This window comes from Henckelia pumila, chromosome 1, assembly GCF_033568475.1.
Source record: "Henckelia pumila isolate YLH828 chromosome 1, ASM3356847v2, whole genome shotgun sequence".
In the NCBI taxonomy this organism is placed as follows: Eukaryota; Viridiplantae; Streptophyta; class Magnoliopsida; order Lamiales; family Gesneriaceae; genus Henckelia; species Henckelia pumila.
Window position 1 is genome coordinate 50,135,252 of NC_133120.1, and position 144,179 is coordinate 50,279,430.

A 144,179-nucleotide genomic window follows, 5' to 3' on the forward strand; every position below is an offset into this window, starting at 1 on the left:
GCATTCATCTTGAGCCAGAATCCTTGATTTGAACAGCAGGCAGGACGGCCCTTATATGATAGACGTTTTGGGGATTATATTGTGAGTGGCCTGGGTGTAGCCATTTCATCTAGTGCTAGCATACTCCTTATAGTCGCACCAAAGTCTAGAGGATGGAGATACGTAGCACCACCTCGATCGGGAGAGTCGGTGAGTTGTTTACGTGATCTCATCCTCGGGATCCCAAAAGCAAAAGCAGCAATGTTTTGATTATCCGACTTGATAATCCCAGAGTTTTAAAGACATGCATTTCATTTGGATTTGTTTTGGAATTGCATGGTTGATATATGAATATTTGGAAGTTGATGTATTTCGTTTACAGATACTTTTTTGATATTGCATGTTTGTCTCTTTTACTAGGAATATTATTCTCACCGAATTATCCGGTTGTTGTCTTTGTTTGTATTTGTACTTGGCAATAGGTGGGGCAGGACGGAGTCAGAAGAGGCATGGTTAGCTTCGAGGGAAAGATATAGAAGTGAGACTCGGTTTAGAAGTCGATCTCAGCATGCCAATCTAGTTTATGTTAGAACATGTTTAGTTATCGAACTTCATCCTTATATTTTTGTTGCATGTTCTCGACTTTGGTTTGGTTGTTGAACTCTAGAACTCCTGTTTTAAATGGAGGAATCAAGTTTGTAACGCATGTTTATGTTTCGGAATATTGTATGGCTTGATGTTCTTGATTTTGGCAATTTCTAGCACCGGAGCAGCCAGGGAGGCGCGCCCTCGCATCCTAGCGCGCGCCCGCGCGCCTGTGCCCCTTTTCGGGTAGGGCGTCATGCGCGCCTGTGCCTTGAAAGGGCGCGGCCGCGCATGAGCCAGGGCACCGTGCGCGCCCGTGCCTGATGAGGCATGGCCGCGCGGGCCCTTTTATAAAAAAAAAATGTGTTGGCTTTTAATGCTTGCTTATTTTTAATTACTCCCTTAATTGATTATTAGAATCGGGGTCTCACATTAAGTGGTATCAGAGCGATAAGATTCTTGGACTGAATTTAGAAGTGAGCGGGGTAGATCAATTCCGTATGAATTGAATTCTCGCATGTGATTGAGTTATTTAAATTGATTTATTTAAATACCATGCGGGCATGCTTTATTAATTTAGAATTAATTGAATTACATGATTTTGTGATTTGAAATGTAAAGCATGAATTATTTTAGATATGAATTGTATTTCACCTGTATCCGGAATTCTGAGAGGTTGCAAGGGCACCGACTGCAGTGATTGAGATATCCTGTGTTCTAACCTTTGATTATCAGATGGGTCCTCGACGAGTTATTAACCGGAACCCACCGCCAATTACTCCTGCGTCTGAGCAAGCTAGTACTGAGTTTGATCAGTTGGATGCTACAGCGACGCCTATGGAAACCTTGCTGAAGAGGTTTCAGTCGTTTAATCCGCCGTTGTTGATGGGTACCAAAAATCCAGTTGACTGTGAGGGTTGGTTGGATGACGTTGATCAGTTGTTCGATTCCCTTGACTATTCTGATGACCGCCGAACCAATTTAGTCATTCATCAGCTTCGAGGTGTGGCTAAGAACTGGTGGATCACGACGAAGAGGTCCATGGAGAACCGAGGTGCAACTATTAACTGGAATCTTTTTAAGTCTGAGTTTTATAAATGGGTTTTCCCAGTTTCGTACCAAAAGGACAAGGGAGCCGAATTTGCAAATCTGAGACAAGGGAACTTGAACATTGAGGAATACGTAGCCAAGTTTGATAGTCTGTTGCGATTTGCACCGCACATTGCCGACAACGAAGAAGCAAAAATGGATCAGTTCATTAATGGTCTGAACCCTGATATCTTCACGCTCGTAAACACTGCTAGGCCTGATAATTTTGTGGATGCCATGAATCATGCAAAAGGTGCTGAAGCAGGTTTGTGGAGATAGAGAGGAGGTCAGTATGTGCCGCAACAGCAGCAAGGACAGTTCCAGGCACAACCTTCTCAATACCAGAACCAACCATTGTATTATCAGTCCTTCCAATTTCAGAATCAACCACCGAGTTTTGAAGGTGGTAACAGTGGAAGTAATAGAAAGGATTACTATCATCCGAAGGGGAAGCAGTTTAAGAAGCATGGAACCAGTTCTTCGAGCTCTAGTGGCTCGAGACACTTTGGATCGGGACAGAGTTCGGGACAGTCAGGCATGTCTTGTGCCAATTGCGGAGGTCGTCACTCCAGTGATCAGTGTAGAGGTATTTTTGGAAGCTGTCATATTTGTAACCAGGCGAGGCACTTTGCAAGAACGTGTTCTCAGCGTTTCCCTGAGCAAGCACAGAGTGGAAGTTCTTCGAGACAGTCAGCTCAGCCTCAGCAGCAAGCACCTACTGTCCACTCTTTCTAAACTCAACAGCAGAATAGACAGGAAGGTAGTCAGTATGCGAACCAGCCTCCCAGACAGCAAGCACGAGTTTTTGCTCTGTCTGAGGATCCGCAGACTCAGGCTGCACCCGATAATGACAGATCAGGTAACGTTCGATTTTGGGTTTTCCATTCTTATTGGACTGTTAGATTTTGGCGAGTCTCTTGCCTTCTTATTGAAGAATCTGTTTAATGTTTATCGTGCCTCTAAAATTTTGTTGAGTCATTCAAATTGATGAATACTCCAGTAGTGTTGTTAATTTCTATTAACCAGATCTTTCAGAAGATTTAGTCGAGACTAGGAATTCTTATTGTTGATTTCTTATCTTTCGAAATGAGAATTGTACTGATCATTCAGAGCTTTTGAGAATCGTTTAGCAAATTGTGGTGCCGAACAGTTGTATGTTATTCTTCGATGTCTGAATTCTGTTTGGATCGAGTTGTCTTCCTCGATTTTCTGATCTGGTGATGGAATTTCTGTCGATCAGCGCTCCGGTTTACCGATTTAGATACTGTTGATCTTTCAGTACTTGTTATCTTCTTATCGAGATTTTGGGATGTATTCTTATTCAAAGGAATTGCGCTATAGTCTGGACATCGAGAAAACTGAAGACGCTCGAGTCTCAATGTATGAATCTGGACTTTGAGCTCGCAGCGATCTTATTGATTTGAAGATCTCTTATCTATTGTCTTATGAGAAAATTTTCGTGATCTGTTCTAATATTTGGAGTTGGAGTAATTGTTTTCACAGATGGAATTGATTTGGAGACAGAAAAGAGGATTAGATTGTTTGAGATTCTGACTGCGAATCTTTATCTGAGGAATTTTATGCAACAACTGATGTTTTGAGTTGTTCTTATTTTATCTACTATCTGTTTTGATTGATCGATTGATGGATCTGCCGTGTTTTCCCTACCGATTGGTTCTCAGACATGATCAGATGATAGATATTCTGTCAAAATTTTTGTCAGATTGTTTTGACTGCTAGATTTGGTCATTTCAGACAGAAATCTTGTTATACCTTTTCTTCTGGATTATTCTCCGAAGAGGTTTTAGTTATTCAAGTTCATCTGAGTTCAATTGATATCCTCAGAACGACGGACAGCCAGAGCGGACGAGTTGAACTTTTGACGTCATGCCATGAGTTATAGTGCTCGACTTAGCACTAGTTGGCAGAATTCCGAATTCTTGTGGAGACTTCATACAACGACAGCTTTTTGGTGAATTCTTGAATGCAATTTTCAAGAGTTGTACGAGAAGAGAAGAAGATCCCCGTTGTTTGGAGGTGATTTTCTGTGTCACCTGTTTTGGAACCAGAGATGAATCAAATTGTGACTAAGCAGAGGAAGATTATTCTGACAAGAATGAGTCGACTGTGAATTGACGGACTTGAAGGAGTAAATTGGAGAGACAGAGTTCATGATGGAACCGTGTTTGATTTCGAGGACGAAATCTTTTCTTAGAGGGGGAGAATTGTAACGCCCCAAAATTATCTTAATTGACTTTAATTGAGATAATCGGAGATTCCAGAGTTCAAGAGCCGACTTGATTTTGATCAGGAACCTTTTTGCTAATTTCGGATTTTCAAGGACTAAAACGCAAATATGGACTTTTATATATTATCTTAGCCCTTTGACTACTCTTCATTTCACCTCCTTCTTCCCTTGCACGATTCCCCTCCATTGAAGGCGTCTTCAAAGCTTTCCAAGCTTTGTGATTTCCTCCCGAGCTCGATCCGTCCGTTGGAATTTAATTCTGAAGGCAGATTAGCGATCACTGCAGCGAGAGCTCCGTTGTATCGTAAGTTTTTCTACGATAAGATACATTCTAGTTTTGGGATGTTGTTAGAATCGATTGAGTTTGAAGTATGTTGTTCTTGGCAGAGTTCTGATCGTTTATTCTCTGTCGGTTTTGAAATAGAGCGTCGTTCGGATTTGTTATGATTTTTGGAGTGTAAGTCGAAAATGGGGTTTAAGTTTTTGTTGGATTTTGAGTTGTTTTGGATAAATCATGGATGTTAAGAGTTGTCTTGGATTGATATTATGATGTCTGCATTTCTGGTTTGATCAGATTATAGCCGTTATGCCGTTGGTTTGAGTTTTGGATTGTCTATCGGTTCGAATTGTTTGAGACAAACCTTCGATTGAGTTGAATGTTAATCTCGAGTCTTATTACTTATTGTACAGATTGATTTGAGGCCAGAGGAGTTGCGAGATTTCAGATTTGTGCAACTTGGATATTGTAGCCGGTATAGTATCGATTTTTTATTATCTATTGAGGTAGTTTGATCGAATCTTGATTGAGGAATCGTTGTTGTTTCCAGGTTTGGAGCATCGACGTTGTTGAAAAGAGGTATAAGATGACTTGGATTGGAATGGAACGAGTGACTCGAATCCGACTTGATTCGAGTGTTCCGAAGAATCACATACTTGCATGTTATTTGCTTTTACTTGAATTTAGTTTATTGAATTATGTTTGCATTGCATTCATCTTGAGCCAGAATCCTTGATTTGAACAGCGGGCAGGACGGCCCTTATATGATAGACGTTTTGGGGATTATATTGTGAGTAGCCTGGGTGTAGCCATTTTACCTAGTGCTAGCATACTCCTTATAGTCGCACCAAAGTCTAGAAGATGGAGATACGTAGCACCACCTCGATCGGGAGAGTCGGTGAGTTGTTTACGTGATCTCATCCTCGGGATCCCAAAAGCAAAAGCAGCAATGTTTTGATTATCCGACTAGCCGGTATAGTATCGATTTTTTATTATCGATTGAGGTAGTTTGATCGAATCTTGATTGAGGAATCGTTGTTGTTTCCAGGTTTGGAGCATCGACGTTGTGGAAAATAGGTATAAGATGACTTGGATTGGAATGGAACGAGTGACTCGAATCCGACTTGATTCGAGTGTTCCAAAGAATCACATACTTGCATGTTATTTGCTTTTACTTGAATTTAGTTTATTGAATTATGTTTGCATTGCATTCATCTTGAGCCAGAATCCTTGATTTGAACAGCGGGCAGGACGGCCCTTATATGATAGACGTTTTGGGGATTATATTATGAGTGGCTTGGGTGTAGCCATTTCACCTAGTGCTAGCATACTCCTTATAGTCGCACCAAAGTCTAGAGGATGGAGATACGTAGCACCACCTCGATCGGGAGAGTCGGTGAGTTGTTTACGTGATCTCATCCTCGGGATCCCAAAAGCAAAAGCAGCAATGTTTTGATTATCCGACTTGAAAATTCCAGAGTTTTAAAGACATGCATTTCATTTGGATTTGTTTTGGAATTGCATGGTTGATATATGAATATTTGGAAGTTGATGTATTTCGTTTAGAGATACTTATTTGATATTGCATGTTTGTCTCTTTTACTGGGAATATTATTCTCACCGGATTATCCGGCTGTTGTCTTTGTTTGTATGTGTACTTGGCAACAGGTGGGGCAGGACCGTGTCAGAAGACGCATGGTTAGCTTCGAGGGAAAGATGTAGAAGTGAGACTCGGTTTAGAAGTCGATCTCAGCATGCCAATCTAGTTTATGTTAGAACATGTTTAGTTATCGAACTTCATCATTATATTGTTGTTGCATGTTCTCGACTTTGGTTTGGTTGTTGAACTCCAGAACTCCTGTTTTAAATGGAGGAATCAAGTTTGTAACGCATGTTTATGTTTCGAAATATTGTATGGCTTGATGTTCTTGATTTTGGCAATTTCTAGCACCGAAGAAGCTAGGGAGGCGTGCCCGCGCATCCTAGCGCGCGCCCGCACGCCTGCGCCCCTTTTCGGGCAGGGCGTCATGCGCGCCCGCGCATGAGCCAGGGCGCCGTGCGCAGCCGCGCCTGATGAGGCGCGGCCGCGCAGGCCCTTTTATAAAAAAAATGTGTTGGCTTTTAATGCTTGCTTATTTTTAATTACTCCCTTAATTGATGATTAGAATCGGGGTCTCACACCATCTTTGAATGTATACAATATATTACCCTTGGCCTCATCTATTTGCTTCCACGCTACTAACTACTAGTCAGAGGCTTGGCCTGCTCGAATTCTATCAAGAAAACTCGGTACCACTGTAAAAGCTGATAAAATGCATGCTTACTTCGGTTTGACCACTTCCAATTTCAATCTCTCAAAATCTGCAATCAACTCATGTTGAGTTGTCAACTGGTTCCAGTTCACAGACTTACAACTCAAGGCATCTGCTACTACATTAGCCTTACCTGGATGGTAGCTAATGTCACAATCATAATCCTTCACCAACTCCAACCATCGCCTCTTCCTCATGTTTGATTTTTTCTAAGTGAAGAAGTACTTTAGGCTCTTATGGTTGGTAAAAATCTTACACTTCTCTCCATACAGATAATGTCTCCACAATTTCAATGCGAATACAACTGCTGCCAACTCAAGATCTTGAGTCGGGTAGTTCCTCTCATTAACTTTCAGTTGTCGAGATGCACAAGCAATCATCTTTTCTTCTTGCATCAAAACAGCCCCTAATCCACTCTTGGAAGAATCTGTATATACCACAAAATGACTGGTGCCTTCTAGAATTTCTAGCACAGGCGCTGTCATCAAATTTTCCTTCAACTCATTAAAAATTTTCTCGCACTGATCTAACCACTCAAACTTCACTCCTTTTCGAGTCAAATATGTCATTGGTAGAGCTATCTTGGACAAATATTGAATGAATATCCGGTAGCAACCCGCTAAACCCAAGAAACTCCGTATCTCTGTAGCATTCTTCGGAGCAACCCAATTCCGAATCGCTTCTACCTTAGATGGATCAACTTCGATTCCTCTCGCTGAAACTAGATGACCCAAAAATGCAATCTGCTCCAACAAAAAGTCACATTTATTGAAATTAGCAAATAACTGTTTCTCCTTCAGAATCTGCAAAACTGTAGTCAAATGCTGACGATGCTCATCCAAACTACAAGAGTAGATCATTATGTCATCTATGGAGACTATGACGAACTGATCCAAGAAAGGTTGAAACACTCTATTCATCAAATCTTTGAACACTGTTGGGGTATTGTTCAACCCAAACGGCATTACTAAAAACTCATAGTGGCCGTATCAAGTCCTAAAAGCCATTTTCTGCACATCCTCATTCTTCACCTTCAGCTGGTGGTAGCCTGATCCCAGATCGATCTTAGAGAACACCACTGCTCCTTGAAAATGGTCTAATAGATCATCTATTCTCGACAATGGATATATGTTCTTCACCGTAACTCGGTTCAGCTCCCTATAATCAAGGAACAACCTCATTGACCCATCCTTCTTACGCACAAACAACACCGGTGCACCCCAGGGTGAAACACTCGGTATGATAAATCCCTTATCCAACTGTTCTTGCAACTGATCTTTCAGCTCCTTTATTTTGGTCGGTGCTAACTTGTATTGCGCCTTAGAAACTAGCGTGGTTCCAGGTACTATGTAACGTCCTCTAATTTCTTAACTTAAAATAATAAACAATTAAATTTTTGAACTATTTTTTTTTAAATAATATATTATAATAATAATAAACGGGGTATGGAATATCATGAATAAATAAAAACCACAATTTAAAAATAACTGGCAGCAATCCAGTATCTTTACTAAACTGAAATATTTAAAAACTGCAAACATTAAATAAACCTTTTAAGGCATACTTAAAAATAATCTGGCAGACATGAAAAGTAACTGGCAAATAAATAAAATACTTCTACTGTTCAAAATCTCAACCAATTAAATACATAAACTGTTTTATTAAAAACATTAAAATGCGGAAGCTGCATGGTCATGATTTGCACCGCCAGACGACCACCACCTCTCGCCAGACATCACCACCTATTCCTCATTACCTGTATCGATAAATTCTAGTGAGTCTAATGGCTCAGAAAGAAATATCCGGATATAACAAACATATATAACTCTATAAACTTTAAATTGTACTTAAAAACATCAACTTTAATTCTTAAAACCTTTAAACCTTCAAGCATGCACACACAAGCACACAATCCTCATCCTTTACCTTTAAACATGCAATCAAGCCGCAAAAGAGACACCTCAACTTTTACTTTACACCTCAACATATATCGAACACCTCGCAAAAGAATACATCTCAAAACACTCCAAACACATCGCAAAAGAAAGCATCTCGACACATATTAAACACATCGCAAAAGAATGCACCTCAACCTCATAAAAATTATTTCTTTCCTTTCGACCTGTGGCTCAGTAACTTTCCTCAAATTTTCTTTATCGTTGCTTGATCAATCATTTTACAAGGATATCCAGGTTGGAGGGGCATTATGACCCAAAGGCCTTATCCAACACTCCGTCAAACCTCAAGTGGAGTGGCATCATGACTCAATGACATACATCCACACTTCGTCTTCCTCTTGGGAGGGGCATCATGGCCAAGGAGCCTACATCCACACTCCGTCAACCTCTTATAACTTCACCACAAGACATAAAAATATTTTTACCTCTCCTCATCTTTTCCTCAAAATCAGTACACAACACACACCAAAAATACACAACAAAACACACATATACACACGCGAAATAAAACCCACACACACGCACACACACCAATACACTCACACACACAGGAAATGGCACACACTCAAACACACTAAAATTGTACACACACTAACACACACAGTACACACACAACTCACACACACACATGACATACAACCCGATCACACACACTTACACAAATACAAATACGTATATATATATATATATATATACATAGCTGAACACAACTATATATATAATAATATGCATTTTTTTCGACTTGGTAATACTGTAATAGCTTCGAAACATATGGATCACAATCATATATAGCACAAAAAAAATTATAGAAACATATTTTGTGACGCCCGGAGCTGAAGAGGCAGGGAGTGATCGCCGGTGCCAAGAGGTTGCATGGACAATGAGCGGCTCCTGGTAGGCTTCTAGGCGGAGGGAGACATGAATGAACCGATCCCGTGCCGAAATGAGAGGGATTCTGAGACTGTGTAGGTATGGGACTACATGGTTGAGGAGGTCTTAAGAGATTTCATATGTACTATTCATATCAAGAAGGTGCATCTTCTTTTCGAAAGCTCATCACATAAGAACTCCAAAGTTAAGCGTGCTTGATTTGGGGCAATTATAGGATGGGTGACCCCCTGGGAAGTTTTTCATGGTGCATGTGAGTGAGGATATAAGCACGCAGAAAAGACACGTCTTGATACAGTGGGTCGTTACAAATGGTATCAAAGCCGACCTCTCTTAGTACGGTATGGTTCGGGGACGAACCAAGCGGAAGCTGGTGGGCATGTGACGCCCGGGGCTGAAGAGGCAGGGAGTGATCGCCGATACCAAGAGGTTGCACAGACAATGAGAGGCTCCTGGTAGGCTTCTAGGTGGAGGGAGACATGAATGAACCGATCCCGTGCCGGAATGAGAGAGATTCTGAGACTGTGTAGGTATGGGACTACATGGTTGAGGAGGGCTTAAAAGATTTCATAGGAACTATTCATATCAAGAAGGTGCATCTTCTTTTCGGAAGCTCATCACATAAGAACTCCAAAGTTAAGCGTGCTTGACTTGGGGCAATTATAGGATGGGTGATCCCCTGGAAAGTTTCTTATGGTGCGTGTGAGTAAGGGCATAAGCACGCTGAAAAGACACGTCTTGATACAGTGGGTCGTTCATGTGACGCCAGGGGCTGAAGAGGCAGGGAGTGATCGCCGGTGCCAAGAGGTTGCACGGACAATGAGCGGCTCCTGGTAGGCTTCTAGGCGGAGGGAGACATGAATGAACCGATCTCGTGCCGAAATGAGAGGGATTCTGAGACTGTGCAGGTATGGGACTACATGGTTGAGGAGGGCTTAAAAGATTTCATATGTTATTCATATCAAGAAGGTGCATCTTCTTTTCGTGAGCTCATCACATAAGAACTCCAAAGTTAAGCGTGCTTGACTTGGGGCAATTATAGGATGGGTGACCCCCTGGGAAGTTTCTCAGGGTGCGTGTGAGTGAGGACATAAGCACACTGAAAAGACACGTATTGATACAGTGGGTCGTTACAAAAGTTCGCATGTTGGATGTCACTACTTATGAGGCTGCAGTTAGCAGAGCATTACGTTCTGAGGAAAGGAGGCGAGAGATGCAGCGAGAGCAGCAGAGTAAGAGGCAGTTTCAGCTAGGGTATCAGAGGGCGACTTCGCAGCTGCGAAGAAGCCGTATACTGGGCCGTCTAAGGGCCCGAATCAGCAGGGACAGCAGCAGAGGCCTCAGGGGCTTCAGCCACAGCAGCAGTAGAGGGGCGGGGCACCTAATACTGGAGGAGTTCCGATCTGCCCACAGTGTCAGAAGCCGCACACCGGGAAGTGTCTAGTGGGGTCCAATGTATGCTATGTTTGCAAGGAGCCAGGGCATGTTTCATATAACTGCTCGAAGAGGAAGAACACCACTGGGCATGTGTTCGTCATGCAGGCTGAGGAGGCAGACCCAGATACCTCCTTAATCACCGGTATTTCCTAAACTTCTTTTTTTAAGAAATTTTTGGGAATTTACTTCATGATTTTAAATTGCATGAATTATCTGTTTGTTTGGTTAGAGTAGGATGTTCATTTTATTCGTGTTTAATTAAGAGAAATATTTTGTAACTTGTATTGGGAGAAAAGTAAGTCTAGTATGCGATTGTTGGGATTTTCAGCGTGCATGGAGAATTCTAGTGCGAGGAAATTACACGTTTGCGTTGCTAGATTCAGGAGTCACGCATTCGTTCATCTCCCTAGAGTTTATCAGGCGGGTAGGCATCAAGCCTGAGGTTGCTGTTATAGGTTACGATGTCACTATGTCGTCTGGTCAGATTCTTACTAACACTAGCATCTGCAGAGATTTGGAGATGGAGTTACAGGGACATACTATCAGAGAAGATTTTGTGGTTTTACCGTTGACTGGATTTGATCTGATTTTGGGTATGGATTGGTTGTCAGTCAACGGAGCAGTGATTGATTTTCGGCATAGGAAAGTGGCAGTGAAACCATTGGTAGGCGACCAGTTTGTTTTCTATGCATCCCCGAGCAGTGAGATCTCGCCTGTTATCTCTTATACACGTGCGAGAAAGTTATTGAGATGTGGTTGCCAGGGGTTTCTCGCCAGTGTAGTCACTTCATCAGAACCACCTAGCAGATCATTGTCAGACATAGAGGTGGTTTGTGACTTTTCAGATGTCTTTCCGGAGGACGTTTCGGGAGTTCCACCAGCTAGAGAGGTGGAGTTCAGTATTGATCTGATACCAGGTATTGTGCCTATCTCTAAGGCACCGTATCGACTTTCTCCTACTGAGATAAAAGAGTTGAAGGAGCAGATTCAAGAGTTGTTGGAGAAGGGCTTTATTCGTCCTAGCTTTTCTCCTTGGGGAGCTCCAGTGTTGTTTGTGAAGAAAAAGGATGGTAGCATGAGACTTTGTATCGATTACCGAGAGCTCAACAGGGTCACTTTGAAGAACAAGTATCCACTGCCAAGGCTTGAAGATTTGTTCGATCAGTTGCAGGGAGCTTCGGTTTTCTCTAAGATCGATCTGCGATCTGGCTATCATCAGTTGAGGGTCAGAGATGCAGATGTGACCAAGACTGCTTTTCGGACGCGCTATGGGCATTACGAGTTTTTAGTAATGCCGTTTGGATTGACCAATGCTCCAGCGGTCTTCATGGATCTCATGAACCGCGTATTTCAGCCGTACTTAGATCAGTTTATCATAGTCTTCATTGATGATATCTTGATCTACTCGAGGAGCATTGAGGAGCATAGACAGCACTTGCAGACAGCATTGCAGACTTTGAGGGAGCATCGACTGTATGCGAAATTCAGTAAGTGCGAGTTTTGGCTAGAGCAGGTGGCATTTCTTGTCCATATAGTTTCGAAAGATGGGATAACGGTGGATCAGACGAAAGTACAGGCAGTGCAGGATTGGGGAATTCCGAAGAATGCTTCAGAGATTTGCAGTTTCTTGGGTTTAGCAGGCTACTACTGGAAGTTCATCAAGGGTTTTTCTTCTATTGCAGTACCCTTGACTTCCTTGACCAAGAAAAATGCAAAGTTTATATGGAGTTCAGACTGTCAGAGGAGCTTCGATCGACTTAAGGAAGCACTCACATCTGCGCCAGTGTTGGCGATGCCTGTTCCACACGAGGAGTTAGTGGTTTACACGGATGCGTCTAAGCTTGGGTTGGGCGCCGTTTTGATGCAGAGTGACCGAGTCATTGCCTATGCGTCGAGACAGTTGAAGATTCATGAGCAGAACTATCCGACGCACGACTTGGAGCTAGCAGCAGTGGTTTTTGCTTTGAAAATCTGGAGGCACTATCTGTATGGTGAGAAGTGCAAGATTTTCACAGACCACAAGAGTCTCAAGTACTTCTTCACACAGAAGGAGTTGAACATGAGACAGCGCCGATGGTTGGAATTAGTTAAGGATTATGACTGTGACATTAGCTACCATCCGGGTAAGGCTAATGTAGTGGCTGATGCGTTGAGTCGGAAGACTTCAGTGGTATCTTGTGTGACAGTTCAGTTGCCACTTCAGGAGGAGATTCAGAGATTCGAGCTGGAGTTGTACTCGAGCGGTAAGGCACCGAGTTTGGCAGTGTTAGTGATACAGCCGAATCTTCGGAATCGTATCAGAGTTGGACAGCTTGCAGATGAGGAGTTGCAGCGATTGAGGCAGAGAGATAAAGCCAAGGGCGGGCTTCTCTATACAGTTGTTGATGGTATCGTTCAGTACCGTGGTCGTATGTGGGTACCGAATGTTGATCAGTTGAGGATTGAGATCTTGACAGAGGCTCATACATCTTCGTATTCAATTCACCCCGGAAGTACGAAGATGTATAGAGATTTGCAATCATTGTATTGGTGGCCCGACATAAAGAGAGATATTGGGCGATTTGTATCAGAGTGCTTGACTTGTCAGTAGGTCAAGGCAGAGCATCAGCGTCCTGCAGGGTTACTTAAGCCTCTACCCATTCCAGAATGGAAGTGGGAGAACATCACGATGGACTTTTTAGTTGGCCTTCCGAGGAGTACTAGAGGATGTACAGCTATTTGGGTGATCGTGGATAGACTCACCAAGTCAGCTCATTTCTTGCCGATAAGGACTACTTACTCATTGAAACAGTATGCAGAGCTTTACATCAAGGAGATTGTTAGACTGCATGGCATACCAGTGTCGATAGTATCGGACAGAGATCCGAGATTTACGTCTGCATTCTGGAAGAGTTTGCACACAGCTTTGGGGACTCGGCTATTATTCAGTACAGCGTTCCATCCCCAGACAGATGGTCAGTCGGAGAGGGTGATCCAGATTCTTGAGGATCTACTGAGAGCTTGTGTCATTGATTTTCAGGGCTCATGGGAGACTAGACTGCCATTAGTGGAGTTTACCTATAACAACAGTTTTCAGTCGTCTATAGGTATGGCTCCTTATGCAGCTCTCTATGGGAGGAGATGTAGATCGCCAGTGCATTGGGATGAGGTTGGCGAGAGGATTTTACTTGGTCCCGAGATTGTACATCAGACTGCCAATATTGTGACACAGATACGGGATCATATGAGGACAGCTCAGAGTCGTCAGAAGAGTTATGCTGATACTCGATGACGAGATCTTGGGTTTGTAGTAGGTGGTCATGTGTTTTTGAAAGTATCACCTATGAAAGGGGTGATGAGATTTGGTCGCATAGGCAAGTTGAATCCGAGATATATTGGGCCATTTGAGATCTTGAAGAGAGTTGGCACTTTGGCATACCGTTTAGCACTACCGCCAGGGCTTGCAGCAGTGCACAACATTTTCCATGTATCCATGCTTCGGAGATACATCTCTAATCCGACGCATGTGTTGGATTACGAGCCTTTGCAGTTAGCACCAGATCTAGCATTTGAGGAGAGGCCTGTTCGTAACTTAGCCATAGAGGAGCGGAGATTGAGGACGCGGGACATGCCGATGGTCAAAGTCCAGTGGCAGAATCATTCCGAGGAGGAAGCCACTTGGGAGACCGAGGCAGACATGAGGACTCGCTACCCGGAGTTATTTGAGTAAGCACTTTAATTTCGAGGACGAAATTCAATTTAAGGGGGGAGAATTGTAACACCCAAAAATTTTAATACGTAAATTTGCATGCATAATTAGAAAAAAAAATAATTATTTAAAATTTATATTTGGGTTAAATGACATTTATGTGTTATTATGTGGATTATATGCATGATTTAAATTTATGAAATCATTTAACCATCATTTATTGTATTTTTAGATTTTTGAGAATATTTTTGAGTCGATCGCGTAGACGGGACCGTGGACGGACGAGATGCCAAAATATTTAGCCAAAAATATTTTATGAGTTTTAGGAGCCTTAAAATAATATTTTAAGGTATTTTGTCAAGAAAATTTTAGTATTTACTTATATATTTATTTAATAATTGATTTTTGGCCAAAACAATTCATTTTATGGACTTTTATTAATTTTTAAAAATCCTCTATATTATTATTTCGGGATTTTTGATTTGTTATCAGATTGTTAATATTTTAGGAGCTTAAAATTTTTATCTTTAAGGTATAATATCTATATATTGATTTAATGGGATTTTAAACCTATTATCTACTCAAATTTAAACCTAAACTAAATCCCTATGACCGATTAAAAAACCATCAGCCGACTCCAACCCCTTTCTTCAACCTTGTTCACGCTTTCTTCAGCAGAAAACACCCATAGCCGATCCAACCAAGCTCCATCTTTGAAGATTTTGGTCCGTTCGTCATCCCGGAGACCCGTAAACGCATCAACTCTCGTCAAATAAATTCAAGGCATGTCTATTTCCTTCGTTTGGACACCATATAAGCTATTATTCTTTTCATCTCAGATTTTTATTAGACATTTAATGTTAAGCTTTAGTATGATCACGATCTTGCTTTTGGAACTCGATTTACTCACGTTTTGGCATAGTTTCATTAGCATACTCACGTTTTTCTTGTATTGGGTGTGCATGGCTGCTGGTCAGAGGTTGCAGGGGGTGCCTTAGGGTCCCTAGGTTCATGTGTGATGGCTAGGTTGAGGCGTGAATGGGCTGAGGGGAGGCTGGTTCAGACTTGGGATTGAGGGCGTGCAGTTTAGGGTTCAGTGGAAGAGGGCTTCGGGTTTGAGGTAGGGACCATGGCTCGGGCTGATCCATGGTGGGTTAGGACCGCCCAGACTTGGGCTACGTCTGGGCGGAGGTGCTCCGGCCAGGGGCGGCCGGAGCTGGCCGGCAGCAGGCCATGGAGGCCTGCTGCTCACGGCCGAGCCGAGGGGAAGAAAGTGGGGGTCGGGTTATGGGTTAGGGGCTGGGTCGGGTGGTCCTGGGTAGTTTGGGTCGGGTCAGTAGGGTCACGGGTCGGGTCAAGTGGTCCGGGTCTGGGTTAGGTGGGCCGGGCTCGAGTATTTTAATTTTTAAGTATTTAATAGTTTAAGTGTATTTTGGGCTCTAATAATTAGTTATAAAATTATTTGGGCCTCAAAATAATTTTATTTGGGCCTTAAATAATTTATTTAAGTTAGCCCAATGATTTTTATGGGCTTGGGAGCCCATGAATATTTTTGGGCCAGTCAGTGGATTTTGGGCCAGTCTAGAATTTTATTATGTTTAATTAAGTTAATGGGCTTAAATATTTTATTTGGGCCCAGTTAAGTTTAATTAAGTTATTTGGGCTAAAAATATTATTATTGGGTTTTATTTAAGTTTAATGGGCCTAGATGAGTGACCAGCAGTCTGGACCAACCCATGAAAAATAAATAAGTCCGGAATATATATTTAATTATTTTATGCATAAAGTTTATATTTTAAGTATAAGTATATTTATTATGAAAATAAATTAAATATATATTACGGACATATTTTCAGTGCATGCATTCATAAAATTTCTTATGTATATAATTATGTAAATGATGAGTAATAAAATATTTTGGTGGAAATTGAAGTATGTGTGACATATGGGTGGTTTTCCACCATATGATTCGATAGTTTTACTACCATAGGGGTGGTTATCCACCATATGATTCGGTAGGTTACTACCATAGGAGGTGATTTATCACCGCCATCGTACGTTGGTTCATGAGACTGATCAGTCGACACATGAGCGTCACACTTATGGATAGGACCATCTGCAGGTTTCAAAAGCATTGCTCAATTATGTTATATATGATGAAGAAATAATATGTTTATGATTATGGTTATGATTCAGTTTATGATTCAGCAGTTTTATTATGTGATGAAAATATTTTCATGCATGCTCATGTATATGTATATGTATTAGTAATTATGTGATGCATTATTTTTAACCTTGTTATAAAGGATTAGACATGTTGAACCCCTAGGCTCACTACGCTTATATGGTGCAGGTGAGCATGATGATATTTTTGTAGCTCCTACCGGTGGTGAGGACTTATGAGCTCACGGAGTAGTGGACCCCGTGACCGTCGCACCTATTTAGTTTAAAATGCTGAATTTTGAAACATGCTTTATTTTATTATTGTTTTCGCATATGAGATTTTTCAGCAGCATTGTTTATTATTTTAAATTGATGCATGAAACATTTTTAAGGATTTATTTATTTAATATTTTTGAGGTTATTTAAGAAAAAGTATGTTATTTTTATATACATATATGTATGGGCATGTATGTATAGTAGTATTATTAAAAAAAAATTCCGCATTTATTAGTAGTAGGTGTTTCATATTTACTCTCTTTTCTTTGATACGCCAAAAAACGGAATTCCAAAACATCAGTTTTCTTTGATAATACTCACTTATAAATTACTTTTTTTGCGTATCTCATACATATACACTAGATCATCAAAAATACACTTTTTATCAACCAAATCACATCAAATACACTTTGAAAAATATATGACTTTACCGATGAGCCAAAGAAACGGATTAAAACTTGCCTTAGAACATAGGAATCGAAGATTAGGAGACGATTCGAGGATCGGAGCGTGCTTAGAACGCGATCGGAATCCAAAAGCTTGGAACCCTAGAAATACTTAAGTGTTCTTGATTATTAGATGAAAGGAATTCGTGAGCATAAATTAATTAGAAGTAGTCGTTGTCGAAAGTAAGTGAAATCAAATCCTCTAGATATTTTACTCACAATGATATTTTTCTCAAGTGTGTGAGTTGTTTACTAGTTTTGCTGGTTTATTTCTTTAAGTTCAAAAACAAATTCTTATTTAATTTTCTAGATAAAATTTAGTCTATTTTAATTACAAGCATTAATATAATTTTCAAGCATACTCCTCGTGGGAACGATACTTTATTCATTATTTATTAAAACTTGAAAATCGTGCGCTTGCGAACAAGAAATTACGCAACAAGTTTTTGGCGCCGTTGTTGGGGAGTATATTTATTAAAGTTATGTTTGTCTTGTTACCAATTAGTCTAGACTTTAATTTAGATTTTTCTTCTTGTTATTTGTTTTAGTTACTGATTCGTTTTGGTTTCTTTTATTTGCAGTGTATGTGAAGATCTCAAAGAGATGATTCTCTACTTTTTTATCCTGAGATCGAAAGAACTGCTAGAGCATTACAAAAATCAAGAAGAGAAGAATTGAAAGAGATGGCTGAGAACAATCCACCTCCCTTGGTGCCATTTAGAGACCAGTTCAGGCATGTAGTCCAAGCCTACTATTCTGGCATGGCTCGTGGAACCATCAATGCTAACAATTTTGAGCTTAAGTGAAACGACCCTAACTCTATAATTAATAAATAAATATGCGGAAATTTTTTTTTTTTTATACTTACTAAATATAACATGTACATACATGCCCATACATATATGCACAAAATAAAAAGATTTAAAATAAATAAATAACTTAAATAAAAATGCATTCTTTAACAAAATAAATATCTGAGTCAAATACGTAATTAAAATGCTGTCATAAGAAAATAATTAAAAACTGCATGCACTGAAAATATTTAAATAAATTATCCAAAAACTCAACCACTGAAAATAATTAAAAATATTTAACGTGCTGGAATATTCAAACATGCATCATGACTCAGATATCTATCACGGTCACGGGGTCACTGCATGTCCGCTCATATGTTCTCGCCTCCGGTGGGTACAACATCATCCTCGACGTACTCACCTGCACCATACCAGTGTAGTGAGCCTAGAGGCCCAACATGCTAACATAACAAGGGTTTAAAATAATTTAAATCAATTTACTACTAATACATAACGTATACATGAATGAGCATGCTTAAAAATATGATAACATAACTTAACTTAAATTAACTTAAATATCATAATACATAAATATTGTTGAGCAAATTATTTTCTAACATCGCATGGTTGTATCCGTAGTGTAACCTTAAATCATACATTAAATACTGATCAGCGTGGAAACCAACGTACGTGACGGTGACGAATCACCTCTTAAATTGGCAGTAAACTGCCCTTCAATAGTTCACATATGGGGACGAATCCCCCTCAAATCTCAAATTGTCACACTACTTCAACTTCCAACATAAAATATTTTCTTATTGCTCAACCTTAAAAATCAAATCATACATAAAATTATTTCATGAATGCATGTACTTAAATAAAATGTGTGTCCTTCATATATATTTAATTTAATTTCATACTAACATATAGATATAAAAATAATCTTCAATGCATAAAAATAATTAAATATATATTCAGGACACATGCAATTTCTCATTGATTGTACTGGACTGCTGGCCCTAACACTCAAGCCCATTTACTTAAATCTGGCCCATTAAAACATTCTAGGCCCAATAACAACTTAATCTGGCCCAATGGGCCCAAAAGCCCAAAGACTGGCCCGATAATTTTCATGGGCCCTAAAGCCCATAAAAATTAGTGGACTAACTTAATTAAATTAATTAAGCCCAAATAATAACTTACGTGAAGCCCATTAATTAAATTAATCTAATTAGCTCAATTAAACTCTTAAATTCATTAATTAACTTAAAAATAAAATACCCGAGCCCAACTAACTTAACCCGGACCCGGACCCAACTAACTTAACCCACTTACTACCAGACCCGACTCGGACCCAAGACCCGACACGGAACCACCCTGAAACCCTAAACCCGCCGCCTCCCCCCTTTCCCTCTTCCCGTCTCTACTGCAGCCGAGTGCAGCAGCCGTTCCCAGGCTGTCGCCGGCTTGCTCCGGCCGCCCCTCACCGGAGCGTCGCCGCCCAGACGTAGCCCACGTCTGGGCGGACCTAACCTGCACCAACCCACAGCCCCATGCAGCCCACGACGCCGAGGCCAAAGCCCCTTCCCGAAACCCTAGTCTGTGCCTCCCATGGAGACCGAACAACCAAGGACGATTTCTGGGCTCGTTTGGCTCGAGCCACTCGAGCCTAGACCCACCTTAGACCTCTTACCAACCAAGACCAGCAGCTAGAACGAGCCATGACCAGAAAAATCGTGAGTTGAATGAAAATCACATACACAAGCATCAACCAACAAAAAAACCGATCGAGTTTTCTGAAATTTCTTTAAACAAATCGATGCCTACACAACACACACATAATGATATCTGATAGGTACAAAACTTGGAAGAAACACATGCCTTGCACCGAAATTGAAGAGATAAAGGCGCGTGGGACGATTCCGGGACGACGGGACGATGATCAACACCTTGGAAGCTTAAATAAAATCGAGCTATGGCCGAAGTCTGCTGCAGAAGACGAAGGAGGAGGGGGTGTGGTGGCTGAGGCTTTGAAACGTGGGGTTGGGTAGGCTTAGGGTAAGGTTTTTAATTAAAAATAGGTTTTTAGGAAATTAAATATATTAATAAGGATTTTAATATATAAAATATATAACTTAAAACTCCAATTAAGAATTAAAATCTGATTCTAACATTAAAATCCCGAAATATACAATTAAGGGAATTTTAAAAGTGCTAAAAAGTCATTATTTTGGCTTATTTTGAATAAAAACGGACTCCTAAAATTATATAAAATTAAATACTAAAAATTTTGAGGAAATAAAACTCAAAATAATATTTTTGGGCTCTAAAAAGGCTCATGAATTAAATTGGCTAGAAAGTTGTCATCTCGTCCGTCCACGGTCCCGTCTACGCGATAAAATAATTAAAATACTAAAAATCATAAAAATCACTAATTATGGATTAAATGCTTAAAAATCAATTAAATCATGCACAAATAATTCACATAATTATTTAACCCATAAATCTAAAATTTAAATAATTAAATTCCCTAATTATGCATGCGGATTTACGTATTTAAAAAAAATACCGGGTGTTACAATTCTCCCCCCCTTAAATTGAATTTCGTCCACGAAATTTAAAATACTTACCCGAACAACTCCGGGAAACGAGTCCTCATCTCTGCCTCGGTCTCCCAAGTAGCTTCCTCCTCTGAGTGATTCAGCCACTGGACTCTGACCATCGGTATGACTCGCGTCCTAAGCCTCCGCTCCTCCCTAGCCAAGATCCGCACTGGCCTCTCCTCATACACTAGATCTGGTGGCAACTGCAAGGGCTCGAAATCCAACACATGCGACGGGTTAGAGACATATCTCCGAAGCATGGATACATGGAAAACGTTGTGCACTGCCGCTAGCCCTGGTGGTAGAGCTAAACGGTAGGCCAACGTGCCAACTCTCTCCAAGATCTCGAATGGCCCTATATACCTCGGATTAAGCTTGCCTCTCCGACCAAATCGCACTACTCCCCTCATAGGTGACACCTTCAGGAATACGTGATCACCTACAGCGAACTCCAAATCTCGTCGTCTGGTATCTGCATAACTTCTGACGACTCTGAGCAGTCCTCATCCAATCTCGAATCTGAGTCACAATGTCAGCTGTCTGCTGCACAATCTCAGGACCAAGTAAAATCCTCTCACCAACCTCATCCCAATGCACAGGAGATCTGCATCTCCTCCCATACAATGCTGCATAAGGAGCCATACCTATAGACGACTGAAAACTGTTGTTATAGGTAAACTCGACTAATGGCAGTCTAGTCTCCCACGAGCCCTGAAAATCGATGACACAAGCTCTCAGAAGATCCTCGAGAACCTGGATCACTCTCTCAGACTGACCATCTGTCTGGGGATGGAATGCTGTGCTGAACAAAAGTTTAGTCCTCATAGCTGTGTGCAGACTCTTCCAAAATGCGGATGTGAATCTCGGATCTCTGTCTGACACAATCGACACTGGTATGCCATGCAACCTAACAATCTCCTTGATGTAAAGCTCTGCATACTGTGTCAATGAGTAAGTAGTCCTCACCGGCAAGAAATGAGCTGACTTGGTGAGTCTATCCACAATCACTCAAATCGTTGTGCAACCTCTGGCACTCCTCGGTAAGCCAACCACAAAGTCCATTGTAATATTCTCCCATTTTCATTCCGGAATAGGAAGAGGTCTAAGAAGTCCTGCTGGATGCTGATGCTCTGCCTTGACTTGCTGACAAGTCAAGCACTCTGACACCACTCTCCCGATGTCTCTCTTCATCCTGGGCCACCAATACAATAGCTGCAAATCTCTGTACATCTTCGCACTTTCGGGGTGAATGGAGTACGGAGATGTGTGAGCCTCTGCTAAAATCTCAGCTCTCAACTGATTGCCGTTCGGTACCCACATCCTACCACGGTACTGAACAATGCCATCCACCACTGTATACAAGAGGTTACCCCTAGCCTCATCTCTCTGTCTCCATCGCTGCAACTCCTCATCAGTAGACTGTCCATCCCTGATCCGATCTCGCAGAACTGGCTGCACCGTCAACACTGACAAGCTCGGTGCATGACCACTCGGATAACACTCTAAGTCAAATCTCTGAATCTCGCTCTGTAGTGGTAACTGTATGGTCAAACATGATACCACTGACGACTTCCGACTCAAAGCATCTGCTACTACATTAGCTTTACCCGGATGGTAGCTAATGTCACAGTCATAATCCTTCACCAACTCCAACCATCTCCATTGCCTCATGTTCAACTCATTCTGGGTGAAGAAGTACTTGAGGCTCTTGTGATCAGTGAAAATCTTGCACTTCTCGCCATGCAGATAGTGCCTCCAGATTTTCAAAGCGAAAACCACTGCTGCTAACTCCAAGTCATGCGTCGGGTAATTCTGCTCATGAACCTTCAGCTGCCTCGACGCATACGCGATAACCTTGCCACACTGCATAAGTACTGCGCCTAAACCCAGCTTAGACATGTCGGTGTACACCACTAACTCCTTGTGTGGTACTGTCACTGCTAACACCGGTGCAGTAGTGAGTGCTTCCTTCAACTGATCGAAGCTCCTCTGACAGTCTGAACTCCAGATGAACTTCGCATTCTTCTTGGTTAAGGAAGTCAAGGGTACTGCAATAGAGGAAAAACCCTTGATGAACTTCCTATAATATCCTGCCAAACCCAAGAAACTGCGAATCTCCGAAGCATTCTTCGGAATACCCCAATTCTGCACTGCCTCAACCTTCGACTGGTCAACTGCAATCCCATCTCTTGAAATAATGTGGCCAAGAAATGCCACCTGCTCGAGCCAAAACTCGCACTTGCTGAACTTGGCATACAAACAATGCTCCCTCAAAGTCTGTAAGGCTGTCTGTAGATGCTGTCTATGCTCCTCAATGCTCCTATAGTAGATCAAGATATCATCAATGAAGACTAAGATGAACTGATCTAGATACGGCTGAAAAACTCGGTTCATGAGATCCATGAAAACCGCTGGAGCATTGGTCATCCCAAATGGCATCACTAGGAACTCATAATGCCCATACCGTGTTCAGAAAGCAGTCTTGGACACATCTGCATCTCTAACTCGCAGCTGATGATAACCAGATCGCAGGTCGATCTTGGAGAACACTGAAGCTCCCTGCAACTGATCAAATAAATCCTCTATCCTCAGCAGTGGATACTTATTCTTCACTGTGACCCTATTGAGCTCTCGATAATCGATGCACAGTCTCATACTGCCATCCTTCTTCTTCACAAATAACACTGGAGCCCCCATGGAGAAAAGCTAGGACGAACAAAGCCTTTCTCTAATAACTCCTGAATTTGCTCCTTCAACTCTTTCATCTCAGTCGGATCAAGTCTATACGGTGCCTTAGAGATAGGCACGGTGTCTGGCACCAAGTCGATGCTGAACTCCACATCTCTCACTGGTGGAATTCCTGCAACATCCTCCGGAAAGACATCCGAAAAGTCACGAACCACCTCTATCTCTGATAATGATCTGCTAGATGGTTCTAAGGTCGTGACAATACTCGCTAGAAACCCCTGGCAACCCCGTCTCAACAACTTCCTCGCCTGAATAAGAGATATCACCTGAGAAAAATCACTGCTCTGAGATGCATGGAAAGTAAACGGGTCGCCTCCTGACGGTTTCACTGACACTGACCTCCGACGAAAATCAATCGAAGCTTCATTGACTGTCAACAAGTCCATACCCAAAATCAAATCAAAACCACTCAATGGCAAAACCACCACATCTGCTCGAATGGAGTGTCCCTGAAGCTCCAACTCCAGTTCTCAAATAACCTTCGAGGTAGAAATAATCTGCCCTGACGGCATAGTGACATCATACCCACTGTCAATAATCTCAGGTGTGATGCCTATCCGCCTGATAAACTCCAGGGAGATAAACGAATGCGTAGCCCCTGAATCTAGCAACGCAAACGTGGAGTTGCCTCCAACTAAAATTCTCCCTGCACGCAGAAAATTCCCAACAATTTCATACCACTACTAAACTTTTCCCCAACGAGTCACTACTAACCCTTAATTCTAATCACAAGTAAAACATGCTTCTTATTCTAACATGCAGATAGATAACCCAAAGAACAACAATTCCATAAAGAAAACGAAATTCTTAACCAAAGGAAAAATTATAAAATACTAGGGATAAGATATACCGGTGATCAAGGAGGTGTCTGGGTCTGCCTCCTCTGCCTGCATGACGAACACTCTACCAGCAGTGTTCTTCTTCCTTGGGCAGTTAGCTATCTGATGCCCTGGCTCTCTGCAGTGGTAACAAACTCCTGCTCCCAACAGAAAAGGTCCCGAATGCATCTTCTGACACTTCGAGCAAGTAGGAAAACCTATAGCATTAGGGGCCCCGCCCCTCTGCTGTTGTGGCCTCTGCTGCTGCGGCCTCTGCTGCGGATTCGGGCCCTTAGCCGGCCCAGTAAACTGCTTCTTCGCAGGAGGCTGCGAAGATGGTCGCTGATACCCCGACTGAAACTGTCTCTTCCCCTGCTGCTCTCGCTGCATCTCTCTCCTACCCTCCTCTGAACTCAGTGCTCTACTAACTGCCGCCTCATATGTAGCGACGTCCATCATACATACGTCGTGCTTAATATCCGCTCTCAGTCCCTCCACAAACTGTCTCATCTTCTCCGGTGGACTGTCTGCAATCAGAGGCACAAAATGACAGCCCCTCTCGAACTGGCTCACGTACTCCACCACTGACATGTCCCCCTGCCGGAGACTCATAAACTCCCGGATCATGCGACTCCTCACATCCTCCATGAAATACTTGGCGTAGAAGACACGCCTGAACTCCGCCCAAGACAGTGTAGGGAGGTGTACTCCCCTGGCAGCACCCTCCCACCAAAGAGCTGCGTCTCCCCTCAACATATACGTCGCACAGTTCACCCTGTCCGCATCTGTGATCCCCATATATGCAAAGATGGACTCCAAAGAATGAATCCACCCCTCAGCCACCAATGGATCGGTGGTACCAAGGAACTCCTTTGGCCCCTTCTTCTGGAACCGCTCAGCTACGTCCTCCTCATGGGACATTCTGGGACGTGAAGCCTGTTGCTCTAACAGAGCAGTAACTCCTGCCATCAAAGTAGCATTGGCTTGCTCCAATGCAGCAAGTGGGTTTTGCGGAGGTGGAGGTGGAGGTGAAGGTGTAGGTGGAGATCCCCCACGTCTGTTCATCGGTCTGGGAGGCATTCTGCACCACCACATATTTCTTTACGTAAATCTCCATGCATAACTAAGTGGTTTAAAATTAATGCTAACTTAAATCCTTAAAAAAATAAATCATACTATAAACACTTAAAACTTACAGACCGGTAGCGTGAATTTCTGAGCTCGCATAGCAGTAATGACCCCTCCAAGGACCGTGCTCTGATACCAACTGAAACGACCCTAACTCTATAATTAATAAATAAATATGCGGAAATTTTTTTTTTATATACTTACTAAATATAACATGTACATACATGCCCATACATATATGCACAAAATAAAAAGATTTAAAATAAATAAATAACTTAAATAAAAATGCATTCTTTAACAAAATAAATATCTGAGTCAAATAAGTAATTAAAATGCTGTCATAAGAAAATAATTAAAAACTGCATGCACTGAAAATATTTAAATAAACTATCCAAAAACTCAACCACTGAAAATAATTAAAAATATTTAACGTGCTGGAATATTCAAACATGCATCATGACTCAGATATCTATCACGGTCACGGGGTCACTGCATGTCCGCTCATATGTCCTCGCCTCCGGTGGGTACAACATCATCCTCGACGTACTCACCTGCACCATACCAGTGTAGTGAGCCTAGAGGCCCAACATGCTAACATAACAAGGGTTTAAAATAATTTAAATCAATTTACTACTAATACATAACGTATACATGAATGAGCATGCTTAAAAATATCATAACATAACTTAACTTAAATTAACTTAAATATCATAATACATAAATATTGTTGAGCAAATTATTTTCTAACATCGCATGGTTGTATCCGTAGTGTAACCTTAAATCATACATTAAATACTGATCAGCGTGGAAACCAACGTACGTGACGGTGACGAATCACCTCTTAAATTGGCAGTAAACTGCCCTTCAATAGTTCACATATGGGGACGAATCCCCCTCAAATCTCAAATTGTCACACTACTTCAACTTCCAACATAAAATATTTTCTTATTGCTCAACCTTAAACATCAAATCATACATAAAATTATTTCATGAATGCATGTACTTAAATAAAATGTGTGTCCTTCATATATATTTAATTTAATTTCATAGTAACATATAGATATAAAAATAATCTTCAATGCATAAAAATAATTAAATATATATTCAGGACACATGCAATTTCTCATGGATTGTACTGGACTGCTGGCCCTAACACTCAAACCCATTTACTTAAATCTGGCCCATTAAAATATTCTAGGCCCAATAACAACTTAATCTGGCCCAATGGGCCCAAAAGCCCAAAGACTGGCCCGATAATTTTCATGGGCCCTAAAGCCCATAAAAATTAGTGGACTAACTTAATTAAATTAATTAAGCCCAAATAATAACTTAAGTGAAGCCCATTAATTAAATTAATCTAATTAGCTCAATTAAACTCTTAAATTCATTAATTAACTTAAAAATAAAATACCCGAGCCCAACTAACTTAACCCGGACCCGGACCCGGACCCAACTAACTTAACCCACTTACTACCAGACCCGACTCGGACCCAAGACCCGACCCGGAACCACCCTGAAACCCTAAACCTGCCGCCTCCCCCCTTTCCCTCTTCCCGTCTCTACTGCAGCCGAGTGCAGCAGCCGTTCCCAGGCTGTTGCCGGCTTGCTCCAGCCGCCCCTGGCCGGAGCGTCGCCGCCCAGACGTAGCCCACGTCTGGGCGGACCTAACCTGCACCAACCCACAGCCCCATGCAGCCCACGACGCCGAGGCCAAAGCCCCTTCCCGAAACCCTAGTCTGTGCCTCCCATGGAGACCGAACAACCAAGGCCGATTTCTGGGCTCGTTTGGCTCGAGCCACTCGAGCCTAGACCCACCTTAGACCTCTTACCAACCAAGACCAGCAGCTAGAACGAGCCATGACCAGAAAAATCGTGAGTTGAATGAAAATCACATACACAAGCATCAACCAACAAAAAAACCGATCGAGTTTTCTGAAATTTCTTTAAACAAATTGATGCCTACACAACACACACATAATGATATCTGATAGGTACAAAACTTGGAAGAAACACATGCCTTGCACCGAAATTGAAGAGATAAAGGCGCGTGGGATGATTCCGGGACGACGGGACGATGATCAACAACTTGGAAGCTTAAAGAAAATTGAGCTATGGCCGAAGTCTGCTGCAGAAGACGAAGGAGGAGGGGGTGTGGCGGCTGAGGCTTTGAAACGTGGGGTTGGGTAGGCTTAGGGTAAGGTTTTTAATTAAAAATAGGTTTTTAGGAAATTAAATATATTAATAAGGATTTTAATATATAAAATATATAACTTAAAAACTCCAATTAAGAATTAAAATTTGATTCTAACATTAAAATCCCGAAATATACAATTAAGGGAATTTTAAAAGTGCTAAAAAGTCATTATTTTGGCTTATTTTGAATAAAAACGGACTCCTAAAATTATATAAAATTAAATACTAAAAATTTTTAGGAAATAAAACTCAAAATAATATTTTTGGGCTCTTAAAAGGCTCATGAATTAAATTGGCTAGAAAGTTGTCATCTCGTCCGTCCACGGTCCCGTCTACGCGATAAAATAATTAAAATACTAAAAATCATAAAAATCACTAATTATAGGTTAAATGCTTAAAAATCAATTAAATCATGCACAAATAATTCACATAATTATTTAACCCATAAATCTAAAATTTAAATAATTAAATTCCCTAATTATGCATGCGGATTTACGTATTTAAAAAAAATACCGGGTGTTACATTAAGCTTGCAATCATCAACATGGTTCAGCAAAACCAGTTCAATGGAAATGCTACTGCTGATACTCGTCTGCATCTATGGACATTTTTGGAGATTACAGATACGGTAAAAATGAATGAAGTTTTTGAGGATATTATTAAACTGCGTTTATTTTCGTTTTCTCTCAGGGATCAGGCAAGGAGTTGGTTGCAATCATGACCACTTGGGAGTATTACTACTTGGGAAGACATGGCAGTGAAGTTTCTTGCCAAATATTTTCAACCTGCTAAGTCTACTCAACTGAAGATTGAGATTAGCACATTTCGATAGCATGATTTTGAACAGTTGTACAAGACATGGGAGCGTTTCAAGGATTTTCTGAGATGGTGTCCAAATCATAAATTTGAAGATTGGGAGCATATTGAAATTTTTTATGATGGTCTGAATGCGCCTACAAGAATGTTTTTGGATTCAGCAGCTGGAGGTGCAATATTTGCAAAGGATCCTGCTTAGGCATATGAGATGCTGGATCAAATGACTATCAACAGCTTTCATTGGCTGGCTGAATGAGCTGGAATCCAAAAATCAGCCCGAGTTTATGCAGTGGATCCTCACACTTCTTTATCTGCTCAAGTCTCGGTATTGATTGCACAGATAGCGGCTATGAGCACTAGAAATTCTAAAGGTAAGGCTGTAACTATTGCAGAGGCAAACACCCCTGACGAGGCCCAATACATTAAAACTAAAGGCTATGGAGGATATCGAGGTAACCCTTTTCTAAATTCTCTTATAATCCTGATTTGCGTAACAAAGAAAAAAAAATTTATGCAAATAACAAGAATGTATTAAATCCCTCCGGGATTTCATACAAATAAGGGAGAAGGTAGGCCATCTTTGGAGGACGTGGTCAGTACTTTTGTTGAGGAGTCTGGAAAATGAATGGCAATGACGTAATCTCGTCTTGATATCTTGGAGATGCATATGAGCAATATGGGTGCCACGATGAAATCTTGAAGACACAGATTGCGCAGCTGGCAAATGCACTGGAAGATCAAAACAAAGGTCAGTTCCCGAGTAATACTGAGGTGAATCCATTAGAACACTATAAAGCCATATCATTGAAAAGTGGAAAATAATTCTTAAATTCCTTGCACTATTGGTTCTTATAATTTTAATAAAGCACTTTGTGATTTAGGAGCTAGCATTAATTTAATGTCATTATCTGTTTTCAGGAGTTTAGGACCTGGCGAGGTGAAGCCCACGACAATCGCATTGCAGCTAGCCGATAGATCTCTCGCATATCCACTTGGAATTATCGAGGACGTTCTAGTAAAAATTGACAAATTTATTTTTCCAGTGAATTTTGTGGTGTTAGGTATGGAGGATGATGCAAAATGTCCTTGATTTTGAAATAGGACGTCGTTCGGAATTGTTAGAAATTTTGGAAGTTTATTCTAAATTTGAGTTTTGAGATTTGTTGGGTTTAAACCCTTATGGTTGTATTAGCATTGCTATGAGTTGGTATCGATATTATACTGTTGTTTGTGTTTCCGGTTTGATCAGGATACAGCCGTTATGCTGCCGGTTTGAGTTTTGGATTGTCAATCGGTTTGAATTGTTGAGCCGAGTATTCGATCGAGTTGTATGTTAATCTCGAGCCTTTGTTACTTATTTTTCAGATTTTTTGAAGGCTGTTGAGTTGCGAGGGTGCAGAAGTTAGATCGTTCTGAAGATTAGAGCCGGTATAGTATCGAATTCTTATCTATGAAGTAGATTCGAGGGAGTATCTGAATGAGTTTATTGTTGTTGTTTCCAGGTTTGGAGCATCGACATCTTGAGAAGAGGTATAAGACAACTTAGAGTGGAATGGAATGTATATCTCGAATCCGACTTGATTCGAGTGTTCTGGAGAAATCATATACTTGCATGTTAATTGATTTGATTGATTAATTGAGTTGATTGAGTTATGATTTGCATTGCATTCATATTGAGCCAATTAATTCGTTCATTTTGAGTTAGACGATCTGAGAATTATATTAGGGGGCATTGGCAGGCGATTTACTGCAACGACCGACTTAACCCTCTATCGTTGCTTCATAGTCTAGGGGATTGAATTATACACTATCCACCCCGAGTGTAGAGTAGGTTTGATTTGTGTGATAGTTCATCCTCGGGATCCCAATAGGAGAAGAGAAGAGTTTTTTACCTTTTGATTATCCAAACTTGATAATCCCAGATTTTAAAGTCATGCATTTCATTTTAGACTCCTTCTTGAAGTACATGACTAAGATTTGTGTATCATGCTTGAGATTTTATATCGTTAGTTGATATATTGAATGATATTGCATGTTTGTTACTTATACTGGGAATGTTATTCTCACCGGATTATCCGGATGTTGTCTTGTCTTTGTATGTGTGCTTGGCAACAGGTGGGGCAGGACCAAGTCAGAGATCGCATGGATAGTGGGGATGTGAAGATAGAGTGGGACTCGGTTTAGAAGTTGTATCAGCATGTATACCTAGTTATGTTGGAACATGTTTAGATATCGAACTTCGTTGTCTTGTTGTATTAAATAAGTCGACTTTGGTTATCGAATATTGATGTTTGCATGTTGTAATTTCTAGTGGGGGAGAAATGTAAGGCCCGAGATTAATTGATTTAATTCGAGATTATTTAATTTTAATCCAAAAATATTGAATTTGAGAATTTTTAGAGTTTAGATTTAAATTGTAATATTCTTAAATTATTTATGATTGAAATTGAATTAAAATAAGGGCCAAGGACCAAATTGCAAATACTAAAGAATTGAGGGACTAAAATACAATTTGTCTTGAATTTATCTAAATCTGAATTGATTAGTCATCCACCTTCACGTGTAAGTAACTACTTCATTCAGACTTCTTCAGAGAAAAACCGAGATCTCCTTCTTTTCATTTGATTTTGATATTTAAAAACCTCGTATCTTTTGATCCGATTGTCCGAATTGAATTCTGAAAATAACGTTGTGATCCTTAGAACAACGGGTTCGATTTGATATTTGATTTAAGTATCTTTGTGTTTCAGCATGTTTTGAATATTGATAGATGTTGGAGATCAGAATTCATTTATGTATGCATGTTCTTGAGATTATGTATTGTATCGTAGCAAAACCGAATCGAAGAAAGAGCGTCATATGAGTTTAATATGTTTCCAGCAAATGTTTTGAAAGTTAGGCATCTGATGTTGCTGGGTTTTGATGTTATTTAGCGGTATATCATGTATATGAAGTTGTATGAATGATAGAATGGTTTCGATGTTTTGTCGGTTATCGATTTTCAATCGCCACGCCATCAATTTATGATTTGAGGCTGTTTCGGTGTCCTATGATTGAGTTGAGTATCTCATATTGTCATAACTGATGTTTCTTGGTTATAATCATTATATTTCAGATTAGTAAGAGCTTTATCAACTCGTGAAAAGACACTGTCATGATCAACAAACATCTATTGTCGTGCAATGGTCAAGCAACCACGAACTTCATCAATTACATCGCTACACTACATCAGTCTAACATGCGTGCTTAAAATGATTCACGATTCAACCAACAGCTTCTCATGTTCAATCAAAAGTAACATTTTTACAAAACCAAATTTTTTTTTCAAATATATCATCATCGTCCAACATTCATCATTATACTTATTCACATAACAAAAACACAATTAGATGCATGAATACGAACTATATGCAATGAACTATACCAAATGAATGCAAAACAACAAAACAAACAAAACTAATCTACCCCCCATACTTATCCAAAGCATTGCCCTCAATGCTTTATAAACACAAACAGTATGCACAAACAAAGAACAAATGCTAGATGAACAACAAAAACAGAATGAAACTGAAAACTGAAACTCCCCTTGTTAATTCATTGGCATCTCCATCGTTCTCTTCCTCTTCACACTCTAGCAACGACATATTTTAGGGTGATAATAGTAGACTGGGTGATTCGGCATTCACAACAAGCTGGCATGGGAAAGAACAAAAATAAAATATAAATAAACAAAAACCAAAAATGAAACTAAAGAGCAAAGGAAAGAAAACTGGGTTGCCTCCCAGTCAGCGCTAAATTTATAGTCTATAGCCCGACTATATTTCTCTCTTGAGTGGCGACATTCAAGGTGGTTTATCCACCATCTTGGAAAAACTCAGATCAATCCTACAACTGCATGCTTCACCGCTATAGAGATTTTGCAAGGGACAAATTCCTTTGGAGAACTGAACCTGCTGACATTCCCCGACATCATGAATCACATCAATAAAATTGACATCAGAGCAAGATTTTAAATTTGAGCTATTGCTAGCCGACTTAATCATAGTAAACACGACTTGCTCATTATTCAATCTCAACACTAACTCTCCCTTTTCAACTTCCACTGAGTCCCTACTAGAAGCAAAAAATGGACGCCCTAGAATCAGAGGGACCTCGCAATATTCATTCATGTCAAGAATAACAAAATTTACAGGATAAATTTTTTTTTCTATCTTGTTTAAAATATTCTCCACCAGTCATCTTGGGTATTTAACAGATCCATCAGCAAATTTAAGAGAGATAGAGGTAGGTTCAATATTTTCTATACCTAATTTTCGAGCAAGTGAATAGGGCATCAAATTTATGCTCGATCCTAAATCACACAAAACATTCTTCAATGATAAATTTCCAATTTGGCAAGGTATAGAAAATTTCCTGGATCTTGAGATTTGGTTGGAAGCTTAATTTTCAGCATCGCCGAGCATTCCTCATTAATTGTGACTTGCGTCACATCATTCAACTTCTTTTTATTCCTCAGTAAATCCTTCATAAATCTGACATAATTTGGCATGTGAGCTAATGCATCTGCAAAAGGTATGTTAATATGCAGCTTCTTGAAAATTTCAAGAAACTTTTTAAATTGATGATCAAATAGTAACTGCTTAGCTCTTTCAGGAAAAGGTAAAGTAGAAATATCAACAATATCATTAACCTCAAATTTTGAATTCTTACCTTTCTTATCTACCATGGAAGAATTTTCAGCACACGCATCCTTCTTTACTTTTGAACTCTTCGGCCCTTCCATACTTGTCTATTTGTCCCTCTGTTGCTTGGGGTTTTCAGACTGTGCTCGAGTCACGACCATGATAGCATTCACGCCTCTGGGATTTGGTTCAGTGTTTCTTGGAAAAGCTCCAGTAGGACGAGTAGACAGTTGGATTGCTATTTGAGCCATCTGAGTCTCCAACTTCTGCAGCATAGGTTCTCGATTCTATAGCCGAGCTTCTGTACCAGCCATGTACTTCATCATTATCTCCTCAAAGCTCGGCTTCTGCACCTCTTGCTTAGGTTGACTCTGCCAGTTCTGATTGTAGGTGTTGTTGTATGAGTTGTATGACTGTCGTCCTTGGTTTCCTGCAAAATTAGCCGCGTCCACCTCAAACAACTGTTGTTCTTCTTGCAGATTCCCTTGTATTTGATTCATTGGCGCTGTTTTCATAAGTGCCATTTGGTGTGTCAAAGCATCAATCTTTGCATTCAGGACCATTTAAGCATCGACCTCTAGAACTCCAGCCTACTTCTCTTTCTTCATATCCAGCCACCCAATATGACTTTCTGCCATATTACCAATGATCTCTCATGCCTCTGCCGGTGTCTTCCTGAATAGACTTTCACTGGCTGCAACATCCAGCAAAGAATGCACTGATGGATCGGCTTCATTTTAGAATGTCTGCGTCTGCTGGCTCTGAGTGAGATTATGCTGAGGACACATCCTCAACATCTTTTTAAATCTAGTCCATGCTGCATGTAAGGACTCTCCCTCCTTTTCCCTGTAAGAAATAATATCAAAAAATAACTTTGCCATCTTCGAGGAGGAAAACACTTTTTCAAAAAGTTAGAACAAGCTCAGTCCAGGTAGTGACAGAACCGGTAGGCAGATTATCTAGCCACTCAAGTGCATCCCCCTGCAGAGAAAATGGGCATAACCGCAGTCTCACTGCATCAGAGGTTACCCCATTAAACTTAAATGTGTCGCAGATTGACAGAAAATGCTCCAGATGAGCGTAAGGATCCTCCTGAGAAGTGCCCCCAAACCGTGCCTGAAGGTGGATCATCTGAATGATAGAAGGCTTCAGCTCAAAACTGTTCGCCTCTACAGCAGGACGAACTATGCTAGATCCATATCTAGCAACATGTGGGCGAATTAGATCCAAAACCATGTGATTGTCAACTTCATCTGCCATCTCTTCCTCAGATTCTGATTCAAGTGCTAAATTAATAGCTCTTCTAGCTTTCCGAATTCTGCTCAGTGTGCGCTCGATCTCCAAATAAAGTGGTAAAAGATCATTGGAGTGCCTATTGCTATGCATGCACAAGAAAAATGTACCCAAAAATCAAAGATAGAGGAAAAGGTTCATGATTTTAAAAATAAAAAATAAAAATAAAAATCTAGTCTCAAGTGAAATAAAAATTTTGATATCACTAACAGACCCCGGCAACGGCGCCAAAAACTTGACCGCTTAAATTGGTTTGATTAAAAATCTACTGGCAAGCGCACCAGGTCAAGTAATAGTAAAGTGGACAAAGGTCCAGATGTCGAACCCACAGGGACTGTTATTTTGCAAATACCAAAATATATTTATTTCTACTTAATCTAGGCTAGTGAATAAGAGCAATTTCAGATTTTAAACTATTAAATAAATTTGCAAATAAAATTAAATTAACTAAAATGCCGCAAGAAAATTGGATTAAATTCAAATATGAGAAAAGTTCGATCAAGGACACACGTAGGTACCAGATAAATTATGTAACATGTAGTCGATTCAGGACTCAGATTTAATCTTAAATTATAGAAATTCTCCTAAATTGTTCAAAGGTCTATTTCTAGAACAATAAAACCTATTCAAATATTGACGGATTAATCTTTTGTAATTCTAATCAAATTTGAAAGCATTAAATATTTGTGAAAATTCAGTAAACACCTAAACCGCACACTGAAATCGAATTTTATTTCTAGTCGATTTTACCATGTGTTGATTATCAAAGTGATCAAAATCAATACCTCCTCTGTCGACTTGGAATCGATCAGTTGATCAGGCTATTCACAAGAAAAATATAAATCTGACAATCAATAAAATAAAATCAAGTCTGAACAATCCCAAACAAACATCCAAGTTTTCTACATAAATTTGTCTGGCCCAATCACGTGGCCTTGATCAAAAAGAAAGAATACTCAATAAACAAAATCATGATTCAAACAATGTTTTTAATCATGAGATAAAAATAAAAATAAGAAAAGAAGAAGAAAAGAAAAATCTTCTCTCCCAAGCAGGTAGTAGCCGCTCTCTCTTGTCTGCGTTCTCGAACGATTTCCCCCCTAAATCTGATGAATAAATCGGTATTTATGTGTCCAAGGATCACCAAAAGATAATATCTTTCCCGAGCAAGAATTTCAAAAAAAAAAAACTCTGATCGCGCGGCTCGCTCGAGCGAGCACAAAGTGCGCTCGAGCGAGTGATTCTCTGTTCCAAAGATTTTAATTCCAGTATTTCTCGCTCGAGCGAGCACAAAGTGCGCTTGAGCGAGTGATTGTCTGCCTCGAGAAACATAATGCACATGCCAACCATGCACGATTGCTCTCCACCTTGCGCGATTGCCCTTCATCATGCACCCATCTCTATGCACGATAGCGCATCATCATGCGCTGAACACCATGCGCTAACTTTTCCCCTCTTTGCGCGATCGCGCATCCTCCAATCTCCCAACAGCACAGCTTGGTGCTTCCTCTTCAGCGCAATCGCGCTTCTCATCTTCATTCTTCTGCGTACATGTCTCATGCGCAGATGCGAGATTTGCCCATGCAAATGCATGGTTCCTCAAGCTTACGCATCTGCTCCATATTCTTGCGCAGAAGCACACTCCTTCCTTATTTCCTCACGGCTGCTTCTCCTCTTCATTCTTGTTCATTGGCACAGCTTGCCATTCCTTCACTCACATAGGAGCATCATCTCTCACCTAAAATTCAAGTTTCCTTCTATGTCCTGTAAATAAACCAAGGGAATAATGTGAAGCTAAAATTCACAAAAACTCAAATAAAAATAACAAGAACACATGCATAATAAACATAAAAATATCACAATTTAATGCATACAAAATGAACTTATCAACATCCTCATACTTAAACCTTGTTCGCCCTCAAGCAAGATATCCAAAAACAAAATGCAAACAACGACATAAGTATGAATGAATCATGAACAACATAGCCTCCGACACGTTTCAACTTCAACAACGAAAAACCACACACTTCTGATTGTCCACAATACAATGTCAGAATAAAAATAAACGTGTGTGTGTGCCATGTCTTTCCAGTTTCATGCACTTCAAATGAATCTTTCCTAAAAATTCTTAGCGACCTATGAAAATTCAGTGCAAGTGTCACAATCCAGCACTGTTTTATCCCAACAATCGCTAACAAAAACATGCACTTTCTTGAGATTAATTACGTACCTCCGGATTTTGCACCCAGTTTATTTTTTAAGCCCCAATAATTACCCGCAAAATTAGCTATAACTAAGATAGGATTCGAATTTCAATCCCCTCGTCTATAATCCAAATGGAGCTAATCCCATTTAGCCCGCAAACTTAGCTATGGAAAATTGATTAGAATTTCAATCATTTTTCAAGTCCAGATGGAATTGTTATTTTAAATTTTCAATTTTTTTTAAACCCATGAAATCCGCATACTTAGTCAAGAATATAGAATTAGGATTTCAATCCCTTGCTCGTAACCCGGATGGAGTTAACTTAAATTTTTTTTTTCAATGAATTTTGGTAAAAATTTTGAGGTGCGCCCAAGATCATACACGTCATAAAATCATCAGGAATCCAAAGACACTATCATGATCAACAAACATCTATTGTCGTGCAATGGTCAAGCAAACACGAACTTCATCAATTACACCGCTACACTATACCAGTCTAACATGCGTGCTTAAAATAATTCACGATTCAACCAACAGCTTCTCATGTTCAATCAAAAGCAACATTTTTACAAAACAAAAATTTTTTTTTCAACCATATCATCATCGGCCAACATTCATCATTATACTTATTCACATAACAAAAACACAATGAGATGCATGAATACAAACTATATGCAATAAACTAAACCGAATGAATGCAAAACAACAAAACAAACAAAATTAATCTACCCCCCATACTTATCCAAAACATTGCCCTCAATGCTCTAGAAACACAAACAGTATGCACAAACAAAGAACAAATTCAAGATGAACAACAAAAACAGAATGAAACTGAAAACTGAAACTCAATTTGTAATTCGTTGGCATCTCCATCGTTCTCTTCCTCTTCACACTCTAGCAGCGACATCTTTTAAGGTGATAATAGCAGACTGGGTGATTCGGCATTCACAACAAGCTGGCATGGGAAATAACAAAAATAAAATATAAATAAACAAAAACTAAAAATGAAACTAAAGAGCAAAGGAAAGAAAACTGGGTTGCCTCCCAGTCAGCGCTAAATTTATATTCTATAGCCCGACTATATTTCTCTCTTGAGTGGCGACATTCAAGGTGGTTTATCCATCATCTTGAAAAAACTCAGATCAATCCTACAACTGCATGCTTCACCGCTATAGAGATTTTGCAAGGGACAAATTCCTACGGAGAACTGAATCTGCTGACATTCCCCAACATCATGAATCACATCAATAAAATTGACATCAGAGCAAGATTTTAAATTTGAGCTATCGCTATCCGACTTAATCATAGTAAACACGACTTGCTCATTATTCAATCTCAACACTAACTCTTCATTTTCAACATCCACTAAGGCCCTACTAGCAGCAAGAAATGGACGCCCTAGAATCAGAGGGACCTCGCAATCTTCATTCATGTCAAGAATAACAAAATCTACAAGATAAAAAAATTTGTCTATCTTGACTAAAATATTCTCCACCACTCCTCTTGGGTATTTAACAGATCCATCAACAAATTTAAGAGGGATAGAGGTAGGTTCAATATTTTCTATACCTAATTTTTGAGCAAGTGAATAGGGCATCAAATTTATGCTCGATCCTAAATCACACAAAATATTCTTCAATGATAAATTTCCAATTTGGCAAGGTATAGAAAATCTCCTTGGATCTTGAGATTTGGTTGGAAGCTTAATTTTCAGCACCGCTGAGCATTCCTCATTAATTGTGACTTGCGGCACATCATTCAACTTCTTTTTATTCCTCAGTAAATCCTTCAGAAATCTGGAATAATTTGGCATGTGAGCTAATGCATCTGCAAAAGGTATGTTAATGTGCAGCTTCTTGAAAATTTCAAGAAACTTTTTAAATTGATGATCAAATAGTAACTTCTTAGCTCTTTGAGGAAAAGGTAAAGTAGAAATATCAACATCATCATTAACCTCAAATTTTTAATTCTTACCTTTCCTACCTACCGTGGAACAATTTTCAGCACGCGCATCCTTCTTTACTTCTGACCTCTTCGGCCCTTCCATACTCGTCTCTTCGTCCCTCTGTTGCTCAGGGTTTTCAGACTGTGATCGAGTCACGACCATGATAGCATTCACGCCTTTGGGATTTGGTTCAGTGTTGCTTGGAAAAGCTCCAGTAGGACGAGTAGACAGTTGGGTTGCTATATGAGCCATCTGAGTCTCCAACTTCTGCAGCATATGTTCTTGACTCTGTAGCCGAGCTTCTGTACCAGCCACGTACATCATCATTATCTCCTCAAAGCTTGGCTTCTGCACCTCTTTCTTAGGTTGACTCTGCCAGTTCTGATTGTAGGTGTTGTTGTATGAGTTGTATGACTGCTGTCCTTGGTTTCCTGCAAAATTAGCCGCCTCCACCTCAAACAACTATTGTTCTTCTTGAAGATTCCCTTGTATTTGATTCACTGGCAATGTTTTCATAAGTGTCACTTGGTGTGTCAGAGCATCAATCTTTGCATTCAGGACCATTAAAGCATCGACCTCTAGAACTTCAGCCTGCTTCTCTTTCTTCACATCCGGCCACCCAATATTACTTTCTGCCAAATTACCAGTGATCTCCTATGCCTCTGTCGGTGTCTTCCTGAATAGACTTCCACTGGCTATAGCATCCAGCATAGAACGCACTGATGGATCGGCTCCATTATAGAATGTCTGCATCTGCTGGCTCTGAGTAAGATTATGTTGAGGACACATCCTCAAAATCTTCTTAAATCTGGTCCATGCTGCATGTAAGGACTCTCCCTCCTTTTGCATGTAAGAAATAATATCAAAAAATAACTTTGCCATCTTCGTAGGCAGAAAACACTTGTTCAAAAAAGTTTGAACAAGCTCATTCTAGGTAGTGACAGAACCGGTAGGCAGATCATCTAGCCACTCAAGTGCATCCCCCTGCAGAGAAAATGGGCATAACCGCAGTCTCACTGCATCAGAGGTTACCCCATTGAACTTAAATATGTCGCATATTGACAGAAAATGCTCCAGATGAGCGTAAGGATCCTCCTGAAAAGTGCCCCCAAACCGTGCCTGAAAGTGGATCATCTGAATGATAGAAGGCTTCAGCTCAAAACTGTTTGCCTCTACAGTAGGACGAACTATGCTAGATCCATATCTAGCAACAGGTGGGCGAATTAGATCCAGAACCGTGTGATTGTCAACTTCATCTGCCATCTCTTCCTCATATTCTGATTCAAGTGCTAAATTAATAGCTCTTCTAGCTTTCCGAATTCTGCTCAGTGTGCGCTAGATCTCCAAATAAAGTGGTAGAAGATCATTGGAGTGCCTATTGCTATGCATGCACAAGCAAAAAGTACCCAAAAATCAAAGATAGAGGAAAAGGTTCAGGATTTTAAAAATAAAAAATAAAAATAAAAATCTAGTCTCAAGTGAAATAAAAATTTTGATATCACTAACCATCCCCGGCAACGGCGCCAAAAACTTGACCGCTTAAATCGGTTTGATTAAAAATCTACTGATATGCGCACGAGGTCAAGTAATAGTAAAGTGGACAAAGGTCCAGATGTCGAACCCACAGGGACTGTTATTTTGAAACTACCAAAATATATTTATTTCTACTTAATCTAGGCTAGTGAATAAGAGCAATTTCAGATTTTAAACTATTAAATAAATTTGTAAATAAAATTAAATTAACTAAAACGCCGCAAGAAAATTGGATTAAATTCAAATATGAGAAAAGTTCGATCAAGGACACACGTAGGTACCAGACAAATTATGTAACATGTAGTCAATTCAGGACTCAGATTCAATCTTAAATTATAGGAATTCTACTAAATTGTTCAAAGGTCTATTTTTAGAACAATAAAACCTATTCAAATATTGACGGATTAATCTTTTTTAATTCTAATCAAATTTGAATGCATTAAATATTTGTGAAAATTCAGTAAACACCTAAACCGCACACTGAAACCGAATTTTATTTCTAGTCGATTTTACCATGTGTTGATTATCAAAGTGATCAAAATCAATACCTCCATTGTCGACTTGGAATTGATTAACATGCAAGCAAACAATTGATCTGGCTATTCACAAGAAAAATATAAATCTGACAATCAATAAAATAAAATCAAGTCTGAACAATCCCAAACAAACATCCAAGTTTTCAACATAAATTTGTCTGACCCAATTACGTGGCCTTGAACGAAAAGAAAGACTACTCAATAAACAAAATCATGATTCAAACAAAGTTTTTAATCATGAACTAAAAATAAAAATAAGAAAAGAAGAAGAAAAGAAAAGAAAAATCTTCTCTCCCAAGTAGGTAGTAGCCGCTTTCTCTTGTCTGTGTTCTTGAACGATTTTCCCCCTTAAACTGATGAATAAATTTGTATTTATGTGTCCAAGGATCACCAAAAGATAATATCCTTCCCGAGCAAGAATTTTCAAAAATAAAAACTCTGATCGTGCGGCTCGCTCAAGCAAGCACAAAGTGCGCTCGAGCGAGTGATTGTCTGCCTTGAGAAACATAATGCACAGGCCAACCATGCGCGATTGCTCTCCACCTTGCGCGATCGCCCTTCATCATGCGCCCCTCTCTATGCGCGATAGCGCATCATCATGCAATGAACACCATGCGCTAACTTTTCCCCTCCTTACACGATTGCGCATCCTCCAATCTCCCAACATCTCAGCTTGGTGCTTCCTCTTCAGCGCAATCACGCTTCTCATCTTCATTCTTCCGCGTACAGGTCTCATGCACAGATGTGAGATTTGCCCACGCAGATGCATGGTTCATCACAATTCTCAGCTCACGCAACTGCTCCATCTTCTTGCGCAGAAGCACACTCCTTTCTTATTTCCTCACGGCTGCTTCTCCTCTTCATTCTTGTTCATTGGCACAACTTGTCATTCCTTCATGCATATAGGAGCATCATCTCTTCACGTAAAATGCAAGTTTCCCTCTATGTCTTGTAAATAAACCAAGGGAATAATGTGAAGCTAAAATGCACGAAAACACGAATAAAAATAACAAGAACACATGCATAATAAACATAAAAACGTCACAATTTAATGCATACAAAATGCACTTATGAACTGACTACACAGGTAGCTGCGTTGAATAAAGTGAGTGTTGAAGAACCAGCAGTTGTGCCGGGTGCTATGGACGAATCTCATCATTTTGAACAAGTGCAGTACATAAATCAAAGTGGTTATGGAAGCTACAGAGCCTGTTCCAAATACTTATCACCCTAGTTTGCAAAATCATGAAATTTTTTTATGCTAACAATAATAATGTGTTGAATCCTCCGGGGTTCATTATAAATAAGGGTGAGGGTAAGCCGTCTTTGGAGGATGTTGTTAGTACATTTGTGCAGAAATCGAGTAAGAGGATGGCAAGGACTGAGACTCGCCTTGTTAGCTTGGAGACGCATGTGGCCAATATGGGCGTTGTGCTGCAATCTATGGAGACTAGAATTGGACAGTTGGCGAATGCCCTAAAAGATAATAACAGATGCCAGTTTCCAAGCAACACAGAGGTAACTCCGAAGGAGCAATGTAATGCTATCATGTTGAGGAGTAGGAAACAGGTAGGTAATGAATAAGGCAATCATGAGTGCCAGCCATCTAAAAGGATTGAAAAAGCTGCTGTTGAGGAGAAGGAGATTGAACTTGAGCCAAAACCGATGTACAAGCCTCCACTTTCATATCCCCAAAGGTTCAAGAAGAAGACACTTGATGAGAAGTTATCCAAATTCTTGGAGATTTTTAAGAAGATTCATATCAACATCCCTTTTGCTGATGCTTTGGAGCAAATAACAAACTACGCAAAGTTCATCAAGGAGGTGATGTCCAAGAAAAGGAGGCTGAAAGAGAACGAGGTGGTCAATTTAACGGGAGAATGTAGTTCGGTGCTACAAAAGAAAATGCCACAAAAGCTGAAAGATTCAGGGAGTTTTACTATTCCTTGTTCTATTGGTGGTTCTCATTTTACTCTTGCACTATGTGATTTAGGGGCCAGTATTAATTTAATGTCTTTTTATGTTTATAGGGCCTTGGATGTTGGAGAGATGAAGCCGACATCGATTACTCTGCAGTTTGCAGATAGAAGCATCAATTATCCACGAGGTGTCGTAGAAGATGTACTCATCAAGGTGGATAAATTAATCTTTTTGGCGGATTTTGTGATTCTGGATATGAAAGAAGAGCACGCCTCGCCATTGATTTTTGGGAGACCATTTTTGGCCACTGCGGATGCAAAAATTGAAGTAAAAAAGGGTGAAATTTCGATGGGTGTGGAAGGCGAACGAGAAATTTAAAACATATTTATGAAGGCACCTAATCCACCCATTGAGGAATTATGCTTGATTGAGCCGGTTGTGAAGCTGAAAGGCTGTAAAAGGGCTGCTATTGAGGTTGAGTCGACAAAGAAGAAAGCGCCAATTTCATCAACAGAGAAGAAAACCACGAAAAAGAAAGCAAAATTTAAAAAGCGATTCGTGGAATATATTTGGCGAGTGAAAGAGAAGGGGAAAACTTAATACCGGTGAAAGTCAGGTTGACGAATCTAAACCAATAGCTACTTGGGAGGCAACCCACGTTTTTTTCCTTTTTTATTTTTTGTTTTTATTTTATTTAATTTTTGTTAATTATTTATTTTTAGTACATTATTATCAATTTTTGAAGCCTAATTCTTGTTAATTTTCAAAAATTTTCTGGCTTAAGAATCTCCAATTCGAGACAAAGGCATGCCCGCCCTCTTAATCTGCGCGATCGCTCGAATACTGGAAGAAATTGATTTTTAAGTGCGCACAAACGGCATGCTCGTGCCATTATTCTTGAGCGGTCTCGCACACGCTACGCTTCACTGATGTCATGCAATAAAACCACATGCGCGATCGTGCTACTGAACCGCGCAAGAACAAGCGCAATCGCGCAACTCAACAGTGCAAGCACTAGTGCTAACTAGCATATCAACAGCACAAAACCATGCGCAATCACGCCTACCAGCTGAGCCATCCCCTTGCGCAATCACGCTCCCCATTCATCCTCAACCGCGCCTCCCATGCGCCAACCAACTCCTCAACTGCCCAGCCACCATGCGCGATTGCACTTCCCACCACCTACACCATGCGCGATTGCGCGCACCATTAGCCCACCTCTTGCGCCAACAGCATCCCCAACAGCGCCTTCCATGTGAAATCGCACCCCCACCTGAGCAGAAACCATACACAAATGCGCAAACCTACAGCGCATTCCTTGAGATAATTAGCTACTCAACCACACCTCTCATGCACAATTGTGTTTTATCAGCAGCGCTATATGTTCCGCAATCGCGCTTATCAGCAGCGAAGAAATAAAGAGCAATCGCACAACTCCTCTGCATTCACCATGCACTATCGTGTTCTAGACTACAGTTATTTTGAACCGTAGTCTATGAGCGTGTTTTTTGTTATAAATAGAATACAGTTATTTTGAACAGTAGTCTATGAGCTTGTTTTTTTTTATAAATAGACTACGGATATTTTGAACTGTAATCTATGAGCGTGTGTTTTTTCATAAATAGACTACGGTTATTTGGAACCATAGTCTATGAGCGTGTTTTTTTTTATAAATAGACTACGTTTATTTTGAACCGTAGTCTATGAGCGTGTTTTTTTTAAATAGTATTATTTTGAACCGTAGTCTATGAGCGTGTTTTTTTATAAATAGACTAGGGTTATTTTGAATCGTAGTCTCTGAGCATGTTTTTTATAAATAGACTACGGTTATTTTGTACCATAGTCTATGAGCATTTTTTTTAATAAATAGACTACGGTTATTTTGAACCGTAGTCTATGAGCATTTTTTTTAATAAATAGACTACGATTTTTTTGTACCGTAATCTATGAGCCTTTTTAATTTTTTTTATAAGGCTGCTTATCACTAGTGGAATTTTGGCTTTTTACTTCGTCACCTATTATTTCAGCAATTATTATTTACAAAGTAATATGGAACAATCAACTTCGATAATAATATTGGCGAAGTAAAAACTCATTTTTTACTTCAGAATTTAAAAAACACGGGCTTCACAAATAATTTTTAATAATACCTTACTTCCGCATATTAAGTTTGATGAAGTAAAAAGTTAAAAATAAAATTTAGAACTATAATTGCTGAAGTAAAATGAATAACCCGGTAACTTAAAATTTAATTTCTCTTTCACTCGTTAAAGAAAAAAATCGCCATCCCCTTTTCTTTAGCCCAAGCACTGACGATTTGAATCTCCAGCCTTCCACCTCCGCCTCTTTGACGGAAATTTTCAGTTTACTACATATTTGGTAAGATCTCATCGCAAGCTATCTCTTGATACCCATTCCATAAGAAAATTCCCGATTTTTAATTTCGATTGTTGAAATTTTTGCGTTTTTCAGTCGTTTCCCTATCGATTTTGGTGTTTTATGGTTGTAGGTTGCTTGGATTTGAGTTTGAGAGAGATTTATGAACTTCCTCTGCTTTTTCGACTTTATCCACGGCCGCCGCAAATCCACCATTTACCACCGTAGGCTTCAGGACTCGATGTTTCTAAAGAATGGGTAAACTGTACCGATCAGTTCAAGGTTTTATCCATCTACAGATTGAGCGAACTTTGGGTTTAGGGTTTAAAAACATGGCAGGGTTGTTGAATCCCATTCTTGAGCATATTAATCCGAGGAATAAAACATGTTTATTTACTTTTCCAAGTACTTCACCTCAATTCAGACTTTTCTTTTAGCATTTATCGAAACCCTATTTCTCATTTCAATCGAGCCTCCGATTCGCTTTTCTCATTTTTTGGGTTGAATATCTTGCGGCCTATGAGGGTGAAGAGGAAGTGCAGCTGCTCGAGGGCGGGGAGAATCAGCGGGCTGATGGTTATGTTGGATTTTAGGGCTTTCTCCGGTGATGACCATCAGTTCTTTGGACATGTTTATTCTCATTTTCCCCTGCCTGAACACGCACTTGTCTTCGGAGCCTTTGTGGGTCAGGACAACGTGCACCAGCTTGTACTTGGCGCGCTGCCTGTCTTGGGCCTTGTTGTTTTTATTCTCGATTCCTCAAATTCTTTCCAGATCCGGAGCTCCGATATCGGAGCTCTAAGTTGTCTCCAGTCATGGCGGCCGCAAATGCTCCGATCACCATGAAAGAGGCCCTAACGATGTCAATCGTGCTGATGCTCTTGCAATTTTTTTTCGAATCGAACCATTGGGTTGCGTATTTTTTTGATAATTTTTTTGTCGTGACTTTGTTAATTTCTTTATTTGATTCACTGGCTGTGTTTCGAGATGCAGGGGAAATTGTGTGATGAATTTTTGATTTGGCTTGTCTATTTCGATTTTAGATATGTTTATCATGTTCTTGAAGTTAGGTGATTTGTGTTTTCGTTACTGGAGTTGTGTTTTGATCACGTGGTGATTTGGTGGTCGCAGTTGACTAGCATAGGGATCAATCCTCAGTTCATTACGTTATAGAGGAAACGAAAGGAATTTATTTGAGAATTAATTCTAAAATTTATTTACATAAGCTAATGGCTGAATCGGTGGAGCTCCCGGAACAAAGTTTTGTTGCCTGAAGCAATCATTCGTATTGTTGCACTTAACCCAGCAGGTGTTTATTTAATATTTTTTTCTTTTTTTGATATTATTTTTTATTTGATATTGTTCCCAGCCGAATTAGTATGTATTTTGAATTGAAATCCTTTATTTTCTTAGATCATGGAAAGTGATATGTTATTTTTTGCATTATCATGATTTGAATTTAATGTAATTTATTTCATGATTATGAACGTGCTAGCATGAAATTGGTAGAACAAGAGTTGTGTCAGAGAGAAGATAAGGGATTAATACGCATTTCTCCTTTGCTCTTTTCATGGGCAGTTTGGCCAGCGTACGATCGCTCTTCTTACTGTTTGAAAGTTTAGTCTATTGTGAAGAAATTTGGTGTCAATCACTGATGCATGCATGCATGCATGGATATATATCAAATTAATCTAACCTTATTTAATTGTTGCAGCCTAAATTGGTGGCAGTATCAAATTACATATAATTTTCGAATCCGAAAGCGCCAATTTTCCCCCGGCTAGCTCATGGAAAGGATTGGCTTAATTACACGTGATCTTTTTTAATTTCCAGTACCATCTTAATTGCATCGATTCCTTTGTACGATCTTGACATTGTGTTGAATATACTTCACAGATGTTGGGTTTTCACATTCTGCACATATTGGCCCATTTGCGGTGATTGGAAATGGCACCACTATTGGAAACCACGCTTATGTATAAAATTCACTGATTGGGGAAGGTTGTGTAATTGGATCAAATGTTTCAATTGACGGTTGTTATATTTGGGATAATTGGAAATGGAACCACTATTGGAAATTACACCACTATCGCATCTATTTCTTTCTCTCTTAGATTGAATTATGTAGATCATTCTTTCAACTTTTGCAGGTCATAATTGGAGAACAATTTATTGTTCCCCCTTATTCAAAAGTGTCTTTACTTCAACAACCTGTCAAACAAGATAGTGATGAGGGGCTGGAATATGCTGATAATAGCAGTGTGAACATTGAAATATCATGTAATTTATCATCCTCTTGACTATCATATGATTTGCCATTGGTATGAAATAATTATATTGAATCTCAGTGATCATTAGGAAGAAACTTTGCAAGAAATTTGCTTCTTTTTTCTCATGTACCTCAATTTTGCATTTTTTTCTGAAATGTATGTGAAATGAAATTATCAAATATCCCATTTTTGTGTACTTTATGGTGAAAAATACTGACCAGTTATGACTAGCTTGTTCTTATTGGTGATTCATCTTTGATTTGTGTAAGGCGACAAAAATTTTATTATCAAGTCAAACATTGATGTTGACTACTGATGCATAGACCTTAGTGAAATACATTTAGACATATATTCTTTATTTGTAACATGATATGACGAATAATTCCTTATAAATTGCACCAGTATTTGTAACCGTGGATGAATAATTCCTTATAAATTGTACTTGCTTCACTTCAGCATAACATTCATTTTTAGCTGCTCAGCTTTGAATCTCATCATAGAATATTGCAAACTTCTCGCTCGAGATGTTACATCTTGTACTTTTGTTTGTTGGGTTGATCAATAATTTACTTTTTGTTTATATTACCAGCAAGAAAATATCTATATTGATGTCTCTTGATTTATCTTCTTTTCAAAAAGTTGTGTTATTCTTCAGGTACATTGACATGGTAGAATCATTGTGCCAAAAGAGAGCGATCGAAGCTTTCCGTTTAGATCCTGCAAAATGGGGAGGTAAATACATGTAACTCAGTTGTCAGCTATTTTCACAAGATATTAGTATTTCAGTCTAGTTTCATTTGAAAATGGTGTGCTAATATAGTTTCATTGGCTCTGCCATTCTTGACACAGTAAAAATAAATTAAGTTGCATTTTGTTAGGCCTACTGGAAAATAGTTCATTGATATTGTATAGAACTGTATCAATTCTGTGAGACAATATATAATATGACATTCAGAATATAATACTACTAACACTTATTGGGTATAATACATGAAAGAATTATGGCACTTGATCTGCCTCATGGAGGCCATCTTTCTCATGGCTATCAGGTTTGCACGATTTTTGCTATCATGCCTAAGATAGTTTTAAGATTATGAGAATGTATTTTTATTAGCTTGACCACACAAATGGTGGCATGTTACTCTATACTACTTAAAAGGTCAGGCTCCTATGACTAAAGTACGAAATGTTTATAATCATTGTATCGTGCTATTCTGTTAGATTTGATATTTATCTATGTATTTATTTCTTTCTTTCTTATTTTTGACTTGTTTACCTTATTGCATATGGGTGTTCCATGTTATGACAATATGATTATTAGATGAAATATGTGTATATGAAATCCAGATTAGATTTAAGGTTTTTCGATATCTATTTGTTCATTTTGATAATGAACCCGCACCATGGACAAGGTTGGTTGTTTCTGTCTCAGCCAATTTATCTACTTTATTGCTTATATCTTTAGTTTTTATGGATTTTGATGCAGTGACAATCCAGGGGAATATCCAAGACCACTATCTAATATCCTAGAGTTGAAGCATGCTACTGATACTATTGAAAGGAAGGAGGGATTATGACTTGAGATCAGTGAGATGTAGGACGACTTCTTTATAGGATGTCTTATATTATCTGATGAATAAAAAAATACTGGGTGTTTAGATATATTTACGGATGTCTTATATTATTGGATTTCGTCTTTAATTAGCTCCATAGTTTGGCTGCCGTTATAAATTTATTAATAGTGGTCTACATTTGTTTCTTTTATGTTGTAGGCCTATTCTTTGTTTTGTGATGTCTGATCTTTGAGGCCTCCCTACATCCCAAAGAGAAAGAAGATCTTTTGTGTTATCTTGATATAGCAGAGGAGTTGTTGTACGTGCAAATGTTGTTGGTACAATCATTTTGTCTAAATTGATGTTTTAAAATTAATTTACTCAAACGTTTGTGGTTTATGACTAGTGTTTTTGTTGTTGGTACGTACGTAGATTATGACCAATCTGTAGAAATTGTATGTAATTTTGATCAACTAATTGCATATTTTATGATGTTTTAAATATTATGGACAACTATTTTTTTGTAAATTGATTGTTAAATGCGCGTTGGATTTGGTTTTAATATAAAAGACAACGGTTTAAAACCGTAGTCTTTTACGACAAAAGAATACGGTTTAAAACCGTTGTGTTTTACGACAAACGACTACGGTTTTTAATGACAAAAGACTACGGTTTAAAATCATTGTGTTTTAAGAGAAAAGACTACGGTTTTTATGACAAAAGACTATATTTTAAAACCGTTGTGTTTTTCAACGAAAGACTACGATTTTAATAAAAAAGACAACGTTTTAAAACCGTAGTAGTTTATGACAAAAGAATATGGTTTAAAACCGTTGTGGTTTACGACGAAAGACTACAATTTTTACGACATAAGACTACGGTTTTATACGACAAATGTCTACGGTTTAAAACCATAGTCTATGACCGCACACTTTTAAATACATAGCGTTTAACATCGGTTATACAACCCCAATTAACTACGTTTTTTCACCGTAATCGTTTACGACATAAGACTACGGTTTAAAACCGTAGTCTTTTACGATAAATACTACGGTTTAAAACCGTAGTTTATGACCGCACTTTTAAATACATAGCATTTAACATCGGTTTTACAACCCCATTTAACTATGTTTTTCCACCGTAGTCTTTCAGCTTTTTTGTTGTAGTGCTCTGTCCCCCCTGGTCAATACGCAGGAGGGTTTCTTGCTTGTTTGTCGTAAGGTCGTGAACAATGGCATGCTGGAAACTCTTTTTTCGGTCGGTGATGTCTAAAATTTCCGAATCTGAAAATCTCTGAAAATTTTATACACGATTAGTTTTAAATAGAAACGATCTAATAAAATTAATTATAAACACATTAAGGTCAGATTTATGAATCAAAGCACAACCTGACTCTGATACTACTGTTGGGTTTCTTTGGAACCCGCATCAAACACGCAGCGGAAATATAAAATTTTTTTGATATATCGATCCCGGAGACAATCGTGGACTGGCTTTGATTCATAAAATAACATGAATAATATTTATTAAATGCATGAAAAAAGATTACCACACGACCTTCACGTGGATGGATACTTATGTCTTGTCTCAATCTGACCCCAACTATAGACTTTGCCGCAGCCGCCAAAAATCTGGTTTACCACCAATTGGATCTACCACGAATAATTGGCACTAGACAACTATTCAAATTATACGAACAAGAAATCTAATACCTTATCGAAACCAAGGTCAAAACGATATATAGATTATATCAAGAACACGAAAAATCAAAATTCTCAATTTTGACGGAAAATTGTTCACGATTTCAATTCTCGAATTCTAAAATCTGCAAATTGAAAGTCTGCCCCTTCGGCTAAGCATGCGTCCATATATATATATATATATATATATATATATATATATATATACTAATAACTTATTAATAATTTTAATGATAATCATATTATCATTAATAAATTATTATCAATTATTAATTAAGATAATGATTTGATTTCAATAAATCAAATATCTCATATCTTTTTATATATATGTGCATATCGCCAAGATAAGAAATAAAATCTTTCTGTTTTAATTTCTTTATCTTGTTTGATATGATATATATATATATATATATATATATATTGTGATAGTTTAATTAATTTTAAATACTATCCAAATAGTATCTCAATCAAAAATTAATTAAAACATTTCTCACAAAATATTTCATAACTCTTATATTGTAGTCTAGAAAAATAAATCAAATTTATTTTCATGACGAGCATATCAAGCTCGTTACTACAATATTCATATTAATATTTCCATGGAAATAGTTCAAAAATAAAACTTTCTTGATTTTTCTTGTCAACTTAAAATTAGCTCATAATCATTATTATAAGCTTATAAATAACTCTTAAATTCAACTCATTGAATTTAATTATCTTGTTCGAGTAGATCACAATTAGTATTTGTGTGACCCTCAATGGTTCAGGTATATGCTAGTCATGCGATCACAACTCTTTGTGATTTTAGATTGAACATAATTAATTTTTTGTGGACATACCCTAATTGTCATCATCGATTAATTAAACTCTTTTAATTATCGATGCCCGAACTCGCTTCGGCTTAATCCACTGAATCGTGATTAGTGCCTAGCAACGTCGCGTCACGACCCCTAGATACAAACTGATAGTGTCTGAAAGAACCTTCAGTTACAGTTAACATGCCTTAGGATCCTTTCAGTTCATATGTCCCGATTGAATCTGAGGTATTGGTCTGTCGAGGTCTCAATTGATTTCAATAACTATGTGTACATTTCAATATGTCATATCTCATTCGCATGTAACTAGATAAACTCTTTTCTCTAAAACATACATTCTACTATGGCTAGAGATTCCTTGAGATATTCATTTGATAGAACACATAGGACATCCACTATTAAAAGTGAACAACTGAATTCCCAACTACAATGCACAAGCTCCTATCCAATTTATAATGCACCGAACTTGCCACCTTATGATCCTCAAGGAGTCGGAAAACAAGTCATAATGCAGTGCTTGTTAGATAGAACTACAATGGTGTATTGGGTCATGAGGATTAATGGTGCACAACTGTAACTATAAATTCTCTACTCGACCAATGGTAACCACTTAAAGAATTTAGGGCGAGGGTTGTTCAATGTACCTATCCAATAAGCACCTATTCGAATATGCGGATGTCTCTACATTCATGCTAATGAAACGTAGCATCAACATAACTCGAATACTGGTGTCGATCGAGCTTGTCAATATCCTTCTTCTTTAGAGCTCATCGACCAGGAACTAATTAAAAGACTACAGTCACTAAGAAATGTGTTTCATGATTACCAACAATTGCGTAATCGCATTTCTCATGGACTACAAAGTCTTTATATTAATGTTGATACATGAGTATAAATACAAAGGAATATCAATAAAATAATCATTGAATTGAATAAATAGTGTTTACATGTCAAAATAAATAAAACCCACAGCTACAAGTAAAGCCGTCAATTTGGGTTAGACCCGCTGGGTCGGCCCGGCCCGCCACACAATTTAAGTGGGTTGAAATTTTTTCAACCCAACAAAAGGTGGGCCTAGATGGGCCAATCCGCCTAGGCCCGCGACCCGCGGGGGTTGGCCCGCCGCGGGTCTGGGTTGACCCGCGGGCCTGGAGAATTAATAATTTATTTTTATTTTTATTGTTATATATGTATTTTTTAATAAAAATTGTGAATTTTTTTTGTATTAATTAATTTATATAAAATTTACACACATGAAATCAATAATTAAATTTTTAATTAAAATGATTTTATTAATATTTATTTATGAAATGATATTTATAATTAATGATTTTATTATTTATTTATTTTTATTTGTCGTGATCCAACCCGCGGGCCAGCCTGCCTAACCCGCAACCCACCTTCGGTTGGGTTGAGTTGAGAATTTTCAGCCCGCCAAGATGGTGAGTCGGCCTGCCATCGACTCGCCAAAAGTGGATTTTTTGTGGGCCGGCCCGCCCCGCCATGGTTTGGCCCGTTTGACAACTCTAGCTACAAGTTAGCTTGTTGGGCATCTACTCTAATAATATATACACACACGGAGGTGAAGTGATGTCCGAAATTCACCAAGCTGCTCCGGATTCAAACATGTCTGAATTTTGTTTTGACGGGACTTTTTTTATTTTTTAAAATAAAAAATAGGCCAGACTGAGCCGTTTGGTCCAGTCGATTTTTTTATGGCCCGACCACATTATTTAGATGCCATTTAAAAAAAAAAAAAGTAAATACGAGACAGACTGCCCCTAGCTCAAATAGATTTCTAAATTTTTATAGAATGTAATATTTTTAATTAATTATTTTTATTTAGTTTTATATTATGTTTTTCAAAAAAAACCCTTGATGACCATTCACAACCAAATTTGACCAAATATGGCGTTTCTTCACTCAATCCTAGCCGCCCACGCTTGCCGTCGAGTCGCCGTCATTTGCACCTGAGTCCGAAAACCGGTGTAAGGGTTTTGTTCCCCACAACATAAGCTTCGGTTTGAGCCAAAGATCGACCGATTGGAGCCCTTTTCCCCGCGACCGAAGTGCTGCCACGACCTGCTTCTGCGCGCTTCTTCTCCGGCGAGTTTCAGCGCAATTTTCTGGTCGATTATTAGTGTTCTAGCTCGGGTTCGAAGATTAAAATAGTATTTGAGCCAAGCCCAAAACTTTCAGCTCGTTTCAACCGTGTTTTGAACTACTTCGGCAAGCAAGCTTCCGACGCACAACCGCCACGGACAGCTGCCAGTTCAGGTCCAGCTTGTCTTTGCTTCGATTCCTGAAGTTTTTAGGCTTGTTCTGGCTTGGTTCCAGTCCTATTGTTGGATTTAGTAAGCTGCCCGGAAATGGGATCGTTCCGGCTTCGATTTATTTTGTTTTCATAGCTTTTATAGCACCATTGTTGATTGTTATTCGGGTTCACATTGTAGGTTCCGAAGTTGAACAAGTTCGAGGTATAAATTCGACGACCCATAAATTTCGTCGGATTTAGTTATGCATTATGTTTGGGAATTTAGTTATTGTGATGATTAATTTAACTTTGAATTTTTTGGAAATAGTAGTTGTAACTTGAATTATTTTTATTTGTTGTTATTGATGGTTGTGAATTCATTTGGCTTTGTGCAATATTTAAATCCTTGTAGGTCGAAGGGATAAAGTTGGTATAGTTCAAGTTGATCATTAACATACGACAGTAACACATAAATTATGTTTTACACGTATTTATGTTGTATTTTGAGTGATTTATTTGATTTGAATGAGTTATGTGAATTTAAATGCCTTGATGTTTATATGTTAATTATTTGGCATATTTCATGGCATTTAGAAATAGGTCATGATATTATGGCAGTTCATCTTGAGCCCCATTGTCGTTGTTAACCGATATTTAGTTGTATTGTCTTCTTGGCACACGTTGTTACTTACCCGGAAATCAGGGCGATCATGTAGACATTCATTGAAACCCCTGATTTCCCAGGTATGAGTCACACATCCATGATAGTGTTGTCTATGTGGTGAGTTCACTTGGGATTATGATAGCATATTATGATGTTGTGTGTTCATGTTGTATCGTAGTTGTATGGAGATAAGCCATGGTGGCAGTTCGGTAGTACACAATGGTATTCCTCACACACTTAGATCAGGGCTGTTTAGCTGCGGTTATGAGGTGGCTCTCCCCTGTGTATGTTGTTCCTCGAGCATTGATCCAGTTGTATCGTACCGTTTATTGGCTCCTTTTATCCGGATGTACTTGAGCCCCAATCACATGCATTGCATATTGATTTATATATATGTTTACGTATGATTTCTGTTTATTATCGTTGTCATTTAAATTTTCATACCAGAATCCTAACCTCAGTTTTAGAGGGGGGTTGCTTTGATTTCTTTGGGGCACCATGGTAGGTCACCCAAGTGGTTTTGCAGCACCAAGCGGAGAGTCCGCTAGTGGAGCACGTGGTTGAGGTTGGATCATGTTGTTATGTCTCCCAGCTATATTTATATGTATTGGAGTTACTTATGTTGTCAGAGTTTATGTTTATTTTCCCGGGGAGATGCCCCGAGTATCTGTATTAATATATTTGGGAGTACTTTGGTTGTTTGGTTTGTGTTTGAATTGTATTCTGGTGGATTGAGCCTGTGAGCTGTGTGTGATTTTATTTTCTGCTTAGTCCTGGTCATTGCGGCTGCATGATTGTGGTTTATGTTTAAAATGATTCTAGTTTGAGCGTATTTTGATATAAAATGCTATCTATGTTTTTCGGGATGCCCAAATTTTTTGTAGGTCCAAAGAATATTTTTAAAACCTTTTCCGTTGTTTATACTAATAAATCTTATTTGTGTAATAATTCATTATTAAATATGATTAGAGTAACGGGGCCTCACACTATTTTATATACAAGTGGCAGGCAGAGGATGAAATTCACCGTGAGGGCCGCATGGGGCAGTGGAGGTGGTCGGGTTGGTGTACTGCAACTGGGCAGCTGCTCCGTAGAAACTCCGGCTCTCCTTCTTAATACCCGCAAGGGCCTGCCGGTCTTTATCTCCCCCGACCTTCTGTCTTCTCTCCCCACTCCAGATTCCTACCTTCTCCAATTCAGCCCCCTACACTTGTATATTTTTCCTTCAATCCTCGCTTCTTGCTTTGCTTCATGGTGTAGATTAGGTGTTTGTGATTCTGTCTCAACATGAAATGAGTTTTGTGTATTTGTTTTTTGGTTTATGATGTTTTCCATTGTTTTATTTGGTTTACTGATGTGACTTTATCTTTCAGTTTGGAGGGTATTTCCATGGAAACAATTTCTGCAATGGGCGGGCTGCACAATGTGGTCGGTTTGAAGGATCACATATTTTTCGCGCTTCCCAGGGATTCCATAACATCCCTTCCTGACTATCAAAGCTCTAACAAGATGGGAGCTTCCTTTGAGACACCTTCGGGTCGCCGCCTGGTTAGTAAGACTCACATTTTCCCTTTCAATTGTTCTCTTGGTTCAGCAATGCATATATTACGTGCAGTGTGTATATGTGTTAGTGACTTGGTACTTTGAGTTGTGTCAGATGAAGCCAGTTCAATACATGGAAATGATTTCTTCAGTGAAGCCCAATATGTGGACCACATTGGCTGATGAAGTCCCTGCTTGGGTCTCTGAGAAGAGGAATAGAGCCTCTGTTGATCGAACAATCAGATGGCTTGACGACTGCATTATGTCAAATTTGGCTACCCTAGTATGCGTCCTCTCTGATTCTTAACCCAAGATAATGTGGAATTTGATGTAATTATTCATCAATGGTTTAGTTTATTCTTCATGAGCGCTTATAATTGTTGATACAGACAGGTGGGGCTTGTTTTGGTTCCATTGTAGGAGGCTCTAACGTTGAAGAACGTAAACGTTGTGCTCAAGAAATTGCAAAGCGTAATGTTGCAGGTATAGCCACTTTTACTCGGTCATGTTTGGAAGATTGTTATCATGTCAATCCTGTGACCACCTCTTACACTTACGTCTCTTGGTTAAAATAAAAAAATATATCTTGCTTTCTTTACTTTGTTCACGATGCGTTCTATACGTTTTATGGTGCGATATTGTTGTACATTCTGTGTTCTAAATTATTTTCTGAATGTTGGTGGTGTTCTCAGGTTTTTGCATTAGTGGCTTTGGCCTTGGGGAAAGCCTGGAGGAACGCCCTGCTCTGCTTAAAGCGATTACGGTATGACTCATCATTTTTCAGCCTTGTTAGTACTATGCATTCTATTGATTTCTATTGTTATGTCAGAATGTATAAAAATAGTATTTCTTCATAATTGCTGTAGTTTTTGCTGTGTTCATGACCCCCAGTTTAGGGAGAGACATGAATAAATGCAGCCAGAGAATGGAAGTCAAGCTTTAGGATATTTAGGTGATTTTTTTAGGGTTTTAGGTTAAACTCGAAAAGTAATTTTCAAAAAAAAAAACTGATGTATTTTTTAAATGTTTGAAAGTAAAATCTGAATGTTAATGTATTTGTATCGAAATAATGTTATGTAATTATTTGGTGAAAAAGGTGAAATGAGTTGATGGTTCTTTGAGAAATTGGAGATAAAAAGCATTAGTATGTGATAAATTTGGTTTGGTTGGTTGATTTAAAGTGTTAGATAATGATGCATTGAAAAAGGTTTAAGAAGAATACAGTTAATGCAGTTATAATTTATTTTAGTAAATTATAAACTTTTGAATTGAGTTAAGATGGTGGCATTCGATTGAGCTTCTATTTAAACTAAACGCAAAAGTTTTGAGAAAATTGTTTGTAAAAATATTTGCGACAGTTCTTGGATATTATTTCCTTGGCTGATGTAATTTTCAGAAAAAGATACAGTGTAATTATTATGTGAAAAGCTAAAATATGATAATTATTTTCTGAATAGTTAGATTGACATGTGAGATAAGAATTAGGGTAAAAATTTGGAAAAACAATCGAGAACGAGAGTAATCTGAATTTTTGTTCCTAAATGGTTGGGCTGTTGAGTTGAATCAAGCTCCAAGCTAAAAAGAGCCTCAATGCCTCTGTAATTTTTCCTTACGTAGAAATAAAAAATTTTACAGGGAGAAAATTGTTTGCAATCAAATTGGAAATAAGTAATGCAGATATAATTTTCCTTGTTTATTTGATTTGCATTTCTAGGTTTCATTTCATTAGTTATGCCCTTCTTCTCCTTGTCTTAAAACCGCTGATAGTGGGCTTTTATTGATGGGACTTGTAGATTACGCAGGAATGAATATATTTTTGTTGATATTCCAGTCTCTTTATAGATACAATACAACCTATAAATAATAAATTAGGAAAAGCATGAACAAGGTAACGTAAATATACAACTATACAATCCCTACAACTCGACGTGTATAGGGACTGGAGATTGGCTTTGAGTTAGATTGATAGCTGACTTTGTTTGCTTTGGACACTAGTATGCTCCACTTTTTTGTATCCTAAGTAAATTAATATTATCAATAAAATTATAGTTTTTTATATAAAAAAAAGAATATACAATCAAATAAATCTCCTACAAATCTGGAATGTGATTTACCTTGATTTGATTGTGATTCTCAACACTCCCCCTCAAGCTGGAAGAAAGATGTCGTAGATGTCGTTCATGGCCAGCTTGCTTACCAACTTCCCGAATTGCTTCTTCGGTAGGCCTTTTGTTAAAATATCTGGTACTTGTTCAGATGTAGGAATATATGGCATGATAATGAGTCCAAAAATGTTTGTCGACTTCAACATGCTTAGTTCTATCATGGATGACCGGGTTGTGTGCGATTGCTATCGCTGCTTTGTTGTCACAAAATACCTTCATGGGCAGTAAAATAGTAGTCTTAAGCTCTGCAAGTAACTGCGTGATCCATAAAACTTCACAAATACCATGTGCTACTGATCTGAACTCAGCTTCAGCGTTGCTTCTAGCCACCAGATTCTGTTTTTGCTGCGCCAAGTTACAAGATTTCCTCCAACAAAGATACAATATCTCGAAGTTGATCTTCAATCTGTTACACTCCCTGCCCAATCTGCCCTGCACAATCTGCATCAGTAAACACTTCAACTTGGATATGTCCTCTATCTTCGAACATAACTCCTTTTCCCGATGTCCCCTTTAAGTATCTTAATATCCTGTATTCAACATCAAGATGTTCTTGCTTAGGTGAGTGCATGAACTGACTTACCGTACTTACCCCAAACTATATCAGGACGTGTATGGGAGAGATGGATCAACGTCCCAATTAGGTGTTGGTACCTTTCTTTGTCAACCATTTCTTCAAGATTTGCTGGCTGAACTTCAAATTTGGTTCTATGGGAGATTTTGCTGGTTTACAACCAAGTACGCCAACTAGGCTAGTTTCTCCCAATAAATCAAGAACGTACTTTCTTTGTGAGACAAAAATACTTATGTTGGATCTTGCAAATTCCATTCCAAGAAAGTATTTTAGAGGACCCAAGTCCTTGATTTCACATTCGCGTGCTAAGGCCTTTTTTAATCTGTCAAGTTTGGGAACATCATCTCCAGTCAGAATGATATCATCCACATAAACTATCAACACTGCCACTTTCCCTTCTCTTGAGTGTTTTAAAAACATTGTATGATGAGCTAGACTTTACACATACCCTTGAAACTTGACAGCTTGTCCAAACCTATCAAACCCGGCCCTAGGAGATTGCTTAAGGCCATACAGTGACATCTTTAGTCGACACACTTTTCTTTTTCCAAATTTTTCTTCAAAATCCTGATGATATGTCCATAAAAACTTCTTCCTCTAAATCACCATTGAGAAATGCGTTTTTCACATCTAATTGTTGCAACTTCCAGTTAAGATGAATTGCAAGGGAAAGAAGCACTCAGATAGAATTGATCTTTGCAATAGGTGCAAAGGTTTCTTGGTAGTAAATTCCATAAGTTTGTGTGAAACCTTTAGCAACTAACCTTGTCTCTTACCTTGTATCTCTCAACGCTCCCATCAGGTTTACATTTGATTGTGCAAACCTAGTTACACCCTACTGTCTTCTTCTCTTTAGGTAGATCAACAATTTCCCAGGTTTTATTTTTTTGAAGGGCTTTCTTCTCTTCATATTGCTGATTTCCACTCCAAGTGTCCTAGTGCTTCCTGTATGATCCTAGGTACAAACAGGTTAGAAACATTTGTTGTGAAGCCTATGTATTTTTCTGAAAGTCTATGGTAGGATAAATGCTTGGCAACAAGATATTTGGCACAATTTCTAACTCCTTTACGAAAGGCAATCTGAACATCAAGATCACACAAAGGTGAAGGCGTTGAGTTTAGAAGGGGGATTACCGGAAACTGGTGAAATAGGTGATGATGATTGACCATGCTCATGATTGACAGGAAGATTCTCAATGCCAGACTTCAACCTACGTCTAGAGTGAACACGTAGCTTAGTGGACATAGGTGGTAATGTTTCCCAGCCTGTATATGTTCCAATGTTATTTGGCATAGATAGATTAGAACTTTCTGAATTCATTTTTTAAAATATCCAGTTCTTCATTTATTTCAGGAACGAAAACCATCGGTTTTGGTTCTTCTTGTTACCAAAACTGATTTTCACCCAAGCTCTCCCCTTGAAGAGAGGTTTTGGTGTAAAAAAGAATATTTTTAGAAACAGAATATCCATACTAACATGGAATATTTTTGTGACTGGATTGGAACACTTGTAACCCTTTTTGCAACCTAATTTTTCAACTTCATAAAATAGATCTAGCATAGGCGTGTATGATCGTCGATGAATGTCACAAACCATTTTTTCCCTATTAAAGCAGTGTTCTAAATGGCGGTCGAGGCGGCCGCCTAGGCGGTAGGCGGCCCTCGACCGCCCCGCCTTAGTCTAAGGCGGTTTCTGTAGGCGGTCCGAGGCCATCCGGCGGCGGAGGCGGGCAAGCAGGCGGTCAAGGCGGCGGAGGCGGGCAAGAAGGTGGTCGAGGCGGCCCTCGGCGGCCGAGGCAGTCAATGATTTTAAAATTCCAGTCAACTATCAAAGTCAAATAATTTTAAAAACCAGTCAAAGTCAATTAATTTTAAAAACCTTAGATATAATAAAAACACCCCTCACTCTCTTTTGTATTTACTTTTGGTTTCAAATGTCCTCCACCATTAGCCACCACCTGCCTCAAACCGCCTCCATCCGCCCTCCGCCGCTGCCGCCATCTGCCACCACCTTAATTATCTTGTTAGTTTGCATTTATATATTTATTGTTGAAGATTTCAGAAATATTTAGGAGATATTATAGATACTAATTTGTATAGTTTCCTTTGTGTGAATTATCTAGAATAGAAAATTATCTTAAGATCAATTAGTGATTATATTACCTTTTATTATGATTATGTAACTTGTATAAAGGCTGTATTTTTCAGTAGAAATAATAAGAATGTTTTACGCAATTCTTCTTGTTTCATGGTATCAAAGCCACCGATCTTAGGGGTGCATCTCTGCGTGTGTTACAGCCTATCATAGTATGGCCTCAAAATCCCTCCACCGTGGTAAACCAGGTGGTTCCGCCAAACCCAATATCCTCGAATCCTTCATTTGACAGCCATTCGCTGCAAATTACCCTACACAAGCTCAATGGGTTGAATTTTCGAGAGTGGTTTCAATCCGTCATTCTTGTAATCAAGGGAAGAGGGAAGATCGGATATTTGACAGGTACAAAAAAGGCTCCATCAGAAACTGATCCAAGCTTTAGTTCATGGGAAGCCGAAAACTCCATTGTTATGGCTTGGCTCATAAACTCTATGGAGCCAAGCATTGGCCGCACATACTTGTACTACCAGACAGCTAAGGAAATCTGGGAAGCTGTAGAAGACGTGTTATGTTGCATTCCCCACGACAAGAGACCTCTTCCTTAGATGCCCAGGGTTCTGCTCTGATTGCGCACAAACAAGACGGAAATCGCTTCCATCGAGATCGTCACACATTGCCGTATTAACCAGAAGTAGCCCGTGGATATCAATCTGATGGTCGAGTGGTATGTGATTTTTGCAAAAAGCCCTATCATACTCGTGATACTTGCTGGGAAATTCATGGAAAGCCCATTGATTGGAAACCCAAGAAGCAACAAAGACTGCCCAAATCAGCCCATCTTGCTGAGTCCACCTCTAACGTTGCTACTGGACCAGAATTCTCCAGTGAGGATTTGGACATGTTGCGTCAACTGTTGCAACAAACTAGAGCATCCAATGGATCTGCGACTCAAACCTCAAAAACGCCTACTGCTGCTATGGTCAAAACAGGTATAATTCATCATAATTTCCTCTCAAAATCCCAACACACAGATTGCTGGATTGTGGACACAGAAGCCTCAGACCATATGACTGGAACAAAAGCCGTTATTGACACATATACCAGTTGCAACAACAAAATTGATGTTTGGGTTGCTGATGGAAAAGTATCACCTGCTGTGGGGAAGGGCTCGGTTTGTCTATCAAATATGACACTAGAATCAGTGTTATTTGTGCCAAATTTATCTCATAATCTCCTGTCAGTAAGCAAACTAACCGAGGATATGAATTGTGTTGTAACCTTTTTTCCTTCTCATTGTGAATTTCAGGACAATTCTTCGAGGAAGATGATTGAAGTTGCTGAGAAGAAAGATGGATTGTATTATCTGTTGGAAACAAAGAATCCTAGCCAGTCTAAGTCACCCAATTTTTCTATGTCAGTTGTTTCTAACTCTAATGTAATGTTGTGGCATCAACGTTTGGGACACCCTAGCTTTCAGTATATGAAAATTTTGTATCCTCATCTTTTTATCAATAAAGATCAACATTCCTTTCAGTGTGAACAATGTGTACTTGCAAAGCAACCTCGTACCAATTACCCTACGCATGTGTATCAGCCTTCAAAACCATTTCAGCTAGTCCATAGTGATATATGGGGACCTGCTAGAACTTCGAATCTCACTAAAACTCAATGGTTTGTAACCTTTATCGATGATCACACGAGGGTGTGTTGGGTATACCTCATGAAGGACAAATCTGAAACTTTCTACTGGTTCAAACAATTTCATAAATTTGTCTTGAATGTATTTCAGTCCAATATTCATGTTTTTCGCACAGATAATGGAAAGGAATACCTATCAAGTGAATGCAACCAGTACTTGGGAGAAAATGGGATACACCATCAAACCTCTTGTGTCAATACACCAAAACAAAATGGGGTGGCAGAGAGAAAAAATCGTCATTTGTTAGAAGTTGCTAGGTCCCTTATGTTCAGTAGCTCCATTCCTAATTTCTATTAGGGGGAGGCGATTCTCACATCTACCTATCTGATAAACACTTTACCCTCGAAAACACTCAAATTCAAAACTCCTTTGAGTGCTCTAACTGCCAGTTTTCCCAACCTTAATCTTTTCAGCTCTTTATCCCCAAAAATCTTTGGTTGTACTGTTTTTGTCCACAACAAACAGCCAAACCGAAGTAAACTTGATCCCAAGGCATTCAAGTGTGTTTTTGTAGGATACTCCCCAACCCAGAAAGGATACAAGTGCTACTCACCTTCACAAAAAAAGTTCTGTCTCTTTGGATGTCACTTTCTTTGAAAATAATTTTTTCTACTCTCGCTCTCCTCTCCAGGGGAAAAATAACGACGAGAATAGTATTTGGGATCCTACTGTATCGTTACCCATATCAGAAGATGTGTCTCCTCTTATAAATTCAGCTCCTATACTTGTTTCAAGTCCTATCCAGATTCATGAACAGGGGAGAGAAGTACATGAGGAGGTAGTTTCAAGGAAACCTCTTCAGACCTACTCTCGCAAACCAAAGCCTTCTCAGCACAACCAATCATCGATCCTAGAATTGGAACCAGTAGTTTGCAAAGATTTGGAACTTCCAATTGCACAAAGGAAAGGGGTAAGATCTTGTACTATGCATTCTATTGCAAATTTTCTAACTTGTAAAAGGTTGTCTCCTGTTTTTAAGGCCTTTACAGCAAAAATTGACAGTGTGAAAATTCCCAAAAATATTGATGATGCTTTGAAAGATAAAAAATGGGAAAGTGCTGTACTGGAAGAAATGACAGCTTTGCATGAGAATGAAACATGGGATATAGTGGATCTACCCAAGGATAAGAAAGTGGTTGGAAGTAAATGGTTGTTTACCCTAAAGTATAGGGCTGATGGAGAAGTTGAAAGATACAAAGCTCGGTTGGTGGCCCAAGGGTTTACTCAAACATATGGTATAGACTACGAAGAAACATTTGCTCCAGTGGCAAAATTCAATTCAATACGTGTGTTGTTGTCTCTTGCTGCAAACTTGGATTGGGAATTGCACCAGCTAGATGTAAAAAATGCGTTCCTGAATGGTCACCTTGATAAGGAGGTGTATATGAAGATTCCACCTGGTTTCCAGTCAGAACATGAGCAAGGGAAAGTTTGTAAGCTTCGAAAATCATTGTATGGGTTGAAACAATCCCCACGAGCGTGGTTCACTCGATTTAGCTCCACTCTCATGCGACTGGGATATAGTCAAGGAAAGGCTGATCATACTTTTTTCATCAAAGCAGGAGAAGGTGGAAAAAAGGCCATCCTCATTGTGTATGTGGTTGATATCATAATTACAGGTGATGACAGTGTTGAGATTCTTCAGCTCAAAGGAAAATTGAGGAAATAATTTGAAATAAAAGATTTAAGATCCTTAAAGTATTTTCTTGGCATGGAGATAGCTCGAAGTAAGATGGTATCTTCATTTCTCAAAGGAAATACACTCTTGATTTGTTGCAAGAAACTGGAAAATTGGGTTGCAAACCGGCAGGAACACCCTTGGAAAAAAATTGGAAGAGCAGCATTAAGGAGAATGAACCTTATGCAGACATTGGTAGATACCAACGCTTGGTTGGCAGACTAATATACTTATCTCTCACACGGCTTGATATCGCATATGCCGTCAGTGTGGTAAGTCAGTACATGCATTCTCCAACTCAAAGTCATCTACAAGCAATGAATCATATTTTAAGATATCTCAAAGGAACTCCTGGCCGAGGACTTATGCTCTTAAAAAATAATAATAACCGAAGCATTGAGGCATATGCTGATGCCGATTGGGCTGGAAGTGATGACTGTAAGTCAACTTCTTGTTTTTGCTCGAAGTTGTGGGGAAATTTGTTTACATGGAGAAGCAAGAAACAAACCGTGGTAGCAAGAAGTAGTGCCGAGGCTGAATATCGAGCTATTGCACAAGGGATGTGTGAAGTTATTTGGCTACAATGGTTAATGCAAGACTTGAGAATTACTATCAGCTCACCTATCAAGTTGTACAGTGACAGTAAATCTGCTATCAGCATTGTGCACAACCCAGTCCAGCATGACCGAATGAAACATGTAAGGATAGACCAAAGTTTTATTAAGGATGAAATGGAAGGAGACATTAAATTATCCTATATCTCCTCTTGTGATCAAAAAGCTGATATCCTAACCAAGAGTCTCACAAAGCCAAGTCATGAAAATCTTCGTAGCAAGCTTGGAATGAGAGATATCTATTCCTAAGCTTGAGGGGGAATGTTGAAGGTTTCAGAAATATTTAGGAGATATTGTAGATACTAATTTGTATAGTTTCCTTTGTGTGAATTATCTAGAATAGGAAATTATCTTGAGATCAATTAGTGATTTTATTACTTTTTATTATGATTATGTAACTTGTATAAAGGCTGTATTTTTCAGTAGAAATAATAAGAATGTTTTACGCAATTCTTCTTGTTTCATTTATTTGCACTTTTCTAGATTGTATATATTGTATGAAGCTTCTTTAGACATAACATTATTTAATTACATATATTACACAAAAAATTTTGACTATTTGTAATTACATTGCATGATTATACATAATTGCCTATTAAAAATTGCTAAAAAAATTCAACCACCTAGGCGGCCGAGGCGGTAGGCGGTCACTGACCGCCCCGCCACCGCCTCCCGCCATTTACAACATTGCGTTAAAGTAATGATCTTAGAATGGCCCCAAACATCATTATGTATTAGGTGAAATGAAACACAGTATGGTTTGCTTTTGTAAAAATTACGATGACTTTTAGCCAATAAGCAAGTTTCACAGACACAAGCCAAAGAATGACAAACTATTCTCTTAAATAAATCTGGAAATAAATATTTTAAATAGGAAAAACTTGGATGTCCTAGTCTATTATGCCAAATCATTATTTTTTTTTTGATCAGAAACACGAATATTATTATTATTAATAGTTAAAGACCTTAAAATACAAGGTGTGGACCAGTGGTCCACTAATCCTCAACAGAGGGTTCAAGGTTAATCTAGCTCAATGCTAAGCTCCAATCCCTATACAAGTCTGAAATCGCAAAAGATTGAAATTCATCTATATTATGTAACCAAGTTGATCCTCTCAACTTAATCTTGTCTCAACTAACTCCAATCGAATCTTCTACGTCTTCAAAGATTCTTCTGTTTCTTTCTAACCACACCATCCAACAGACGCAATGCACTAAAACCCTCCAAATAATTTTCCCCCTCGTTCCTATTGACCATCCCAAATCTGCTGCAAACAGCTCCCTCGTGGTACTTGGTGTCATCCATGACAGACCCAAGTCCTGCAGCAGCAGCCACCATAAGGAGCTTGTGTATGTGCAGTGAACCAACAAATGATCTTGACTCTCTTCCCCTTGTTTGCACAGTACACACCAATTCGGGCTTAAGGAGCAGTTCGGAAACCTCCTTTGAATCACATCACAAGTCGGCAATCTTCTCAACGCTGCTGTCCATGTGAATACCTTAACCTTAGAGGGAATCTTGGCCTTCCAGATTGTGTGAAAAAGATCGAACTTAGGAAACAAATCATCCGAGAAAAAAGAATCAAAGAAAGATTTCACCGAAAACACACATGAATCATCCCACTTCCACCTCCGAATGTCCTCTCTCCCTCCACTAAGCTAACCTTGCCCAAAACTTCCAGCAAACTAATTAACTCACCCATCTCCTCATCCCTAAGATCACGACGAAGATGCAAATCCCAAGAAAGAGAATTGAACGAAGAGGAGGACTCCCTAGAAAGAAAATGCGAAATGGATTTATTATGAGCTCTAGAGAACTTAAAAAGCGAAGGAAAAAGAATCTGAAAAGAGAATTGCCCTTCCCAATAATCCTCCCAGAACCTAATTCTATCTCCCCCCTTAACCACTAACCTCACGGATTGAATAAAATCCGGATAAATCCTAGAGATGAACTTCCAGGGACTCCGAAAAGTGTTATGCCTCGCCATTCCCGCGTCTCATCCATTTTCTTGCATGCCGTATTCGCTGACTACAATCCTCTTCCACAACGTATTCCCCTCCTCAGAGAAACGCCACCACCATTTACCCAACAAAGCCTTATTCCTTAAACGAATATTGCCGATCCCCATACCTCCCCTACTCTTTGGAGAGCTAACCTTCTCCCAAGTTACCAAGTGGCAGTGTTTGTCCCCGTCCGGCCCATCCCACAAAAAATTCCTCATTAACTTCTCCATGGACTCCGCCACCTCCCTAGGGATTTTGAATATCGACAGCTGATACAACGGAATGGCATTCATCACCGCCGAAATCAAGGTTAGTCTCCCTCCTCTCGATAGAAAGGATTTCTTCCAACTCGCTAACTTTTTTGACATTTTGAACAACACCGGCTCCCAAAAGGATACCTTGAGTGGGCTTCCTCCTAAAGGTACCCCCAGGTAAAGAATTGGCCAAGACTCCAGCCCACAGCCGAACTCTCTAGCCATCTCCACTTCCTCTGCGGCCTTGCGGCCTCACAATTAATGCTCAACAAAACACTCTTTTCTAAATGGATCTTCAAACCCGACATTTCACAAAAAGAAACCAGAATGTCCTTCAAAAATCTTAGTTGTCCTCCGTCCTTCACAAAAAATAATGAGTCATCTGTGAATTGTATGTGAGAAACCTCGACTCCTTCTCTACCTATATCCCAGCCTTGAATAAGGTTCATGGCCTTAGCCTTGTCCATCAGTCTAGCCAAAACATCAGCCACCAAGTTAAAAAGAAAGGGAGATAGAGAATCTCCCTGTCTTAATCCTTTTTCTCCTATTATTTTGCCTGAAGGCCTGTCATTGATAAGAATCGAGTAGTTGACGTTGTCAACGCAGCCTTTGATCCACCTTCTCCACCTCTCACGAAATCCCTTTTTCATTAGTACAAAATCCAAAAATCTCAAGTCCACATTATCGTATGCTTTCTTGAAATCAGCTTTAAAAGCCCATCCTCTCTTCTTCTTCTTCAATCTGAACTCGTCTACCATCTCATTAGCAATGAGACAGCAGTCGAGAATCTGTCTCCCTTTAATGAAAGCTCTTTCCAGAGCATGCAATGGACTTCGGTAATTGTGTATCAAGAATGTAGAGGCCTCCTGACTCATGTCCTTTACCAATAATCTTCTTCGTCGTAAGATCCTGAAATAGACAGTAATTTGGAAAGAATGAGACAGAGCAGTTGAGGGTACGAGTAAGTTTGCTGACAGAAATTAGATTAAAAGTCAACTGGGGTAAGCTTAAGACAGAATGCAAAGAAATCGAAGGAGTGGGAGTGATTTTGCCAGATCCTAAAACATGAGAGGTTGATCCATCTGCTAAAGTAACTGTAGAATTGGAGCTATGTGACTGAAATGCAGAGAATAACTGAGAATTACCTGTCATATGATCTGTGGCACCAGAATCAATGACCCACTTCGTGGATGAAGAAACAAGACATGCATTTGGTTTACCTGACTCAGCAATGGCGGTAATTGGGGTGGATGAGGACTTTAATGACTCTTGGTACTGAGAGAATTTGACATATTCATCAGCAGGAACCGTGACAAATTGCCCAGAAGTGCCATTTGTGGAAGCGATGTAGGCTGACTGTGGTTTCTTATTCTGCAATTTCCCGCAATCACGTTTCATATGTCCCGGCTTATGACAATAATGACAAACAATACCACGAAATTCCTGTCCTCGAGTGTCAAAATGTTTGTCATAGTTGCTTGACCCTACTCCTTTACCACCATTCTTGTGCTGATATCTTCCAGATTCAGATATGTTATTTCGACTAACAAGAGCACTATTAAGTCCAACAGGTGGAGAGTTCTCTGTACGCAACACCCTACTAAAAGTATCCTGCAGAGATGAAATCTCAGAGCTGGAGAGAATCTGAGATTTAGCTGTCTCAAACTCATGTGGAAGCCCGGCCAAAAAACTCATTACGGCCATCTTCTCACGTTGATTTTGCTGTTCTTTTACATCAGCACTGAATGGTAATAACATGTTGAGTTCTTCATAAGTTCTTTTAAAATCCATGAAATAGGTTGTAAGAACCTATCTTGTTTTTCTGCACGATAAAAGGTTTTGCACACCTCATAAATACGAGAAATATTCCCTTTTCCAGAGTACAAGAAATCCAGATATTCCATTAGTTCCTTCACAAATTCACAGTGATTAATTAGACCAATTACCTCACTTTCGATGGAGTTTCGTATCTGTAAAAATAATCGAGCATCCTCTTTCAACCATGTCTGTTTTGACTCATCTGTAGGTGGGTTATCAACCATATGCTTATCCATATCAATGCTGCGCAGATAAAGACGAACTGTCTTACTCCAATCAAGATAATTAGAGCCATTTAGTTTATGTTCCGTGATTTTTGAGAACACAGGAACAACATCAGACACAACTACAGATTTCTTCTCAGCCATATAACCGAAGGGCAGCAAGAGTCAAAGGAAACTTTGAACCTTCTGCGTAAAAGGTCCCACACCTGAACTGATGCTGACCAAACCGAAAAGATTTCTGACAGCAGACGCATCGGTCTCGAATCTCTCAATCACGATTCACACGCAGGGATTCCGATGGCCGGAATCTAAGAACTGGCAGATCGACAAGTGACTCTTCCTACAATTTGTATTAGCTCTCTGATACCATGTTAAATTACAGCGTATATTGAGAAAGAATACATATCACTTGTATATTATTCATCTATCTCATACACGTATATATATACAAAGTATCAGCCTATATTAGGAAATAGACTAATCAAATCTCTACAATCAATCCCTACAATCAAGGAGAATCATATCATATAATTCCTACATATATATACAATCTGTAACAGTTTTAAAGGTAGTAAATGATGCTATGAGGTGTGTAGAACATTTCCTAAACTTATTGCATCTTTTTCTGGTACACACACCCAACATCTACCAACACCAAATTCTGAAATTATTGACCAATCAATTCGATTCATAATTTCTCAAATTAGTTATTGAGTCACATTTAGACTCTGACTAGTCAACTCGGTCAAATACTCTTTCAAATTAAATTATCTGGCATGAATAATTATTTTTATTTCAATATCTCAATAATTATTTAAAAATGTCAAAATTACCATAAATAGTCAAACTCATTGACACGTGTATTTTGTAAATACACTCTATAACTCATTTGACAGTAATTATTATTTTATCAACTCAATAATTATTTTACTTGCCAATTAATTCGGTAGCTAATTTTTTGGGGCGTTGCAATATAATTCACCAACCAGGCCATTATCATGGAGTTTTCAGCATCCCAAACTGCATGACCGGCATCAGTCTTTTTTGGCTCTAAAATGTCACCGGTTAAATACCCGATCTTCCCTCTCCGCCTAATGTACATTTTAACTGACTGAGACCATCTGAGAAAGTTGTTCCCATTGAGTTGAATTGTAGTTATTTGGACAGAGTGATTCAGTTGGAGGTTTGGACATATTAGGTTTGGTATTGGCAATAACTTCTTCAGACATGGCTAGATATAAAAAAAAAAACGGAGCAGAGTGAAATTCTTGAAAGTGAAGAACAGAGACCAATTACGTTGGCTCTGGTATCATGTAGATTATGCAGGGACGGATATATTTTTATTGACATTCAAGCCTCTTTATAGATACAATACAACCTATATATTAGGAAAAGCATAAATAAGGTAATGTAAATATACAGTTAAACAATCCCTATAATTACAGAATATACAATCAAATAAATCTCCTACAAATGTGGAATGTGATTTGCCTTGATTTGATCGTTATTCTCAACAGGACTAGGCCAATACTTTCTTACTAGAAACATCATCGGATCTGCTTGCCTCTTAGCTTCATTTCAAGTGAGCCTATGACTATCAACGAGTCTCAATCTTTAGATGCATTATTTCTAAGGTTTTCCGTTGACATGCTTCTAGTCATTCTCATAGGTGATATATAAAATTATAAATCTTCTACTGTTCTGCATCATCCTTGATGAGCTTTGTAGAATGAGTCGTGATTGGTGACGGAAACATCATCGGATCTCTATTTAGATATCACATAACTTGTGTATTACCTTAATTTCCGCCTACAACTTTTTCTCTCTATAGTGGATCAATTGGGAAGAGCAACCTAAATCAGAGGACTTTTTGGACGAGTAGGATACTGGTGGGGCTTAAGATGGGATGCCGTTTATTTTACAAGGTTGAAATTCCTTTTTCAGTTTGTTTTGTGAATAAGGCGCGAACCACAACTGCCTAAAATTTTGCATACATAGGTAGGAACTTGTTATATGGACTCCACGCTCCTAATTTGAAACCATAATAGGGGAGTCCACCTAAAGAACATCACACCCAGTAGAATTCTGCACATAAGTTGGAGAAGGAATGCTGTGCGATTTAGGGCAATGAGTTACTGGACTAGCCAGCCAGGCGACACAAAACCTTTTAAACATCAAGGCGAGCTCTTGGGCTGTATGGTATGGACTGGGAGAGGCTGCTAGAATGACTAGACTGGTGAGAAGAGTTTAAACTCAAGTCCAGTGAGAATGGATTTGTTAGTTGTCTCACATTGGTTGAATAAAAATCCTGCAAGTTACACATATGGACTTGGACAAACCTCTCCAATTGAGCTAGCTTTTGGGGTTGAGATAGGCTCAAGTTCATAATATTAACATGGTATCAGAGCCAGGTTTCACTGCTATGTGATGGACTGTTCATAGTTGGACCACCCATTATATTGTAAACTTCTCGCTCCATATGTCCATTGTATTATAAACTTCACGCTCCAGACATTCACTCCTGGGCGTGAAGGGAGTAAATTAGTTGTCGTACATTGATTGGATAGAGTTTTTGGGAGTTGTATATATGCACTTGAACAACCCTCCCCCCCTTGAGCTAGCTTTTCGGTTGAGTTAGGTTCAAGTCCATCAGCTTAACATGGTATCAGAGCACAAACCCACCGTTATGCGTTGGATTGCCCATAGTAAGGTCACCCGCTGTCTTGTAAACTTCATGCTCCAGATGTTCATTCTTGGACGTGAGGGGATATGTTAGTTGTCTCACGTCGGTTAGATAAAAATGTTGGTAGTTGCATTTATGGACTTCGACAATCATCTTCCTTGAGCTAGCTTTTGGGACTGAGTTAGGCTCTAATGTTAACAGGATTTTAACTGTAGCACTTAGACCAACATTAGTGTAATTTTTAGGCCCAAAAGCTATGGCGACTGGCTAAAGCCTCTTTGCTCTTGATGTAGTTGTTACTTTATTCCGGATGCCTGTGCATGAGCATTTTATGTTGTGTTCTTCCCCAATGCACATAAACTCATGCGCAAGTAAATGAAGAACACAAGAGAAATAGATATGATTGTATTGCAAAAATGAAAAGAAACATAGAGTAAGTCACTCTGTGCAACTTTCTCTCCAGCTAAGTGCTAGCCACTTTTTCACACCATCTCTAACTGAATACTCCTTTATACAACTTCTCTTTCTTATATACCCTCACCTCCTTCACGTGTATTCCTTTTCGATCTCCTTACATACACATTAACAATCTTGGGTTTTTCTTGTCCGCTTCGACATGGGCTCTACTAGTTTGAACTCCCACTCCCCGAGCCCAATGGATATTTATTCATAACATCTTTGGCCTCCTCAAAAATTGCTTTGTCCTCGAGGCGAAAATCAGGAAATTGTGCGGAGAAATCAGCTAAGGTCTCCCACGCGGCGTCCTCTTCCGATCTTCCTTTCTATTTCACGAGTAGTTGCTTAGTCAGATCTCCATTTAACCATTTAATTCACCTTGTTACCACGTAATCTGGTTCGAACGCCATTAACATGTCTGAATCCAACTCCTGAGGTAATCTTGCCTCGCCTCACTCCTTCCTCATTGCTTTTTTAAAACATGAAACATGAAAAACTGGGTCCACCTTAGACGCTTCCGGTAATTGTAAGTGATATGCCACCTTTCCCACTTTCTTTACAACCTTAAATGAACCGTAAACCTTGCTGCCAGCTTCTGAGATAACCTTGTACAAACTGATGCTTGGCGGTACGGAGACAACTTCAAATAGACCATATCCCCGACCTGAAAATGAATCTCCTGCCTATGCTGATTAGCATACTTTGACATATGTTATTAAGCCCTCGCAAGATTAAATTTGAGCCGCCTCAAGAGCTCATCTCTGTCCCAAAGTGCCAGGGACACAGCTGCTACCACCGTCTCGCCAGGGAGAAAACGGATTGTTGCTGGTGGTTTGCGTCCGTAGACCACCTCAAAAGGACTTAATCCCGCAGTAGTTTGGTAAGAAGTGTTATACCAGAATTCTGCCCAATGTGTAACCATTGTGACCAAAGCTTCGGCTGCTTCCAACAAAAACACCGCAAATACGTTTCAACACACTTATTCAATGCTTCACTTTGGCCATCGGTTTCAGGATGATACGCGGTACTCATTTTGAGTTGCGTACCTTGTGTCTAAAAAGATAGGACCAAAATAAGCTCATAAACACGGGATCTCTGTCACTCATGATCGTTTTTGGAACCCGTGTAGCTTCACCACATTCTTAGTAAAGAGATCAGCCACCGTTCTTGTTGTGTAGGGGTGTTTCAGCAACATAAAATGTTCGTATTTGGACAGTCTATCAAGCACCACGAAATTACATCATACCCTTTTGACTTCGGCAGCACTGTGATGAAATCTGTGGCCACGTCCCAAATCACCTCTGGAATGTGCAGAGGTTGCAACAAGCCTGCTGGGGAGGTGGCCTCATACTTATGTTTCTGGCAAACTGCACATTCGGCGACAAACTTATTCACATCCTGCCGCATCCCCTTCAATATGTTCTGAGTGCTCCGAGTGGCCTCCCACGGGTGTGGCATGAAATTCATTCAACAATTTAGGAACCCACATTGAAGTCTGAGGAATAACTACTCTGCTTTGATGCAACAAGCAATCATTGATTATGGAGTGATGTTTGTTGTCCAGTGTCCCCAGCTTCACTTTATCAAGAATGTCTTTTAACTTTGGATCCTCTGTAACAGCCTTCTTTACATCTTCTATCTCCACCCATTCGGTTTTTGTAACTGCCGCTAGTTCCCCAAGTTCTTCCCGTCAAGGTAAAGCATATGCCGCTCCATTTTCAGCATCTGCCTTGTGTTTGATCTCAAACTCATACCCAAGTAGTTTGGCCAACCAATATTGCTGGTCCGGAGTCGTAATTCGTTGTTGTAATAGACTCTATAGGGGCTTGTGATCCGTGATAACCACGAATTTGCGGTCTACTAAGTTAACGCCATGAGTTCTCTCTCATATGCTCGCTTAGCTAATGCTCTTTCTGCCAATGCTTTGCTCTAGTAAGCCAAGGGTCTGCCCTCTTGGGTTAATACAACACCCAACCCCAGCCCTGACGCTTTACTCTCCACCGCAAACTCTTGGCAAAAGTCAGGCATCCGCAGTACTGGAGCGGTGCTAAGAACTTGCTTCAACCCTTCAAAAGCTTCATCTGCCTTGTTTTGGCAAAATTGGTTCTTTTTTTAGTAAATCCGTTGATGGCCGTGCTATCTTCCCATAATCTCTAATAAATTTTCTGTAATACCCTGTCAATCCCAGGAACCCCCTCAAAGACTTTATATTCTGCGTTCTCGTTTATTGACTAACACTCATAATTTTCTTTTGATCCACTTGAACCCCTTGTCCACTGATGATGTGCCCTAGATACCCCACCTGATGCAACCCAAAGGAACACTTCTTTTTATTCGAACACTTCTTTTTATTCAGAACAAGTGCATTGGCCTTCAGGATTCCCAACACAATTTCCACATGCACCAAATGCTCGTCTCAATCACGGCTATATATCAAAATATCATAAAAAAATACGAGGACAAATTTCCATAAGTAAGGCCTAAATACCTCGTTCATAGTTTAGATGTTCGTACCACTGTAGAAGGCTTCCCATCTTCATCACTTCTCCATTTTACCAACACTGCCCCACCAAATTTCAAATCCGTGGTCTTGACAATTGATTTGAGAGATACCATGGATCAGTTGAGTGATGGATCCCCGTGCAACTCCGCAGTTCGTCCACCCCAACTAAACTTCATTTGCATTTTCGCCCAATTTAGCAAGACATCCCCTAGAGTACGTCCCAATTCGAAACTATAAACCTACAATCTTCATTTGACACCGACCCAAATCGGTGTTTAAATTCTTGCACACCCCTTGACAGCAAATACGACCCCCATCCCCAAGACATACATACCGCGAAACATACCCCCTCATCAACTACTAGTCCCAACACCTTAACCAGCCTCTTCGAGATGAAATCATGGCTTGCGCCACTGTCCACCATCGCAACCACCTCTCGACCCTCTAAACCCGCCTTTATTTGCAGCGTTTGAGGGTGATTGATATCATTGACTGAATATAATGGCAACTCCAAGGTATTGTACTCCACATTCGAAGTTACTGCCCAAGTCTCACCTTCGCCCATCGGCTGCGAACCCTCTTCTTCTCCAGGCCCTAGCTCACTCCATCTATTTCCAATCTTCCTCGGCCAAAATGGTAACCCTCAAGTTTTTATTGGCGCAGTGCATCGGATGATACGGCTCCCCACATTTAAAACAGAGTCCCTTTTTGTGTCGGTGAAGAAACTCTTGGTGAGAAATGATTCTATCATCGCGGCCGTAGGCATCGAAGCCCTAGCCCCACTGCCACTCCGCTCAGCGCCGCTATTTCAACCGTATATAGGCCACAAACTTCCGCCGGTAGGTGCTGGGGTGAAGGGTCTATGTACGGATAGATCGCGTGGGCTTGTTGTCTTTGTACTCCCATAAGTCGGTCGATGATTTTTATTTGGGTAACCGCCATTGAATTGGGCCTGAGAAACCCAACCCATTCCAGATAAAGTTTTCTACTCATGGCTCAACCCAGAACCCGATTCGTAACTTCTCCGATCCGCCATCGCTCCAAACAACTCCATCTCCAAACCTCTCGCCAATGTCATGGCGCGATCCACCGTTTGAGGGCTATGGACGATCATCTGTCTTCGTATCTCCTCTCTCAGACCACTCATGAAATAGCCCAGACATTGATCCTCTTGAACATCTCCTACCTGTAGAACCAATGTAGACCCGAGTCACCACTAAACATACTAATAAGTATGCATAATTAAACTTAACAACAACAAATAAACAGCGAAAACAACTTAAGTAATTTTACAACCCCAAACGAAAACACAGATGATAATCTCAGTCTTAAACATTGATACAATCACAACAGTAATCACAACCCTGCACGAGGACAATTGTTGAAGCAAGGACAAGCACACTCATGCAATCATTCGGTGACCTTAAATTTGTGGCTAGATTGCTGGTAAATTGCATCAATTGCCAATCCAAAGCATCATCGAATGCGACGGAACAACAAATTTTGTTAAAGTTGTTTCTTTCGACAATATTTTGATGAATATTATATAATAAAGAAATTTTGTGAAGAAAGAGATCTGTATAATTTTAACTTCCCCGTGCTATAATGAAGGGTCACCTTACAGTTTGATAGCCAAAGAACGAGCTTCATAGATATTGACAATTGTCATTGAGTCCTCTACAATTTCTAAATGGCGGTCGAGGCGGCCGGCTAGGCGGTAGGCGGCCCTTGACCGCCCCGCCTTGGCATCAGGCGACCTCTTCAGGCAGCCCTAAGCTGTCCGATGGGCCAGGCGGGCAGCCAGGGTGTCGAGGCGGTGGCGGCGGGCGCTCGGGCGGCTGAGGCGATAAACAATTTTAAATTCCAGTCAAATGTCAAAGTCAATTAATTTAAAAACCTAGTCAAAATCAATTAATTTTAACCCCTAGTTATAATAAAAACATAACCCACTTTCTTTTGTTCACTTTTTTTTATAAGAAACAAGATTATATTAATTACTCTAAAATTATGATGTACAATATGCGGACAAGTGATCCGCCATCGATAAAGAAGCTTTCATGATTCTACCCCTACCAACAAAATGCAAAAGCCCAATCTCGTAATAAATCCGAGATCGAAACATTCTCAAAATCTACATGAGACCTTATCCACGTAGAAACTTTGATTTTGATCCTTTCCCAACATTCGTCAATCGACTCTTCAAAGTCTTCAAAAATTCTTCTATTTCTCTCCAGCCACACGGACCAGCAAACGCCATGAACGATCACCCTCCAAAAGATTATCCCTGTCTCGCCCAAAAGATGTCCAATATCTTGCGTTGATCTTGGAGTCACCCAAACCAGCCTCAACTCTATCAAGGCTCTACCCCAAAGCCCACTCGTAAAAGTACAATGAATGAACATGTGGTCTTGCGTTTCCCTCTCTTTCCGACACATCGCACACCAATTGGGGCATAGAGCACAAGTACGCCACCTTTTTTGCATCATTTCCGAGGTCGGCACATTGCCCACCTTTTGTTTTCACTTTTGGTTCCAAGTGGTTTCAACATCAACCACTAGGCCCACACGCCTCAAACTGCCAGCCGCCGCAGCCCCCCGCCTCAAACCGGATGATGAATCTTTATTAATTATCTTATTAGTTTGCATTTATATATTTATTTGCACCTTGTCTAGATGATATTATATTTATGAAGTTTCTTGACATCTTACATAAAAAATTATGACTATTTGTGATTACATTGTATGACTATATATGATTACCCATAAAAAATTGCTAAATAAAATTTAACCGCCTAGGCAGTCGAGGCGGTAGGCGGTCATTGACTGCCCCCGCCACCGCCTCCCGCCATTTACAACACTGGTCCATCTATTTCTACTTAATTCATATGATTTTGTAATAAATTTAAATTCATTTTTACCTTCTGTTAAAATGGATTATTTGCTGAAATGCGTATTGTCTTTTGTGAAGTTCGTAATTATGTTTTAACAGGTGAATTTACCAGAAGAGAAACCTCGACAGATATGTGGCCTTGAACTTCCTGGTATTCACTCATCCAGATATATTGTTCTTTCTCTTTGAAGCTCGATCCATCTATAGACTTTTGTAGTTTAGTGTATTTTAAATTTGAGAAATAATATCATATGCTGATGTGTGACAGATAATCTTTGGATTGCTTTTAATTTGAAACATATGAGCTATCTTCTGTTTCATCCGCAGAAGATGTCTCCTGTGAAGGAGTCCATCATTGGAATTACAAAAAATTTCTGTCGAACAGTCCTTATATGTCTTGTGAATACTTCAGTAGCTTTTTTGTCAGTTTGAGTCTCATTTTATTTTCGATAATGCAGAAGAAGTTTTGCAGGGAGTTGCTGCAGGCATTGACTTGTTTGACTCAACGTATGTTTTTAAAACTCAGCAATCCTCATTAGATTCCTTCATCAATATCATGTATTTCTTCTGCAAACTTTGAAGTGTAAGCCAAAATTGTATCTAGGTACATATATCATCTTACACTTGGAGGCTTTGCACTTGCATTTTCGTCACAGAATATTTTGAGACATGGTTCTGTTGATCAGCATACTGATTATGATAGTGATGGCACAAAGATCAATCTGAAGGCAACCATTTACAGGCAAGTATCTCTAAATTGTAGGTATCTTCACTGTATTTCACTTTGCAGCTTGCTAAAATTACTGTTGCTGTGTTGGAAGATGTTCCCTTTACGTCAATTTGCGTTGCACAAAACACTTACTGATGAAGAAACTAAGTACTCATGTAACAATATTTATGATTGGTTGTGATGCAGGAAATATCAAGTCCTTTAGCTTTAATCCTTTATCCATCTATCGTGTTGGCTGTAAATTGCTATTATGTTGAAAATTGAGCTACTCACATTTCGTTGATTTGATTGCAGAAAAGATATGTCGCCTATTCTGGAGAATTGTAACTGCTACACTTGTCAGAATCATACAAAAGCATACCTAAACCACTTGTTTAATGTCCATGAAATGTTGGCACAAATTCTATTGGAAATGTATGCAGTGATTATTTTACCAAATTGTTGTTTCAATTTTTGCTTTTTTGAATTGCTAACAAAGGCTTTTCGTCCCGTTTTACCAGTCATAACACGCACCACTATCTGGGATTCTTCCGGTCGATAAGAGAAGCAATCAAGGATGGGAAATTTGATCATTTTCGAAAAACTTTTGTTGAAAGCAGGCGTAACCATATTTTTGCTGCTGCCTTGAATTCATGATTTATGTATGGCCTTTGATGTGGCACTTAACAAAGAAGGATGCAGGGAGCTTGTATCGGGTCATGAACGGTTTCCAGTATTAAATAGAAGGTGAGATTCTTTTCAATGCTATTATTCTAATGCTGCTCAAACTAGCTTTAACTAATATGGTAAACTGAACTTGAATTGATGAGTAGACTGGCGATCATATGCATATTTAATAGAGCTCAATTGACATGTATGTGAAACATGTGTGAAATATTCTGCTTTATTTTGTGGAAGCATTTTTGCGTGGCCATCTTGTATTTCGTTTATATACCCTAGTGTGCAGGATTTTTATGAGCGACCACTAATTTATTTCGTTTTTATACCCTAGTGTGCAGGATTTTCATGAGCGACCACTAATTTTTTTTTAAAAAAAAAATCACTAAAACCCATAGTGGTCGCTCACGAAAATCCTGCAAACTAAAGATATATATAATTTTCCAAATTAATTTATTTTTTTTAAAAAATATCTCTAAATTTCGAAATGAAAATAAATATTTCCTTCAATATTAATGTTTATATATATAAATTTCCAACTTAATTTATTTTTTTTAAAAAAAAATCTCTAAATTTCGAAATGAATTAATATTTCCCAACTGGTTCAATATTAATGTAGAGCTCTCATTGTGTTTAGAGTTCATTAGCGGGGAGAGGTCACCTAATGTGATTAGTGGTGGAACGAGTCTTAATTCTTATAAATTGAAAATGACGAAGGAAATTGAAGATCAAGAGTATGGCAATTTGAAGAAATTAAAAACCTTATGTATGAAAGTTCAAGTTTTTTTTTATTATTGTATTGTTTAATTATGTTTAATTATTCGAATTTTAAAGTCTATATTTTTGTAATTTATTAATTAATTTCGAATTTAGGTTTTATATATTTAGGTTTCTTTGGTTACAAGGTAAATTTTTTTTTTTTAAAAAAAAAAACACCGCGGATAGCGGGGGTTAAACAGATCCCTACTTGTATATTAGCAAAAACAGAGAACAAACACCAAAGGGGGAGATGATTAGACAAAGACCTCCCCAACGGTAAATATATATACATCAATACATCATATCCTAAAAATATAAACGACAACAAATGTCCTAAATAGAAACATCATCAACGATGGATAAGGAGAAGCCTATAGAAAACGTTCACCGAATATAACCAGCATCAAATAGCAACTCAAGGAGGTTGCCCAGAAGAAGCACGCTGTCTGCACTGCTGAGTCAAAGAGGTATAGCGTTTCTGAGAGCGCGTGCGAACAGATAGGTAAGGAGGATGACTCGCAGAGGCATGGGAAGCCGCCGAAAGCTTCACCTTCTTTCCCTTATCAAAAGCAAAATCCATCATTGGTAAACTTACAGGGGCTGGAGGAACAAAGTCCTGACCCTAACCATCAGCAGGAACATCAGGTTGTGGCGTAGCAAAAGCCATCACCTCTATTTGTCCAAACTCATTCTCAATAATCAACTACGAGTTCGAAGCAGAACTAGTGCCAATAGCAGAAGATCTCTGTCCCAAATCCTCATTCAAGTCCCGGAGGGCCTCAAATGGGTTCAACGAAGACTGAGGCAAAACAAGACCCTGAACCTGAGGACGTCGCTGTCTACCGTTCTTATGAGTCCACCCATCCACAGCAATCGAAGGACAACAATAGAGGGAGGAACCAAATCCTATTGGCTACCCCGAGACTAGCCCCCAGTAGGTAGGGCAGAAGCCTGGCGTCTGGACCGTCTCTGTCGCCCAAAGGGCCCATTCCGAGAGCAAAGCTCAAGGGAATGACCCAACAACTTGCAGCGAGTACAGAAATGTGGAACATTCTCATACACAACATCCACTTTATGATAGAAATCTCTCCATCCAACCCAAATCTGCTCCGAACGAGCCAAGAGGACATCCATCTCAACACAAACCCTAGCAAAAGAACATCGGGAACCCTCAGAAGTGATATCATCAATCTTAACTGGTTTACCTAAGATCTTTGCTATCGGATAAAGACTTCTTTTATCATACAGATGAAGGGGCAAATCAGGAAACCTGACCCAAACCGGAACAACCGAAGATTCCTCAAATTTAAATTCAGGTGTCCATTTAGAGAATCGAATCGCAACTGACCTAATAGAAACCTCAGGCCTACTCCAAAAAAACAGATAATCCTCCTCCACTGAAAGATTTAAAATCTTAAAAATCAAGAAGAAGAAGTTTCACCGTATGCGAACCCTTCAAGCCAATACGTGAAATAGCAACAAGTATACCACAATTCAGAGTCACACCCCTGTTCCCAGATATCCTCCCAACCAAAGCAAATTTAAAAGGCTCAGATAAGGAGGAAATAACCTGATCCGAAAAGAGAATCCCAAGGATCCCGTCACGTAAAGTCGAAGCGAGGGCCTCAATTGTCGAGTCCGCAAAACCATCAAAGCACAATTTGCGCGAACTAGGAGACGAGGAGGCCGCAACATCCTTAAAAGAGACCGTAGGAAGAACTGGAGGAGCCGAAATAGCAACCAAAACAGTCAAATCCAATTAACTCGAAGGGTTGACTGCCGAGTCAACAGTAATGGGTTGACTCGGTGACTCGGCCGAGTCAACCCGCGAGTTACCACCTAGACCACGAACGGCAGCCAGCGAAGAGGAGGGGAGCACAGAACCGATGGCCAAACTCACAGACTCGATCAGAACAGGGGCGAACCGGGGCAACTCAGTCGCCGGAGAGATGAACCCAATTTTTTCCTAGTTGAAGTAGGTTTGGTTGTCCGTGAATACTCTATTTGATTATCAATAAAGGTTGAATCTGTTGAAAATAAGAGTTGGAAATGTTCAAAATAAGTATGTGATGATTAAAATGTGTAGTAAAAGTCAAAGTAAATAGTAAAATTATTAAATGTGTATTTTTGGGCTATGCTCAAATGAGTTTTTATAAATAGGCATCTTCTTTTGTGAAGAAGGACACAATTGAGTGAAGTGTTGTAAAAAGTAAAAAATTTACGATAAAAAGTAAATTTTCAAAATTTTCACCGTATGCGAACCCTTTAAGCCAATACGAGAAATAACAACAATTATATCACAATTCAGAGTCACACCCCTGTTCCCAGATATCCTCCCAACCAAAGCAAATTTAAAAGGCTCAGATAAGGAGGAGATAACCTGATCCGAAAAGAGAATCCCAAGGATCCTGTCATGTAAAGTCGGAGCGAGGGCTTCAATTGTCGATTCCGCAAAACCATCAAAGCACAATTTGCGCGAACTAGGAGACAAGGAGGCGACAACATCCTTAAAAGAGACCGTAGGAAGAACTGGAGGAGCCGAAATAGCAACCGGAACAGTCAAATCCAAATAACTCGAAGGGTTGACTGTCGAGTCAACAATAATGGGTTGACTCGGTGACTCGGCTGGTTCAATCCGCGAGTTACCACCTAGACCACCAACGACAGCCAGTGAAGAGGAGGGGAGCACAGAACCGGTGGCCAAACTCACAGACTCGTTCAGTCTATAGTTTTTTTAAATGTATAATCCGATAATCAAACCATTTAGTTACGGTCTGGTTCTGTTTTATAGTACTACGATCCAGTTTATACGGTTGGTTTTTGCGGTTTTTTAAATAAATTCAATGGATTGATTATATATCATTATACGATGTGTAAATTAGTAATTTAAATTTAATTTTATGTAATTTTTCATTTGGTTTTTCGAATTTACAATTATAAAATTTGATGATTGAATTGTCTAAATTCGGTTTAAATTTTTTTAATAATGCTAAGTTATTTAAAATTGGTTTGATATCTTTTCTAATTATGCGATTGATACAATAAATTATATCAAAATTTATAAATATTTTCAAATAAACTTTTTAGTGAAAGTGTAATTAGTTATATAAGTTTAATGAATAAAAAATACATAGAAATAAATATGCAATAATTTGTATTTGAATTATTAAAATTATATTTACTTAATAATAGACAAAATATGAGTAAAACATTTATTTTTATTAAAATACAATTTAAAAAGGCTGGTTTGGTTTTGAAGACAGAAAGCCATAATCAAACCATAATAATTTTGATTTTAAGTTATAAAACCAAAATAAGAAATTCAGATGATTGTTCGACTTGGTTTTTGGTTTTTCCGATTTTGATTTTTGGTTTTCTCTGTTTAGATCATATTATGCATACCCCTAGACATACCCGTTTAATTCCCTATCACCGTAATGTTTTTAATTTTTTTAATTTTTGTTATTTGGTGATATTTTTTCTCGTTATTTGTTTTATTGTTTGTTGGTTTTTCACAACCGTCTATTTTGATTGCTAAGAAAAGTGTGTTTTTATTGGATAATTTCATCCTACTTTTACAGGCATTATCCAAATGATGCATTTAAAGAGGGAGATTTATCAATATTTGTGGGATCCACTGAAAAAATTGTAGACCCCATATTTATTGATAAATCTCAAACCTTGAATCTGGGTTGAGACAATACCTATGTAGATAGGATCTCATTTACCTTATTTACTCATCATGGATGTCCATTAATAATGACTAAAAGTGTATATAACTGATGTTCTCTTTACAACATAACCAATGACCGTGTCAATCCTTGCGACATCAGATATATCTTATACCAATATCAATATCAATATCAATATCTTTAACCTATATTTGTAAGGTTTAATTAATTTTTAAAATAGCTTATTTTCGGAAGGTGGGATTCAAATCTTAATTTTAGATGATCGGATCGCAAATGACCGGATCTCATTACATCTCATGCTCCGGTAACCGGATCTATAGATCCATTTCCTAAAAAATGAATAATATTTTACTAAAGGAAGGAAATCGTAGTTTTATTTATTTTATTTTTTTTTAAATGTAATACTTTCCAAAATGTCTATTTCAAAATATGTTGAGAAATAGTAGTTCATATGAGACATAGTTTTTTTCTTTTTGAGCCAAACAAAACAAACCTTTATTAACTCAGATTAGTTTCGTGACAATCATGAATCAAAGGAGCATCATATAAGACAGATGGACTAGTAGAGAATTGATCGATTGAGTAAGATTATGAACAATCATATTTAGAATCGTCAATTTGGGTTAGGCTCGTCGGGTCAGTTCACTTCGCCACACAATTTAAGTGGGTTGGGCTGAACTTTTTTCAACTCAACTAAAGGTGGGCCTAGGAGGGCCAACCCGCCTAGGCCCGCGGGCCTGGAGAATTATTATTTTATTTTTATTTTTATTGTGATATATGTATTTTTTAATGAAAATTGTGAATTTTTTTGTATTAATTACTTTATATAAAATTTACACGGATGAAATCAATAATTAAATTTTTTATTAATATGTTTCTATTAATATTTATATTTATAAAATGAAATTTATAATTAATTATAATGATTTTTATTTATTTTTATTTGTAGTCAGTCAACCCGCGGGTCGATCCGCCTAACCCGCAACCCACCTTGGGTTGGGTTGGGTTGAGGATTTTCAGTTCGTCGGGATGGTGGGCTGACCCGTTCTCGACCCGCCAAAAGATGGGTTTTTGGTGGGTCGGCCCGCCCCGCCATGGGTTGGCCCGTCTGACAGGTCTAACCATATTCGCTTGATGGACTAGCATGAGAAGTGGCCGTCGCCTTGCAAACAGAACATTGTAGTGACTTTATTTTTACAGAAGGGAACAACATTCTCCAATTATTTTTCCAAACTCGCTGCGGTCTATCGAACTGTTGGGTTTGGATCCTGTGCAAATCTGAAACTGTTCATCTTGTGGCTTGAATGATGTTGCAACACGTCCTAGAACATGACTCCAATAGGAAGTTAAAGTCGAGACTAAAGTTAGACTCTATGTCCTTAAGACGAATTTTTCCCACACACGGTGCTTATGAAATATGACAATCGTCTCTCAAGATACAAAGACTTTCGTTTTGTAATAGGAGCACTCCAAATTACAAAACCCGGCGAACTTTGAAAATGCTTTTTGAACTTTCTAAAATGAAGAACAAAATATTGATGCAACAAAATGATTGTGCACGAAATATATGTATTTCCAGACTGTGTAGATCAAAACTTTTTTCATTCAAACATATGTGATATATTTATAGATATTAAAAAACCTTAAATAAAAAGGTGCATCACATCGATTGAAATTCTTCATCAAAAGATGTCAAGCATAACTACCCCCACATAAAATCATTCGGCTGAATGGGTTTTTCAATTTGAATCACCGAACTAAATTCAAATTCAAATTAACAAATCCAATTTGATTTGTTCCAAGAGGTTTTGGTGGCCTCTTTGCCACTTGTTGCATTCTTTATTTTCATTTTCTTTTAATACATTTAAATATATAATATATATAATATTTTAATATTCAATCTTTTTACTCGATAAAATCCAAACAATTCTTTGGGAACACATTATTAATTTCTCATTCACCCAAATTGGTAATCGAGAAATAATTTATCACAAATATTTTATCGATTCTAAATGGGTACACAACCCAAATTTCCAATAATCCCCCACATGATTAATGCATATGTATGTACGTAATACAGACTCTTAGAAAGTTCAATCGAAAGACTATTGCATTGGGAGAGGTAGCTTTTGGCTTTGAACCTTCGGTAGTAGAATACCATCGGATTTACTAGCTAGTTAGTGAATGTGATGTCTTGAACTACCCAGCCGTTTGTGTAAACCAAGACAATGGTATCAACACAATAACCTTTCTCACATATTACTAGTTGTAACACCCCAAATTTATCTTAATTGAGTTTATTTGAGATAATCGGAGATTACAGAGTTCAAGAGCCAACTTGATTTTGATCAGGGTTTATTTTGAAATTTTTGGATTTTTCAGGGACTAAAATGCAAATATGGAGTTTGTTAGATATTTATAGCTTGGATTGACCTTTTCTTTACTCCATCATCCCCTCCAAGCCGCCTTCCTCCATTGGAGATGCCCCATAGCTTCTTAGAGCTTTCAGATTTCAGTTTCCAGTCGATCCGTCCATTAGAATTTATTTCTGAAGGCAGATTAGCGATCACGACAGCGAGAGCTTTGTTCTATAGTAAGTTTTCTCCGATCAGTTGCACTTCTATTTTCGGATGTTGTTAAAATCGATTGAGTTTCGGTTATGTTGTTCTTGAACGAGTTCTTATCGTTTATTCTCAGTCGGTTTTGAATTACACCGTCGTTCGGAATTGTTATGATTTTTGGAAGCATTTTCGAAAAAGTGCATTTTGAGATGTGTTGGATTTGTTTTGTTTTTGTTGTTTTAGCATTGATTTGGGTTGTTTGCAATGCTGTAATGCTGTCTGTGTTTCCGGTTTGATCAGTTATAGTTGTTATGCCGCCGGTTTGAGTTTTGGGATTTTGAACCTTTTTTGAGTTGTAGAACTTTGGCAATTGGGTTGTTCGTCGTTGTTGATCATATTTTGCCTCTGTACAGATTCGTTTGAAGTTTTTCGAGCCCAGAGTTAGCAGCAGTCGATCGTAGAAGAGTTGGACGAAGAGCGGTAAAGAGTTTACCTTGAGCAATGTTGTTGTTTAGGTTGTTTAGTTCTGATATAACCTTTTTATTGTATCTTATCCAGAGTTCGAGCTATTCGTATCGAAAGGTACAAGCAGTCATCGTTTTAGCGGGATAGCACACTCAAGACAGTTGGTTCTTGAGTTTCCCTTAAAATCACATACTTGCATCAATACTTGTTCTAGAATGTGGGTCTTGTATTTTGTTGTTTGAGTTTTTGTTATTATGGCTTAATGCTTAATGTTTTTCTTATGCATTCATCTTGAGCCAAACCTTTGATTCAACGGGCAGAACAACCCTTTTTGTTTAGACGTTTTGGGGGCTATACTGTGAGTGGCCTAGGTTGTAGAAGTTCACCTAGTGTCAGCATACTCCTTATAGCCGCACCAAAGTCTAGGGGATTGGGATACGTGGCACCACCTCGATTGGGAGAGTCGGTGAGTCGTTACGTGATCTCATCCTCGGGATCCCAAAAGCATACCAGCAATCCCTTGTTTATCAGAGTTGATATCCCGTTTTTAAAAGACATGCATTTCATTCGTCTTAACATTGAATATGTTGTCTTGATATCATGTTGTTGATATATTATTTGTATTGCTTGTTATGTTGCTTTTACTGGGAATATCATTCTCACCGGAGTTATCCGGCTGTTGCTTTGTTTTGTATGTGTACTTGGAAACATGTGGGGCAGGATCGAGTCAACGAAGATCTGGTTAACATCAAGAGTGAGAGATAGAAGTGGGACTCGGTTTAGACGAATCAGCATGTCTATCTAGTTTATATTGGAACATTTTTAGAACTCGAACTTCTTATTATCTGTTGTATCGTTTATGCGAGTATTGAGGTTGTATGTTGTCGTTGCGTGTACTATGAACCTTGTTATGTTTTGAATGTATTGGACTTGAGCATTGAAAAGTTTTCTGCTGTTTATTTTAGCTCTGTTCTGTCATCGCTCGATCGGTAGAGTTTGACCGATCGAGCGATGGAATTTGTGTCAAGTTTCTGTTTTGAAAAATGTTTGTCCGCTCGATCGGTTGAATCTTACCGATCGAGCAGCCCTGGATTCATCCAGACAGTGAGTTTGGAATTACTTGCTCGCTCGATCGGTTGAGTTCTACTGATCGAGCGAGGCACTGTTTATTTCAAATTTTTTTTTCTTATTACTTTTAGTCTTGGATCTTGTATGCTTAATTATTGTTTAATCCGAGTTTAGTTGTTTAGAACCGAGGTCTCACATTAAGTGATATCAGAGCGATAAGTTCTTGGTTGAACTAGAGTGAGCGGGGTAGTTCGAGTTTGCGTGTATTGGATCCTCGCATGTGATTGAGTTATTTTATTGTGTATTTAATTTCATACGAGCATGCTTTTATTATTTGAGAATTAATTGAATTACATGATTATGTGATTTAAATTTATAAAACATGATCTACTTGAGATATAATTGTTTTGTGTCGACTGGTATCCGATTTTCTGAGAGGTTGAAAGTGCACCGATTTGTAGCAATTGAGATACCTCGTGTCCTAACCTTTGATTATCAGATGGGTCCTCGTCGAGTTATTAACAGAAATCCGCCGTAAGTTACTCCTCCGAATGAGCAAGCTAGTGCTGAAACTGATTAGATGGATGCCACAGCCACGCCTATGGAAACCTTGCTGAATAGGTTTCGGTCGTTTAATCCTCCTTTGTTGCTGGGTACAGAAAATCCTGTTGACTGCGAGAGCTGGTTGGATGACATTGATCAGTTGTTCGATTCCCTTGATTATTCAGACAACCTCCGAACTAGGTTAGTCATTCATCAGCTTCGTGGTGTTGCTAAGAACTGGTGGATCATGACGAAGAGAGCCATGGAGAATCGAGGTACAGTTATTACTTGGACTCTTTTCAAATCTGATTTTTATAAGCGGTTTTTCCCTATTTCGTACCGAAAGGATAAGGGAGCCGAGTTTGCTAATCTGAGGCAAGGAAACTTGAACATCGAGGGTATGTAGCCAAGTTTGACAGTTTGTTGAGATTTTCACCGCACATTGCCGAAAATGAAGAAGCAAAAGCCGATCAGTTCATCAACAGCTTGAACCCCGACATCTTCACGTTGGTAAACACTGCTAGGCCGGATAACTTTGCGGATGCCATGAATCATGTAAAGGGAGCTGAAGCAGGTTTGTGGAGACAGAGAGGAAATCAGATGATACCTCAGCAGCAGAGACAGTCTCAGAACCAACCGTCTCAATATCAAAATCAGCCATCGCAGTATCAGATCAACCATAGAGGTATGAAGGAGGAAGCAGTGGGGGTAACAAAAAGGATCATTTCAGAGCCAAAGGGAAAAAGTTCAAGAAGCAGGGGAACGGTTATTCTAGCTCCAGTGGCACCAAGCAGTTTGGTTCATGACAGAGTTCTGGATCTTCATATTTGTTCTGCAAAAAGTGTGGGGGTAGACACTCCCAAGATCAGTGTGTAGGAGTCTTTGGGAACTGCAATATCTGTCAGCAGCCAGGACACTTTGCTAAGGTGTGTCCTCACCGAGGTAAAGATCGAGCTCAGAGTGAAAGTTCTTCTAGACCTACAGCTCAGCCTGAGAGGCAGACTTCTGCGGTTCACTCCTTCCAGCCTCAGCAGCAGAATAGACAAGGAGGTAACCCGAATGCAAACCAGCCTCCGAGACAGCAGGCACGAGTCTTTGCTTTGACAGAGGATCAGGCTCAGGCAGCACCTGACGATGTTATAGCAGGTAACTGTTCGATTTTCGGTTATTCTGCTCATGTTTTGATAGATAAAAATGCTTCTCATTCCTTTATCTCTGAAAAATTTGTGTTGATGCATGCTTTGCCTACTGAGCTTTTGCCTACTGTAGTAGCTGTTACTTCACCTTTGGGTGGAGGAATTATTTCTGTCAGATTAGTCAGTAACTGTGAACTTCTTTTTGAGGAGAATTTGTTAGAATTCGATTGTATTGTACTTGGGCTGTCAGATTTTGACTGTATTGTTGGTATAGATGCTTTAACCAAGTACAGGGCAACCGTCGACTGTTTTTAGAAGGTTTTTAGATTCAAACCTGAAATGGCAGACGAGTGAAAATTCTTCGGTAAGTGTTCTTGATCTAGTATCCCTTTGATTTCTGTTTTATCAATGACTCGTTTGTTACAGAGAGGTGCAGAGGGATTTTTGGTTTATGCAGTTGACGTACTGAAATCTAGCCCAGAATTGGTTGATATACCAGTGGTTAGAGATTTTACGGACGTATTTCCAGATGAGATTCCTGGATTGCCGCCTATTCGAGAGATCGAATTCAGCATTGATTTATTGTCAGGTACTCAACCTATTTCCAAAGCTCGTTATCGAATGACACCGATCGAATTGAGAGAATTGAAAGAACAACTTGAGGATTTGATTGCCAAGGGATACATCAGACCTAGTGTGTCGCCTTGGGGTGCTCATGTTCTGTTTGTTCGGAAGAAGGATGGTTCTATGCGGCTCTGTATTGATTACCGTCAACTGAATCAAGCGACGGTAAAGAATAGGTATCCTTTACCCCGAATAGATGACCTTTTTGATCAACTGCAGGGTTCTTCTGTCTATTCGAAGATTGATCTGAGGTGGGGTTATCATCAGCTGAGAGTGCATGAGGAAGATGTTCTTAAGACCGCATTCAGAACGAGGTATGGTTATTTCGAGTTTATAGTCATGCCGTTCAGTTTGACTAACGCTCCAGCGGTTTTTATGGGTTTGATGAATCATATCTTTCAGCGCTATTTGGATGAGTTTGTTATTATATTCATAGATGATATTATTATCTATTCGAAGAACCGTACTGACCATGCAGAGCATTTGAGGATCGTCTTGCAGATTTTGCGGGTTGAACAGTTGTTTGCCAAGTTGTCCAAGTGTGAGTTCTGGTTGGATCGAGTTGTCTTTATCGATCACATTATTTCAGGAGATGGGATTTCTGTCGATCCCAGAAAGATTGAAGCAGTTATGAATTGGCCTAGACCGACATCAGTGCCTGAGATCCGAAGCTTTATGGGTTTAGCTGGTTATTATCGTCGATTCATCGAGGGATTCTCAGCTATTGCCAAGCCGATTACCCAGCTGACTTAGAAGAATGCGCCTTTTATCTGGACTGCAGTTTGTGAGGCTAGGTTCGTTGATCTAAAGAGGAGACTGACCAGTGCTCTGATTCTTTCTATTCCATCAGGTACTGGAGTTTTACCGTTTATTGCGATGCTTCTAACCGAGGCTTGGGATGCGTTCTTATGCAGCATAAGCATGTGATAGCTTATGCATCGAGGCAGCTGAAGCCGCATGATACTCGTTATCCGGTTCATGATATTGAACTCACTGCGATCGTTTTTGCTCTGAAAATCTGGCGTCACTATCTGTATGGTGAGTATTTCGAGATCTTTTCTGATCATAAGAGCCTTAAGTATTTGTTTTCACAGGCAGAGCTGAATATGAGAAAGAGAAGATGGTTAGATCTGTTGAAGGATTTCGACTGTGAAATCAAGTATTACCGAGGAAAGTCGAATGCAGTTGCAGATGCCTTGAGCCGAATGCTATGTTCTTTATCTCTTTCTACTATCGGTGTTTCTCAGTTGATCGATGATTGTTGCACTTCTGGTTTAGAGTTTGAAACAGATAGGAAGACTATTAGAGTGTTTGCTATTCAAGCCGAGCCAGAGTTATTTATTTTGATCAAAGAAGCACAGAAGTCTGATTTGAGCACTCAGATTTCAGTAAAAAAAGTCAGATCTGGGCATCATTCTGAATTTCAGGTTAGAGATGACGTTTTGTTTGTGAATAACCGTATTTTTGTGCATAATATTTCGGAGTTGAGGCAGCGTATTCTCCGAGAGGCTCATTGCAGTTGGTTCAGTATTCATCCTGGAGGCCGTAAGATGTATAACGATCTGAAGAATCAGTTTTGGTGGAAGAGAATGAAGAGCGATGTTGCGAGGTTTGTATCTCGATGTTTGAACTGTCAGCAAGTGAAAGCAAAGAGGAAGCGACCGGGTGGTCTGTTGCACAGTCTATCTGTTCCTGAATGGAAATGAGATCACATTTCCATGGATTCTGTCACGAAGCTACCGCGATTTGTTCGAGGATGCGATGCTATTTGGGTAGTGATCGACAGATTGACGAAGTCTGCTTGCTTTATTCCGTATAGGATGACGTATCTTCACGATCAGATGGCTGAGTTGTATGTTAGCAACATTGTGAGATTGCATGGTGTGCCGAAGTCGATCGTTTCAGACCGAGACCCTAGATTCACTTCGCACTTTTGGCACAGTCTTCAAGAGGCACTTGGTACTCGATTGCACCTGAGTATAGCTTATCATTCTCAGACCGACAGACAGTCAGAGCGGACTATCCAGACGTTAGAGGATATGCTTCGAGCAGTAGTGCTAGACTTTGGCACTAGTTGACAGGATTCTTTGCCTCTTGTCGAGTTTTCTTACAACAACAGCCTAGCGAGTATCGGTATGGCGCCTTTTGAGGCTTTGTATGGCAAGAAGTGCCGATCTCCTTTGTTTTGGGACGATGTGCCCGAGTCACCTGATTTGGGACCGGATATGCTTAGAGACATTATAATGGACTGGGCCTCTGCTCTGCCATCATCTAGGCTCTGCTCTGGCCCAGCCATACTCATGATCTTCTCTCCACCTGAAAACGAGAGTTTCATTCCCTCCCCAGGACTCGAACTTGTACCCCACGAGCAGTCATTCGTCTTGCATTTGTTCTTTGTTTGTGCATTCTGTTCATTGTTTCTGAAGAATTGAGGGCAATGCTTTAGATAAGTATGGGGGTGTTATTTAGTTTTGTGTCGTTCATCATTTTGTTGTGCATTCATATGGTCTAGTTCATTGCATATAGTTCGTAATCATGCATATCATATTATTTTGTGTTTGTGTTGTAAGAATAAGTAGAGTGATGAATGTTTGCCGATGATAATAGAGTTGTGAAAAAAAAATTGTTTTTGAGAAAATGTTGCTTTTGATTGAACATGAGAAACTGTTGGTTGGATCGTGAATTATTTTAAGCACGCATGTTAGACTGGTGTAGTGTAGCAATGTAATTGATAAAGTTCGTGTTTGCTTGACCATTGCACGACAGTAGGTGTTTGTTGATCATGATAGTGTCTTTGGATTCCTGATGATTTTATGACATTACATGTATGATCTTGGGCGCACCTAAAATTTTTTTTGAAATATTTTGGTTGAAACTTAAGTTAACTCCATCCGGGTTACGAGCAAGGGATTGAATCATAAACCTCTGTTCTTGACTAAGTATGCAGATTCCATGGGGTTAAAATTTTGAAATTGGAAAATGACAATTTCATCTGGGCTTGGAAAATGATTGAAATCCTAATCATTTTTCCATAGCTAAGTTTGCGGGCTAAATGAGATTGTAACTCCATCCAGACTTGGAAAATGATTGAAATCCTAATCACTTTTCCATAGCTAAGTTTGCGGGCTAAATTGGATTGTAGCTCCATCCGGGCTATAGACGAGGGGATTGAAATTCTAATCCTATCATAATTATAGCTAAGTCTGCGGGTAATTATTGGGGCTTAAGAAAAATCGGGTGAACAATCCGGAGGTACGTAATTAATCTCAAGAAAGTGCATGTTTTTGTTTGGAATTGTTGGGATGAAAGAGTGCTGGAGTGTGACACTTACACTGAATTTTCATAGGTCTCTAAGAATTCTTAGGACAGATTCTTTTGAAGTTGCGTGAAACGGGAATAACATGGCACACACACACGTTTACATTAAACTGACAGTGTATTGTGGACAATCAAAAGTATTTGTGATTTTTAGTTGTTGAAGTTGGAACTTATCTGAGGCTATTTTGTTCATGATTCATTCTAAGAAATAATTCACGAAAAGTAACAAGTAGTAATAGTCAAAAGGGGCCATTGATCCAAATGGCTAGTGATATAAGTGTTTGCAAAGATGCATTTTCAAAACATGGTCGTGATTCATTAGGTCATAAGACACTGAAACCTAGCAAAATCAGTTTTAAATCAAAGGAAAACCTAGTTGTTTGTGAAACACGACAAAACAATATAACAATTGTTTTCTTTCATCAAATTGAACTACTTCAAAAGAGCTTCCCCAAATTCTTTCCACTTCACCATGCCTCATCCCGCATACTCTCTGCATCAGCCAAAGACTTGGTCCATCCCTGATACTCACTCATCTTTTTGGCTCATCAGTTGACTCCCCTTGATTTGGATTTCTTCATCTGCAGCGAGAACACGAGCTGTAGTGACCCGTACTCAAAATGAGTAATTAACTTGGTAATCATGATTAAATTGGGTAAAATCTTGATTAAGGAATTTCCATATGTGTCTAAAGAGTTCGAGAATGGATTTGGAATACTCGATAGTAGCCCGAAAGGTCCCGAGTTAAGGGCCAAATTGGAAGGTCTGATCTACAGATCGGATGGTCCAATCTGCATGGCCAGGTGCCAGCGTGACATCAACAGAATGATGTTAGCTTTGTGACGTCATGGTGGGAGATCGTACGGTACTTTCTCGGGATTGGACGATCCGTTCTCGTGCCGGGACATGTGTTGCTTTGCATGCGATCGAGTTGACACGTGGCGGGACGCGTGGAGATCAAACTCTCCGATCTCGGGATCGGACGGTCCGATCGTAGTCTATAAATATGGTGTGGAAGTTGATCCTAGCAAGATAGAGGCTATTCTGAATTGGTCGCGTCCGACGACAGCCTCCGAGATTCGTTCTTTCCTGGGGTTAGCAGGATACTATCGTAGTCTACAACGATGCTTCTCTCCAGGGTTTGGGGTGTGTGCTGACTCAGAATGGGCATGTACTTCTTGTGAAAATTCTCGCAAGCGTACGAGTGTCAAGTTTTAATATAGTGATAAAATCAGATATCGATCCCACAGGGAGTAAAATGAAAATATTCAGTGCTTGTAATTAAAATAGTCTAAACTTTATCTAGAAAATCAAACTTTGAGAATTTTGCAGAAAAATAAAATAGCAATGAAGTTTTGATAAGCACGCACACAACTTTGAGATAAAAATCAATCAGAGAATAATGGTCTAGAGGTATAGATTTCACCTGGTTTCAACAATAATCAATCCTAATTAATTAATCTTCATGAATTTCAAGAAATTAATAGCCAAGAACACTTAAGTGTATTATTCTCTCTCCCGAGTGCTGAATAAAATATATCAACTACAATTCAATTCCAATATCCCTATTAAGAATCTACTTGCAGTGATCAATTCAAAACAATGTTCTTTTTAAAATCTCTGTTAAAATTATACACTCTCCCGAGAAATATAAATAAATAACAGTGTATTTTCTAATGGTCCTATTAAAATCTCCTCTCCCGAGTGCCAGATTTCAAATAAATATAACAAATCAATTATTGATCAGATAATTGAAAAGACAAACAATTCTAGAAAAAAACAATTTATCTAGAAGAAATTCAATTCAATAAAATCAAAAATTCATGAAACTGTCTACACCAGGTTCCATCCGACCTCTAGACTATAAAAATTTAGTTTATAATAAAACTCTGAATAAAACAAATCATGTTCAGAAAATTCAACATAAATTCAGAATTAAATAAAAGGATAAGAAACAAATCCGTCGTCGACGTCGTGTCCGGTCTATCGATCTCCGTCCTCGTTCTTCAATTTAGCTCCAGAAATCCTTCAGAAATCTCACGATTAATTCTCTCTGATATGTGCGTAATGTGTTATGGCGGCTCCTCCCCAATTGTCTGATCAAAATCTTATATATATGTTGACACAAAAGCCCACTCAAAAGCCCATGAAATATAAATGTTTCCTTCCCGATAAAAATTTCCAACTTCAGATTTCCGCGATACGCGGGCGCTTCACACTCCCAGGCGGGCGTGCATAGATCTCTGCCTTCAGTCTTCAATTCTTCACCAATCTAGCGCGATAGCTCTTCCTCTCTTCCTATTTAGCGCTAAGTTAAGCGCTAACCACATTGGCCCAATAAGAAAGCCCAAATACTTTTCTTCTATTGCCTGATCGTTCTTTTCTTTTCTTCTTTCTCTTTTATTTTATTCTTTTAATTCCCTTATTTTCTTCTTTTTCTTTTATTTCTTCGTTTCTCCACCAAATCTCCATAATTCTCTTCGAACACAAAAACAACAAAACCTAGACATAAATCTGCTCGAAACAAATATTTAACAATTAAAATCATAAAAAAATTAAGTATATAAAATACACTTATCAAATACCCCCAAACTTAGACTTTTGCTAGTCTCGAGCAAAACTATTAAAATTCAAATTCCAAAACTCAATCTCTCAAACCCACAAGAATAGTCAAGAAATATTATGGAGCAATGGCCTCAGCGATAATCTCAAAAATTCAAATCCAATCCCATCCAACCTACTAACACTTGAAAGTTTTAGCCAATAACAAAATAACCGCATAAACTCACAATCTCCGCAACTCACGTTCAAAATACCATTCTCCAAGTTCAATTCACACATTCATAGATCATGAGGACTTTTCAAGGTAGCATAGGATCAAAATATAGGATATAAAATCAAAAACACTCACAATCAGGTAAATTCAAAGAATAATAGTATGTGCGTGTTTCGATCAAAATTCATAATCATTAAAAACATCAATCAACAGTCCATAGGCTAAATTCTCGCAACTCTTCTTCACTAGTATATTGGGCAACTGAGACTCGGTCAATAGGACTTAATTATCTTATAATGTCAGGCCTGGCTCATGGCTACAAATGAAAGATAAGAATTCAAATAAGGAGTAATTCATATTTATGCTCTAATTTCGACTCCTTTTCATTCACAATTTCACACTTATTTCTCTTCAGTGATTTTTTTCATCTTTTTCACAACTCTTTCACAACTCTTTTCAACCACAAATTTTTTCAACTCTTTTCTACTACCTCTTTTCATCTTTTCAATTCATCCACCACACCATTCCATTTTTCACAAATAAAACTAGGAGCATATAATATTTTAGCATTCAAATTACTCCCTTAAAGGTAGGGAATAATGTTTAGGCTATTCAGGTAGTCAATGTAGGACCTTGAAAAAATGACGAATGGGGGTTTAGTCACACGTTTACACGCATGCCATTCGATTTTCAATAAAACTCAAACAAGGTACTAGGGATAAAATAAATTAATGGGTAGCTTCAAAGGCTCAAACGAATTCAGAAAAATCGCCTACATCATTCCTAATCTCATTTTTGCCCGTATTTCGCCTCGAAGAGTGTCCGAACTAGTTCTAAACAAGTCTCAATCCACAATTAAATCATACAAATATCAATCAGTGCAGAAAAGAATAATCATCAACAGTAAACGATGATTTTCACAACAATTTCAGATTATTGTACCTCATAGTACTAATATACGTGTAAGCTCAAATAGGCGACTAAGATAAATTTATTCAATGAAAATCAGGCCAAAAAATCCAAACAATGCCTCAATCATATCTATGTCTGGATGTCTCAAAAATCAGATTCAAGCATTAATCACAGAGTATATAGGAAATTGTTCATCTAATTGGTTCCATTTTTTCAAAAATTATTTTGTCAGATATTTCTTTTCAATAACAACTAAACTCAACAAAAATTTTATCTATGAAGCACACATAAACTCAACTACTCAACTATCAACCAACCAACTAATTCAACTATCAGACACTGATTCACCCCCCAAACTTAATGTAATCATTGTTCCTAATGATTAAAAATCAAGAAAAGAACAAGGGACTCATACCTTCGACACCGAGCATCAGTACTCGGCATCATCATCTTCATCAATAGAAAAAATTGGCAACATGTATAGCACTATTAGAAATCAAACATGGGAGGAGGTGATTTGCAACAACATGAACACCTATTAACCTGAAAAGGAGACATGCACACGATAAAGACACAAAATAAAGCCCAAAGAATGCAAGAAAATAAACAACTCTTTAATTTATAGAGTAAAAAGAGGGATTGCGCATAGGATATTGTTCAGAGAAGAGCTGGTTGGCGCATGGAATTGCTGCTGAAGGAGATTGTACACGCATGGAGGGATAGCAGCTGGATTTCACGTAAGCTCAAGGTGGTGCGCAGATGATTCTTGTTTGTGCTAAAGGAGAATGGCGCGCGATTGCTCTTCAAGCTGCGTTGTTAAGGATGGTTAGCGCAAGGTTCTGCGCTAATGAGGTAGTGGGGCACGCGATTGCGCAAAATGGAGGAGGTGAGTTGCTGCGCTGTTGGAGGTTTGGGAGGCGCGTTAGCGCTTAAAAGAAGAGCAAATGGTGATGGTAGAGGCTACGCGTTAGCGCTCCTAGAGGCGCAGAAGATTAGCGCTGATGGTGGAGCTGGTAGCGCGATTGCGCTTAAAACAAAACGCAGATGAGGATGGATGGTTGCGCGTTAGCGCTTGGTGGAGCGCAGTTGGCATGCGCGGTTGTGGTGCGCGATAGCGCAAGGGATGGCGCTCTTTGTTGGCGCGTTAGCGCATGGATGGCACAGCTCAGAAGCGCGATAGTGCATGACAGGAACTGCTCAGTAGCGCGATTGCGCTTGGTATTGCGCACTTGACGATTGCTGTTGGCGTAGAGAGAGCGCGGATGCTCGAGAGAAGTGGCGCGGGCGCGCCTCTAGTTCGCAAATCAATACCATTTTCTTCCAGGGTATGGCGCGGGCGCACAGATTAATGGGGCGGGCACACCGCTTGCTCGAATTTAAAATTTTTGGAGCCTGAAAAAATTGAAAATTAAGAAAAATTAAGTTCAAAAATTGAAAATAAAAATTACTAAAAAATAAAATAACAAAAATTAAATAAACTGAAAATAAAAGCAAATAAAATAAAATAAAAGAAAATGCTTGGGTTGCCTCCCAAGTAGCGCTTGGTTTAAAGTCATCAGCCCGACTTTCACCGGTGTTAGATCTTCCTTTTCTCTTTTACTCGCCAATCATCAATCAAAATTGGCGTTTTGAGATCGTCGCATAAACTGCAATTAAAATTAGAAGAAATTAATTAGTAACTTAAAATAAAATAAAATAAAAACTCTAAATTAAAATCTAGATTAATTGGTAACAAGACTAAAAAAAATAATCAAAATTTACTCCCCGACAACGACGCCAAAAACTTGTTGTGAAAATTCTCGCAAGCGTACGAGTGTCAAGTTTTAATATAGTGATAAAATCAGATATCGATCCCACAGGGAGTAAAATGAAAATATTCAGTGCTTGTAAATAAAATAGTCTAAACTTTATCTAGAAAATCAAACTTTGAGAATTTTGCAGAAAAATAAAGTAGCAATGAAGTTTTGATAAGCACGCACACAACTTTGAGATAAAAATCAATCAGAGAATAATGGTCTAGAGGTATAGATTTCACCTGGTTTCAACAACAATCAATCCTAATTAATTAATCTTCATGAATTTCAAGGAATTAATAGCCAAGAACAATTAAGTGTATTATTCTCTCTCCCGAGTGCCGAATAAAATATATTAACTACAATTCAATTGCAATATCCCTATTAAGAATCTACTTGCAGTGATCAATTCAAAACAATGTTCTTTTTAAAAGGTCTGTTAAAATTATACACTCTCCCGAGCAATATAAATAAATAACAGTGTATTTTCTAATGGTCCTATTCAAAATCTCCTCTCTCGAGTGCCAGATTTCAAATAAATATAACAAATCAATTATTGATCAGATATTTGAAAAGATAAACAATTCTAGAAAAAACAATTAATCTAGAAGAAATTCAATTCAATAAAATCAAAAATTCATGAAAGTGTCTACACCAGGTTCCATCAGACCTTTAGACTATAAAAATTTAGTTCATAATAAAACTCTGAATAAAACAAATCATGTTCAGAAAATTCAACATAAATTCAGAATTAAATAAAAGGATAAGAAACAAATCCGTCGTCGACGCCGTGTCCGGTCTTTCGATCTCCGTCTTCGTTCTTCAATTAAGCTCCAGAAATCCTTCAGAAATCTCACGATTAATTCTCTCTGATATGTGCGTAATGTGTTATGGCGGCTCCTCCCCAATTGTCTGATCAAAATCTTATATATATGTTGACACAAAAGCCCACTCAAAAGCCCATGAAATATAAAAGTTTCCTTCCCGATAATAATTTCCAACTTTAGATTTTCGCGATACGCGGGCGCTTCACAATCCCAGGCGGGCGCGCATAGCTCTCTGCCTTCAGTCTTCAATTCTTCACCAATCTAGCGTGATAGCTCTTCCTCTCTTCCTAGTTAGCGCTAAGTTAAGCGCTAACCACATTGGCCCAATTAGAAATCCCAAATAATTTTCTTCTATTGCCTGATCGTTCTTTTTTTTTTTTCTTCTTTCTCTTTTATTTTATTCTTTTAATTCCCTTATTTTCTTCTTTTTCTTTTATTTCTTTGTTCCTCCACCAAATCTCCATAATTCCCTTCGAACACAATAACAACAAAACCCAGACATAAATCTGTTCGAAACAAATATTTAACAATTAAAATCATATAAAAATTAAGTATATAAAATACACTTATCAATTGCCTATGCCTCCAGACTGCTGAAGAATCATTAGAAAAATTATCCCGTACATGCTTTGGAGCTTGCAACCATTGTCTTTGCGCTTAGGTTTTGGCGTCATTATTTGTACGGTGATAGGTTTGAGATCTTCACGGATCATAAAAGTTGAAATACCTATTCACTCAGGCTCAGTTGAATATGCGACATCGTAGATGGATGGATTTGTTGAAGGACTATGATTGCGAGATCAAGTACCATCCAGGCTCTTCGAATCCGGTTGCTGATGCGCTGAGTCGCAAGGTGTATTTGAGTTCCCTTCGTACCAGTGTTATTTCGTGCGTGGTAAAGGATTGTTGTTCCTTGGGATTCACTTTTCGGCACAAGAAGGAACAACAGGGAGTTCGTGTTTCATCAGTACTCGCCGAGCCAGTGTTGTATACTCGGATTAGAGAGACGCAGAGTGCTGATCCGCAGACTCATAAGTTAGCCCGATTAGCTCAGGATGAGAATACTTCTGGTTTCCATTTCCAGGCTGATGGTCTGTTGTGTCTTTCCGGTCTCGTTGTGGTTCCTGATGATTCCACACTGAGGGAGGAGATCCTGTCGCAGTCTCATCGTAGTAGATTCTCGGTTCACCTAGGCAGTATGAAGATGTATGAGGATCTACAAACGAGATTTTGGTGGAAATAAATGAAGCGCAACATATATTAGTTCGTGTCTCTATGCCTTGTATGTCAACAAATCAAGGCAGAATTTCGACGACCACGAGGTTTGATTTTGAGTTTGGAGATTCCTGAGTGGAAGTGGGAGCACGTGACCATGAATTTTGTCACCCACTTGCCTATGTCTTCCAGGAATTGTGATGCAATTTGGGTTGTCGTGGATCGATTGTCGAAATCCGCTCACTTTCCTCCATATAACCGAGATTTCACTTTCGATAGGATGACACGTCTGTATGTACAAGAGATTGTTCGTCTGCATGGGATTCCAATGAGCATTGTGAGCGATAGAGATCTGAGGTTTACCTCTAGATTTTGGGATAGTATTCAGCGTACTCTGGTACTACTTTGAGTTGGAGTACGGCCTATCATCCAGAGGCTGATGGAAAGTCTGAGAGGACGATTCGTACCCTCAAGGATATGCTTAGAGCTACTGTATTTTGTTCCAGCTTGGCATGACCATCTTGCATTGTTGAGTTTGCATACAATAGCAGTTACCATCGCAGCATTAGCATGACGCCGTTCGAGTCTTTGTATGGAAAACGTTGTCGCACACCTTTGTTTTGGGACGAGGTTGGTGAGCGTCAGGTTGAGGGTCCGAAATTAGTCCAGCAGATGACCGATGCGGTGGAGTTGATCCGGCGAAGGATTAAGGCTGCTCAGGATCTACAAGCTAGTTACGCTAACACGCATCATAGACCATTGCAGTTTGATCCAGGAGAGCATGTCTTTCTGAAGGTTTCACCTTTCCGGAGAGTGATGAGGTTTGGGCTTAAGGGAAAGTTATCGCCGAGATTCATTGAGCCATTTGAGATTCTTGAGAAAGTTGGAGATGTGTCCTATCGTTTGGCCTTGTCGCCTTATCTTTCTGGCATTCATGATGTGTTCCACGTATCGTTGCCGAGATAGTACGTTGCAGATGATTCGCATATTTTTCATTCGACTGAGTTACAGTTGGAGCAGGATCTATCGTACGTGGAGATACCTCTCAGAATCTTTGACAGAAAGGAGAAGGTGCTTCGTAATAAGCGCATACCGTTAGTCATGGTGCAGTGGCAGCACAAAGGTGCCGAGGAGGCTACTTGGGAGCTAGAGAGCCGGACGCGTGAGGAGCATCTAGAGTTGTTTTGAGTTCTTGTATTATTTTGGATTGTGTTGTAATCTGTGAGAATCGGATGTAATAAAGAACTATTTGACACCATTTTCCCTCTCTTCTCTCGGTTCTTAGTGGCTTTAGGTGGTTTCCTAGATTTTAGGCGTACCTCGGGAGTTGGCAAGGCGTTTCGATGGTCGTAGCGGAGCTGTGTCCAAGAGTTTGGACTTTTGACAGCAACGGGCTGACGATGGACGCAGGTATAACTTTGGGTCCCTAAAAATATTAGTGAGTATATATTAGCTTAGTTGAGGCTTTTAGAGCATTAATAGTGACTCAGATAATATTGACTTGTAGGCTTGGAACTTAGAGCGGTGTACTAGGGTTTTGCCTACTATGTTAGAGGTACGTAAGTACTTACCAAGATAGCCGACATGATATATGATCTTATATGTTGCATTTGTATGTGCTTTGTATGTACCATGTTTTACCGCTTTATCACATACATGATTTTATACTAGACTGAATCTCGTGAGAGGTGGGTCATGTGAGGAGAGGCTCAGCCCCGCATGGTTTTGTCTATCACTGGGAGACGTCACGACGGCGGAGACTGACACTACGGTGGTAGGGGAGTATACGAGTAACCCGCGGACTAGTTATCCAGCACGGTACTATATATTCATTGGCGCCCCTGAGCAGACTGAGTTTTATCGAGTTTTAAATCCATTTGCATGCTTCATATATTTTTATATATAATTGATTTCGTATTGAGATTAGTCTCTCATGTCCGGTATTTTTTCTGTATGTTTTGAACACCCTATTCGATGGGGCAGGTCTCAGGATAGACATCGCTGGTGGATCGCAGTAGGGTGGCGACTAGGGGCCAGGACTTCAGTAAGTTCCCTTAGTGGTTAGGTATTTTGATACCCTATTCGATGTGATTGTATTAAACAGGTTTTACCTTGGTTTTGGTGTCGGTTGTATTCTTCCAACGGTGTTGGATTTAGATTCTTTACCATTTCCACTGTTAATTCTGATTATGCTTTGATTAGCTTTAAGGGACTCACCTTCCTTCAACAACATCAGGCGCTTGGTCTCATGAATAGTCGTCTCCTCCTTGAGCTTGGCTATATGTTCTTCCTCGGCGTCAAAGTCTTGCCCAGCTTCAATCAACTTAGTGAAATCTGCGCATTTGCTGGTGGAATCTTGTGAATGTGAAAGAACAGCAGAGAGAGGATTCAAAGTCATACCCAATGGAGAATCAGTAAAATCAGGGGAACTTTGAAGCAATTGGAAAACATCCATCATATCTTGACGTTGAGATTCATCCAAAGAGAATATATCTTGCTGAAATAGAGACTTGAGAATGGCAGTAGCTGATGCAATGGATGATTGATCAGGGAACACAGAGGATTCCAGAGCTGGTTCACTTGTTGCTTCATGGAGAAAGCTAAAGTCCAGATCCATGGTCGTTGTGGGCAGGGTGTGTGAAGACCGTAAATTTTTCCTAAATTAAGTTTAGGATCTTTTATTGTTTAATTATTTATTTGTGATAATAGTTAATTTATGATATTTTGTATTAGTATATTTTATGTCATCGAGATATTTTTTGAGATAGAATAAATATTTTGGGTATCTTGATAACTAGTTTACAAATATTATTGAGATAGATGATCAAGATCAAGATGTAGTAAAATCTTGGGAGATATATTTCTATTCAAATTTTGAAAGTTATAATCCTAGTCTATCTCAAACTCCTTTTTGGTGCTTATAAATAGAGGAGCAAAGCTAAGGAAATACCACACAAAAATTTCTCTATTTTCTCTCTTTTCCTCTCCTTAATTTCGAGTAGCACCTTAGCAAAATAGAGAGTCCCTTTCTCCTCCTTAGGTTTTCGAAAGCCTATCAAATTTTGTCTTCAATAGTTTCAAGTGAGTGGCCTAGGAATTTGTAAGGGAAATTTGCTCAACTTGTGTCAGAGAACTTTCGAGAGTTGGAAATAGAAATAAGAAGATAAATTTCTTTAGAAGTTGAACCAAGGATCAGCCTTTTTGTTTGAGAATTCAAGAACAACTTTCGAGATTTGTTTCTGAAAACTTTCGGTCCAAGCTTCATCTGTGAAGTATTTAATCTCGCACCAATATATTCAAGTAAGTGGGCTTTTGTTTTAAAATTATGTATGATTTAAAATTTCGATCGTTCATGATATTCTTTCGAATTTTGCTATGTAATTGATATTTTTGATGAAGTTGTTATAAGTATGTTTTGGCACTGTTATGACTCAAATTAAGAGTGGAAAGGGAATTTTCGAACCATGTTATGTTATGGCCCTGATGCGGTGGGTAATAATAACCGTTCTATGACCTCACCCCTTAGAGGGATTACATATAGGGGACTGATCAGTTAGCCACGATTAATGAGAGGAATTTCAGTGTCTGGCCAAAGTATGTAAATCATGTCTATTTTGTTATGATGATATTATGCTTTGTTATGCTTTGTTGGGACATGAAAGAAATGTTTTGTTATGGAATATATTACAAGTTTTGAGATAAATATATATATATGTATATATTTGATATGATCGATCGGCCCCCACTTGCTGAGTGTTTCCCAAAACACTCACCCCTTACTTTTCCCTCCCAAATGATGATGCAGATGATGATTTAGAAGAGCGTGAACAAGATATGTTTTGGAGATGGTGATAGAAGAATTTTTAAGAGTTTATTTGGTTATTTCATTTTGGGATTAATACATTAATATTTTGTTATTTAAGTTTATAGACGCTTTCGCAATTGTTATTAGTTTTGGATTATCGTGTTGTAAAGACAATATTTTTGGAGCATTTATTTATGAGAAAAGACTGGTTTGCATATACTGTACTACGAGGCTTGTTGTTTTATAATTTGTGTGAATTTGAAACAACGCCGGTGGCACGTCTCGGTCTCGGGGCGTGACAGGGTGCATATCTGGATCCTCCTAGATGCATGATCCTGGAACAAAAATGCACAAATAAACAAAAAAGGTACCAAGCTTGACAAAAGTATGAACAAGACTATAAGTTACCTCGAAAAAAATTGGTGCAGTGAATGTATCAGAAGTCTTATCAAGAACCAGTGTTCTAAAAGGCGGCACCTAGACCTGCCTAGACCCGCCTAGGCGGTAGGCTGCTGCCCACCACCCGCTTTTTTTTTTCTAGGCTATGCCTTTAGGCATCGTCCTCCTAATCTCCCGCCTAGGCTTGGGCGCCGCCTAGGATTAGGTGGTTACTATTTTTCATTAAAAAATTTTAAAAATCAAAAACTAAAAAATAGAGACGTCGCGTAAGAAACAAACACAGAAGGAACGAAGAAGCGCAAAAAAAAAAAGTCAAGCAAAAGATTAAATCTCATATTACATATGAAGACTTGATATCTATTAATATATATATTGTTGTTGTTGTTGTTGTTATTATTATTATTAAAATTTTATAAGAGTTTAGAAAACAACTGAAATTCATAAGACATAAAAAATTATATTTTATAGTAAAATTCATGAATATCCCATGGAATTTATTATTTAGGCTTTAAAGTAAACCTCCTAGTTCCCGTCTATGCGGTCGCCTAGGCGGCTAGGCGCTAGGAGGTGGGTCTCTGCCCCCTACCGCCTAGAGTTTTTTTGAACATTTTCAGGAACAGAAACTTCAGGAACACTTGCATAGACAGCAGGAGGGGTAACAAATGGAATACCCATAGGGATCTTATCTGCAAAAGTGATTTCATTTACCACTGAAGATGATTTCTTCTCTGCCGGAGACTGAATCTCCTTGGCCTTTCCTTGAGCTCGAGTCGTAATCCCCTCGGGAACCGGGGCCGGAATCTTAAAAGTTGTGGTAATGGGTGAAGCAAAAATGACATCATCATCTGGATTGGCTAGTCCTTTTGAGCTGGTGAAGAACTGCGAGGCCAACCAACAAGAAACTCTGATGATCTTCCTAACTTTGACAGCAGACAATTTACGTGGAGCTCCAGTTTCCATAGTACGAGGCTTCTTGGAAGAACTATGAGATGCAAAAGAAATAAAATTTGTATTTAAAAACATAGTACATACAAAATACATGGTTCCTAAACCAAGTATGTTACCTGGAGGCGCAAATAAAGAAACAGTCAGGGCATCATATTTGGGGGTCCACCATGACATAAAGGAACAAGGCTGTCACGGGCGATCTCTTGAATAGGAACCACAAAGACACTTGACCAAATTACATTTAGTTTTGCCATAGCCAATGAGAAGCGATGATCAACAAGCTCATTCCATATGTACTCATCCAAAGTGTAGTGACCCAACCGGATCACTTCTTAACCAAAACCTAAGCATGAAATTTACTTATCCAATTAAAAACAACAGATACAGCGGAAATATTTAAATTAAACAATCTTACAATATACCGACAAAACAATCGGTTTCTTAAAAATATAATACAACCCAATCAAAACTTAATTCTAAAATCTCAATACAGAAAACCTGGAACAATACAATCCTCCCTGCAAATCAACAACCGCTACCACCTGGTCCGTCCAACCTAAGTGCTGCCCCGTGGAATGGGTGTCCAGAAAAAAAACCATGGACTTGAGCATAAAACGCCCAGTACGAAAGTTTGATTATACAGGTACTATGAATGCAATGCAAGTGAAGGTATAGGAAACCTATCCTCAAAAGAACTCTACTCAGTCAAAGGCGTCATGGTATGTAGCACACTGGGATGTCGCATCAGGAGGTACTCCCATACCATAAACCGTGGATATAACAGAACAAAATAATATTGAAACAACTTGTATCACAATACTGCAGTTTTTACAATACAACTAAACTGCTGAAATATAATACAGTCAAAACAATTCCGGATGCTCAGAACGCATACGGCTCTCCAACTCCCAAGTTGCTTCCTCAGTGCCTCGACGCTGCCACTAAAACATAACTAGAGGAATGCGCTTATTCCAAAACACCTTGTCTTTTCTGTCAATAATTTTGAGCAGTCTCTCCACATATGACAAATCAGGGTCCAGCTGAACCTCCATTGGTTGCAGAATGTGCAACTCATCTGCAATATACTGACGAAGTAGCGACACGTGGAACACGTTATGAATGCTGGAAAGATATGGCGGTAACACCAGATGATAAGCCACATCTCCAACCTTTTCCAAGATCTAGAACAGACCAATGAACCTGGGTGCTAACATAACCTTCAAACCAAATATCATCACCTTCCGGAAAGGTGATACTCTCAAGAAAACATACTATCCTCTCTCAAAATGCAGTGGTCTGCGCTTGGTATTAGCATAACTGGCCTGCCTTTCTTGCGCTGTCTTCATTCTCTTCTTGATCAACTCTACTTTGTCCACAATATATTGGATCAACTCTAGTCCTTCGACCAGTCATTCTCCTACCTCATCCCAAAACAAGGATGTGCGACAACGGCGACCATAAAGATCCTCGAATAGTTCTATGCCAATGCTACAATGATAACTATTGTTGTAGGCGAACTCTATCAATGGCAAATGATCCTACCAAGATAATCCAAAGACCATTACTGAATTTCTCAACATATCCTCCAATTTTCCGAATAGTACTCTCAGACTGACCGTCTGTCTGTGGGTGATAAGCAGTACTCAAACTCAGAGTAGTTCCCAAAGCTCGCTGAATGCTACCCCGAAATCGTAAGGTAAATATCTAATCTCTATAACTGATTATGCTCAAAAGAACTCCATGTAATCGCACTATCTCCTGAATGTATAACCTCTTCATTCAATCAAAAGTGAACTAACGGTTATACGGGAGGAAATGTGCAGACTTGGACAACCTGTCCACCACGACCCAAATATCATCACACCGTCTGGAGGTCATTGGCAAGTGGGTGACAAAAACCATTTTCACATGCTTCGACATCCATTATGGAATCTCTAAACTCTGCATTATACCACCTGGTCGTCGAAGCTCTGCCTTGACCTGCTGACAAACAAGACAATGAGAGACAAACTGATATACACTATGCTTCATACCTTTCCACCAGAATCTGGTACGTAGATCCTTATAAAATTTGGCACTACCTGGGTGCATGGCGAATCTATTACAATGTGCCTGAGACAGAAATTAATCTCGCAGGGTTGAGTCATTAGGTACCACGACTCTACCAGACAAACACAACAATCCGTCTGTCTGAAAGTGAAAACCATACGTGTTGTCTCCCTGAGCAAGTCTTGCTAATTTCTGCATCTTCGAATCCAAAAACTGCATTTCTCGGATACAAACAAACAAGGATGGCTCAGATAGCACTGAAGAAACTCGGATTCCCTGTTTTACTTTCTTATGCCGAAACATAAATCTTGAAGAACAACATTCTTGAATGGTACTAGCCCTTGCACTAATAATGAGAGCACTGATACTCACTTTCCGACTAAGTGCGTCTACCACTGGGTTCGAAGTACCTGGATGGTACTTAATCTCGCAGTCATAATCTTTGAGAAGATCTAACCATAGACGTTGTTGCATGTTCAGCTCTGCCTGGGTGAACAAGTACTTCAAACTCTTATGGTCCGAAAAAATCTCGAACCTCTCGCCATACAGATAATGACGCCAAATTTTCAGTGCAAACACGATTGCTGCAAGCTCCAAATCGTGCACTGGGTAATTCCCTTCGTGGGTCTTCAATTTTCTAGAAGCATATACAATTACATGCTCATTCTATGTCAACACACAGCCCAACCCTTGAAGAGATGCATCTGTAAAAATCACATAGCCTCCGGGTCCATATGGTAGTGCAAGAACAGGTGCAGTAGTCAATCGGCCTTTCAAATCGTCAAAGCTCTGCTCGCACTCGATTGACCAGACAATAGGAACATCTTTTCTTGTCAGCTGTGTCAATGGTCTTGAAAATTCGCAATAATTTCTTGATAAATTTCCAATAATACCCTGCCTAACCCAAAAATCTACGAATCTCTGAAGTTGTAGTCGGACGCTACCAATTCAAAATAGCTTTAGTCTTACTTGGGTCAACTGATACTTCTTCTCGAGAGATAATATGACCAAGAAACACCACTCGGTCAATCCAAAACTCACACTTGCTAAACTTGGCATACAACTGCTTCTAATGGAGAATCTGCAGTACAAGTTTCAAGTGCTGCACATGTTCATTAACACTGCGCGAGTAGACCAAAATGTCGTCAATGAAGACCACGACAAGCTTGTCTAAGTAATCGTGGAATACCTTATTCATCAAATCCATGAACACCGCAGGTGCATTTTTCAACCCAAAAGGCATCATTAAAAACTCATAGTGACCATATCGGGTACAAAACACTGTCTTTGAGATATCCACATCTCGAACACGCAACTGATGATACCTTGACCGCAAGTCAATCTTAGTTTACACAGAGGTACCCAGAAGTTGATCTAACAAATCATCAATCCATGGAAAAGGATACTTGTTCTTAACTGTCGCGCGGTTCAACTATCTGTAATCGATACAGAGACGCATAGAACCATCCTTCTTTTAAACAAAAAGAACTGGCGCTCACCAAGGTGAAACGCTCGATCGGATATATCCCTTATCCAATAATTCTTGCAATTGTTGTTGCAACTCTCTCATCTCTGCTGGTTCTAGTCGATAAGGTGCACGAGAAATCGGTGCCGTCCCTGGCACAATTTCAATCCTGAACTCGACATCTCTGATTGGAGGAATCTCTGGAATCTCATCTGGAAAGACATTTGGGTTCTCACAAACTATTGGTAACTCATCTACAGATCTGCTACCTACGGATGTATCAACCACATGGATAAGGTAGCCTTCTCCACCCGCCTCTAAAGCGTGACAAGCCCTCAAAGATGAAACTAAAGGCATTAGAGGTCGCGCTCCCTCACAATAGAAAAATCAACTATCGCCCTCAACCGGAGGAAACCTAACAATCTTCTGATAACAATCCACCGTAGCTCTATAAGAGATCAAAATATCGATACCCAAAATACAGTCAAAATCCTACATCGCTAGAATCACAAGGTTTGCTAACAACTCAGACCCTCTGTAGCGACCCGACCCGGATCCACTACCTAATCAGAGTTAAGAGCATAATTAAGCATGCATTAAATAAAATCGCTGCGGAAGACTTAAATACAAGCAGACCGGCAGAATACAACCGGCTAATCATCATCGATTTATACAACCCAATCGAATTTACATAGATAAAAACCTACAGCTAAATACTGCTGTCTTCAAGGTCGCTGGCTCCTCCAGGCTCCTTGTAGTGACCCTGCATGGAATCACCTACTAACTGGCAACTAATAGCATGCATTAAACTTAATACAACAAAATACTTAACAGAGTAAAAACGTGCGGAAACATAATCCATAATTTACATATCAGCTTAGTAATATAATCCAGGCTTAAATCTGTAATGATATAACCAAATCGAAATCTTAAACAGTAAATATTATACAGCTATATCGAATCCTGCTGTATAATAAAATCCTCAAGGCTCCTGCTCCCTAGTCCTGCCTTGAACTACCAGCTCCGTCCATCCTGCGACCTGCCCCATAGAATAGGGTGTCCAAGATAACAACTAGGACGTGAGCGCTACGCCCAGTACATAGACATGAGTAAACATATGTATATAATGCATGCAACATGATGACTGGTACAGGGTCATCTGAAAAGTCATGCTCAGAACCGGCGCCACATGAGTGCTGCCACCGCACGGATCAACCTCTGGGTGCAACCACACTCGTCTAGTACACCAGAGTAGACAGACATAAATGCCCCCGCCGTCGCGGTACTCTCAGTGACAGACTATCGAGTATAGAGCTGAGCGGCTCTATAATCAGGTATAACAAGGAATCGGCTCAACGTGTATATGCACATGACATATGAGTATAGAAAACGGTAAAACATGTAAGAGTGGGTGCCCAGTGAGCCAACTGTGTGGCTATGGGCTTTGATGACTCTTTGTATAAACAATCTTTTGTTTAATATTATTTACACTTTTATGGCAATGACTTTATATTACTTCATATTGTTATATTGTGATATACTATTGTTGTTTTGATAAAGACCTTGAATATACTATAGTGTATGTAAGATGTGGTAGAACATGGAGATGTCTATCATGAAATACATCTTATAGTCACTGTATATTCTAAAAACCGTTCCTAGTCGATTGAGCCGTCCGATAATAAGGATAAGGATCGCTCGAGTTTGAGACTAGCATTTGCGATGCGGAGTACCACGTTTCATTGGTAGGGAACATGGAGATGTTCGAAGCATGCAAATGGATATTCATAGGATGAATAGTCGAACTACCCTATCCGGACTTTCCAAGTGGTTATCACTTATCGAGTGGATAAAGTCCGCGGTTTTGGTTGTACACCATTAGTCCTTACGACTTGAAACATCATGGAGACTCTATATGCTAGTGCTGTGCTTTGACTCGTTTACCGACTCTATGGGGGTCATCAGGTGTCGAGATTGGGTACAGTTACGACACATATAGGAGTCAATGCATTGTTGTCAAGGATTCACCACATACTTGCGAGTGTGGATATCCTATGCGATCTGAGGAGATATTAGTGTGACAAATCTCTGGCCAGAGTACTTGATGTGATTTAAGAAATGGTTTCTTAGTAGCACATGCGATGTCACTAATTTGATCTTCAAGATGTATTGCATAGTTATCGAATCTTGAGCGACTCTCGATATACCAATGGTTGTTGATTCGATCGGGATATATGGATGAAGGGACCGTACTGTACGCTAACCAAAATCTACTGGTTCTTGTAGGCACTATCAGTGATACCTAGGGAATCATGGGGCGATGTTGCTAGGCGCTTTACCATGATTCGTTGGGCAAGTCGGAAAGTGTTGTTCCGAGTCACAAGGAGTTGTGAGCCCACGGCTAGCTGTATCCCTGAACCATTGAGGGTCACACAGTGTAATGGAGTTTTAATCCCCGTTGAGATAGTTAAATTTAAAGAGTTAAATTTAATGAACTAAGGAGTTGGACTTCTTAATTAAGAGTAAGGGAGTAGGATTTCCTAAAATGACATAGGGATGTACATTTTTGGAAACCACTGAATTCGGATTCAGGAAAATTTATTTTGACTTTAAAATGTGCAGAAATGGTTTCTGTGCACATTGGTGAAATCAGTTCATCAATCGGAGTCACGATGAATTTTATATTAATTTCTGAACGAGCGGGCTTTGCTTGTCGGGCCCCAGCTTATGACTAATGGGCCCTAAGGTGTTAGTGGCCTGCATTATAAATAAGTTATTTCAATACAGAAATTACACACAACAGGTCATAATTTTTGAGACAGGATTTTCGAAACCCTAGCCCCTCTCAAAAACGTTTTCGGCCGCCTCTCCCTCCCTCTGCCCGAGAAAATTCCGGTCTGTGATTTTGAATCGCAGTAAGGAATAACGAATCAAATTCGTGTATTCTCTTCGCAGAAACTTCTGATAGATTTTCTAGTGCAATCTATCAGAGGGATTAAACCTCTGTTCGTGGACCTGATTGAAGGCGTTCATCGGTTCCAGGGAGAGACAACAAGAGCAGATAAAATCTGTTGATGTCCATTAATCTCGTTGCGAGATTGGAGGTAAAATTTAATTAATTGTTATTTGAATTTTACACACACAATAATTTAATCGTTGAATGGTTGATACCCACACCATGGAATTGTTCCATGATAAAAATTTTAAACTTCCGCTGCACCGGGTATCAATCGTGATTGATCTGACCGCGCGTTTTCCAACAGTGGTATCAAAGCCAGGTTGCTCAGATCAAACGATTAAATTAATCAATTGTACAAAATTTTTGAGTCTCGGTTTTTGAAACAAAATAAATATTTTTAAATAAAAAAAAAAAAAATTTTTTCGGGGCAAAACCCGGGCAGCGATTGGATCGCTGCCCGGTGGGGCAGCAATTGTTGCTGCCCCGGGCGGCGCACGGCGCCGCCCAAAGGGGGCGCACGGCGCCGCCCAAAGGGGGCGCACGGCGCCGCCCAGGGCAGCGCTGTGCGCTGCCCAGCGCAGCGCTGGGCGCTGCGCAGGGCGGCGCTCAGCGCCGCTCAGGGCAGCGCACGGCGCCGCCCAGGGGCGGCGCCAGGCGCTGCCCTAAGGGGGCAGCCGGGCTGCCCCGGCCCGCGCCCCGGGTGCGGGCCGGCCCGGGAGTGTCCCGGGCGGCCCGCGGGAAAAATTATATTTTTATTTAAAAATTAATTTTAATATTTAAAATTTTATTTTTGGTCCGGTCAAAAATTGTTTTTGATTGGTTCACGAGATTTCGGATCGAATTGTTCGAGTCCGTAAATTTTAAAATTGATTTTGGATAAATTTGAATTTTTGGAAAATTTTAATATTTTATCCGTAAATTGAATTTTGAAATCAATTATTTTGGTACAATTGATGATAAGATATGATCTTATGATATATTAAGTAAAATATGATTTTATTTGTAAAATTGGATTTTATAGATAAAATATGATTTTATTTGATATAGAGATAAAATATGATTTTATATGTGAAATGAGATTTTATATATAAAATATGATTTTATCTTGTTTAAATTTGAATTGCCACAGCATGTTATCCAATAAATTAATTTTGAATTAAATGTTATTGGATAAGGATGATCGATTGCCATGACCAATTTTGTAGGTGTATGTTAGGAATTTACATTTTGTCTTTATTATTGTTGGTTTTATTAATGGGCCTGGTTTATGGCCCGATATGAATGTCATATGTAATAAAAGTGGGCTTGGTTTATAGCCCGTTCCCAACCCCTAAAAATGTATCCCCTACTTGTCATTGTTATTTATTGTAAATACATTAGATTTAGTGGGAGATCAAGATTTGAAGATGGTGGGCCCAGCAGACAATGAAGACTGAAGAAATGTAAATTGGAAGCATATGTAATAGGATTGCATTTGCATACTGCATATTACCTAGGATTGGACTAAGACCCGTGATTGGCAACCACGGGTCAATTAGAAATGGAATCGATCATCCTATATAATATGTGATATTATGATTGTATGCATGTTTAGACATAAATTGCGTGAATCCGGCAATGCATGCAATAAATTAAATATGATGAGACAAATATTTTTATAAATAAAATCCCTCATTTTAAATATGATTTAAAATTGATATCAAGATAAATAAAGGAAATTTAAATATTGTTTAAATGTTCCTACCTTCCATCAACGGTCAATGTATGTGATGCTACCCGCGGATACGGTCCGGCTCATATTATTGGGGGGGGCCCGTCCGTCGGAAAGCTGTACATTGGATCGACAAATGTTGTAAGTTGGGTGGAACTCCCATGGAATCGGCTCATATTATTGGGGGATCCACATGGCGACCGTCCATCACAACTTAATATTGATGGGTCATCTTGACATGTCACTTTAAACGGCGTCATATTATTGGGCCCTTATTGGACATGAGGTAAATACATGGGGGTTGCTTTGGAAGCAATTGGGCTCTACCTTTTGAGAATTATGGTTGGCTGATATTATTCGGGACCATAAGTTTGTCAATTGGACTCCATGTTCTCACTAAGGAAAAAGTTTCCCGTTTTCACTAGAGGGTGGTGAAATCGTTAAAATAGTGGGAGTGAGATTCATAAAATTAAATTCGCCTATTTTATGTCTTAGTAAATTGTTAAACAATCATTGATATATGTCTGTTTTCCTTTTCAGTATTTCATACAATGAATTCGCGAAATCCTTTATTCTCGATCCTCGAACAAAACAAGCTGACTGGCGCCAACTATACGGAATGGTTCCGGAAGTTGAAGATTGTCTTAACTTCGGAGAAAATGCTCTACGTGTTAGAGAAAGCACCTCCGAAGGAAGCACCAGCTGACATAAGTCCGGAGGAATTGGCCAAACTTGATGCATGGTGTGACCATGACATCAAGACCAAATGCTATATGCAAGCCTCGATGTCTGATGAACTCCAGAGGCGATTTGAGGACACGGTGAATGCTGCTGACATTCATACGCAACTCAAGGAACTTTTTGGGGCTCAGTCGAGGGCTGAAAGGTTCTCTACTGTTAAGGAGTTGATGACGTGCCGCATGCGTGAAGGGACTTCGGTCCGTGATCATGGGGTACGAGTGATTTGGCTCATACAGAAGTTAGCGACCCTTGATTTGGTGTTGGAGCATGAACTCAATGTGGACTTGCTGCTTCTATCTCTTCCTTCTTCATTTGATGGATTCGTGATAAATTTTAATATGAACAAGATAGAGGCCACCCTTGAAGAGATGGTCAATATGCTCGTTACATATGAATCCACACTTAAGAAGGATAAGCCAGCTTTCTTGGTGGGCTCCTCATCTTCTGCTAAGAAGGGGCCAAGTATGAAGGGCAAGAAACGTTCTGCCCCACCCAAGAAAGTGGAACCCGAGAAGAAGCAAAAGACAAAGGCTTCAAACAATGGAAAATCCAAGGATGTTTGCCATTATTGCAAGAAGCCGGGTCATTGGAAGCGCAACTGCAAGGAGTATCTTGAGCAGTTGGGAACTGCAAAGGGTATGTTCTATATCGAAATAAACATGTCACTTAATACAACTTCTTGGGTATTGGATACCGGATGTGGATCTCACATTTGCAATGATTTGCAGGTGATGACAAGAAGTCGCAGGCTTAGAATGGGTGAGACCCAGCTGAGGCTCGGGAATGGTTCCAGAGTTGAAGCTACGGCCATTGGAGATGTTTGTTTGATTTTGCAGAATGGTTTTAAATTATTGTTGAGAGATGTTTTATTTGTGCCAGATTTAATTAAAAACATTATTTCTATTTCTATGCTTGATAGAGATGGTTATTCTTGTAATTTTGTGAATGGGATTTGCAATATTTACAAGAATGAATGTTTAATTGGAAATGGACAACTTGAAAACGATCTATACAATTTGAAACTAAAAGACGTTCCAGTGAATTGTATTGACAAACCGGCGACAACAAACAAAAGGAAAATCGATAGTCAAAACCCGGCAAACCTTTGGCATGCTAGACTAGGTCATATTTCCTCAAGGAGGATGAACAAGCTAGTGGGAGAGGGCATGTTTGATATGTCTGATATTAACTCTCTACCTACTTGTGAATCCTGCCTAAAAGGAAAAATGACTAAATCTCCTTTTAAGGGGAAACCTGAGCGTAGTCAGAATCTGTTGGATTTGATCCATACAGATGTTTGTGGTCCATTTAGAGTAGGGACTCAACATGGCCACACCTACTTCATTACCTTTACTGATGATTATTCAAGGTATGGGTATTTATATTTAATGAAATATAAGTCTGAAGCATTTGAAAAGTTCAAAGAATTCAGGGCTGAAGTAGAAAACAAGCTAGGTAAAAGTATTAAAGCACTTCGATCGGATCGAGGTGGAGAATACTTGAGTACCGAGTTTTTGGACTATCTGAAAGAGAATGGGATTCTCTCTCAGTGGACTCCTCCTATGACACCACAGCTTAATGGTGTATCGGAGCGTCGTAATCGAACTTTGTTGGACATGGTTCGATCTATGATGAGCTTCACTGAGCTTCCACCTTCGTTTTGGGGCTATGCGCTTGAAACGGCGGTATTGTTGTTGAACAACGTCCACAGTAAAGCAGTGGACAAAACACCATACGAGTTATGGAATGGCAAAGCTCCTAAGTATTCGTACTTGAGGATTTGGGGATGTCCTGCTTACGTGAAGCGGACAGTGGGAGATAAGTTGGATAGTCGATCCAGCTTATGTTATTTTGTAGGGTATCCGAAGAATTCAATCGGATATTATTTCTATTATCCTGCTGAAACAAAGGTGTTTGTTTCTAGGAATGCCACCTTCTTGGAGAAGGAATTCTTATTGGATAAGAAAGGCGAGATGATGGAACTCGAAGAAGTTCGAGAAGAACCCGAAATACAAAATAACGATCCTACACCTCAGGAACCATTGCTGGACACGCCTGAACCTAGAAGATCCGAGAGGACTTCTAGACCTCCTATTCGATATGGTCTTCTTCTTGAAGGGGATCAAGATGAACCCGACATTGGATGTGATCCAAGAAACTTCAAGGAAGCAATTTCTGATGCGGATTCGAATTTATGGCTTGAAGCTATGCAGTCAGAATTGGATTCGATGCATACAAACCAAGTTTGGTCTTTGGTAGATCCTCCCGATGGAATTGTTCCAATAGGGTGTAAATGGATCTACAAAAGAAAGCTTGGGCCTGATGGTAAGGTATTGACCTACAAGGCGCGATTGGTGGCGAAAGGTTATACTCAAAGGCAAGGAGTTGACTATGATGAAACCTTTTCACCAGTTGCTATGTTCAAGTCCATAAGAATCCTTATTGCCATAGCTGCATGGTATGACTATGAGATATGGCAAATGGATGTGAAGACTGCTTTTCTTAATGGAGACATTAAGGAAGAAATCTATATGAAGCAGCCAGAGGGGTACACATCCATGGGAAGCGAGCATAAGGTATGCAAACTTCAGAGATCAATTTATGGTCTAAAACAAGCATCAAGAAGTTGGAACCAGAAATTTGATGAAACAATTAAAGATTTTGGTTTCATCAAGAACCCGGAGGAACCTTGCGTGTACAAGAAAGTAGTTAAGGATGCGGTGACATTCTTAGTACTTTATGTTGATGACATCCTACTCATTGGGAATGATGTAGGGATGTTGCAGTCAACGAAGATATGGTTATCATGTAGATTTTCGATGAAGGATTTGGGTGAGGCATCCTACATTCTAGGGATTCAGATCTATAGAGATAGATCTAAGAGAATGATAGGACTCACTCAATCAACCTACATCGATACCATATTGAAACGGTTTTCAATGGATGGGTCCAAGAGAGGACATCTACCCATGTGTCATGGAGTTTCTCTATCCAAGTCTATGTGTCCCAAGACTGATGCAGAGATAGAGAATATGACACATATACCATATGCGTCAGCTATAGGTAGTATCATGTATGGGATGATATCTACCAGACCGGATGTAGCATTTGCTCTGAGTGTCACGAGCAGATATCAGTCTAATCCTGGTCAAATGCATTGGAAAGCCGTGAAGGACATTCTTAAGTACTTGCGAAGGACTAAGAATATGTTCATGGTTTATGGAGGACGAGAACTCAAATTGGAAGGCTATACCGACTCTAGCTTCCAAAGTGATGTGGATGACTCGAAGTCTACCTCTGGATTTGTGTTCATGCTCAATGGCGGTGCTGTCTCTTGGAAGAGTTCCAAGCAGGACACCACAGCGGATTCCACCACTGAGGCTGAATACATTGCAGCATCAGCTGCTGCTAAAGAGGCCGTTTGGATGAGGAATTTCGTCCAAGAGTTGGGCGTCATTCCTGAATTTGTTGGTCCAGTCCCGGTGTACTGCGACAACACGGGTGCCGTTGCTCAAGCAAAGGAACCAAGGTCTCATCAAAGATCCAAACACGTACTGAGGAAATACCACATAATCCGGGAGATTGTGGAAAGAGGAGACATCATTGTCGAACGAGTGGCCTCTGCAGACAATATCGCTGATCCGCTTACTAAGCCCTTGCCAGGACCATTGTTTGACAAACATCGCGAAGCAATGGGTCTACGTAGTATGACTAGTTGGCTATAGGGCAAGTGGGAGATTGTAAGAGTGGGTGCCCAGTGAGCCAACTGTGTGGCTATGGGCTTTGATGACTCTTTGTATAAACAATCTTTTGTTTAATATTATTTACACTTTTATGGCAATGACTTTATATTACTTCATATTGTTATATTGTGATATACTATTGTTGTTTTGATAAAGACCTTGAATATACTATAGTGTATGTAAGATGTGGTAGAACATGGAGATGTCTATCATGAAATACATCTTATAGTCACTGTATATTCTAAAAACCGTTCCTAGTCGATTGAGCCGTCCGATAATAAGGATAAGGATCGCTCGAGTTTGAGACTAGCATTTGCGATGCGGAGTACCACGTTTCATTGGTAGGGAACATGGAGATGTTCGAAGCATGCAAATGGATATTCATAGGATGAATAGTCGAACTACCCTATCCGGACTTTCCAAGTGGTTATCACTTATCGAGTGGATAAAGTCCGCGGTTTTGGTTGTACACCATTAGTCCTTACGACTTGAAACATCATGGAGACTCTATATGCTAGTGCTGTGCTTTGACTCGTTTACCGACTCTATGGGGGTCATCAGGTGTCGAGATTTGGTACAGTTACGACACATATAGGAGTCAATGCATTGTTGTCAAGGATTCACCACATACTTGCGAGTGTGGATATCCTATGCGATCTGAGGAGATATTAGTGTGACAAATCTCTGGCCAGAGTACTTGATGTGATTTAAGAAATGGTTTCTTAGTAGCACATGCGATGTCACTAATTTGATCTTCAAGATGTATTGCATAGTTATCGAATCTTGAGCGACTCTCGATATACCAATGGTTGTTGATTCGATCGGGATATATGGATGAAGGGACCGTACTGTACGCTAACCAAAATCTACTGGTTCTTGTAGGCACTATCAGTGATACCTAGGGAATCATGGGGCGATGTTGCTAGGCGCTTTACCATGATTCGTTGGGCAAGTCGGAAAGTGTTGTTCCGAGTCACAAGGAGTTGTGAGCCCACGGCTAGCTGTATCCCTGAACCATTGAGGGTCACACAGTGTAATGGAGTTTTAATCCCCGTTGAGATAGTTAAATTTAAAGAGTTAAATTTAATGAACTAAGGAGTTGGACTTCTTAATTAAGAGTAAGGGAGTAGGATTTCCTAAAATGACATAGGGATGTACATTTTTGGAAACCACTGAATTCGGATTCAGAAAAATTTATTTTGACTTTAAAATGTGCAGAAATGGTTTCTGTGCACATTGGTGAAATCAGTTCATCAATCGGAGTCACGATGAATTTTATATTAATTTCTGAACGAGCGGGCTTTGCTTGTCGGGCCCCAGCTTATGACTAATGGGCCCTAAGGTGTTAGTGGCCTGCATTATAAATAAGTTATTTCAGTACAGAAATTACACACAACAGGTCATAATTTTTGAGACAGGATTTTCGAAACCCTAGCCCCTCTCAAAAACGTTTTCGGCCGCCTCTCCCTCCCTCTGCCCGAGAAAATTCCGGTCTGTGATTTTGAATCGCAGTAAGGAATAACGAATCAAATTCGTGTATTCTCTTCGCAGAAACTTCTGATAGATTTTCTAGTGCAATCTATCAGAGGGATTAAACCTCTGTTCGTGGACCTGATTGAAGGCGTTCATCGGTTCCAGGGAGAGACAACAAGAGCAGATAAAATCTGTTGGTGTCCATTAATCTCGTTGCGAGATTGGAGGTAAAATTTAATTAATTGTTATTTGAATTTTACACACACAATAATTTAATCGTTGAATGGTTGATACCCACACCATGGAATTGTTCCATGATAAAAATTTTAAACTTCCGCTGCACCGGGTATCAATCGTGATTGATCAGAGAGCCCAGTTTTCCAACAAAACATACATCATGCCATATAATAATGCCAAATAAATGCAACATATAAACAGGTATACTCGCTGGCAATCTCAGTCAATGTGTACGTACCTCAAGGCTAGTTCAAGTATAATAGGATCCTAGATTCCAAGCCTATATTTCAAAAGTTCACCGTATCACTACATAAATTCTATAAGCCTTAACTAAGCTAATAAGTACTCCCAAAACTTCAATAGATTCCCGAACCATAACTTCGTCCGTAGTTAGCCCTTTGAAGTTGCTAGTCCCGGATGACTATAACCACACCTTGGTTATTCCAGAACCTCTATTATAACCGATAGGGCCCTCAAGTGTATATCTCACACTATATAACTGAAGAAGGAAACTCGGGAATTCGTAATTGAAAATGAACTCTGAACGGCCCTATTTATAGCCAAATTTCTCGGCCAGGATCGGAACTTCCGATTTCGGAATCGGAGCTTCCGATCCAGCTCATTGCGTGCATGTCTGCCACGCCAGCATCGGAACTTCCGATCTACGATCGGAGCTTCCGATCTGCTCTATGACCGACACTTGTCAAAACTCGCGACTGAGTCATCGATCATTTCTGACAGCTGGGGATCGGAGCTTCCGTTCCGATCGAAGCTTACTATCCGGGATCGGAGCTTACTATCCGGGATCAGAGCTTACTATCCGGCCCAAAATTAAAAAACCCAAATTTTACTTCTGAAGTCCAATAACACTCCGAAATTGGTTAAATACCAACCCTTAATCATGTTTAACATATTATTATCTTAAAATGGTATCTTGGTTACTACATTCTCCCCACCTTTAGATATTTCGTCCGCGAAATAACATCTAAAGACAATAAAGATAACAATATGAAACATCAAACCATGTCTTATTACAACAACTGTAATTACATCTTACATGATAATAAAAAATACAAAGCAAACAACTCAGGATATTCTGCTCGCATACGACTCTCAGTTTCCCAAGTTGCTTCTTCAACGCCTCGACGCTGCCACTGTACCATCACAAGTGGTATAGTCTTGTTCCGAAGAACTTTCTCCTTCCTGTCTAGGATACAGATTGGTCGTTCAACAAAAGACAGATCTGGCTCTAGCTGAATATCAGTAGATTGAATCACATGAGATTCATCAGCTATGTACTGTCGAAGCAACGACACATGAAAAACATTGTGTATACTGGAAAGAGATGGCGGTAAAGCCAAACGATAAGCAACATCTCCGATCTTCTCCAGTATCTGGAAAGGCCCAATGTAACGAGGAGACAACTTGCCTTTCACACCGAATCTCATCACCTTCCTGAAAGGTGATACTTGCAGAAAAACATATTCACCAGGCTCAAACTGAAGTGGCCTGCGGCGAATATTCGCATAACTGGCTTGTCTATCTTGAGCAACTTTGATCCTATGCTTGATCAAATCTACCTTGTCTACAATCTGCTGCACCAATTCAGGACCCTCGACTTGCCATTCCCCGACTTCATCCCAGAATAACGGAGTACGACACCGTCGACCATACAATGCCTCCAAAAGGTGCCATATCAATACTACGATGATAACTGTTATTGTAGGCAAATTCAATCAAAGGTAACTGATCCTGCCAAGATAAACCAAAGTCCATGACAGAAGAACGTAGCATATCCTCCAGCGTACGAATAGTGCGCTCTGACTGCCCATCAGTCTCCGGATGATATGCAGTACTCAAACTCAAGAGTGGTACCCAACGCTTGCTGAAAACTACCCCAAAAACGTGAAGTAAATCGCGGATCTCTATCACTGACAATACTCACTGGAATCCCATGTAATCGCACAATCTCCTGGATATATAAGCGTGTCATGCGATCATAAGAATACTCCCGGTTATAAGGAATGAAATGTGCTGATTTTGTCAAACGGTCAACGACAACCCAGATAGCATCACACTGACGTGAAGTCATAGGCAAGTGGGTAACAAAATCCATAGTCACGTGCTCCCACTTCCATTCGGGAATCTCAAGATTCTGCAGTAATTCACCTGGTCGTCGATGTTCAGCCTTGACCTGTTGACAAACCAAACATTTCGAAACAATTTGATACACACTTCGCTTCATCCCCTTCCACCAGAATCTAGTTCGCAAGTCCTTATACATTTTCATACTTCCAGGATGAACTGATAATCGACTCCTGTGAGCTTGAGATAGAATATCATTCCTGAGCTCCGCAACATTAGGTACAACCACTCTATTGGATAGGCACAATAAACCATCTGCCTGAAAATGGAATCCAGATGTATTAACTCCATTGGCTAGACGTGCCAATCGCTGAGTCTTAACATTAGATATCTGAGCATCTCTGATCCGAGAATACAATGCTGACTCAGATAGAATAGTATACAAACGAATCTCATTCCTCTCTTTCTTGTGCCTGAGCGTAAAACTCAATGAACAGCACTCTTGAATCATATGAGATATTTCATTAGTCTGAAGTGCAGACAGTCTCACCTGCCGACTCAAGGCATCAGCAGTAAGATTAGCAGAACCTGGATGATATTTGATTTCACAATCATAATCCTTCAGGAGATCCATCCAGCGTCTCTGTCGCATATTCAACTCTGCCTGAGTGAATAAATACTTCAAACTCTTGTGATCCGTAAATATCTCAAATTTCTCGCCATAAAGATAATGTCTCCAAATCTTGAGCGCAAATACAATGGCGGCTAACTCGAGATCATGCACTGGATAGTTATTCTCATGCGTCTTCAACTGTCGAGAAGCATAGGCAATAACATGTCCATGCTGTGTCAACACACATCCCAACCCCTGACCAGAGGCATCAGTATAAACAACATAACCTCCTGATCCAGAAGGTAGAGCTAGCACAGGTGCAGTAGTAAGACGTCTACGCAGCTCATGAAATGACTCCTCACAATCCGAGGACCAAATAAAGGCAACATCTTTTCGTGTAAGCTGAGTCAAAGGCCTTGCCAACTGTGCAAAATTCTCGATGAACCGACGGTAATATCCAGCTAGACCCAAGAAACTACGAATCTCAGCAACCGTCGTCGGTCGAGACCAGTTCAGCACTGCCTCTATCTTACTAGGATCAACAGATATCCCTTCATTAGAAATCACATGACCGAGAAATACTACCTGATCAAGCCAGAATTCACACTTGCTCAATTTCGCATATAGCTGCTTATCTCGTAACGTCTGTAGAACAATCCTCAAATGTTGTGCATGCTCATCCTTGTCATAAGAATAGACAAGAATATCATCTATGAAGACGATGACAAATCTATCCAGATAATCTCGAAATACCTGATTCATCAGATTCATAAAGACTGCCGGTGCATTCGTCAAACCGAATGGCATCACCAGAAACTCATAATGCCCGTATCTGGTCCTGAAAGCAGTCGTAGATATATCTGAGTCTCGTACCCGCATCTGATGGTATCCAGATCTCAGATCTATCTTCGAATAAACAGAAGTACCCTGTAGTTGATCGAACAGATCATCAATCCGCGGCAAAGGATACTTATTCTTGATGGTGACACGATTCAACTGCCTGTAATCAATACATAATCGCATCGATCCATCCTTCTTCTTGACAAACAAAACAGGTGCTCCCCACGGAGAAACACTCGGACGAATATATCCCTTATCAAGCAGATCTTGCAACTGCTGTTTCAATTCCCTCATCTCTGGCGGTGCCAGACGATAAGGTGCTCGGGATATAGGCGTAGTTTCTGGTACTAGATCAATACCAAATTCAACCTCTCGAACCGGAGGAAAACCAGGAATCTCATCAGGGAATACGTCAGGAAACTCGCTGACAACCGGTAGCTGATCAATACCCATACTACTCATGGACATATCAACTGCATAGATGAGGTAGCCCTCCCCACCTGACTCCAAGACATGGCATGCCTTCAGAGCCGAAACAAGTGGCATCGGAGGTCGCGCACCCTCACCATAAAAGTACCAGCTATCACCCTCAACGGGATAAAACTGTACCAGACGCTGATAACAATCCACAGTAGCGTGATACAAAGTCAGCATATCTATTCCCAAAATACAATCAAAATCCGTCATCGCTAATATCATCAAATTAGCCGATAATACATTACCCTCAAATTCCAGAAGGCAACCCATCACTAGACGCTTAGTTACTACCTCCTGCTCTAATGGAGTAGATACAACTAAATCCATATCTAATGATTTGTAAGGTAATCTATGTCTCTTAACGAAGCAACTAGAAATAAAGGAATGCGATGCTCCAGTATCAATTAATACAAGTGCAGGAATACCACATAAAAAAAAGTTACCTGCCAACATGCGATCGCTTCCCTCAGTAGCCTGCTCCTGAGACAGAGCAAACACCTGCCCTTGAGTCTGGGGACGAAAACCAGAAGAATTCTGTGGTGCTGGCTGCTGACGTGGAAAAGTAGAAGCCTGAGATCCAACCTGGGATTCCGATCCACTAGCAGAACCCATGCGCTGAGGACAATCTCTCCGCAGATGTCCCTGCTGACCACAAATATAACAAGCCCCAGTAGCTCTCCGACATGAAGCTGCAGGATGCTTCCCACCACAGTGGCTACAAAACTCCTCCTTCTTCTTCTTCTTCCCAAAGCGGAATGTACCTCGTGAACCACGAGATCCAGACGAAGTAGTAGGAGTAGAAGAAGACGTAGGTACAGATGACACAACAGATTGAGCTCGAGGCTCAACAAATCCACTAGGCTGTGCTGGCATCATCAACTGTCCACGCCTGTTGCTGGTCTCCACAAGAAGGCAACGGTTCACCAAAGTCTCATAAGACACCGGGTCATCACAGACGACAACCTGTGCGTAGATATCTTGGTTCAGGCCTTGCAGAAAGATATCATACTTTGACGCATCACTCGCATTGATATGAGGACTGAAAGGTAGCAGATCAAGAAATCGCTGCTGATACTGATCAATAGTCATTGATCCTTGCCTCAAAGTAAGCAACTCCATAGATCGTGCTTGGCGAACAGCCGAAGGAAAATATAATTTCTGAAACTCCTGACAGAAATCCCCCCAAGTCACCTGTCCTCTCTCAGTACGTGCCTGAGCAACCTTGGCATCCCACCAAAAACGTGCTCTATCCTCTAGAACGAATTCTAGAACTTCCAGTTTCTGCTCCTCAGTACACTCAAAAGCTCGGAACGTGCTCTCAAGTTTAGACATTTAGCTTCTAGCTTGTTCAGGATTCTCGCCTCCCACTAAGGGTTTCGGTCCTACCTGCATGAACTTATTGATAGAGTAGCGACGTCTACCCTCATGATGACGATGTTGATCATCATGATGGCGGTGATGACGATGATGATGACCACCTCCCTGGCCAACACTACCGTGACTCTCGTCAGCCATATCCTGAAAAGAATTGCACATTAAAATCCCAAATGCGCAAGAATTACTCAAGACTAAACTAAATCCCAAGTACTAATCCCAAAATCTATGCATGCTCTGATACCAAAAATGTAGTGACCCTGCATGGAATCACCTACTAACTGGCAACTAATAGCATGCATTAAACATAATACAGCAAAATACTTAACAGAGTAAAAACGTGCGGAAACATAATCCATAATTTACATATCAGCTTAGTAATATAATCCAGGTTTAAATCTGTAATGATATAACCAAATCGAAATCTTAAACAGTAAACATTATACAGCTATATCGAATCCTGCTGTATAATAAAATCCTCAAGGCTCCTGCTCCCTAGTCCTGCCTTGAACTACCAGCTCCGTCCATCCTGCGACCTGCCCCATAGAATAGGGTGTCCAAGATAACAACTAGGACGTGAGCGCTACGCCCAGTACATAGACATGAGTAAACATATGTATATAATGCATGCAACATGATGACTGGTACAGGGTCATCTGAAAAGTCATGCTCAGAACCGGCGCCACATGAGTGCTGCCACCGCACGGATCAACCTCTGGGTGCAACCACACTCGTCTAGTACACCAGAGTAGACAGACATAAATGCCCCCGCCGTCGCGGTACTCTCAGTGACAGACTATCGAGTATAGAGATGAGCGGCTCTATAATCAGGGATAATAAGGAATAGGCTCAACGTGTATATGCACATGACATATGAGTATAGAAAACGGTAAAACATACATCATGCCATATAATAATGCCAAATAAATGCAACATATAAACATGTATACTCGCTGGCAATCTCAGTCAATGTGTACGTACCTCTAGGCTAGTTCAAGTATAATAGGATCCTAGGTTCCAAGCCTATATTTCAAAAGTTCACCGTATCACTACATAAATTCTATAAGCCTTAACTAAGCTAATAAGTACTCCCAAAACTTCAATAGATTCCCGAACCATACCTTTGTCCGTAGTTAGCCCTTTGAAGTCGCTAGTCCTGGATGACTATAACCACACCTTGGTTATTCCAGAACCTCTATTATAACCGATAGGGCCCTCAAGTGTATAACTCACACTATATAACTGAAGAAGGAAACTCGAGAATTCGTAATTGAAAATGAACTTTGAACGGCCCTATTTATAGCCAAATTTCTCGGCCAGGATCGGAACTTCCGATTTCGGAATCGGAGCTTCCGATCCAGCTCATTGCGTGCATGTCTGCCACGCCAGGATCGGAACTTCCGATCTACGATCGGAGCTTCCGATCTGCTCTATGATCGACACTTGTCAAAACTCGCGACTGAGTCATCGATCATTTCTGACAGCTGGGGATCGGAACTTCCGTTCTAGGATCGGAGCTTCCGTTCCGATCGGAGCTTACTATCTGGGATCGGAGCTTACTATCCGGCCCAAAATTAAAAAACCCAAATTTTACTTCTGAAGTCCAATAACACTCCGAAATTGGTTAAATACCAACCCTTAATTATGTTTAACATATTATTATCTTAAAATGGTATCTGGGTTACTACACTCCTGGTGCTCAATCCTGCACCTACATCTGCCCCGTCGAATAGGGTATCCAGATACACAGAAAATACTGAATGTGAGCTCTAAGCTCAATACGAAAGCACGGATAAACATACAAATATGATGCATGCAAATGACTGGGTATCCATATCTGGGATAACTGTATACAACCGCTCAGACTGGCGCCTGGAATATAAGCTCGTCACATCGGGGTAGCTAACCACTGTGCGCGACCACTCATTCCCAAATCACGGATGCGGACCGCGGAGTCCTCGAGGTATCAGTACCTAAGGGTACTCGATATCAAATGTCCTAACAGGGCTGAGCAACCCTAACTGGCTCATCTCGAAAGATATACAGATGTACAGGCACAAGATGATATGCACATGCCGCATAACAATAATAACATGCAAACACATAAATGCAACATATAAGCATGCATATCCGTTGGCAATCTCAGTCAGTACTTACGTACCTTTCTAAGGCAGTCCTAGTAGTCCCCCTCTAGGTTCCAAGTCTATCATCAAGTCTACAATGCAAATACCCATGCATCATTCAATAAGCTCTAAAAGCCTTAACTAAACTATTGCGTACTCCTAAATAATTTAAGGAGACCATAGCTATACCTGCATCTGTCGTCAGCCCACTGATGGCGACTATCCCGCAACTAGGGCACTCCCCTGCTGCGAATCCACAGCCTCGAACACGGCTCTACAACACGAGCACTGCTCCGCTACTATGTCAGACACTGTCTGACTATACTAAAACAAATACCCTACTCCAACTCTAAAATAAGAGTACCCAAAGCCCTAAAATAGGACCACGAGGGCGAAGGAGAGAATTCGGAATTGGCAAGAAATGAATGCCTCGGACCTTATATTTATAGGCATCGATCGGAACCTCCGATCCTCGATCGGAACCTCCGATCCTCGATCGGAACTTCCGATCCTTGATCGGAACGTCCGATCTTGCCATCGGAGCTTCCGAACATCCTTATCTGCCACCTGTCAAAATCTCACTAGTTGACTTCGGATAGGGCGATCGGAGCTTCCGATTCCGATCGGAGTTTCCGATCCTGCCACACGTCACGCATGACGTAATATCGATCGGAGCTTCCGATCACCTTCGGAGCATCCGATCCTAACTTCGGAGCTTCCGATCTGTCTGGCCCTCCGGACCATTTCTGATCATTTTGGGTCTATTTCTGGCTCCGTTAATCCATTTAGAAGTCTCCTTAATCACGTTTTACTAAATATAACATGATCACATGATAATTACTCATTATCGTTAATTCCGGATATGGGCCACTACATTCCCACCACCTTAAATGGATTTCGTCCTCGAAATCTAAGGTAACCTCGGGACTATAGTATAAACCATTCGTCCAATTTATTAGTAGTTCCGGTTCAAAACATCTGGTCAAATGACCTTCGACAATACCAAACCTCGCTAAACCTGCAAGGTCTGTTCATTCACTGAACCACATCAGAACATAAACTCGATTTATAATTCGCACTGATTTCAAACTCGTACGCTTTTAACAATCACTCTGGAAATCACTTCCTTCTTATCAGCAATCCTGCGAGAATCGATTAACACTGCTGACTATTGTCAGTTATCCATCGATAACTGCAACAACCCGGCACCTTCGGTCCAAATTGCAGACTGTATCAGCCATACTGCCTACAAATCTTAGCGATGACACTCCTGCTAAGATCGTAACTAGCCATCAGCTATTCTCTAGACATGCACGAACTCCATCGCTGCCCATGATAAAACCAGATACAACACATTGTATTTCACTAGTGTAACGATAACATCGCATCCCTTGACGTTATCGTAAAGCTCTAAACAAATCTATCTAGATTCGACTCTCGATAAAATCCTAGATATTCTTCTTCCAAGAACTCATGTGAGTTACTCTTTATACCGAAGGATAAAATAATTCTTCCCAAAATAGTTCCTTATGCGAATAGAAATGGCAACTACCAGCCACCAGTTCGCAAAGCAATCGCATCACTGCCACCACTCTAACCATCTGAAATCCTTAGACTGATTGCGATAAACCTTGATTTGAATCCCGCTATCGTAGATAGCATCTACTCAATCATATTAGTCATCCTTCCATGGATAACAACAAAATCCTGACAATTCCTGGCGTCATAGTACGTACTTTTAGTACTCACTCTGCCCGATGAATGTTTCCCAAAGAACACCAACTAAGTAACCAGATGACAAAATCTTTATACACAATTTCTTGTCTAAATGTATCCTTCAAGGTCTTCGCCTTGAAATTCACTATCATCCTGCTGAAACTCCCAGATGGACCAACACCATCCTCAGCAGTAGTCTATATCAGATGCTTACTTCTATCTCGAAACTAGAAATAGTATCGACGAAAATGATTTCGGTTAATCCTGTTCCAGATAACCAAATCCTTGGCTCCCTAGCGGGGATAACCAAACGGATTCACCTTGATCCCGCACAAAATATATCAATACTAGCGGCAATCCCGCTATCTCAACCTCTCAATGACACAGCATATCAGAACGCACTGGGATATCAGTGATAACAATCCTGCCAGACTCAGAAAAACAAGTCTCAGCTGCTGTCTCATCCCATGAAACGACTAATGCTAACTTGCTAATGCTCATTGAAATCCATAAGCACTTGTTGAATTGCCTCTCAAGAACAACTCTTGAGACATATATTGGAAGCACCCCAAGCAAAACACTCTGACCAACAGTCCCCAAAATTCGTCCACTGACAATCCTGGAACAATCACTGAATCCTATTTCCTCAAACTGGATCAATAATTGCTAATACCAAGAAATGCTCAGATCAAAATCCGTCACTAGTAGCCAAAGCAACGTTACCAACAACTACGATCACAAGAGCCAACTAATGACCACTTTCGTGATCCGCAGAATCCAAAAGTCTCGATTCCCGCATTCCTGAAGATCCCTTAGCAACTAAAGAATTCCCTAAATGCACTTGAATCGTTATATCAAAGCATACCATACTTAAAGTACCATTCCCAGTACTTCTTGATTCACTATATCCTATCTGTACCGATTGGAATAATCTGATCAATCAAATCGATATACTGTAGCTCTCGCCATGTCTGACGATATCAACCCTAATCAGACAATCACTGATCAATGAAACTCTCATGGCTCGATCAATATCGATGATCTCACTGCCACACGTCCGCATATCCCAAATACTTGGAATAAAAAGAATCACAGCTGATTCAATCACTCATCTTTGACAGAGTCAGACAAGAGTTACAAGTAGTCACTAGCGCTAAACATGCACCAGTCTAGACATACTATCACTGTCTATCTTCATCCAAGATGATCATAAGAACTCGTTCAATCCAAGCCGCAATACAAATCCGAAAAGATTTCAACTATCGTTGAATATGCTCCTGATAACTATATCTCTTGCTAAGACTGCAACAAATCGAGACTGAGGTTACTTGTCGCGGTGTCCCACCTAAAATCACCACCAAGTGTACACTGGCATAAATCATGCTATCCTCACGCCTCAAATAGTCATGTACAATCCTTAGCATCGGATATAATCTATCACTGAAGGAAACCATCAATGCCGAAAACTACTCATCCCTGAGTCAAATGTTTTCAGGAATTTCACAAACCCATCTCCTGGATAACCCTTATCACAAGAGTATCCAAATACCGACTAGATCCACTTAGTCTAGCAGTATTCAATAGACTAAAACTGTCTGCTCAGAGTACGCACTCGTCAAGGAAAATCCCTCCAAGACTGGTCCTTGTGACAAAACTGCAAACCAATATCTCTGACGACAGTTAGACGATATCTAAACCGCTGACACCTAACCAGGCATCCAATCCAATGTCATACCCCATCGTGACTGTTACCAAAACTCTAGACTAAGTAGCCTTCCCACCGCCAAATCCTGAAGCACGAAGGCTTCCAGGCATTCTCCGAAGTATGAAAGACTCCCAAATTAACACTGGCATAGGGTCGCGCTCCATCATGTCTAGTCATGGTCCTAGTCCACAACTCTCGGCATATACCCGACTTGGTATCCCGATGAAATCCCATCATCACGAAGTCTCAACCTATGTAGGTCAATCAGACTACTGTTCTAAGGAAACAACTTAGAACAAAAACTCAAAATTCCAAACAAGATCGATATTTCCATGCTCCCAGATGAATTACCTCATCAATGGCACTAACTCAGTCAAACGACTAATTAGGTCAGCCCTAGGAAGACACCTAGACTAACCCCATGTCAATCCGTTACCGTTGACTTACTCAAAATCCATGAGCTATCCTAGTTGATTAGTCAACTAATTCCAAGCCAAACTTAGTAAAATTACTTGTAATCAAACACGAATCTTTGAATAAGTAAAACATGTATCATTACTTCAAGTTATGTACAATTTCCTTTATTACAATCCCATGTAATACATACAGTATTCAAAATACAAAAAAATGTACATCCAATAACTTGAACTGATACAACCAAATTCTGATGATTCATTACAACTGAAATACTGTTTACAACTACAACAATACAGTATTTAAAATCATCGAACTTGTCTTCGTCCCTTGAGCATGAAGCTTCCAATCGACACACGCATCTATACAAGCATACTTCTGTCCAAGTCTCTCTACATGTCCTTCAGCGAAGAACTCCAGAGAAATGGCACGTGATAGCTAACCAGCTATGCTCTGCGTCAGTGCATGTCAGTCGACTTCTTCTGCTCACGATCTACCATCAGCGTTCTTCTTGTATCTAAATCATGCTTTTGAACATGAAGTTTTCCGTATGCCTACCAAAAGCATCGATACAAGCATACCGGCAAAACCATGTTCTGCACGAGGTTAAAGACCTCACTCTCAAAACCTGTCATGCTTTAGGCACTCGAGGCATTCTCTGGTGAAGGTCTATCTGACAATCTCTCCAACTACGAGTGGAGAATCTTCAAGGACTGGAACCACATGTATTATTATACACCATTCGTTCCAAAAAGCCCTCAGAGGTATCTGACGCGATATACTCGATCTTCCCTTCCAATATTCCCTGGTTGAAATCCATATATTCTTCGATCAACATCCCAATGCATCGAATGATGAACCGTCCACAGCAGTCAGTCTATCTATCGATATGCTACTACTGGTGTTCTCATCACTGCTGCATTCCTTATAGTAAAGACTTATGCCGCAAACCTCGGCAATGAAGAACCAAATCTTCTTTCGCTAGGCCTCAATCAATCCTACAAGGATAATCAAGAAGTCTTATTATCAATTTCCTAAGTCCCTTGTATGCAGTGCTCTGATACCATAAATGTAGCGACCCGACCCGGATCCACTACCTAATCAAAGTTAAGAGCATAATTAAGCATGCATTAAATAAAATCGCTGCGGAAGACTTAAATACAAGCAGACCGGCATAATACAACCGGCTAATCATCATCGATTTATACAACCCAATCGAATTTACATAGATAAAAACCTACAGCTAAATACTGCTGTCTTCAAGGTCGCTGGCTCCTCCAGGCTCCTAGTGCTCAATCCTGCACCTACATCTGCCCCGTCGAATAGGGTATCCAGATACACAGAAAATACTGAAAGTGAGCTCTAAGCTCAATACGAAAGCACGGATAAACATACAAATATGATGCATGCAAATGACCGGGTATCCATATCTGGGATAACTGTATACAACCACTCAGACTGGCGCCTGGAATATAAGCTCGTCACATCGGGGTAGCTAACCACTGTGCGCGACCACTCATTCCCGAATCACGGACACGGACCACGGAGTCCTCGAGGTATCAGTACCTAAGGGTACTCGATATCAAACATCCTAACAGGGCTAAGCAACCCTAACTGGCTCATCTCGAAAGATATACAGATGTACAGGCACAAGATGATATGCACATGCCGCATAACAATAATAACATGCAAACACATAAATGCAACATATAAGCATGCATATCCGCTGGCAATCTCAGTCAGTACTTACGTACCTTTCTAAGGCAGTCCTAGTAGTCTCACTCTAGGTTCCAAGCCTATCATCAAGTCTACAATGCAAATACCCATGCATCATTCAATAAGCTCTAAAAGCCTTAACTAAACTATTGCGTACTCCTAAATAATTTAAGGAGACCATAGCTATACCTGCGTCCGTCGTCAGCCCACTGATGGCGACTATCCCGCAACTAGGGCACTCCCCTGCTGCGAATCCACAGCCTCGAACACGGCTCTACAACACGAGCACTGCTCCGCTACTATGTCAGACACTGTCTGACTATACTAAAACAAATACCCTACTCCAACTCTAAAATAAGAGTATCCAAAGCCCTAAAATAGGACCACGAGGGCGAAGGAGAGAATTCGGAATTGGCAAGAAATGAATTCCTCGGACCTTATATTTATAGGCATCGATCGGAACCTCCGATCCTCGATCGGAACTTTCGATCCTTGATTGGAACGTTCGATCCTGCCATCGGAGCTTCCGAACATCCTTATCTGCCACATGTCAAAATCTCACTAGTTGACTTCGGATAGGGCGATCGGAGCTTCCGATCCCGATCGGAGTTTCCGATCCTGCCACACGTCATGCATGACGTAATATCGATCGGAGCTTCCGATCGTTCATCGGAGATTCCGATCACCTTCGGAGCATCCGATCCTAACTTCGGAGCTTCCGATCTGTCTGACCCTCCAGACCATTTCTGATCATTTTGGGTCTATTTCCGGCTCCGTTAATCCATTTAGAAGTCTCCTTAATCACGTTTTACTAAATATAACATGATCACATGATAATTACTCATTATCGTTAATTCTGGATATGGGCCACTACACCCTCAAACTCTAAAGTACATCCCAAGTCTAAACTCTTGGCCAAATCTGAATGACCAGTCGGGGTAGAAAAAGATAAAACTACGTCTAGAGGTATGTACGGAAATCTATGGCGCTTAGCAAATCTTGCTGAAACAAACGAATGCGATGCACCAGTACCTATAAGAACAAAAGCAGGAATTCCACACAATTTAAATGTACCTGCAATAATGATGCAATCATGTATGGTGCGCATATTGGACAAGTGGCTAAGGAAACTAAGGATCCATTGGAGATGCCACAAGGACCAATTACGAGAGGTCGGAGCAAGAAATTTAAAGAAGCACTTCAGAGTTTCATGACAAATTATCAAGATGGAGTTGGAGTTCTTGATGATCAACTTGAAGGATGTTTTAATGTTCTTGAAGGGGAAAAATATCAACAAAGTGAAGAAAAATAGAGCAACAATCGAAGGGGAAAAGGAGCTTGGATTTAGCGCATCTGCGCCTTGTATTGCGCCTCTGCGCCTGCAAGGAATACACAGCTACTGTACTTTAGCGCTTTTGCAGATAAACTTGTGCATCTGCTCACGCGAGAAAACACTTTGGCGCATATGTGGTCCAACTCGCGCTTCTGCGCTAGGAATGGAAATGCACTTCGGCGCTTCTACGAAAATGGTAGCGCATCTGCGCTTGGACAAGAAACCCACAAAACAAATCTCTGACTTTTTGAGCATCTGCGAGAAAGAGATGACGCATCTGCGTTATTCCAAGTTTCACACACGACGCGGCGTGTTGTGTGTGTTTTCTAATTTATTAATTATTTTATTATTACGTGATATTTTCTTATTTTTGGGTGTCCTAGTTTTGATAGGAAATTATCACAACAATTTTTTAGCATATCTTTGCAATATTTTTCATTATCTTTTATTTTGAGTTGTAAACTATAAATATATTATTTTTATTTATTAATAATAGATTTCAGATTTTATTCAAATTATTGATTGAAATTATCTCAAGAATTTTATTGAAGCTTTGGCTTTGTTCAAATCAAACTTTGTGACTTTAGTCAATTGTTCACCATTGAATATTGTTAGATACAAGTTATCTTAAGGTCTCATTGAATTTAATTGTTTTGTAATTTTTATTATTAATCGTTCTTCGATTAAAGGTGAAAATTCAATTCTATCTTTTTGTTATTTTTCCGCGAGATTATATTTGTCTTAAAAAGATCTCAAACATCAATTGAGTCTTGTTTTTAATTGATCTGAGGGCACGAATTGGATTATTTTCGTGTTTTCTTTTCATTAATCAACCAAGTTCATATTATTTGGCATCAGAGAATAGGTTTCTTTGAAACAAGTAAGTTTGTTTCAACAATTCTTGTTCTTATCTGTTCTTCGGTATTCATCTTTGTTCTTCGTTCGTCGTTCTTTATATAATTCTATTCTTCGTTAAAAATCTTCGTCGTTCTCTCTTGTTGTCCAAGTCTCGTGTCTTGTGCTACAAGTTATTTAGAAAATAAAAAAAGAAAAATTTTGGGTAAAAAAAAATTAAGAATCAAAATTTGCTTCAAAAAAAAATAAGGAATCAATAACTGTGGCAAAATTCCTGTCTTGCATCGTAGTTCAGCCTTGGGTGCAAGTCTAGTTGAATTTCCATAGGTCCTTGTTACTTGTTTTTTTTCTCAATCTTTCATGAATTCAATTTTCCGGCGTACAAGTTTTGAACATGAAGGTTTGATCTTTAATCCACAAAGCAAATCCTACCATATATTTGAGTGAAACAAAATTAGATTGTTTGAGTGATTCATTTTGAGTGACTTGTGAGAACTTGGGTGATGATAATTTATTACTAATATTTTTTTGCAGGTACAATGAATCCTAATAAAGAAGTAGGGGAAAATTCGAGCCAAGGAATTTCCAAGGCTCAAATGGAGGCGTTGATGGGACACTTCGGTGCGTCTAAAACTTATCAGACTTTGCATGAACATTTTTATTGGCCACATATGAATCATGATGTTGAGAAAGTGTTTGAGAAGTATGTGACTTGTAGGAGGGCAAAGTCTAGATCACAACCACATGGTTTGTATACTCCACTTCCAGTACCTAATGAACCTTGGGTAGACATTTCTATGGATTTTGTTCTTGGGTTATCGAGGTCTAAGAAGGGGATGGATTCTATTTTTATGTTGTGGTAGATAGATTTTCAAAAATGGCACATTTTATTACTTGTCAAAAATCAGATGATACTTCACATGTTGTAGATTTATTCTTTAATGAGATTGTGAGATTGCATGGCATGCCTAGGAGTATTGTTTTTGATAGGGATACTCGATTTTTAAGTTACTTTTGGAAAACATTTTGGTGTAAACTTGGAACTAAGTTATTATTTTCTACTAGTTGTCATCCTCAAACTGATGGACAACTGAAGTAGTTAATAGAACTTTAAGAACATTGTTGCGCTTTATCATTAAAAAGAACTTGAAAAATTGGGAGGAGTGTTTGCCATTTATTGAATTTGCTTATAATCGTAGCGTAAATTCTACTAGGAATTATTCACCTTTTGAAATTTTTTATGGATTTAACCCATTGACTCCGTTGGATTTGATGTCGTTACCTATGAGTGAAAGGATTAACTTGGATGGTAAGAAGAAAGCTGAATTTGTTAAGAGCTTTCATGAGAAGGTGCGAGAGAATATAGAGAAAAAGAATTTGCAGTATACTAAGCAAGAGAACAAAGGGAGAAAGAAGGTCGTATTTGAGCCCAGTGATTGGGTTTGGTTGCACTTGAGAAAAGAGAGTTTCTTGGATAATATGTGTTCAAAGTTGTTGCCTAGAGGAGATGGTCATTTTCAAGTCTTGGAGCGAATTAATGACAATGCCTACAAATTAAATTTTTCAGGTGAGTACAATGTAAGTACTACTTTTAATGTTTCTGACTTGTCGTTGTTTGATTTAGGTGATGATCGAGATTTGAAGACAAATCTTTTTCAAGAAGGAGAGGATGATGCGATCAGGGATGGTGTGCATATTGGACAAGTGGCTAAGGAAACTAAGGATCCATTGGAGATGCCACAAGGTCCAATTACGAGAGGTCGGAGCAAGAAATTTAAAGAAGAACTTCAGAGTTTCATGACAAATTATCAAGATGGAGTTGGAGTTCTTGAAGATCAACTTGATGGATGTTTTAATGTTCTTGAAGTGAAAAGGATCAATAAAGTGAAGAAAAATGGAGCAACAATCGAAGGGGAAAAGGAGTTGGGATTCGGCGCATCTTCCCCTGCAAGGAATACACAGCTACTGGACTTTAGTGCTTCTGCTGATAAACTTGCGCATCTGTGAACGCGAGAAAATACTTTGGCACATATGCGGTCTAACTCGTGCTTCTGTGCTAGGAAGGGAAACAGACTTTGGCGCTTCTGCGAGAATGGTAGCGCATCTGCGCTTGGACAAGAAACCCACAAAACAAAGTCTCTGACTTTTTGAGCATCTGCGGGAAAGAGATGGCGCATCTGCGCTATTCCAAGTTTCTCACACAACGCGACGTGTTGTGTGTGTTTTCTAATTTATTAATTATTTTATTATTACGTGATATTTTCTTATTTTGGGTGTCCTAGATTTGATAGGAAATTATCACAATAATATTTTAGCATATCTTTGCAATATTTTGCATTATCTTTTATTTTGAGTTGTAAACTATAAATAAATTATTTTTATTCATTAATAATAGTTTTCAGATTTTATTCAAATTATTGATTGAAAATCTCTCAATAATTTTATTGAAGCTTTGTCTTTTGTTCAAATCAAACTTATCAAAGTTATCAAACTTTGTGTTTTGTCAATTGTTCTTCATTGAATATTGTCAGATACAAGTTATCTGAAGATCTTATTGAATTCAATTGTTTCGTAATTTTTATGGTTAATCGTTCTTCAATTAAAGGTAAAAATTCAATTCTATCTTTTTGTTATTTTTCTCTAGATTATACTTGTCTTAAAAAGATCGCAAACATCAATTGAGTCTTGTTTTTAATTGATCTGAGGGCACGAATTGGATTATTTTCGTGTTTGCTTTTCATTAATCAACCAGGTTCATATCAAATAACTTCCTCATTTTCTTTCTGAAACTGATCATGGCTCAGGGCATAGAACTGTCCTGGAATACATGGTCTCTGGTTGGTGCTTCCAACCGACTGTCCTGATGTCCTTTGTGGGACTGATGACTGTGAACTGGAACCAGATGTTGAACCCCAACATTTTGCAGGCAGTCCCTCTTCATGTTCCCCATCTGTCCACATCGGAAACAAGCGCCACTGGCTACACGACACCTATCTGTAGGATGATGTCCTCCACACTTCTCTCACTGACCTTTCTTCTTTCCAAAACTGTACACACCTTTACCGGATCTTGAACCTGACCCAGATCCTGAAGAATATAAAGGTGTACCTGAATTCTTGGAAGATTGGCCACGCGGACCCAAGGAATTTCCTGGTCGAAAATAAGAAGAAGAAAAGTTTCGGTTTCTCGAGGGTATTCTCCGCTTGGCGGCAATGGTTCACCAATACTTCATATGAATTCGGATTGTCGTTGATAGACACTAGAGAATAAATCTCTGGATTGAGTCCTTGCAGGAAAATATCATACTTGGCCTCCGAGCTGCTGGCAACATACAGACAGTAAGGCAAAAGCTCAAAGAACTTCAATTGTTACTCGTCAATAGACATGGTGCCCTATTTCAAATTCATCAGTTCATTCGTCTTTGCCTGGCGTAGAGCTGCAGGAAAGTAAAATTCTCGGAATGCTATACGGAATTCTTCCCATGTAGCTAAGCCTCGCGCTGTTATGATCGGTGCGGAAGTAAAATTCCACCACTTACGAGCATTCCCATGAAGAAGAAATTTAACAGCCTGCATTTTCTGCTCATCAGTGCAACGATACACCTCGAAGCAGGTTTCCATTTCTTCCATCCAGCCACATTCGGATTCTCACCTTCCTCTAATGGCTTTGGAGCCATCTACACGAATCTGCGCAAATCAAATGTGTCTTTATCATCCCTAGGGCGATGGTGCCTCCGACGTGGTTCCCTGACCTCGTCCTCTCCCCATCAGCCACTGATGCTCCCATGACTTTCATCATCTCGACCAGCCATCTAGCAAGAGTAGCAAAAATTAAACCTCAATGTTGTACACCTATATTACAAATTCAATGCATGCTCTGATAACAATAAATGTATTGACCCAACTCGGATCACTTCTTAACCAAAACTTAAGCATGCAATTTACTTATCCAATTGAAAAGAACAAATACAGTGGAAACATTTAAATTAAACAATCTTACAATATACCGGTAGAACAACCAATTTCTTAAAAATATATTACAACCCAATCGAAACTTAATTCTAAAATCGCAATATAGAAAACCTGGAACGATACAATCCTCCCTGCAAATCAACGACCGCTACAACCCGGTCCATCCAACCTAAGTCCTGCCCCGTGGAATGGGGTGTCCAGAACAAAACCATGTACGTGACCATCAAACACTGAGTACAAAAGTATGAGTATACAAGTACTATGAATTCAATGCAAGTGAAGGTATATGAAACCTATCCTCAAAAGAACTCTGCTCAGTCAAAGGCGCCATGGTATGTAGCACACTGGGCCATCGCATCAGGAGGTACTCCCATACCATAAATCGTGGATATATCTAGATCCAAAACTATGGTTTCCATACACAAAATATAATGGGCTGAGCGACCCCTCTACTGGTAGTATCAATGAAGTACAGGCTCAACGTGTTAATGCATGCACCATAATATCAGTGATATAATAAATGCACACATAATACATGCAAACATAGAACATGCATACTCAGCCGGGGTATCTCGGATAGTACGTTTGTACCTCTATCCAAGAAAAATCAAGCACCCTAGCAACCTAGGAGTCTAGGTACTCAAAGTCCAATCCTATAAGCAATAATCACTATATCACTTATAACGTTCTAAAAGCCTTAACTAAGCTATTACATACTCCCTAATCTTCATAGGGATCCAAAATCATACATGCATCTGTCGTCAGCCCACAGATGGCGAATGCTTCAAAACTCAGGAACTGCTCCGCTATTACCCCCGCAGCACTCCGCCACTCTCAGCCCTCCAGTAGTATGCCTAGCAACCCCTAAAACTTACTAGAAGAACCTAGGAACGAGAGAGAGAAGAGAAAATGGGCGAATAGAAATGAACATCGGCACCCCCTATATATAGACAACTATCGGAACCTCCGATCGCACGATCGGAGCTTCCGATCCATGCTTCTAATCTTTCCCCGCAAACCACGTGTCTTGCTTCTAGAGGTTGCCTACCGACATGAGATTGGAGCTTCCGATCTCTCTTCGGTGCTTCCGATCTCATTGACGTCACTGCTTACGTAATATTTCGGATAACTGGCAATCGGAGCGTTTGGATCTTCCGATCTCACTTTGGAGCTTCCGAACTCCCCAGAGCTTCTGAACCAAAACTATGGCTTTGATCACTTTGGAGCTTCCAAACTCTGTTCGGAACTTCCGATCTTTCCGAAGCTCAAAGCTCTACCTGGTCATTCTTGATTGCTCTGGATCCATTCCTCAATCCTTAAACCCATTTGAGGATCCCTTAATCATGTTTTAGCCAATTAAACATAATTAAGTGTTTGATTAAATTAATTTGGAGACGGGTTACTACACAAAGGATAAGAGAATTAGAAACGATCTCCAGGAACCATTGGCGGGAAATCAAATTGACGGGCCAATATGAGCGGATTGTACATTTCAAGGGGGAGATTGACGTTGTCACTGGTGAAATAACCACCAGTGACCAAAAACCTTGGATGAAGACAAGCGGTCCTCACATCGTCAAGATTTTAAAAAATATATTTGTTTTGATGAGACATGAAACAAGGGATCCAAGAATGCTCTACCATGTTCAGGAACACAGATAGATAATATCACCTCCATTCACAAAGAGTATGGAAGAAGGTAACAAGAGATCATTAGACACTTTGACAGTGCAATGTGCCAATGCTTTACTGTCAGAAAGGCCAATGCTGCTAAAAGAAAGACTCTATATCTGGGAAATAAGAGAAAAACCAAATTTGGAGAAACCATGACACCCCATGGAGCTTACGCAGGGGAGTTTCTAACACACTCTTGTTCAAACCTCGGTACACCGACCCAAGGAACATAACTCCCAAATTGAGCACATTTCCAGTGTTCACTGAACGAGCCAAAAGTAATTACTCGGCAGAGGGACGACCAGAATCGGGGAAAAACAAGAACTTACACACGAGGACCCAGAAGAACATTCTGAAGTGGGAGTCCCTGAAGTTGTGTAAAAAGTCCCTATGATTGAAGCATAAGAGATGTGAACGGTGTTCTCATCAGAAAAGTTGGGAAGGTCCTTTGATGGAATCAAGCCTATCACATCCAAACCTAGGACAGGGAGCCTCAACAAACAAAGAACATCATGAAGGGTGATAGACATTGGACCACTTGCGAACAAAAAGAAATTACAATGGGGAGCCCAGAAACAGAGAACACTCTCCAAAAGACCCATTTGCAGCGAAGAAAGGGCTTTGGTGAGTTGGATGAAATAGTGCAGACCTTGGGACTTCTACATAGTCCCAAAGTGAGGCTCCAATCTGTCAACCCAAGTTAACCACTCAGAGATAAAACACGGCCATGATTTAAATTTTGAAGCTTTGGCTGGGGGTTGCAAGGAACTAGTCAAAAGAAAAGAAGACTCGGACAGAGACGCGAGGGAAAACAAATTTTTAAACACTGGTTCAGGAAGAGGAAAATCTACATATGAGGGATGGAACACAGTGGATAAAATATCAGTGAACTCGGGTTTATTAGCGGAGAGGTACAAGGGCCTGAGAATACACTACCCAGTCATGTCTTTGTCTGTGAACAAAATCCAAGAACAAGAAGCAAGAAGGAGCAGGGATTACCTGATCACCTATAGGGTTTCTGAAGCAGCGAAATGATAGTAGTGATGAAGCAAGGATGATTTCAAGACGGAGATTTGGCCTCTCGATCCGTCAAACTCTACCAATCAAGCGGCCGTAAGAAGAAAAGCGGACAATTTGGACAGAGAATTTCTCGCTCGATCCGTCAAACTTTACGGATCGAGCGAGACCGGCTGTTCGAGAAGAAGTTTTTATTTTTGGAAACTCTTTTATTTAGGACTCTAGTTTATTATTATGTTATTATTCCGTTATGTTAGATTATTATCAGACTTTTGGGAGATAGAACACAAAGTATACCTTGGCGGCTAGGTTTTTATTCATCTCTTCTAAAGATTTCTTCTTTTTTTATTTTTCTTTCGTTTTTCATGAATTGTTGTGGCTAGTTTCTAGAACTTGGTTGAGGAAGACAAGCCCTTGATTTTGTTTGTTTATGAGCTTTGAATTTTCAGTGTTTAATTATTATTGAGTATCAAAAGTTGTTCTGATTTATTTCATGTTTGTATGTGAGATTTTTGGATTGATCACCCTAGGATTTCCCTATACAATCTACTTCTAAATTAGAATTCAAATCCGTAATTGTTTGAATCAACTAATTTGCGAAGCAACTACGATTGATATCTTTCTCTTGTGAATTTATTGAATTGTAGGAACAACGATTGACTAGATTAAATACATCCTCTTGTGTATATGTTGTCTAGATTCATCAGTTTTACTAGTTTGCATGATGCCTTGAGTTTAAATCTAATCGCTTGTATTGGGTTGATTCATTGGTAAGGGTTAATTTAGAACGCTTGTGTCTAGTTAACTAAGATTAAGGTGAAACAGGAATTTAATTTTCAATGATGAATATTTGATAGAATTAATTATTTCTAGGCAATCGATGATCGAATGAATGATTTCAAGGGTGTAGTCGACCGATACCAAGACTTGTTTTAATTGATTTCTTCGTTATAATTTAATCTTGCATGTTAGTTGATAGAATTTCATTATTTATTGTTTTTAAATTTTCAGTAGTTAATTTTAAAACTCAAAACCTCTTTTTATTTATTTTTGAACACACTAAATTTCACTTTCCTCGTGAGAACGATCCCTACTCGCACTACTACAGAATTTATTTATCTGATTTGAGTTGGATAATTTGGGCGTGACACGACTTAGTGCTACCAAATTTTGGCACCTCTGCCAAGGAACGGTGTTTAATTTACTATGTTCTTTCTCTTTTTATTTTTATTTTGTCTCATTCTCTTTTATTTTCTTTGTTTCTAGTACTTCTCCAGTCGTTCATGCTTTCAGGTGACTCTTCTGAAGAAGAATTCCCATACGACCCGGAAATTGAAAGAACTTTGCACAGGCGAAGGAGAGAACCTCGTAGGAAACAGGAAGAGGACGAGATTTAGACTGAAATTCCTGAGGAAGAGATGGATGACAATGCAAATCTGAGCCTAAGACAATTGGGCACTCCTAATCCAAATCAACAACCTTTATGCATTACTTTCCTACTTTAGAAAATAATGCTACATTTGAGCTTAAATTTGGACTAATTCATTTACTACCTTCTTTTCATGGTCTCACAAGTGAGGATCCTCACAAGCATTTGATGAAATTCCATGTGGTCTGCACGAGCATGAAACCCCGTGGAGTGACAGAGGAGCAGATCCAACTCAGAGCCTTTCCTTTCTCTTTGATGAGTGCTGCTAAGTATTGGCTGTATTACTTACCCTCTGGATCCATCACGACCTGGATTGAGATAAAGAGGATCTTCTTGGAAAAATATTTCCCAGCTTCTAGAGCAGCAAATATCATGAAGGAAATATATGGGATTAAGCAATTTACAAGGGAATCACTTCATGAATACTGGGAGCGGTTCAAAAAGCTGTGCGCTAGTTGTCCACAACATCAGATAAGTGAAAACTTGTTAATTCAATATTGCTATGAAGGTTTGTTACCTCATGACAGGAGTATGTTAGATGCGGCCAGTGGAGGAGTTTTTGTGGATAAAACTCCAGTATAATAAAGGAACTTGATCGAGAATATGGCTGCCAATTCTCAGCAATTTGGCACCAAAATAATTGATCATGCACCAAAGAAAAATAATGAGTGTCTCTTCTCTTGAGAAACAATTGATTGAACTGACGTCTCTTATGTGTCAAATGGCTGTAGGGAATGGACAAACTGCAAAGGCATGTGGAATTTGCGCTGCAGTGGGACACGCTACTGACATGTGTCCCACACTTCAAGAAGAATCAGTTGAACAGGTGAGTGCTACTGGC

General features: G+C 39.6%; 3 protein-coding genes and 1 non-coding gene across 15 annotated transcripts; 1 reads left to right on the forward strand and 3 right to left on the reverse strand.

The window, feature by feature from the left end:
• Positions 1 to 28,430: 28,430 nt before the first annotated feature.
• On the reverse strand, positions 28,431 to 28,536 carry LOC140876922 (small nucleolar RNA R71). Its single transcript, XR_012149149.1, has one exon. It is a non-coding gene; the product is annotated as a small nucleolar RNA R71 (small nucleolar RNA).
• Positions 28,537 to 37,731: 9,195 nt separating this feature from the next.
• LOC140862319 (uncharacterized) lies at positions 37,732 to 39,834 on the reverse strand. The gene is made up of 3 exons (XM_073265335.1): positions 39,519 to 39,834; positions 38,601 to 39,002; positions 37,732 to 38,453 (listed from the first exon to the last, which is right to left on the reverse strand). Exons 1-3 carry the CDS (start codon positions 39,832 to 39,834, stop codon positions 37,732 to 37,734), a joined length of 1,440 nt encoding a protein of 479 aa, XP_073121436.1.
• A 13,323-nt stretch (positions 39,835 to 53,157) lies between these two features.
• Positions 53,158 to 86,269, forward strand: LOC140877605 (uncharacterized). 12 transcript variants are annotated; one of them, XR_012149294.1, is made up of 12 exons: positions 53,158 to 53,751; positions 55,195 to 55,404; positions 55,566 to 55,740; positions 55,850 to 56,017; positions 56,124 to 56,217; positions 56,427 to 56,497; positions 77,490 to 77,541; positions 77,849 to 77,897; positions 77,995 to 78,132; positions 78,415 to 78,534; positions 78,621 to 78,846; positions 86,203 to 86,269. XR_012149294.1 is itself a non-coding variant. In XM_073281159.1 (12 exons), the coding sequence occupies exons 3-12, from the start codon at positions 55,208 to 55,210 to the stop codon at positions 78,754 to 78,756; spliced, it is 1,200 nt and encodes a 399-aa protein (XP_073137260.1). In that variant the 5' UTR covers positions 53,158 to 53,628; positions 53,728 to 53,751; positions 55,195 to 55,207; the 3' UTR covers positions 78,757 to 79,078. The 12 variants fall into 12 exon arrangements, 9 of the variants coding, with proteins under 9 accessions (XP_073137260.1, XP_073137265.1, XP_073137270.1 ...); XR_012149295.1 differs by lacking the exon at positions 86,203 to 86,269 and adding an exon at positions 79,397 to 79,630; XR_012149292.1 differs by lacking the exon at positions 86,203 to 86,269 and adding an exon at positions 79,415 to 79,627.
• Positions 86,270 to 105,252: 18,983 nt separating this feature from the next.
• LOC140862327 (uncharacterized) lies at positions 105,253 to 109,489 on the reverse strand. The gene is made up of 6 exons (XM_073265342.1): positions 109,167 to 109,489; positions 108,758 to 108,992; positions 107,784 to 108,333; positions 107,483 to 107,598; positions 106,567 to 106,799; positions 105,253 to 105,652 (listed from the first exon to the last, which is right to left on the reverse strand). The coding sequence occupies exons 1-6, from the start codon at positions 109,487 to 109,489 to the stop codon at positions 105,253 to 105,255; spliced, it is 1,857 nt and encodes a 618-aa protein (XP_073121443.1).
• Between the last annotated feature and the right edge of the window lie 34,690 nt (positions 109,490 to 144,179).

What these genes read in the sequence shown, in the direction of transcription:
- LOC140862327 (XM_073265342.1), bottom strand. Translation starts at nt 109,489, where the DNA reads ATGCCTTTAGTTTCATCTTTGAGGGCTTGTCACGCTTTAGAGGCGGGT. An exon ending in ATGTGCAGCACTTGAAACTT is followed by an intron (nt 108,334 to 108,757) that starts GTACTGCAGATT and finishes GTGTTGACATAG; the next exon opens with AATGAGCATGTAATTGTATA. An exon ending in CGGATTGTTGTGTTTGTCTG is followed by an intron (nt 107,599 to 107,783) that starts GTAGAGTCGTGG and finishes GTTTGTCAGCAG; the next exon opens with GTCAAGGCAGAGCTTCGACG.
- LOC140877605 (XM_073281141.1), top strand. Translation starts at nt 55,208, where the DNA reads ATGAAATTCACCGTGAGGGCCGCATGGGGCAGTGGAGGTGGTCGGGTT. An exon ending in CAATTCAGCCCCCTACACTT is followed by an intron (nt 55,405 to 55,565) that starts GTATATTTTTCC and finishes TTTATCTTTCAG; the next exon opens with TTTGGAGGGTATTTCCATGG. An exon ending in CTCTGCTTAAAGCGATTACG is followed by an intron (nt 56,498 to 77,489) that starts GTATGACTCATC and finishes ATGTTTTAACAG; the next exon opens with GTGAATTTACCAGAAGAGAA.
- LOC140862319 (XM_073265335.1), bottom strand. Translation starts at nt 39,834, where the DNA reads ATGGCAGATGAAGTTGACAATCACACGGTTCTGGATCTAATTCGCCCA. An exon ending in GCTAGATGATCTGCCTACCG is followed by an intron (nt 39,003 to 39,518) that starts GTTCTGTCACTA and finishes CTAATTTTGCAG; the next exon opens with GAAACCAAGGACAGCAGTCA. An exon ending in TTCCACGGTAGGTAGGAAAG is followed by an intron (nt 38,454 to 38,600) that starts GTAAGAATTAAA and finishes TACCTTTTGCAG; the next exon opens with ATGCATTAGCTCACATGCCA.